Source organism: Macadamia integrifolia, unplaced genomic scaffold (assembly GCF_013358625.1).
Source record: "Macadamia integrifolia cultivar HAES 741 unplaced genomic scaffold, SCU_Mint_v3 scaffold870, whole genome shotgun sequence".
Lineage (NCBI taxonomy): Eukaryota > Viridiplantae > Streptophyta > Magnoliopsida > Proteales > Proteaceae > Macadamia > Macadamia integrifolia.
Window position 1 is genome coordinate 32,430 of NW_024870565.1, and position 144,179 is coordinate 176,608.

Here is a 144,179-nt window from a genome sequence, read left to right on the forward strand (position 1 = left end):
GCTCGCCTGTCGAACTAGGAACACTGCCTAGACCGGTAGGCCAAGACCGAAAGGCAAGGCACCCACCAGTCCTTGCTCACCTATCAGACCAACAACCCTGCTTGGACCAGCAGGCACTGGATTGGTGGGTCTCGTCCACATCCAGGCACCCACCACTCGCGACCAAGGTTTTGCTGCTCTCTCCCATTCTTCATCCCATCTTAGGGAAACCATCAAGGGTCGATTTGACCATATTTTTCATAAATATAAGGCTCCAAATCACGATTCCAAACTAGATCTAAGGTTGATCCAAGGTCTTAAATGTGGGTCTTACCTCTTTGCTCAAGAACACCTCAAACCCTTCTCTTTAGCTCAAGGGATCAATGAAAGATTCACAAATCTTGCAAGTCTTCCTCTAAATCCTTCATAAACAATATATAGAACCTTTATTAAACCTTAGATTCACATTCTCAAGAGATCACAGCAAGATCCAAAGGATTTCTACCCAAATCAAAGGGTTTTACTTTGGGTTTTATAAAGGCTTAAGGAAGTATGGACTTTACTCACCTCAAATCATAGATCTCGAGATGAGGATTGCAAATTCGATGTCGGATTCAAGAGATCTGACCCTACTAATGCACAACGATCATCTCCTTCCCCATTTTCTTCTTCCTTCCTCTCTCCTCTTTCTTCTTTTTCTTTCTCTTCTTTATTTTTCTCAACTACCATGTAAAACAATAAATGAGGTGAAATTATAGTGGGGTAAAAATATCTAGTGACCAGATTGGTAGGTCACATTGGTGGGTCGACCCACTTATGACCACCCACCAGTCTGCCAAGACTTAGCCTAAACATTGGGATTTTTTATGGGGGCTCAGCCCCAACACGTGTTTTGCTCCTTGTAGACTATTTATATGCATACTCAACATAAAATATGACTACGTACCTTTATTATGCGTACATGACCTCGTGATATGTGTAAGTGCATGGCTTCGGTACGCGGACTACATTAGGCACTGACTCCAGGTCATTTGGCTAATCTGAGTTCAGAGTCACTATTGCCATCATGTTCTATAAGGTACTTGCCCTGACTCACTCGGGTTCAGGTCATGCAAGACCAAATCGAACCAACCAAAAAATTAGATCGAGTTTAGAAAGGAGGGTATCACAGTCACATTCTAGGATCGGAAGGCTCCTAATCACGACTAGAATTTTCATTGTTAGGTGATCGATGTGCAAGTTTCGGGACCAAGGATACAATCTAATGCGTCGTAGTAGCATAAACCCGACTTAGTTGTATGTTAGGTGATTTAAAATAAAATGAATTGCATCATTTGAAACTATGCGTCTATGTTTGCATTCATTTGCCTCATGAACTATGTGTATATGCTTACATGAACCCCACTCCTCATTGAGCTAGTTGGAACTCACCCCACTTATATGTTGCTTTTTAGATGCTGATGCAGGTGTTGTAGTCCCATTGGACAGTGACGCGTCTTCCTCCATGCCTGAGTATAGAGCTAGTGACTGGCGGACAACAGAGGTTGAGGAGCACGACCTTGACTATGCCTGTGACACATGTGCATATACGGCATCGTGAGTCAAGTGGTCGTCTACTATTATTTTTGTATCGTACTATTAAGTAGTATTCTTTTGGAGTTATTATATGTACGTCATGAACAGATGTGAACGGAATAACTCTTGTTATGTAATACACCAACATTAAATGTTATCCTCACTTAATTTATGATTCCACTATATTATACTCTGATTTTGTTGCAATTGATTATTTTATTCGGTGTTATGTCATTATGATGGTTAAGGTATTGCTTTCAGAGACCCTAGTAGAGGCGTAAGATGGGTAAGCGACTTACTCACACTGCTGGTAACCTAGTATTGGGAGCGGGGTGTGACAGTTTGGTATTAGAGCGAGATGCTCTGCCATAACTCTACAATCTACCTGAACCTTCAAATTTTGGGGATTAGGATGAAAATAAAAATCTCAAGACGATCAATCATAATAGTGCACAAAGTAGGAGACAAGCATAAGTGTAAAAGCCGTTTCATTGGCAAAGAACTTGAAATACATAAGTTTTTACATGATTTTCCAAATAAAAATACTGATAGTAGGAGATCCTAAACTAAACTCGTAATAAGCTCATAAATGATATAAAGTAAAGACAGGAAATAGAAGTGTATAAAATAAACCTAGAACATCATAACTAGAAAGTAAATCCTGCTATGTAGGAAAGCAAGAGAACGGGAAATCCCAAGGCTAATGGGGTACTCTAAGGCCACTAATCCTCACAAGATGTTGGAGGTTGGTCTTATGCTCTTGGTTGTGCAATGGGAACCCTGAAGAGAGAGCTAGTCCTTCAGCTGTTGCTCCACAACTGTAACCCGACCGTCGAAAAGGCAGTAGCTTCGGTCCACATTCTCAAGGCAGTTGTCCATTATCCTAAGAATGTTGCTCGTAGCATCCAAACGCTCCATCACATCATTTAGTCCATAACCCTGTGGTCCCCTAAAGGAAGAGGCCACAGAAGTCCCCATTGTTCTTAGAGGTGGTGGTGGAAAGACCCTAGGAGCAAGAGGAATGACATCATCCTGACCTCTAGGTCCACCCCTATGTTATCTTCCATATCCATGGGTTGCTGGTTGTCTGCCTCCTCTTCCTCCTCGGTCACCCCATCAAGGTCTATGGTCATCTTTTTGAGGAACTCCTGATTGAAGTCAATCACATCAACCCCTAAAACCTCCTCCTCCACAAAATTTACCCCAAAGTGATCAAACACCATAGTCAGCGGCTTGCCATAACAAAGTTTTCCAGCCCTACGATCCTTGACCTTCACCACCATGTTGCACACAATAATATAGGGAAGGTTGAGTTGAGCTCCCATGTAAGCACAATAAGTAACATACGCTTGCAGTATGGAGACCTTGTCATAGTGACCCCCAATAGGTAGGATGTTTAGCTAAATAATCTTGTAGATGACCTTGGGAGTAGCACGGTAGTTGGTGGAGTGGTGCCATCCGAATGCCCATTTAGTCAACATCCTGTCCATCTTATCTTGGACATCAACGTTCTGGAAGTCATAGGAAGGAGTCCTGGGACGGCAATAGGCTAGTTCCCCAGCATTGGACACCCTCAGTATTTCAGCCAACTCTGCCATGTTGAAGGAGATGGCAACCCCCTTCACACTCGAGGTGATGCATATGTTCTCGATACCACAGTTCTCACACCTGAGGTTGCCGTAGAAGTACCTCATGAGCAGGGGATGGTAAAGCCTATCCAACTTCAAGATGTGATACCATCCTATTTCGTCAAACCTTTGATGGATACAGAACCGACTAAAGTGCCTCACACTAATGTTCTTGTCTGGGTCAACATTCTTATCCTCGAAAGCATCCCAATGAGCTTGTTTGGCCATTGATCAGAACATTAGTGGTCATACATCTCCTCCGACGGGAAAGTGCATGGTTGATTCACAACGGTATAGCGGGTGGAAGCTCGGTGTCTGGACATTGTTGCAAAAGAGCAATTACCTAGGGTTTTGAGTATCAAAACCTAGGTTAGAGAATGAAAATCCAACAAAAAAAATAGAATTTCTAAGCTAGAATCCAAGAAAAACTCACCATGGTCGCATGCGTGATGAAGACCAAAATCAAAAACACGTGAAAATGATAGCTAACGGCTGGGCCAACTTCCCTTGGTTGTCTCCTCTCTTGCTTTATAGAAAAGAATAGGGTTTTGTGAGTCAAGAATGAGCCATGGGCTCTATTTATCGTGCTCTAGGAGTCACCGGAAACACTGGTAGGATCCGGTGGGAATTTTTACAGAGATTAGCCTCTGTTTGGGTCACCAGAAACAACAGACCTGTTTTAGGTGGACATTCTAGTGAGAGTTGATTTTTTTTTGTGCATGTGCTCTTATGTCATGTTCTTATGTGGGCGCCCTATGCATGTTCAATGGTATGACATCCTTATTTCATATATGTGTTGGCTAATGGGATTCAATCAAAGGTTTATGGCTTCTCTGTTCTTCAAACCAATTTATTGGAGAAATATTCTGATCAATCTCCTTCAACGACAATGAAGATATCCTAAGGATCGAGATTACCTATCAGTGATAGCTCCTATGACATCGACGGTCACTTGAGATTTAGGGCTTCTCTGTTCCGTAAGTTTCTAAAGTGGGAATCTCTCCTTATATCTGTGATTATCCAAGATTAAAATAAAAGAGAAGCAATGTGTTGGGGCTAGTCTCTCACATTCTCTCTCTATATACAAGAAAAAATGAAATATTGTGTTTGAAAACATGTTTGGCTAACACATATTTGTAGTTGCATGTATTAACTACACCATGTATCATGCTCACAGTGAAATCATCTGAAGAGGGTACTCCTTGTCATGCCAACATCATCGAGGAGGTCCATGCACGACATACTAAGTACTCTAAGATCAAATGATAGCCACTTCTTGTACAAGAGTATCTGAAGTACAATCATACGACGAGGATATCCATTACTGTGCCAGCATCCTCGGGGAGGTCCGCACATGTTATGGCATTCTGAGATTGATCAGTCATTGTTTTTCGCACTACACTTATGCACACACTCACTGCATGGGCCCATCCACCCCCATGGCTAGTTGCCTAACCTCTTGTGTAGTCACGAGTAATGGGAAGCGAGACCACACCCCTTGATATTGTATCTTCCGGTATATCAAAAGGATCACGTACCTTGAGTATATCAATCTTGTCAAGGGTAGCTGGTTCTGACCTATTGCATCCACTGCATCTCCTTATCATGTAGAAAATAGATGGAGAACTAGGAATGCCACAACCTAACTTGTAGAATTTTTTATGGTCTAAATTGGAATTCAATTCTAATATATTTTTATCATCGGGAAACGCTCTCCTAAGTGGGGTTCGATCAGAGATTCCTTTCACTTTCTTTCGAAACTAAAAGTGCAGTCTCTACAGTATTGGTCCATATAACTCTGGGGTGATTCCCACTAAGTTGTGAAAAACACCGGATCACCAATAAGACATGTCACAGGTCTGAAAGGAGAGATCAACAAGTGGGATAAGTATAAGGAGAGTGGTACCCAATGATATGAAATATTTTATAAGAGCATTCTTGTTTAAACCACACTGTTTGTCTCTGGCACCATGATATGAATTTAACCAAGAGGTTTGAATTTTGGTTAAATTCTTATCATCGCACGAACTAGCCTTGCGTGAACCATTTGTTTGTATATAAGCCTGTTGTCATAATAAAAAAAAGGAGGGGTATCCTAAAATAAATCATTGTGGGTTAGGCACGATTCCACGTCCAAAATATTTTCGCCATTTGTGTGGACTCACTAGGGTAACCGATTGACATGCCTTAGTCCAGTGTCATCCCCGTTGTCTATCAAAAATTATCTCTCTTGGGACACTTAAGGTTCGGTTAGAATGAAACCAATTCTGAGGGACCCAGCTTGCAGTGATACACCTGAGGCAACATGGGTTCACTAGATGGAAGCGATGCAAGCTGAAGTGGCCAAACTTAAGCACAATTTGGCACAAATAATAGATTTGATCAAGAACCAACCAAGGACTGACCTTGTTCATACCATAAGTGAACACGTGATTCGAAATCAGCCACAGACAGATTCTGTTGCCATTATGGGTAAGGATGCGAATTTGAAACTGAAATCATTTACCGAAATCAAACTAAACCGTTTACATCAAAACCGTGGAACCATTTATTAAATGGTTTGGTTTTGGTTTTAAAATTGAAATCGTGATTTATTTTGGTTTTGAAGTTTAAACCGTTAGTAAACCATTTAAATAAACCATTAAACCGATTAACAAATACGTAGTAAGTTCAAGTCATTCAATGTTAAGTTTACATACATGTCAATAAAAAAATTAAGTTTACATGAAACAACTATCAAGGAAAGCATATAATAGTAGACAATTCAATTCAATTCAATTCAATGTCACAACTTACATCCATTTTGCTAAAAACTTTAAAGGTAAAGAAGTTGTTTGGATAAAAAATTAGAAAACATAATAAAATCTTTTAAGAGCGTTTAAACTAAAACCGTTTATAAATGGTTTCGATTTTAATATATGAAACTGCTTATTAAATGATTAGATTTTGGTTTACCTAAAACAATCTTGCACCGAACCGTCTACATCAGAGCCGAACTTATTAACACCCTTAGCTATGGGTGAACAAGAATGGACTAGGCTAGCAACCCCTCGAGGGGCATCTACTATGCTAAGAGCTCCCCTTAGGTTTGTGATAGGCGAAGAAGAGGAGGAATTTGTTGCTCATGCACAAGTATAACCCCAAAAAATAGAAAGGGAGAAAAAAATGAGAGTATCTAGAAAAATTGGAGAATACAATCCGAAATGGTAAAGGTCAAGAAGGGCAGGCCATGGACTCAACAACAAGGATTCTCGAAAAATTTAAATGGAAAACGAATAGGTTTGATGGGTCAGGAGAACTTAAGGCCCACTTGAAGGTTATTATGAATATTAATTGTGAAGTCATGGAACCTCACCAATGAACAGATGGGACAAGCTTTCATGCTAACTTTGTCCAAACCAACATTGAGATGGTTAACACAATTGGAACCCCTATAAACTCAAAATTGGGCAGTAGTTGTGAGGGCTTTCACTAAGCAATACTCCTATAATATAGAAGTTGATGTGAAGTGATGGAGTTAGAAACTTTACTAAGTTCTTAATGAGGTTTCGAGATAAGGTGGCAAAGATGGTAGATTGTCCGACTGAGGCATAATAGGTGGAGATGTTGATTAAAAATCTCTACAAACCATATTATGATGTTCTCTATTATCAACACTTGCAACCATTTGACGCTCTGATAGCCATGGGCAACCGCGTCAAAAATAAACTACTAAGAGATATGCATTAGTAAGGGGCCCTTATGATCAGGGAAGAATACAAGGCTTAGTCGAGGAAAAGGTTTGGAAATGAATGCAATGAATGAAGTCTAGCAATCAGTGGCACATGCAATGGCATCCCGGTCTCAACCATTTGTGATACAGCTAGATCCTCTTACCCAAAGAGCTCCTCTCTTGAAAAGGAAATTCACGAATTTAGGCATGCCATTGGTAAATATGTATGAAAAGTTGAAAAATGAAGGCCTCCTAGGAACCATCCCCCCCCCCCCCCGAGCCATCAACAATCCTCCACCCACTTGTTAAAGGGAATAGGAGTTTTGCTCTTATCATAATTAGAAGAGGCGCTCAACAAAGTAATGCATCAACTTGCAACATGCCATTTAAGACCTGATGGATAATGGAGCCATTAAAGTTAAGATCAAGCAGCAAACTAATGTCACTACTAACCCTCTTCATGATCATAAAATGGTTAATCATGCTAATTAATGACTCTTGGGATTTTGACCCTCAGTACTTCGATCCAACTAGTCTCATCAAGTACACATGAAAATTTCATGATGTAGGATAGAGGAATGGGGAGAAAAAGTATTGCTTCTGTGCAAATTCCATCTTCCCCTATAAATACTAAAACATATTACTTTCCTCCTTCAAAGGGCCTACAAGGTAGAATGTAACTCTAGGCAGAGGGCAATGTATAGGTATTACACCGATACTCACTTCACACACAGTATGACATATGATCATGGGGGACGCTACACTAGTCACGTTTACTCTTTGGAAGAAAAAATGACAAAAGCAAACCCAACCCAACCCAACTCATTCTGCCTAGGGCTAGGAAAGGTCATATTGACCTCAAAACTTACAAGAATATAATGGAAAAAAGGATACACATAGTAGACGATGAATCCAAGGGGCCTTTCAAGATGAAGGTGGGATACGAAGGGATATTAGGGTTAATTGTGATGGGACATTCAACCACTTACCTTGTCACACCCCCTCCCGTTAGGATACCAGCGGTGTGAATAAGATGCTTACTTGTCTTATATTTCTACCAGAATCTCTAATAGCAGTAGTATCTTAACCGTCACAATCACACATTATTGAACCATCTAAAATCATAGCAATAGAATCATAGTACAAATATAGTGGAACCACGTAAATCAATTTAGGGGGACAACTAAGGTTACTTATATTACATAAAGAGATTTATTCACTTCCACATTTACCAAAACTTATCTATAAAATACCCACAAAATATACCAACCAAAAATATAGAATCAACGAAGACGACAGTCCCATTCTCAGCTTAAAGTGTGGCGTGCGCATAGGCATCACAAGCACAATTGGGATTGTGCTTCTCGAGCTTTGGTGTTCACCAATCACCACCATACTCAGCCATAGAGGAAGAAGTGTCACTGCCCAATGGCACAACGGTACCTGCATCATCATCTAAAAAGCAACATATATGTGGTATGAGCTTCAATTAGCTCTGTGAGGGATGGGGTTCATGCAAGCATATACACATAGTCCATGATGTGAGAATGATGCAATTATTTTATTTTAATCACTTAACATCCAACTAAGTCGGGTTCATGCACACCTTTGTTTGCTTCTCTATCCAACTCAACTGACCAACTACCTTCGTCTTTTGGTTATGCTTCTATATAGAAGATCTTTTGCTCTGTCTACTTCTATTATTTGTCACTCTTTTTCAATCTTTGCCTCTGTCTAGCCAAAACAACTCTAGACCTCTCTGCTGCCTTCTCCACTGATGGTCTTCCATTTCTGACCCTTACTTGCATAACTGTAGAATTGACATATCCCTTTGCTTTCCACATTCTGTGTTCACTGCTACCTTGCCCTTCTACTTGGTCTGTTTAATTGATGCATTCTTCTGTATATCCTTCATTTTTCACACACTACACAAAGCCATATGAGACTGGTCACTAGACTGTGACTAATGCTTCTTGGATTACCTCTCCTTGACTTGCCTTCTAGAAACTCTTCTTGACTTTTTGGTTCTAGAGATCTAATAGTTTCTCTCCTCTTGTGCTAGATGAGAGGAGAGTATTGTCTTGTAATGCTTAGCCCAATGTCCAAATTGATGACATCTAAGACACTCCACTAGCTACTTGCTTAGTGGTGCTGCTCTGGATGTACACTCAACTCTCCTATGCCTATATCTACTACACATGAGACAATACCCATGAAAGTGTGATTGTATCACTGGGGATTGCCTATGCAAGCTCAGTGGAACGTTATGCCTTTGTTGAGAAATTATCTAGTAAGGCCTTTGATGACTAAACCTGCTGAAATTGCCTTGCTCAACTTGTCTCTACTGATAATCTTTGCTAAAACTGCCATAACGACCAACTCTACCACTATACACTCTATCTCTGTTCCCTGTATGCTGGCCTCTACCTATGCTCTCTTATATCTTGTGGACTGCCTCCACACTGTGTTTGATGTGTATGAGATCTCATCTCATTACTGTGCCTTTGCTCTCTCTTCCTTTTTCTTCTTTGCACTATGTTCTGTGTCTTCACCTATGCTCTGCTTGTGCTCTATCTGTGTGGTTTGATATTAGTTGTCTCTGTAGCTCTCCTAGATGTCTCACCCTACTTTGTAATAGAACCAGAGCTGGTAATAGGTGATTCTGACAACTCACAATCTGAGTTGGATGTCTGTTAGTCTCAACAACTATAGGTGGGGTGACTAATTTGTTCCTCTTTATTACTGTTAACTAAATCTGAAAGGTGGTGATCTTTGCCTCCTGCCTATTGCACATCTGACACTGCCTACTAAGCTGAGTCTCAGACTTTGATAGCTGCACCCTCAAAATTGTGACAACCCCTTCAATGTTGTTGCATCTCTCATCTCTCCTAATGATCTAAGCCTCCAACCCATCAATAATAAATCTAGACTGTATTTCTCAAGTCCACTGTACTCTGCACTCTTGGAAAAGAACTCTCTCTCCAAGTCTTCTGCAACTTTGTTGGCTTCACTAAGATCTCTTGAGGTCACGGCATATCTCTCCCTCTCTAATCTCAACTCATTAAGAAATGCTTCTATTTCACCTTTCCAATCAATCACTGCTTCCATATCCACATCATCAGTATCATCATTAGTACTTACACTCTCAGAATCACTGGTGGAATACTGATCCGATGGCTTGCTATAAGCGTCTGATGTAAGAACAATATTTGTTGACTACTTATCCCTGATAGCTCACTCATCTCCTATAGAGACTTTGTAGTCTGTCCCAAATTGACTTAGCTGATGTGCAAGCACTAGCTTTAATACTCAAACTCTCTGTCAGCCCTTCCAGAATAGTCTTTCTTGCTTTTGAGTCAAACTCGGAGTCCTTCTTAGAATTTCTTTTTTCTTTGGTCATAATCATCCATATGTTATATCCTAGGGTACCAAGATAGGACTTCATCATCTTTCTCCAGAACATAAAGTTCGATCCATCAAACATAGGTGTTGTAGAAGAAGATTTATCACATGTTTCCATCTTTAAGCAACCAGATCACTCTTTAGCTATTATCTTGTCTCAAAAGCCCTTGCTCTGATACCAATTGTTGGGTCCCAACTGACATTGAGAGGGGGTGAATCAGTGTGTCAATTTCTTTTTTCCTTTTTTCAATTGTATCCCCTAACGATGCAATCAGTATTGACACTTCAACAGATGCACACACAATTTACCATTGTTGCTCAGAGTTGTTGAGTATACTACTAGCAAATCTCAATACTGCTGTATAAACTGTATTGCTGCCCAGAGCTATCTCACTGAACCCACACGATAATCACTATCTCATACATACACAATCGTATTCACATCCACACTACACCACCAAGTAGCCGGTTCTGCTAGATGTACACACCCATCTTGTAGACATGCACTCAAATCATAATACGATAAGAGCATACACAATCACAACACAAGATATACGTGCTTTGACTAGTTACCTATATGCACCGAGAAATGCCCATTATTGGGCTCAGTATTTACTCAATACTAATTATGACTGCACACACAACCAAAGAAGATATTCACAGTTTTCACCCTTGACTTAACAAAGGCTAGGTGTTCACTCCAGTTTTTTCAAAATAATCTGAGAAGCCACACCCATGACAAATATGTTTAGGCAGTGCTAACTACCAATGAACACATAGTCCCTGTGTTCAATGCCCACTGAACACCAACTACAAAAGCAATGTTAGGCTTATATCAATGCCCTACAAGGAAATGCCACATTGCATGAGTCTATGACATCATATATAATCTAGCTAAGCATACAATGGAATGTAGTAAATCAAATGCATAGGTTAATGAGTGATAAATAGCGTACAACCCTGCAATGTCTCTGAACACTGGTTTCTGGTGATGGAACCGGGAACTTAGGTTATCCACTGGAATCTTCAACCTCCCCCAAGTCGATGAAAAATTGAAATCTTCAAGTGTAATGTGGAACACAAATCTGTTTGTGTTTGAAACACTCTAGCAGTAAGTGTGTGATACAAACACTCTCTCTCTTCCTTTTTAGGAGCTTCAATGGCTCAACAATGGTAGTCATAGGCACACATTCCTTCTCTCCCTATTTCTCCTTCTTTTTCTTCACTGTAAATGCAATTTTAATGAAGAATAATGCTCTTAATAAAATTCACAAATCTCCATTAATGGAGCTTGAGAAAACCTCTCTTGAAGGACCTTCAACACACACACAAAGTGGGGAAAAGTTCTTTCTCTATTCCCTCCTTCTTCTCTTCTCTTCCCTTCCCTTTTCTTTTCCTTTCTCTTGGCAACCACTAATGGAGTTTGCTGCCTTGGCTTCCAGTAGCTTCCTAAGCCTCAAATGGAGGCCATGAACTTAAGTGCAAGAGGATGAAAGTCTTTCCTTCAAATCTAAGCTTTCCACTAGCTTCAACCCATTTTTTGGCCACCTTTGTAACACCTCTGCCTTCTTTCTTCCCTTTGTGTGTAGAGCTCGGAATGGTGAAGAATCTCCAACTTAAATCACCTAAACTGGAGTTGGGATGAGCGAGATATAGGCTTTTGAAGTTAGAGCAACCAAATGAGTCCATTTGGAATCTTCTTACGGGTGGCATGGCATATGCTGGTGGCATAGGTAAGTCAACTCAATCTTGACTACTGATTTTATTCAAATTTAATATGGGTCATTGAATATTATTAATGGACTTTAAATAAGGACCATAAGATTAGTATAAGATGATGCAAGCATGACTTCATGTCTATCCCTCGCTGACGTATGTTGAACTCATGGCCTAACGCATCAACTGTTGTCGCAAGCTCATGGGCTACATTAGCTGAAAAGGTGGAGGCTTGTCTACCACTCATAAAAAGGTAAATGAATCTGGACCCTTAGATCGGTTCTTGTAAATCAGATCTAATAAGATCATGCCGATTGGAATCTTTGTACGATGATTGATGCACGCGCCCCATGCAATCAAACCCACTTCCATATTCCACATTCATGCCCCTTCTTCCTTAATATTAGCACAAAAGCCCTTGCCTTTTTCAAATTAAATTCTAAAAGCACCTCCACTCACCGAGTGCAAATTGGCATTTTTCAGTTTGGAAATTCGGACCAACTTCATAGAATTACACATAACTTTTTCATTTGATTTTCGATTGAGATGAAATAAAATGTGTTCGAATCATGACTCAATGCTCTACAACTTTTCAGAAGATCCGATTGTCAGAAAAAGCCATACAAAAATACCATAATTCTCTTGAACCTTTCAGATGTCGTAACTTCCTCATACGGAATCGAAACGCGACGAAACTAAGTGCATTGGACAAATTAGATTTTTCTCGTATTTTTACATAGAGAAATTTCTTCCAAAAAATTTATCTTCAATGCTGAACCTGCCCCCGACTGTCACATAAGCCAGTTTTTCACTGCGGATGCCGTAACTTCTTCATATGGTATCGAAACTAGACGAAATCAGATGCATTGAAAATAATAAATTACACTATAACTTTTTCTTGAAAAACCCATCTTTCAAAAAAATCATTTTCGTTGCCAAAAATACCCCCAAGCGTAAATAAGCTAAATTTTCCAACTTTGACCCAAAATCCCACATCACCTATAATGGATGAATTAATCCACTTCATGCACACACCATGTAGCACTGTTATCTCATCAAAGAGACTAAAAGCTGCCACATCACCACTTTTGGCTATGACACCCAAATTGGCCGCGTCATCATTGCACGTGGCCAAGGTTGCCAACAAAGACAACTAGAAAACAACATAAATGACATATTGACGATGGAGGATGCCATTGCCCGTTTGGTATTTTGGATAGATGGTAGGTCAATTGCAGCCTATGAAGTATTTAAGGATGTGTTATTGTTCAACATGATATATATATATATATATGGCAAAATAGTCAAGGTACGTGCAAAAAAATAGGAATGTGGAACGTTCGGAACCCAGTGAATGTTCACGTAAGTGATATGATTGACACGTGTTAAATATGTTAATTCTACTAACAAAGTTGTAACAATTTATAACTTTGTTTAATATTATTAATATTTAAATAAATAAATAATAAAAATTCCAATATAAACGGACTCCTTTGATTCTGCTTAGAAATCTCGATCCTATTTTTCTCTCCTTGCTTCTTCTTCAACGTTGTTCCTTCTTTTTTCTTCCTTTTTTAGTCTAGTTGAAGTTTTGTTTACCAATCTCACTGAAGATTTGCGTCCATGGTAAATTCGTATAAGTTAATAATATCTACATAAGAAGTAATAATAAAATCCTAGATATTCAAGAGCTTTGTTTACTTTATAAATTCAAATTTGTCCTCAACTATACATGCAAGCTTTACTATCCAAATTCTTTCTCTGGTGATTAATATGTAAACATGGTATTTGGATATGTGTGGCCAAGTCTCTCATATGCTCAGTGCCTGAAAATAGTTATGTTGATTTTTTTCTTACCTCATCCTATTTTGCGAGCAGAGAGAGAGAGAGAGAGAGAGACGATGATGATGGTGGTGGTGGTTGTAGAAAGAAGGAACGGCATTGAAGAAGAAGCAAGGAGAGAGAGAGAGAGAATTGAGATTTCCCAACGGAATCGAAGGAGGCGAAATAACCGTTTACAACTCTGTTAGCAGAGAATGTTCGCTTATATTGGATTTTTACTATTTATTTATTATAAAAAATGATATTAGACAAGTGAAGTAACCGTTTACAACTCTGTTAGCAGAGAATGTTCGCTTATATTGGATTTTTACTATTTATTTATTTATTTTTATAAAAAATGATATTAGACAAGTGAAGTAACCGTTTACAACTCTGTTAGCAGAGAATGTCCATCATCTCTCCACACTAAAAACTAGGAATAAGTTACAATATAAAAAACTAATAGATGGTTTAGATTAATCTAATATTAAATGGATGGTTTGTAGAAACGCAACCCTAAAACGATGCAGAAGATAATGGAAAAACAAAAAGAACAATGCACACAGATTTTACGAGGTTCGACAAGGTTGCCTACGTCCTTGGTGAGATGAGATCCTGCTTCACTATCAATGGAGAATAGGGTTACAACGCTCATCCTCACACCTCTCAGTATTGCTTGCATTACAGAGAACGAAACCCTAGTTACAAATATATAGCAAAAAAAAAATCTTAATCCGAAAAATACACAATTGCCCTCAAATAAAAAATTCGAGCAGGAGGCTGTGCCCCCTACACCCCTTGCAACCCCCACGGCCCGCTAACCGGCTAGCGGGACCGCCATCCTGCCTGTCTAGGTGCTGCATCAGTACTCCTTAGATTAAACTGCGATGGAATACAAGACATCGTACACCAACACGGTTAATATTAAAAGAAAGTGAAAATATGATTGCAATACGTACGTCCTGCAACCACTCGCCCTATATATATTTATATATATATATATATATATAGAGAGAGAGAGAGAGAGAGAGAGAGAAAGAGAGAGAGAGAGCTGAAACCTTTGTTTGGCTATTTCTTACATGGTTGAAGGCCCTTAGTGGTATAGCTCATTGTTGATCCTCATTGATCAATGCGAGAGAGAGAGAGAGAGAGAGAGATTTCTCGATGTAACCATGCTTAGACCATAATATTGGTTGTGGACTAATAGCAGACGAGAGAGCTGAAACCTTTGTTTGGCTATTTCTTCCATGTTTGAAGGCCCTTAGTGGTATAGCTCATTGTTGATCCTCATTGATCAATGCGCCGTAATAGTAAAGGCAATCAAGCAAGTGTTGCCACAAATAAAGTAGATTTGTTTGTGGCACATTTCTCTCCATATCTTGTAGCACCATAGCCCCACCTTTAATGTCCATCCTCAATTTAAAGTAGAATTTAGGAGGTTCTTGTACAAGAGTAGGATAGAGACTGAGTTGGAGATGGGCAAATACGTTGGAGAAGTATCACTTGCACAACCACGAACGACTAAAAACAATGTACAACTTCATATGCATTGGGAGGAAGTATAGGCAACATTTTTTGCAGGAATGTCATCAACACAACGCAGAAGGACATAGACTACTACTTTTGTGGTTATTTGAAACAACCGACATTCATGAATGCATTTGTAAAGAATTATGATAGGGCTGTAGTGGGACGTAGGGAGAGGGTGGCAAGCAAGGAATTCAAATTTTCATATAAAACACTAACTTTGAAATTTATAAGTACTATTGAGCAGCATGTATCTGTAGGTGTGAGATAGAATATTCTTTTGCACACCTCTGTCCTACCGCTCATTTTCCCCTCTTCGTGAAGGTTTCATATGATTGCATGAATTGTTGGGGTTGAAAGGGATAAATATTTTCAATTTTAAAGGAGTCGCCACTTAAATAAGGGTCTAGGACTATTTTTGTCTTTTCTTCTAGAGAGTAGAAGGTAAAATTTTGACTCAACAATAGATAAGGGAAGGTTTGCCCAATATCTAGGTAGGTTCGAAGTTACAAGATGGGAAGTCATTAGACACCCAATGTTACTCCACGATATGTCAGTTGTTTCTACCTTGGACTAATCTATACTGCTTGAAATATAAAGTTTACGGACTAGCGGATGTATATGAAAGCTATCAATCTAACATGATTAAATTGTAAAGGGGGAAACATGATGAATGCTTACATAAGGGAATATAATATATTAATATATTTCGGATCAAACTACGACATACAATTTCCTAGTTACCTCCATACCCTCACTAGGTATCTGATCCACTTGAGATATTTGGACATACCGGGGGAGATGGGGAACCATGGTAGGCTATATAAATGCATTTATTTTGAAAATCTCTTTTTAAAAATATTTTGGCAGCGCAACAACAATGCTTGATGGTATTTTTTGAAAATATTAACATAACATCGTAAAAGCAAATTCTTCTAAGAAATTTAATAAAGAGGTAGAATCAAGGTTTTGTGAGAGGAAGTCATGCTTACGAGTTGTTGTCCGTAGATATAAGTCAACAGTTAGCATATATCACTCTTCTAATTACCGTAATTTTTTTTGACACTCCAAAAGGCTTTTTTTCTACTAGACCCAAAAGGCTATTTGCTAGTAGGGTAAAAAAAAAAAAAAAAAGTTTGACTACAGTGGAGTTGGTTTGAGAAAAAATAAACTTTTGTGTTGCTAAAAAAATGAAAGCATTATATTAAGGAAGATAAAGATATAAACGAGGAAAAGACACACCCCAACCATTCAAAGACACCTAAGAAAGAATAGGAGGGCGTGGTGGTGGTTATCGCACATTACAAACCCAAAAAATACCACATGCTTGACAAGAAACATGTTCTACACTATTGTAAACTTCGTATATATGAAAAAGAATACCAAAAGATTATTGGATAAGCTTCAAAATTTTACAAGAGATATGTGTAGATCCAGACAGTTGGAGAAGATGGCCCAACTTGAGGAGTAAGGTTGCAGGTGGATAAGATTAAAGCAACATATGAGGAAGATCTCTTCCTCCATGGAAATGACGGTGGAAGAATCTGAACTTGATCACGAGCTGCAACATAACCACAAGCACGAGTAGAAGGAGCAGTATGACCAGAAGTGGAAGCATTATGGGAAACAAGTTTGTGCGCCAAGTTAGGCTCACCATGCTTCATTGGGGTATGGTGACCGATGAACCCAATATAGTCGACCGACAAACCCAGTACAATCACTCAACAAACACTAAATTTTGGAGGGGTATAGCAGCTAGCAATATAGTTGACCATTCTACAAAATAGTCAATTATTCTTTTTTTTGGCTAAGAATTAGCAAGTGTATATATTAAAGAAATAAAGACAGTACACCCTCAATGAATGAGAACGAAAACCAATGAGTCACCTCTTCACCTTCAGTATGGCCATCAACAAAGAAGCAACCCAATCAAACTTAAAGAAAAAAAAAAAAAATCTATATCTAAGTCGCAATTGGAAGTCCCAGCTGATCTCTTGAAGAACAAATACGGGCACTCTATCCTAACTTGAAGATATTCTTGTTGTTGCCACATGCTTCGCCAACTTATCTGCGACCACATTGTAAGGGTAGGGGCCTTTTATTTTGGCCCTCTTTGCCATCCACGGGCCCTACACCACTGCATCCCTACTCATATATGTGTGGAGGTCTATTTCACAAAGTCTTTCTTCCCTTGGGGTTTTCTACAAGACATATTTAGTATTGATAAATATTGAAATTGAGAAACATAATATTTGGAGCCGCCACCTAGGGTTAGGGCCTAGGACCCGATGGGTGAGCCCGGTCCATAAGGAAATGACTTAAAAATTGATCTAGTCCAAAGATAAGGATAAGTGTCAAGTTGGGAAGGTGTTAGGCACCCATCCATCCAGTTAAATCAGCTTCCTATAAGATGCTTAAGAATGAACATTCTCCCCTGCTAATCCTATACCGCATGCATCGCCAAGTTATTGTTACCCTGCTATTTATACCACCACATATGAATTAGAATTCTACACTCGCATACTGAGTCGAGAGATTATGCTTGTGTTCGACACTTGTTTCAGGCTAAGAGGGGAGGGCCCCTTTTGTTGCAAACACGACCTTCAATGATGCTCCCTCAGCTCATGCGGAGATGGATTTAACCTTCAGCTTTTCCTTCTTTGGAGAACTTGGCATTCTTATGACTTTTCATAGCAACAAGAAATCTTTGGGGTTTTGGAAGAATCTAAGGGTCTCCAGGACTTTCCTACAACCCAAGGAAGCTTCTCAAGGCTTGTCAATGACTACAAATATTTTTTTTCTGGGAATTTTGGCAGAGTTTTGACACGTAAATCGAGATGATGGAATCTTAGGGAATTCTGTAGGAACAAGAATTTAGGAAGAAAATTTGGGGTCCCTAAGGCCTATTAAGGGTCTTGGGAATTTTTTGGATTTTTTATATTTTTATATTTTCAGGGTTTCAACATGCAAATCGAGATGATGAGATTGTCGGGTATTTCGGCTTTAGGGTGTTTTGATAGAACAAGGAGGCAAGAAGGAGATTCTCAAGAGTTGGGACATCTTCTTAGCACTTGGACACACCTAGAAGGGGGTTGGTGAGGGTAGGTCTTGGGAAGTGGATTTGGACCCCTCTATTCATAGGGATTGGAGTAAAAAATGTGAAATATGATGGGAAAGGTATCTTTTTTGGTGGGCTCATCACCATGAAATTTGCTCATTTAACGGGCCTAAATCAAAAGAAGGGGAAAATGTCACTTTAATTTCTCCGGCCTGCCAAATCAGAACTTATAATCAATTTGTCAATATATAACTTGCTAACATTTGGCACCACAAGATCGGGCATGATTTGGCTGTATTAGGGTTTCAGACCGGATTGTGGGTTTTGGGTCATGTTAGGTTTCAAGTTGGATTGGGATTTCAAACTAGATTGGGTTTAAGTTCTAGGCCATTTCTGAAATTTCGAGTCCTCTTCTGAAAGATAGCATAGATTTTGTCCACATCCTGTAAATCATCATTGTGGGGGAATTGGTGATAAAATTGGATGTCTACAAAATGCCCCTCTTTGGCCAAGGCTTGTGCCATAGTTGTAAGGCGAAGTTCTTTATCTTGCTTAAGGATGATAGAGGTGCAATGTGAGAAAATGGGTGACAAAAACAAGAGATGTAAATTTGGAAAATCGATTGGTAAATGAAAAGACCCTACGGAACGGGTTCACATCTCGGGTCTTAGGCCCTAATCCTAGGTGGCGACTCCAAATTTTTGATTCCCCATCCCCAAATTGACCATTAGATTACTATTGAGAAAGACCACCCAACATAGAGGGAATGAGTTGTTCGCGAAATAGGCTTCCATGTATTATCCCAAGCGGTGATACGGTGGTGCAGGGCCTGCGGATATGCATGCGCTACCCCTTACAGTGGTGACTCAACTGGGGACTTTGTCAAACTTTCAATCATATATACTACCATTAAATGCCTTCATTGAGCTAGTTAAAGCTCACACCACGTGCGTGTTGCTTTTTAGATAATGATGCATGTATTGCCGTGCCCATGAGTAGTGACATCTCTTTCATGGCAGATTATGGTTGGGACTAGTGGACACTAGAGCCCGAGGAGCATGACTCAAATTGTGCATGCGATACCTATGCCTATACTGTACTATGAGTCGAGGGTAATGCTGCCCATTATCATTTGGTGCCGTATTTTTTTATGTTATAATTTTGGATATTATATGTATATCCTGAAAATTTGTGAAGGATAAAACACAATTGATGTAACATATATTGAACATTTAGCTTTCTCCTCAATGATTTGAAGTTGACTTTGTGTATATAAACTCTGATTCTGCTATATTGATTTAATTGGTTCAATTGTGTTACGGATTGTGACAGTTAAGATACTTCTATCAGAGATCCTGGTAGAGATATAAAAGGGTAAACGCCTTAGTCCCACTGCATATATCCTAGAGGGAGTAGGGTGCGACAAACTTACTTCAACTTATTCCACAACAACCTCAATCTGGTGCATGGCCATGGCATACTTTCCAACCCTTCTGGAACATCTACTGGAATTCCAGGTCTTTTTTGCTTCTCTACCAATGTACCACTGATCACCCTGTAATGCAGTTTTTTTTTTAGACATAGCTACTAGTGTATATGTATTTACTAGGCAAGGAAATCATCAATCCCAAAATGCATTGAACCTTATTTCCAACTAATGAATTTTCCTTTATGTCATATATATATATATATATATATATATTTTTTTTTTAGTACTCTATTGATTATCTTTATTCTGACGAGTTGTACCAAACTCAACCCTATTTTGAAACAGATTCTGTTGGGAGAGCCGCCTACTATCTATAAACATGTTGCCCAGAAGATTTTAGGCTTTAGCATCTCAACTAAAGCTTGGCCATGCAAATCCTGGAACCCAGTTAGCGGACCCTTTTGACTGTACAGAGTAGTTGAAAACATTTTGACTCTTGCACAATTTCACCTTGAGAGCAGCTGGCCATTAGAAAATAAAATGCACTTAATATTAAATCCAGATTAATGGAACTGGGTCTCATTCTTATATCATTCTGAATTAGGATAATTCATATGATAAAAATGTAAGAGATACTATTAAATCAAGTGACTATTTGGAGGCAACTAAGATCAAAGATTAATGGAACTGGGTCTCATTCTTATATCATTCTGAATTAGGATAATTCATCAATGATAAAAATGTAAGAGATACTATTAAATCAAGTGACTATTTGGAGGCAACTAAGATCAAAGGTTGTAACTGTAACTGTGATTAGAAAAGACAATTAACAAATCTGTACCACATGAATACCATATGCTTCTGAGAATAAAATCCATAAAAATTAAAATTTTCCTCTATACTTACAGCTTAAAATAATCCTGTATAACAGAAGAAAGAAAACACCAATTATTGAGGAAATAACTTGATACATGAACCTACTTTGGTAGAGCCTTGTTTGGCGAGACAAAATCCAAACATGACAGACACCTCACTAATGACGTTTCATTTCTCGGAAAATATTTGCAACCTTCGGTGACAATCTTGGAAGGAATTTGAATAACTGTACCAATCGTGCCAGGAGAAGGAGATGATCAGTGCAGTGAAAAAGAGTTGCAATAAGGAAAAGTACACAAGTATAAATAGAAACAACAATGTCTATCAAGTATTTAAAAAATTAACTTTTTTGTTAAAATCTGAGAGAGTATCGCAAGATAGATGTCCCCTTGCTACTGCTGTATAATAACAAACATTTAAGTTCTTACCCCCCCCCAGGTCCCAGTGTTGAGAATTTCTATGCATTAAGTGGTTATATTTTTTTAATGCAGTTTCAATGCAACGTTAGGACCTGTTTTGATAGTACTTGGTTATGGGCTTTTGTTTAAAGTGTTTTTTTATTTGTAATTGGCTCAATTATAAGGCCCAAACTTTATGCCCACAAAGGGGTATATAAGATTAGTAGTTAAGTGCTTGAGTCAGAATAGAATACTTAATAGCTAGAGAGTTCTGTTTTGAGTTTCCCTCCTAAGCAGATTGATTTCATCTCTTTTCCTTCCCCTTCTGTCAATCTGATTCCTCAACAACATAGTTGCTTCCTTTACATTTGAACATTGGGCGTGTTTCATTTGAGGTCCATAATCTGGATTTTTCAGTTTGCATCAATTTTTGTATGGATGGACCATGCATGGCTCTCCAACATTTCTCTGGTCATCCCAATGGAAGCAGAAAGCCTAGAAAAAGCATATGAGAAGTGCACACTTGGGTCTGTTAGGTGGGAGTTATTAAATTAATGGTCATTGCCGCATATGCAAACCAATACTATGCACAGGTAAGGACATGATAGACATACACTGTTCTAGTGGTTTCAGTAGCTAATTAATTGCCTTGGCTTATAAATGTCATTATTTTGTTTTACTTTATTTAATTTCCGAATTTATTCAGATTATTATTCAATGGATGCCAGTTTTTGGAAAGAAAAAATTATAGATCCAACATTTGTGTTCATATATTTAGACATTAAAACTTGTCCATTTCTGCATAATCTTTTGCGTCTTTGCCTCTTGCTTCACAGTTGTACAATATTTAAGTAATGATGATGCCCGTATGATTTAGTTCTTCACATACGATAGCTTAATTAAGTACGTAACTGTCAACATTTCTAACAATGTTCAAGGATAGAACATACCCAAAGCTTCACACATGCGTCAATAATAACTGGAACAAGGCATATGAAAAGAGTCATCACAGATGGGTCAACTTCAAGCCCATAGTGCTCAAGAATAACTTCTAACAGTGTCTGCCAACCAGATTCAGAATGATACCTGCATGTTTGCATTTTCTAACTGTTACTGTTTTCAGGGCAAACACAAAATTAAATGGGGAAAGAAGGTTAAAAAAAATTGAAGGAATAAAATGCATGTGAGACATCTGCCACTAGATCACTATGAAAGGGGCACTCCAGACCACACTACCTGATAGCCAGTCAGCTGCATGAAATGTGGAACCTTCCCACTAGGGATGGCAACATGTCAGGTTTAAAATTCTTTTTTGATCAACCAAACCAGACTCTACTGATCCTAACCCCAACCCACACTGCACCGAGTGTTTGAAGGACGATCAGAAAAGTGGCTGGGTAAATGGTCTGACATTCAGACCATTAACAAAAAAAATTCCTAAAGGTCCATATGCTCGAGATAATATTCAAGGTTGGACACTCAGGTTGGGTGAATAGATCATTTTGACTGCCACCAGATGGTTTAAATGATCTGACAAATCTGCTTTTCACATTTTTCCTACACTAATCCATTAATCGGGCAGAGAAGGCAGTGTAAGACATAAGTTTAGGGTACATATTAGTTTGAAAGAGATTTGTTTTGTGTCTATTAAGTCAAGTCAATGAGAGAGACTGATCAACAGTCCTTTCTTTGCCAAGAGTTTTTGAACTGTCGAGCTCTGCACAGAGGGCTGGTATCCCAGATCTATCTGGTTGATTAACATTCAGATCTATTATTACACCCGTGCCCAAATCTAACTGACCTTTCCATGGAAACAGATGATGCACCGAATGACTTCTGGATCGAGCAGTTTACTGTCTGGAAGGGAAGAATGATCCTTCTTGTCATTGCAGTCAGTGCCAGTCAAATTAGAAAGGATTTAGATCTTCAAGAGAGCTCGGGTATGTATCCTAACCTTAAGGATTCCACCAATTTTAAATATGATAGGCAAGCCTATTCAATGGTCACTGACCCCTCACAAAAGTCCCAAGACCTGTGGAACCAATACTGGGAAGGATCCCAGTCAAATGGGCACATTTGGAGCAACCGGCTGGTCATCCCATCCACCGGTTGGCACCCTCCAGAGACCCTGTATCTGCTCCAAATGGATTAACTGTCTGTGGGGCCCAGGGCTACATACCTGCATGCTCCGAAACACCTCTACTGCATGTTCCATGATGGATTAATGAACATGGACCCCATCGAGGTGAGCCCACACTGCCCAACCACTGGATTAACCTAGTTATAGGGAAAACATATTAATTAGCCAAACAGGTGTTCGTTGTTAGGTGTGCCTATTTAATGCCAACTCCCCCTCATTTACTCATTTCACAATGAAAGAAGGAGGGAGAGGAAGAAGAAGAAGAGGAAGGAGAAGGAGAGAAGAGGAGGAGGAAGTGAAGAGGAAGGAAAATTCTTGGGGAGTTCCTACACAACCTTCACCCACACTCACAAAGGTAGGTGGTTCTCTCGCTCTCTACTCCATTTTCCCTCTTTCTATTTTCATTTTTTGCAACCTATGCTAGGTTTAGGGTTCCCCTTCCACATTGCTCATACCTTTGAGCACGTAGATGACAGATCCTGTTGGGAATATGCCCACACTTCTATGTGTTTTTTGGTAATAACAAACAAACAAGTAGCTTTAACTATGATTGTTAAGTGTTGCCTAGCTACGCATATTTTGGATACTCCAAGTCAAAGACTCAAAGACCAAGACATGGAGACACAATCAAGAAGCATAGAAGATGGAATGCTAAGAGTGGAGCGTCAAGTGATGATGAAGATTCCAAATATCAAGTTAAGATGAAGATCTCTAGGATAGCTTAGATTCCTCGTATTGTAACTTGTACTTTCTTTATATACATATATGCACACACACACCATGAATTGCATATCATCATTCTAGAATGACCTTAGGACATCACCTTGACAAAACATGGAAGTCCTTAGGTGGTGTAGAACATATTAGGAAATATATGTTCTTGTGATATTCTGTGAAAATCACAATTGACCTGACTAAAAGGTATTTTGGGAATTCCAAATGTCGGTATCAGGAGATGGATCCTTCATGAAAGTTGTACGGAATCGAGTCACGATTCGAACACAACTGGTATTAGGTCAATCCGAGGTTGGACCAAAAAGTTATGGTCGGTACACTGACCACTGGTCAGTATGACAGCATTCTGTCAAACAGAGTCCGTCATGTTGGCGGTCGACCGGCTGGAAGCCCCAGTTGACCGGCACTGTCCGAGAACATAGCCGGTCGACCGGTGCCTGCCTGGAACACCTCCAATGGCTCTATTTGTACTCCAATTGCTCTTTTCGGTTGACTGGCTACCGATGGCAATCGACTGGTGGACCTCTTATTCCACTATCTTACTTTTCTGTTTTACATTAATTCCTAGACTGTACTTAGGATTGTGTAAGGATCCTCTTATCCTTAAAAGAGTGTAAGGTGCCTCTTTACCTGAAAAGGAGATTGTAAAGGTGTCTCTCTACCTGTAAAGGGGATTTGTATGGATACTCTTATCCATTTTCTTCCCTACCTACTGTACTGAATGGGAGAACTACTGGAATATCTTACAAGAGGACTCTTGTAGGGAGTGGACTACACTTAGGTTGAGTCGAACCACTATAATTCTTGGTGTTGTGTGATTATGAGTACTTTATTTCCTTCCACAATTTTTATTTACAATCACACTTGGGATAATAATTTAAAAAAAAATGGAATTTCTACTAGTATAACCTATTCACCCCCCTTAGATTATTTCAATTGGTATCAGAGCGGGAGCTCAAAGTTTTAGGACTATCTTTGTCTTAAAAGTGAGTTAAAAGATCATGGCCACATCCCAAGGACCACCAGAGGATATGAATTCCTCGAAACCCCCTTACTTTAATGGAGAAAATTTCTCCTTCTGAAAATGTAGGTCTAAAAATTTTGTTTGTGGACATAACATTCTTGTGTGGAGAGCCATAGAGAATGGACCCTATGTTATCACAAAAGAAATTGAAGGAAAGAAAGTACCAAAGGACAAGATGGAGTGGACTGCCGATGATATAACTTTCATCCAGTACAATTTCAGAGCCATCACCTTCCTCCAATGTGCATTGAACGAGAGAATTCAACCGAGTCATAGCATTTGACACAGCCAAGGAAATTTGGGACATGCTTCTTGTAACTCACGAAGATACAGACGAGGTAAAGGAGAGAAAGGTAAGACCAACTAGTCTCAGACTACGAATCTTTTACAATAAATGATAATGAATCTATTACTGAAATGTTCACTCGCTTCACTGGTATTGTTAATAGTCTTAAAAGTTTAGGAAAGACCTATACTAAGCTGAAAAGGTTAGAAAGATTTTGAGAGCCTTACCAACTACTTGGAGACCTAAGAAGACAACCATTGAAGAAGTGAAGGATCTAACGAAGATATCACTTGACTACCTTTTGGGATCCCTATAAACTCATGAAGTGGAGTTAAAAGTTGATAAACTAACTCCTGAAAGCAATAGAAGAACTATAACATTAAAATCTTCTCAAATCATTGAGGAAGTAAGCGATGATGACGATGATGAGGACTTTGATATAGAGAAGGAAATCTCCCTCATCATGAGAAAGTTTAATAAATTTCTCAAGAAGGGAAACACCATACAAGAATAAGTCTCATGGTGACATGTCCTACAAAGAAAAAGGTAAGTCTAAATTCAAAACTAAGGAAACTTCTTCTAAAGATGTTGTGTGCTTTGAGTGTAGAAAACTTGGTCACTTTAGAACTGAATGCCCACACAAACCAAAAAATAAGCTTATGAAGCCACATGGGATTCAAGTGATGAAGAAGAACAGAGAGACCCCGAAGAAGAAGTCACCAACCTAGCCTTGATGGCCCTTAGAGATGAAGAATAAGAGGTAAGTCAGCAAACTCAAATTGATTCTCTTATAAATGACTCGAACGAAGAACTTCAAGAAGCCTTTGAGGCCTTATATGAAGAGAATCTAAAACTAGAATCAGATAAAAATAAATTGGAAAAGGAAGTTGACATTCTTAACAAAAGAGTGGATGCTCTAACCTCCAAGGTGAGTAAACTTGAGGAAGAAAACTCTAAGTTAAACACCACCCTTTGCACCTTTACAAAAGGGTAAAGAAACCTTGACAACCTTCTTGGAAACCAAAGAAAAGGTCCTAATGAAAAGGACTGGGTTATGATGGACAAAACCCATCTAAAAGAAAGAAAAGCAAAAGGAGAATCCAAGAAGGGGTGACCAAGGGAACCAACCTTCCACCTCTTATGTCAAGTGTGGTTTTTGTAAGAAAACAGGGCATTCCATAAAACAATGTAATGCCAAGAAAAAAAAGACCACAAACTCTCAAAATGAGAGACAAAGAACCAAAGTCAACCATGCTTACTATTACACATCTCAAAGAAGGCAACACAGGCCTCAAGAGGACTCTAGACCTATGCCTAGATATAGAAGACCCCAACCTTAAAGGGGATATTCTATTGTAAGGAACCAAAGGCAATCCCAAGCCTATAGAACCTACCCCCAAGAATCCTATAGACCTCATGGGAAATACCAATCCCAAAGGTCCTATAGATCTCAAAGTTCTTATACACCTCAAAGAGCATATGGATCATATGAATCTCAAAGGACTCAAAGGAACCCAAGGACATCTCAAAGACAAAATCAGAGACCTAAAGGTTACAAAACCACTTGGGTCCCAATAGTGACATTTGACACTAATGATGACGGACCCATGAAATTATCAGGACCAATGTACAACTAAACTTCTGTTGTAGGTATACTTGAAAAACAAGATAAAACCTAAATGGATAATAGATAGTGGATGCTCCAAGCCCATGACATCCAGAAAGAACTTGTTCTCAAGCTTACGGGACTACGACGGAGGATGGGTCTCATTTGGAGATGACAACAGAGGAAAGATTGCTGGAATTGAGAAGATAAAGTTAGGAGGTATTTCTATTTCCAATGTGTATTATGTCAAAAATCTGAACTATAACCTGCTTAGTGTTAGTAAATTGTGTTGAATAGGTTATAAACTAGATTTTGATGTTTCTCATTGTTATATCAAAGATGCAAATAATGATCTTATTTTAAAAGGATCTAGGAAGAATAATATTTATGTTTGCATGCTTGAGGAGACAAGTCCCTTGAATGCGTGTCAGGTTTCTAACCATAGTGGATCCTCATTATGGCATAGAAGGCTTGGACATGCAAATGTCAAGTTAATCCAAACCATTGCATCCAAGGATTTTGTTAGGAACCTTCCTAAGATCAAATATAATAAAATAATTTTTGTGATGCTTGTCAAAAAGGCAAACAAAACAAGGTTTCCCACAGGTCGAATAACATTGTTTCTTCATCAAGGCCTTAGGAACTCCTTCGTTTGGATTTGTTTGGCCCTATTAATGTTTCTAGTTTGAATGGTAAAACTTATACTTTTGTGATTGTAGATGACTATTCTAGATATACATGGACTGTTTTTCTTAAAAATAAAAATGACGCCTTTGATGAGTTTGTAACTTTGTGCAAAAGATTACAAAATCAAAAGGGCTTTACAATAACCTCTATTAGGAGTGACCATGAGGAGAATTTGACAATATAAATCAGTTTGATTTATATTGCCACAAGCATGGCATCGACCATAACTTCTCCACTCCTAGAACACCTCAATCTAATGGGGTTATTGAAAGGAAAAACAGGTCACTACAAGAAACGGCTAGGACAATGCTCAATGAGTACTCCTTGTCTAAGTATTTTTGAGTTGAAGCTATAAATACAGCATGCTATGTGTTAAATAGAATTATTTTAAGACCTATTCTTTCCAAAAATCCCTATGAGCTATATTTTGGTAAACTACCTAAGGTAGATTACTTTAGGGTGTTTGGTTGTAAGTGTTTCATCCTAAACACAAAAAACTACCTTGGAAAGTTTGATGCAAAATCTGATAAAAGAATATTCTTAGGATATTCTCTCAACAGTAGAGCATATAAGGCCTTTAATAAAAGGTCATTAATGGTTGAAGAATCCATGAATGTTAGATTGATGAATCATTGCCTAATGACTTAAATAAATCTCTTATTGATGACGATGATGCTATTCTTGATGAGATAAAGAACAAAGTGAATGATATTTCTCTTGAAGAACTTAAGGAAAAAGAAAAAGAAAAGGCTGTTGAAAAAGTAAAAACCATACCTAAAGATATCATTCTCCATAGGAATCATCCCCTAGAAAATATAATAGGGGATCTGGATGAAGGAATCCAAACTAGATCTAAATCTCGTGAGATATGCAAACATACTGAATTTATCTCAAAGATTGAACCTAAGAACATAAAAGAAGCCTTGAAAGACAGTGACTGGATTGTTGTAATGTAAGAAGAGCTTCACCAGTTTGAAAGAAGCATGGCTTGGGAATTTGTCCCAAAACCTGACCACCACACGTTTACAGGTGCCAAGTGGGTTTTTCGAAACAAACTGGATGAAGATGGGAATATTGTAAGTAACAAGGCCCGACTAGTTGCCAAAGGGTATAATCAACAAGAAGGAATAGACTATGATGAGACTTATGCCCTATAGCAAGACTAGAATCCATAAGAATGCTACTTGCTTTTACATGCCATAAGAATTTTAAACTATATCAAATGGATGTAAAATGTGCCTTCTTGAATGGTTACATTCAAGAAGAGGTGTATGTAGCTCAACCCCCTGGTTTTGAAAACCTAAAGTTTCCAAACCATGTCTTTAGACTTGAGAAAGCCCTCTATGGACTCGAACAAGCTCCTAGAGCTTGGTATGAGAGATTGAGTGCTTTCTTGATAGAAAGTGACTTCTCAAGGGGGAGGATTGATACTACCCTATTTGTGAAGAACAAGAAAGAAGATATACTCATTGTTCAGATTTATGTAGATGATATCTTTGGCTCAACCAATGAGACTATGTGTACTGATTTCAGTAAAAAAAATGAGCAATGAATTTGAAATGAGTATGATGGGAGAATTAAATTTCTTCCTCGGACTTCAAATAAAACAAACTAAAAATGGGATTTTTATCAACCAAAGTAAGTACACCAAGGAGCTTCTAAAGAAATTTGACAATAACAGTAAAAAATCTTCGATGAGTTCATTCTTGAAGCTCACCAAGGATGAAGGTGGTATTTCTGAGGACGTTACTAGATATAGAGGTATGATTGGGAGCCTTTTATATCTAACGGCAAGTAGACCGGACATCATGTACAGCGTATATGCATGTGCTCGATTTCAAGCCGATCCAAAGAAATCACATCTCACTGCTGTTTTGAAATATTTGAAAAGCACGTGTGATGTAGGATTATGGTATCCTAAAAACCAACCTTTTGACATAGTCAATTTCTCAGATGCTGACTTTACGGGCTACCATATTGATAGAAGATGTACCAACGGTACCTGTCATTTTCTTGGCTCTTGCCTAGTTTCTTAGTTTAGCAAAAAGCAAAACTCCGTTGCTTTATCCACCACCGAAGCCGAATATGTCACGGCTGGAAGGTGTTGTGCACAAATCCTTTGGATGAATCAAACACTTCAAGACCTTGGAGTGAAGTTTGAATCATGTCCAATTATGTGCAATAACACTAGCACCATTAACTTGAGTAAAAATCCTATCTTACACTCAAGGGCAAAGCACATAGACATTCGACATCACTTTCTGCGAGATACCATTCAGAATGGAGATGTCTCCCTTGAGTACATCGAAACCGAGAAATAACTTGCAGACATCTTCACTAAACCTCTAGGTGAAGAAAGGTTTAGTTCCTTAAGGAGCTTGGAATTTGCAACCCATTTGGGTGAAGAGGAAGTCCCTTCTCATTCATGTTCAAACCCCTAGAGAAACTGGACCAAAAACCCCCTTCAAAAACTGGGTTTTCTGGGCATTTTCTGGCATTTTCTGCAGAGGTCGGTTGACTGCCCCTAACCATCCGGTTGACCGCTCCTCATAGAACAGATTACCGGTCGACCGCTTACTAGAGCCGGTCGACTGCCATTAGCTGAATGGTTGGCCGGTTGACCGCCCCCATCTGGCTGTCGACTGCCGCCGCCCCAAAAAAAACGTTTTTGGCTCTTTAAAAACTTAATTTTTGGGTTTTTTTCTCCATTTTAAGAAACCCAAAACTCTTAAACCCCATTTCGACCCTTCCTCTCCCAAAACCCTAGCCAAAACTCATCTAAAAACCTAGATCTGCAAATCTCTCACTTTCTTCTCCAAAAATCTTTATTTTTCTTCACTTTCCCTTCACATTCTCACTATGGCCTCTCAACGTCCCCCCAATGTAAGGAAAGCTCCGGCCAACAAAGGCAAAAGGAAGACTACAAGCTCTTCCAAGGCTGATTTGTGGCTCTCTTCCTCGGCTACTCGTGAGTGTTGGGATCTATATATACCTCACCAAGTTGAGCAAGGTAGAACCATCAATACAGAATCTCTTACTAGGTATGCAATCAAAGACCATTTTGATGCTTTGGGTTGGGGGAATATCCTCAAGTTTGAAACCAAATGCTACCCTAACCTAGTTAAGATGTTCTATTGTAACCTCACTATGTCTGGTGAAGAGCAATCTCTCTATCTTCACTCCTATGTGAAAGGAGTCTATGTAGAGTTAGACATTCAGACCTTAGGAGACATCCTGGACATCTCTGTGGAAGGAACCCTGAAATTCTACCATCCCAAGACATATATTGAACAATTCATGGATATTGACACTGTGTATTGAAGCATCATGAAGGACTATGCAAATACACACAAGATTAAGGCAAATGAACTTACTGACCTAGGGAGAATTGTGAACCTTATCATCTCTTACAACATCCTGCCCAAAGGAGGTCACAGGGATGAGATTTCCCTCATCCATGCTTACCTTATCTACTGTGTCTGTGAATCAATGAGTGTCAACCTTCCTTACATCATCTTGATGAATAGGGTTGCCTGTGGGGATAAGCTGCAAAAGGGCAATCTCCCCTATGGAAGGCTGCTTTGTCGACCATTAAAAGAGTTTGATGTGGACTTCTCCGATGAAGTGTTTGAACCCATTCCTCAAGAGATAGATCTCATAACTATCCGAAAGATGAGTCTCATCCCAAAGAAAGGAATGGCTTCAAGTGGCACAGCTGCTAGACCACGTCAGCCAGAAGGACAGGGGAGTGGAGCCTCGACTGCCTTCTTCCCGACTGTCGTTGATCTTGAGAAGCTTGGCAACAAAATCTTTGCTCAGTTGGAGAAGATGGAGAAAAAGCAGGACGCCATCCTAAAGCTCCTCAAAGAAGAAGATGAAGATGAAGATAAAGCTGAAGATGAGAATGAAGAAGAATAGGATGAACACTACTCTTTTATAAGCTTTGTTTTATGATCGTTATGTTTAAAACTATGTTTTATTTTTCTATGTTGAGCTGGAACTCTTTTTACCTTTTTTGTGTGGAATCCTATGTGCTGAGCTTACCTTTTTTCTATTAATGCTTATTTTAATACTTAGATGTGTGTTGTGTTTATATACATGCCTCTTGAATGCTGAATATCTTATTTTTAATCCTATCACATATTCAGGGGGAGCATGTTATTTTCTTGAATGCTGCACATGTCTCTATGTTTTATATACATGTTCACATTTTTGCTGTTGCCAAAAGGGGGAGAAAGTATTGCTTATGTGGAAGTCTTGCCTTTGAAATGATATGTGATTGCTTGCATTTAAATTTTAAATATTTTACTGTCATTTCTTTTGTTTGTTTGTCATCACCAAAAAGGGGGAGATTGTTGGGAATATGACCACACTCCTATATGTGTTTTGGTAATAACAAACAAACAAGTAGCTTTAACTATGATTGTTAAGTGTTGCCTAGTTACGCATATTTTGGATACTCCAAGTCAAAGACTCAAAGACCAAGACATAAAGATACAATCAAGAAGCATAGAAGATGGAATGCTAAGAGTGGAGAGTCAAGTGATGATGAAGATTACAAGCATCAAGTTAAGATGAAGATCTCTAGGATAGCTTAGATTCCTCAAATTGTAACTTTCTTTATATACATATATGCACACACACCATGCATTGCATATCATCATTCTAGAATGACCTTAGTGGTGTAGAACCTATTAGGAAATATATGTTCTTGTGATATTCTGTGAAAATCACAATTGACCTGACTAAAGGGTATTTTGGAAATTCCAAATGTCGGTAACAGGAGATGGATCCTTCACGAAAGTTGTAGGGAATCGAGTCACGATTCCAACACAACTGGTATCAGGTCAATCCAAGTTGGACAAAAAAGTTATGGTCGGCACACTGACAACTGGTCAGTATGACAGCATTCTGTCAAAACAGAGTGTCATGTTGGCGGTTGACCGGCTGGAAGCCCCGATAGACCGGCACTGTCCGAGTCCATAGCCGGTCAACTGACTGGAAGTCTCGGTCGACCTGTGCCTGCCTGGGACACCTCCAAAGGCTCTATTTGTACTCCAACGGCTCTTTCCGACAGACCGGCTACCGATGGCGGTCGACCAAGAATATGACCGTTGAGCCTGATTTGTTGCCTAAAATGATCACTTAAGCTCACCTATAAATGCCTATGATGCTCTTAATTAAAGATTAACAATTCCTAAATTTAAGAGCACATCCTAAAGAGCTTTAAGAGTCAAAAGCATTCTACTTTACTTGAGTGACTTGGTCTTCACCATATCAAAAAGAGAAAAGCTCAAGTTTCCATCAAGGGTCTTCCATATTCTCACTGTGCAAGTCAAAGACTTAGAGAAGACTTATAAGGTGCATTCATTCATTATTATCACATTCATCATTTGCATCACACCAGAGGTAACCCTCTTTATTCCACTATCTTATTTTTCCTGTTTACATCAATTCCTAGACTATACTTAAGATTGTGTAAGGATCCTCTTATCCTTAAAATAGTGTAAGGTGCCTCTCTACTTGAAAATGGGATTTTAAAGGTGTTTCTCTACCTGTAAAGGGGATTTGTATGGATACTCTTATCCATAAAAGACTGTAAAGGTTTTTCTTCCCTACCTACTGTACTGAAAGGGAGAACTAGTGTAATACCTTACAAGAGGACTCTTGTTAGGAGTGGACTAGACTCAGGTTGAGTCGAACCACTATAATTCTTGGTGTTGTGTGATTATGAGTATTTTATTTCATTCCGCAATTTTATTTATAATCACACTTAGGACAATAATTTTTAAAAGAATTGGATTTCCACTAGTATAACCTGTTCACCCCCTATAGGTTATTTCAGATCCATGGATGCATGCACTAATCTAAGCCTACCAAGCATGTAATCCATGGACCCAAGCTCACATATTGGGGAAAATCACCCATTTGAGCCAAGGGATGGGTGATGGTTAGATCTTTCACTTTAATACCTAGATACGTGGGACCCTAAGAGGTTAAAATGACCCCCATAACTTGAATTTGAGATCTGGGCAAAAAGCCCTAATTTCTGGGTCAAACAACGTATTAATCCGGCTGATCAAGACCATCCGCCGGTTGCATCAGCTGGTGGGATTTTCTTATAGAAAAAGGACCTTTTGATCCATCCGTCAGTTACATCAAACGCATAGTCTTATGCGGTCTAGAGATGGTAAGGTAGTGCTCCGCCTTATGTGAAGTGGAGCCTTATGGATTTTTTTTTTCTTTAAACACATTTTAAAATTACTTGATGAAGATTCCAAATATAGATTTTTTATAGGTAGGTGTATGGTTTTGTTAACACTTGAGATTTATGGTATTAGCTTTACTCCACCAAAAATAACCAAAATAAACAAAACAAAAACACGATTCACAAATAGGGTTTGGATTTTGTCAAGGGTTTTAAGAAAGGGCTTTGAGAAGGAATCAGGAACAAGGAAGAACCACTAATCCAGGCGACCATTTTGCTCCGACAGAAGTGAGCTTCATTCTTCTTTGACAGGAGTAGAAATATAGTGGATGACCTTAGGGCTTAGGCACTCATTTTGGCATCATAGAAGTAAGTATAATAAATACTTGTATTTTTTATGTCTTCTTTTCTTTATATTTATAATTTTGTTTCATAATTATGTATTTATATTATATATTAATATGTTTATTCACTTTATTGATTTGTTTTCTTGATAAATATCTTACATTGGTATGAATATGAACCTTTAATATTTATTTAACATATGAGTAATAGAATTCAACTAGGATTTGAACCAAATAGATTGGTTTTATAAAAAAATTACACAGGAACGCTTTAGTCGATAAGGCGACGCTTTATGCCCGCCTTATCGCTAAGGCACTCCGAAAGACCCTTAAACGCCTCCATCGCCTTACCTCCTTAAAAACTATGATCAAACGGTACAAGTGCACTCTCCGGTCCCATCAGCCGGTTACAGTATTGAAGCCTTATCCTAAGGCTGATTTGGGGCTTTGATAGGGGGCCCACTAGTATTTTTAGGAACATAAAAAAAATGACTCTTATGCATATAATGGTTAAATTAAAATCCACCCACTCGGTGAGGACACGTGGTTAACGGAATTGGTTGATTCACATATTCGATACGAATAGGCAAGTGGGTGTTGTTTAATTTATGGAGTTTTTATGATTTTAATTTTATTTATGCATGATCATATTGTGATGAATTGTTGATATTGAATTTGTGACTGTGGAAGAGAAAAGTAGAGGTTGTGGTGGCGCTGTTGAGGTTGTGATTGTTGTGGTTGTTCTGTTGAGGTTGATGAGGTTGTGGATGGTGACGGACACAGTGTGGCCGAGGTTCGTTCTGGTACCGTGTGGTTGTGTGCTTATTTTTGGCTTATGCAAGTGTACATACATGTAGAATGCATTTGGTTAGGATCACAAGCCTGGTGCGACAACCCCTTACCAGTAGGGGAAAGGTATTGGATAATCCCATTTGTGGTAGGTCCGAGGTTCGTTCCGGAATAACACATCCACTGTTGGAGGAGATTGTGTGTTGGAGGTAGACAATGCCTAGCGTGGCCGAGGTTCATTCCGGTGCCGGGGTAGCTACTTGGGGACCGAGGTTCTTTCTGAGACTGGCAGGCTTCTGACTTGCAAGTAGCTTGTATCATTGGGGGACCAAGGATACCACCTAATTTCGTAGCACTAGTACCCATTATTAGACTGAGTATGATTGATTAGTTGTGTGATGAAAATGGATACATGCTACATCATTTATGATTGAGCGTTTCATTGCATCATTTTGAATGTGTATGCTTGATGCTCCCACCCCTCAGTGGGCTTAGTGAAACTCATCCCATGTTTGTGCTCCATTTTTAGATGGTGGCACAGGTGTCCAAGCATCAGAGATTGGTGAAGCACAAGCTAGTGTGGTCGAGGAGCCATGGACTCAGGAGTACGTGGAGCATGAGCCCAACTGCATTTGTGAGGGTTGTGCTTATGGAGCACTGTAAGATGATTGATATCATTTTCCATTCTTTTTTATTCTTTTTGTGTAATTATGAGTTTATATTTTGAATACTGTATTTATGGGGTGGTGACCTTTGAACAATGATTGTAAATACTTATGATAACAGTTAGAGGTTCATCAGCTTGTAAGTATAGTATGATCTTATACATTGCAATGGTTTTGTTAGTCATCTTATTATATTGTGCTGTAAAAGTACTGCATCGAAATCCTAGAGGATTAGCTGGCCACCTAAGGGTGACCAGGTCAAACAGCCTATGCCTTAGTGAAGGTGGGGTGGGACATCTATCTAGTCTTGAATTGAACTATAATATAAGGTTTATCTCTATTGTTTTTTGGTTGTCCTCGTTGGCAACCTCAGCCACCTGGCAGTGTTGACGTGACCAGTTTCAGTGACGTGGTCAGAAGTGGTGATGTGGCATCGTTCGGTCTCTCCAATGAGATAACAGAGTTACATGGTGTGTCTGGAGTGGATTGATTCCTCCATGATAGGTGGTGTAGGATTCCTTATCAACGCTGACAAATTTGGCTTATTTATGCTCGAGGGCATTTTTGATAGTGAAAATAATTTTTCTAGAAGATGGTTTCTTTATGAAAAAGTTAAGAGCATAATTTATCCATTCCAACACATCTGTTTCGTCTCATTTCTATTCCGTATGAGGAAGTTGTGACATCTGAAAGGTTCAGGGGCATTATGGTCTTTTTGCATGGCTGAATTTGATGAATCGGTTTTCTGAAAAGTTGTAGAGCGTCAAGTCGTGGTCACAATGCTTTTTGTTTCGTCTTGATCGAAAATTGTATGGATTTACACGCATTTTCGTGAAATAGGTCTAAAGATCCAAATCCGATAAAGGGCGATTGCTCTCGGTGATGCGAAGGTTTTTGTTAGAATTTGAAGTTTAAATTGGAGGGCTTTTGTGCAATTTCAAAGTGGGCTGCTGGGTTTTTAGCATTAAAATATGGAAGAGAAGGGCTCTGTGCAATAAGGATAAGGTAACGGACTCTGATTGGACGGCGAGGATTGTCACGTCGTAAGGTGTCAATCGTGTGGCTGGCGCACGTCCATCTCATCTGAGTCGAAGATTCCAATCGGCGAGTTATGGGTGGATCTTTCTGAGGAGAAACCAATCTAATGGTTTAGGATGATTTCAGCTTTTTAAAATAAAGTAGATCCAACGGCTGTTATTATTCAGCCATAATTAAAGCAGCCGACAAGCCACCGCAAAATCCGTTAACGCGCGCAATCCGTGATCGACAACACGACCAACACTAACGGCTTGCGTCAGCGTGTGTCAGCATGAGTAAAAGCTGATCCCGATCCTATGGCTGTGATTCAACATCCGTTAGTTTAATCCTATCACCTAGATTAAAAGTGCCATAGTGTTCTGATCCAATGATTCAGATTGAACTGCCTTTTCCATGCCCCAGCGTATGCCATGCCATCCGTACAAGATTCCAAATGGTGCTTTTTGGTTGCTCCAACTTCAAGAGGTCATAACTTGCAACCATAGGGCCAAAATGGTCCATTCAAGTTGCAAAATTGTCACAAATTTCGCCCATTGGAAGCCAAAAAAAAAAAAAAAAAAAAAAAAAAAAGAGTTTTGAAGAGGAAAGCTACGGATTTTGAGAGAGAACCTCCCCCCTCCATTGTTGGCCAAGTTTTGAGCCTAAATGCTATGTGAATATTGTCTTTACTCCATTGAAGGCTGGTTTGTGAGATAGTTGAGCTCCATTAATGGTGTAGTGATTCCACATCAAGAGAAGTAAGAAAAGAAGAGAGGAGAGCAAGTGAGGGTTGTTGCTTGATGCTTTAAAGAGCAAGAAGACAAGGGAAGAGAAGGTGTGAGCACTGAATTTGTCAATGAACACTTGAAGAACCAAGTTCACCTTGAGAGGTCAATATTGGAGATTCCAGTGGTCAGTGGAGGTTTCCAGACATCTGGTTGTGAGATTCCCCAACTCTAAACCTAGATTTACATTACATGTATTGTCTGTAGTAATGAATGCATGCTAGTTGTAGTTGTGGATGTACACATGCTAGGCAGCACTTGATTGTAGGGCACTAATTATAAGCCCCAAATTGTCTGTATTTTGTACTAGGTGCTTAGTGGGTGCTAAGCACTGAGAGTGTGTGCTCCCTTGCAGTGGGTGCTGCAAATTGTATCGGCATTGCGTGTGCCATCTCAGCTGCGGGTTAAGAAAACCGGGTGTGGATGCTCCCAACTATAGGTTCAATCAAAAGTAGTGTATTGAGTAAGTAGTCTTTACAAACACTACTTCGGCGACATAGACATATAGCTAAACCTCGTAAAATTCTTGTGTTGTGGGTTTGTCCATTATTTGCATTGTATGTCATTGAAGTGTGTGGAATGTGGAATGAGTGTGACCACTTAGAAGTTCCTACGAGAGGTTGAGTGTGCATATGACTTTGTGCGAATAGGGACAGGTACTACAGGGTTGCCAAGTCAGTATTCGAGTAGAATTAACAGATCGGAATTTGACTCACTGATTCACCCTCTCTGTGACTACCAGGTTACAACAATCTCTTCAATCCTTTGTTCCTATTCTTCTTCTTACTCTTCTACTTCTCCATGATTTCTTCTTTCTCTACACCCATCTCTAAATCTGATTATATTTTTGCTGAAACTAAATTTCTCCTTTTAAATATGGTTATCAGAGATCTGCTATGTAATTAACTAATTATTGAACTGTTTCTTCAATTCCCATCATCTGATTTTGATTCTGTTGAGATTCTATAGTTTTTTATCTAAGCTTGAGATATATATCATCTGTGTTGCGGTTCGTTTACGTCCATCTTCCTCAGCCTAAGACCTAAATGAAGAGAGACAAGAATCTACATAAGAGAGGACCAGGGTTGTGCTTCGGGTGGGGGGGGGACTCTCCGATGCCTAAGTCAATGTGTAGCAATAGATGTGAGTTCTAGGACCAAGAGAAAGAAGGCGTGTTAGAATTCTGTAATACCTTGGATCCATTTCCCTATTTATATTGATAGAGGGAGGTGTTAGTATGCATTCCATGCTTCAAGCGTTTCTTCTTTAGTACTAGGATTCTATTCTAAGTTTATTTACTAGCTAAGGTAGATTACAATATTAATTAGTTTCCTTTTTACTTGTAATAAGTTTTAGTTATAAATAAGAAAGGTAAGGGAGGCTGCTGGTCACAATTCTGTGAACCAGCAGTCTCGGGTCTCTCCTCTTCTTCTTTCTTTTCTCTTGGGATTGCTGGGTGTTTGTTTTGCATATTGTTACATGGTATCTCCTTTCTTTAGATCATGGTCTTACATATCATCACAAGTAACTGCTTCAGAACAGGGTCCAGAAAGGGATTTCCAGCCTTTATCTCTATTGAACAACACACCAGAGGTAACAGTTGCTCCTTCCAAACTAGCAACAACTGCTTATGTGGAGATGTCAGAACATGGAACGGTTGGCAGTAATTATCTCTGTTCTGGTTCTCCATCGAAGAGTGGATCTCCTCTCTGGTTGCAGCAACCTGTGCTGCCTAAGTACTTCTTGTTGCCCTGGTTCATGATGATATAAGAATAAACAGGGCTCTTCTACCTTACTATGCTGCTGATTATACTGCTTCTCTGATCTAGAAGGATAAAACCTAATTTTTCATGGCTGCTGCCCTATTTCTGGGCCTATTTACTACAAGTATTGAAGCTGCTTCTATTTGCTACTCTACCTACTGATGCTGCTAGCCTTTGGAAGGATGTTTCTACTCTCCCTAAGGAAGACTTGACCTCAATATCAGCCCCTTCTATTGGCTTGATCAGGTGCTGTTCAGTCTTCTCCTTGAATCTGCGGCTGCTCTTTTTTTTTTTTTTTTTTTTTTTTTTTTTTTTTTTTTTCTGCTGTAAAGTTTCAGCCATAACTTCCTGTCCAGTTCTCTATTTAAGCTCAGGTTTTGGGGTTTCATTCTCCACCTCAGGTGCCTCCTTCAACCCTACTTTAAGTCTATTCTGGAATTTTTTTTAAAAACCTCAAATTCCCCTAGTTTTTTGCTGCCGCAAGTCCCCTGTTTTGCTGTTTTGTTTCCCATGCTGCCAGCCATTGTGCCTGCTGTAGCTAAGTGTCTATTGCCCTATTTGAGTGTCCTATTTATTGCTATCTCAAACTCACTTCTTTGGTTGAGTTTCTACTGCACTTGGTGCACCAATGGCTGAACCAAAAGGCCCCCATGACCCTGTTCAAATCCAGGTAACTACCATCAAGCTCTCTGGGTTTCTACTCTTCTGTGGGCCCAGGCTGTTCAAGTCTACATTCATGCTAAGGGAAAATTTCAATACATTACTAACAGCCCTCCCAGAGTTGATCCTAAAGATTCTACTACTAAAACTGCTTATGATGATTGGATGCGTGAGAACTTTGTTGTTAAAATATGGATGTGGAACAATGTTGAGCCTTCTATTGCTTCCAATATCATGTTTCACTCTTTCCAAGGAGGTTTGGGAGGATTTACAGGAGAGTTTCTCACAGGAGAAAAAGATTTCTCGTACTTATGACTTGTAGATGTTCAACTTCAAGCAGGGTGACAAAACTCTTAATGAATATTTTAGTGAGTATAAAGGCATTCTTGAAGAACTCCCGATACATCAGCCTCTTACCACTAATCTGGATCAATTAAAGCAACAATGTGTTGAGTTCCATGTCGCAAAATTCTTGGCTGGACTTCATCCTAACTATAAGTCTGTTAAAGGTCAACTTCTTACTAGCAAGAAGGTGCCTGCTCTCAATGAGGTCTTCTCCCATCTTCATTGCTTGGTAACTCCATCTAAGGTTGACTCGTCTACCAAAAAGAACTCCTGCCTTTGTTGCTGCCGTAGTTTTAGAAAAGGCCGTGGTCGAGGTTCTTATAGCCATGGTACAGGATAGCAAGTTGACAAGTCCTCTCGTCAGTTCAGCTATTGCGGTAAGCCAAATCATATTGTGGAAACATGTTGACAAAACATGGTTGGTTGGAGTGGGCTAATGAGTTAGCCAATACTGTCACTACTTATTCTGAGTGTGGTACTTCTAGAGACACCACACTTACATTTGCACCAGGCGCTCTTCCACTGGTACTGTGTCTCGTGATGATTTTAATCAACTACTCAAGCGTCTCTAACAGATTGAGTTTGCATCAGCCACCACCTCCACTACTACTTTAGCTCACACAGGTAACTCTGCCCTTCTTACCTCTATCTCCACACCTTGGATTATTAATTCCGGTGCTTCCTGGCGTATGACGGGTATGTCCAACTTGTTTTCCTCCATTTCTAAAGTTTCTAATTCTTCTCTTGTTGTTCTTGCTGATGGTTCCTCTACTTAAGTGACAGGTTATCGTGTGGTCTCTCCTACCTCATCTATGAATCTATCCCCTGTTCTCTATGTTCCTAAGTTGCCATTAAGTCTTCTATCTGTTAGTCAACTTACCAAGTCTCAATTGTTTTCTGATGTTTTTCCCTTCATAGTGTTATTCAGGACCTTCAGACCAGGAGAACGATTGGTGGAGGGCTTGAGTGGGATGGTTTGTATTATTTGGATGGCACTAATACGACTATTGCTGTTGCTACAACTACTAGTGGTTCTCCTCTTCATTGGCACTTCCATCTTGGGCATCCCTCCCTGTCTATGCTTCAGTTGATGGTCCCCAGTTGTCGCTCCCTTTCTTGTATTGAATGTGAGACTTGCGAACTTGGGAAGCATCATCGCTCCACGTTTCCTACTTGTAGCATGACTCATAGTTTGTCTTTAGTGTCATTAGTTCATTCAAATATTTAGGGACCCGGTCGGGCTAGTAATAGATTAGGTTTTTCTTACTTTGTTAGTTTAGTTGATGACCTCTCGCTTGACTTGGGTCTACTTGTTAAAAGATCGGCCACGATTTCTCTCTGTGTTCAAACACTTTTATCATGAAATAAAAACTCAATTTGATGCTTTAATTAAAAAATTTCGGTCTGACAGCGTACTTCAATATACTCAACGAGAAATATCTGAGTTTTGTTTATCTAATGGCAGGATCCATCAAACCAGTTGCTCCTATACTCAACAAAATAAGGTTGCAGAGCGGAAAAATTGACATAGGGAGTTGACCAGTCCATTATGATTCACATGCATGCTCCTAAGCATTTTTGGTATGATGCAGTTCTTACTGCCTGTTACCATATTAATCGTATGCCCTCATCTGTCTTGGATAATCATACCCCATGTTTTGCTTTATATTTCCATGCATCTTTATTTAGTCTTCCTCCTCGCATTTTGGTTGTGTATGTTTTGTTCATATTTTACAACCCCAAGTTGATAAATTATCTCCTCGGGAAGCTGAATGTTTATTTTTTAGTTATTCTCGAACTTAAAAAGGGTATAAGTGTTTTGATCCTATTTCTCATCGACAATTTGTCAGTGGTGATGTTACTTTCTTTGAAAGTACTCCTTATTATTGTCCTTCTATTCCATCATTATTTTGCCTGTAGCTCCTCCTAATGGACCACTTATTCCGGTTCTTGTATCTCTTGCCAATGAGCCTACTCTTCCCCTACAAATGTATTAGTGGCTTTGGAAGACTGTGCCGCCATCCTCTATTACCAATCCTCCCTGGGACTGTAGGTCTTTTTAACCAACCCATTGCCCTTCGAAAGGTATGGATTCTTGTACTAAAAAACCATTGGCGGCTTACCTATTGAAAGTTATGAGCCTATTTCTCATCTTCCATCTCCTTTTCGCAATCTTGCTTTTTCTTTGTCTACTAACTCAATTCCTATATCCCATTATGAGGCCTTGTCTCAAACTGGGTGGAAAGTAGCTATGGATATAGAAAAGGATGCACTGTTATCTCGTCAGACATAGACTCTTGTGGATTTACCTCCTGGTAAGGATCTTGTGCGGTGTTTATGGGTGTACACTATTATATATAATCTTGATAGTTCTGTTGAGCATCTTAAAGCGGAGATTGGTAGCCAAAGGATATACTTAGACCTATGGTGTGAACTATTTTGAAACATTCTCTCTGGTGGCACGGTTGAACTCTGTTCGGGTTCTTATATCTCTTGTTGTCAATCTCGATTGGCCTCTATCAAATGAATATCAAAAAATGCTTTTTCAATATGGCAATCTTCAAGAAAAAGTTTATATAGAGCAACCTCCAGGATATGTCACTCAAGGGGAGTATTCTTGTAGAGTATGCAAACTTCATATGGGTTGAAGCAATCACCACGGGTGTGGTTTGACATATTTAGTTTTACTGTTCTTTGTTGTGGGTTCTCATAATGCTACTCTGATCACTCGATGTTTGTTCGGCACCAAAAGTCCAAGATTGTTTTCTTGTTGTTTACGTGGATGATATCATTATATCCGGCAACGATGATGCAGGTATAACTAAAGTTAAATCTTATCTTCATCACCATTTCCTGATGAAGGACTTGGGATCCCTCTGGTATTTTCTTGGGATTGAAGTTCTTCGGAGTAAGAAAGGGATTAGCTTGTCCCAAAGGAATTATATTCTTGATCTTCTATCTGATACGAGGTTGTTGGCCTCCAAGTCGGTTGATACTCCTATGGACCCTCATCAAAAGTTTGGGGCTACTGATGGTGAAGACTTTGAAGAAAAACACCGGTATAGAAGATTAGTGGGAAAACTTATTTACCTCATTGTCACTAGATCGGACATATCATTTGCTGCTGGAGTGGTTAGTCAATACATGCAATCTCCCAAGAAGATACATTGGGAGGTAGTCTATCGTATCTTGAAGTTTTTGAAAGGAGCTCCAGGGAAAGGGCTCGTCTATCGTCCCCATTAGAGTGTTGATTTTATTGACTTCTCTGATGCTGATTGGGCTAGTGCTAATGGTGACAGGAGATCAACCACCTGTTATTGCACATTTGTGGTGGTAATCTTGTTACTTGGTGAAGTAAAAAACAACATATGGTTGCGAGGAAGCTGAGTATTGAGCCATGGCTTATACTGTACCTAAGTTGATGTGGTTAAAATTATTACATTAATGAGTTAGGTTTTCCAGTCACTTAACCTATGAAGATGTTCTGTGATAATCAGGCGCCTATCCATATTGCAAGTAATCCTGTGTTTCACGAGCACACTAAGCACATTAAAGTGGATTGTCATTTGTGCGTAATGCTGTCACGAAGAAGTTAATCGTCACTCCGTTTGTTGGTTCCTTTGACCAACTCGGGTGATATGCATGGTTTAAGATCTCGGTGAGATCTCGCCGCTAATATCTCTCTTTTTCGAAAAGTTGAGACGAGATGTATGACGAGTTATAATTGTACAAAAACTCGACGAGATCTCAAGATCTCGCCAAAACTCACCAATTCTCTCTTATATCTCACCTCTCTACTTTTTTGAAGAAAAAACACTAAGGAGCAAGGAGTTTGGTGTTTTTGCTTGAGGATCTCCATTCCTACACTCATTGAAGCTTAAAGAGTAGAAAATATTACCTCCTCATCCACATTTGAAGTTACTTTAATTTTCAATGTATGTGAATGTGACTCATCAGTCATCAATGTTAATTGTTAAATAATTAAGTAATTATCTATGATGTCTTTTAAATTCTTATGATTATGTTGTATCATGTGTTGATTGTGGAATGAGCATACTGGCCTAGGGTTCGAAGAGTCGGAGACTACTTACATAGGGTATAAAGTCAAAAGTACCATTTTAGTTTTGATTTTTAAAAACTGATGTTTCTATTGTGTTTAGAAGGCCTAAAATAGGGTAAATACCAAGTTTCAAGGGCTACAAAGACCATATGGCCACCGAGACCAACCACCAATTCGACAGGGAAAAAAAGACATGATTTTGGCAAGATCTCTCTTTTTTGGATCAGCAAGATGGGGGGCGAGAGAGAAATCTTAAACCTTGGTGATATGTTAACCAAGCCCTTGTTTGAACCTGCCTTCAGAAAATGATTTTACAAGCTGAGCATGGGTGATCTGTATGCTCCAACTTGAGGGGGAGTGTTAAAGGTCACATGGACCTTTTATACCGTGGAGTACAAAGGGACGAAAGGGTACATGTGTGAGTCGATGGATGCCTTGGCTCTCACTCTAAGTTTATTTCCTAGTTTATTTGTTTCCTATTAGTACTAGGATTCTATTCTAAGTTTATTTCCTAGTTAAGGTAGATTACAATATTACTTAGTCTCCTTTTTACTTGTAATACATTTTCGTTATAAATAAGAAAGGTAAGGGAGACTGCTGGTCATGATTCTGTGAACCAGCAGTCTCGGTTCTCTCCTCTCCTTCTCTTCTTCTTCCTTTTCTCTTGGGATTGCTGGGTATTTGCTTTGCATATTGTTACAATAGACATACCCGTTAGTTAGAGATGATATGATAAAATAAATTGAAGTTTTATCAATAGTTTTTGAGCTATTGAACTCCGCACATGGGACTGGTAAACCAAATCTGTCCAGTTGCTTCTGTTCTCTTCTTCTTCTAGTTCAGAATTATACAGCAAATCAGGTGCTATCTCTTCAATCTTTTCTTTATGTTTCTTCTTCTAACTCTTTCTCTCTTTACACCGATCTCTAAATCTTATTATATCTTTTGTGAAACTAAATTTCTCCTTTCAAATCTAGTTATTCTCTCTATAATGTAATTATATATTATGCTGAGATTATTTAGTTCTTGAACTTAGCTCGAGATATAATCAGACTGGATATCATTTATTTGATCATAACTGATTTCATTGTTCTAGGGTCCATTGATAGGTCTGGTTAAGCCTTACACTCCACCAGAATTTCCACCAGATCTGATTGTTTGATCTTGAGTGAGACAGTAAATTTCCGCTATTATTGGTCTAAGCTGTTCTTATACTAGTCCTATCAACTTCTATATTCATCCTTATCATAGTTCTTGCTTCCAGATTCTTTCTAGAACCTTAGACTGCATTAGGGTTGGGATAGGGGGAGGCAATAAGAATCTCAGTAGGAAAAGTAAGAGAATAGAATAAAATAAATGGGGTATAGATCATGGTTCATTGTCATCTGAACCTGATGCAAAACCACCAAAGCCACATGAAATGAAAACAACTGCCGAACATTAGATTTAGTTCACCAATACACATGATTATAGGATGGTGTTGACATCATTTTCTATTTTTCATGCATATTCGCATTTTTAACTGTAAGAACATTCTTGTTAGCACTTTTGCATAAAAGAACAGAAAATTACCCCAGGAAAATGTCTGTAATAAGAATGATAAGAAATGCCTTCCCAGTATCTGAAGTATTATTTAATATCTTATATCCTGTAAATTTCAACAAAGCTACCTGCAGAAGTTGGGATACAATATGGAAAATGAATAAGAAAGGCATGGATCATGACCAGGTAATGCAGCTCAAGCACATCAAACAAAACAAAATCTCAAGCAATAAATAGGCACATTATAAGTATATGAGTAAGAACCCATAAAAGAAGTTTTTTTTGGTAAGTTTATGGGTTAGGTCCATGGACGGCTCACCCACCATAAAATATATGGATAGGCACTTAGTTTTGCCACATGGTAGGTTGGATGGAACTGAAACTTTATAGACAGGTAGACCTGAAGGTCCGCTGCTCACATGTCAGGTTTCAGCACAAATGCAGTTGACGAAGGCTATGTTTGTTTTGCAATAGATCATTTTAAGGGTTAAATGAAAAATAATACAAAATTGTATAAAGATTTGGAAAGGGGAAAGTTTTTTTTAACTAAAATGCAATACAAGAAGTTGGAAAACAACATCCATCGCAAAATTCAGGATGTTAATTCCCAAAAAAGTGATGGCATCTTGGTCATCGGTAATTATTGGCATGAAGGACTGCACACCCATCATATGCCTGGATTATTTCCCTCCTTCAATCATAAGATGCTATCAGTATTCTTGGCATGAAGGGCTGCACATCCATCATATGGCTGGATTATTTCCCTCCCTCAATCATCTTCAAATATGCTTCTTGGCCATATCCAACCAAAAAATGTCATGAAAGAAAAATATGAAGTAAAATTATGAGTACAAACAATTTTCCAGGAAAATATTTTATATTGAAACAAATGTAGCCCAAGCGGAAAACTAAACGATTGAAAAATCCAAGACTACCCAAAAGGTGCATAATATATCAATGCTTGGACTACAAACAGGTCCATGTCATCACATGGAAGGCATATGACCGAATTAGAGTCTAAATTTTGACACACTGCCAATCCAGACCTTTTCCTAGATATTAAATTGTCGGAATTGCCACATTACTCTTCCACAAAGCAGTATTAGGTGAGGTGTGTCGTCCATATATTCCTAGGTGGGTAAGTCACCCATGCAAACTTTTACCTAAGTCTATGCATTAATATAAAGTACACTTCGAATTGTTGATTCATCGCCACAGATGGCTTAGAACCAATAGTTCATTATCTAATGGATCTTTCCATTCTAATACTCCATCGAGAATTATCATATTATCAAATCTGTTCCTATCTACGAATGCTATTGGATCAAATGACAAAGACATTGTTGAGAAAGAGATGGCTTTTCCCGGATGAAATGAAACATTTGATTCATTTAACAGGAGAAAGATTTCCCATTCCTTAGCCGGAAAGATATGTGGCCATGAAAGAGGGATTAAGTGGAACAGAATTTATGGGGTGATAGAGTCATAGAAACACTGTTTCTCCATATTTTGGACCTTAGTCCATGGAACAATATGCTACTGCTGAAACATGAAGAATTGAATCTTAGATCAAACACCTATGTATGGATGTATGAACTGCCATAAACAAGAATTCTTGAACGGCGAACACAGAGCCTATTACTCACTACATCCAAAAATTTCCATTAATGAAACATGTAAATCCATTGGAAAAATCAAAAATACGCATGTCGATGGAAATGGTTTTGCTATCGTTCCAATAACGAATCATTGGTTTACTGAATAACTAAATAAAATTAGATAAACCTTTCTCTTCATCTCAGGTCGATGGATCTTCTCAATTGGAAGATCTCCTATATGGAGAATACACATTCCAGTTGACCGAGCCTAATTCTAATTGTTTTCTTCTGAAGCAAAGATATCCACGGGGGCCGGTTCATCCTATTCAGATATTCACAACCAAGAGGTACTGGATTCTCTTTCGGATAGGCCCTGAAAGGAGAAGGAAGGCTGGAATGCCAACAGACGTCGCTTATCGAGGGAATTGTTTCTAAGCCGACAAAGGCACTGTTTTGCCTACCGACACGGCTCACTAATCGGTTACCTTCTGTTACCCTTCAATCGGCGGGCCTTGGCTTAGTTTTAGAGGTTAGTTACACATCTATCTCACTTGTAACTACCTGACATCCATAATAGAGTCCGACCACAACGACCGAATTGATTATCTTCATGCATAAAGATAATAGATTACCTAGTAGAAAAGATTTCATAATCATCACAAGCCTCCCCTTTTTCTTTTCTATTGCAATTTCTCGATTATTATATGATGATTTATTAACTTTCCATATATATACCCTTTTGGTCTTATGGTGATTCAAGAGAAGTACCCATGTAGGCACTTCTCTTCTCTCCTTAGGATTGGAGGGCTAGTTTATTCACCCATCCCTCCGTATCCTGGCGAGAACGGATACGGTTCACGTTAGGCAACACGTGATCAGACGCTCTCACGGATGTCTCAGACCTCTGGGCGGCTCATTACTGGGTGATATAACACTGTTGGCGCCCATAAGATGCGGATTTGACGCTAATTCGGGCCTATTGTACCCCCACCCGCCTCAGTTTCTCGGCATGTGCCTGAAATTCAGGCTAACAAATCCCGATATATCGGCCTGAGAATTTCAGGGACAGAACTTGCTTAGGCAGTTCGCCAACCACACTCGAGCCCCTCAAACTCAAACATCTCATTGGTTGGACACTTACAAGTCTAGGTTACTACATTCGCAGTTCATGCCTCCCTCGCGAGTCCGGTCGCTCGGTCGGATCTTCAGGGCAATCAAAATTTTCCTCTCCTTTCCCTAAAATCTTCAAATGACTAAGGACTGAGGCTTTGCAAGTCGTTTCGAGCGGACGAATAATGCCGGTTTGCACTCAGGAATACCAAATAGGCCCGTTGGTTCCCTTGGGAAAAAGGGGCTCCGTATGCAATCGGGATCGAATAATTGCAGGTTTGCGCTCCGGATGAAAGCGTTGCTAGGGGCTTGGAGCGGCAAAGAAAGTTCTGCCAACTCACGGAATGATTCTTTCCCTCCTTCCCTAGGGTTGAAAGCTTACGGATACTATGGGATACGGTTGCCCGTAAGAGAGTAATGCCTCTCAATCGAATAGGCCGTACCAAGTTGCCGTGTATGGCGCGAACGATAAATAAAGGAGCTGAACTACCTAGACTCTGTGATCACTGGAAACGGGCGAGTCCTCCCCGTCACCCATTGGTAAGGTAGGCCGCTTTCCAATGTCTTGTCAAAATAAGAACCTTCGTCACCTCACTAGAAAGTCCGAGTACTAGTGCTAAAACGTACCACGCCTGACGCTAAAATATTATGTTGGGTCCAACCCACTTCTCAAACCAATCCAGATCTTCGTTTGCATAAGCCGTATTCTTTGGATCTAACGGGTAGCGGACCCGCTGTCTCCAAAGAACACCTGGGGAAAACAAAAAGATACAACAAAGCAAAGTTAATACAGACAAAACCATTATTTTGGAGTCAATCTATTAGGAATAGGGTTACATAGTTATGGTTCATTCACATTAACATCTAATTGAAGAAGGCTTAGAAGAGAAGACTGGAAAGCCGGAGTCAGCCAACCGTGGTGAAAAGGCGGCAAGCACAGATGATAGGGACATCACTAAAGAGCTTAACTGACGAGCTTTTTTTGTGATTTGCGCTTCTGCTCACTGGCTAGATCGGACTGTCTGTACCTTTGCAAAATAAGACCAATATAAGTAGAGGCAGTAGCATAGTATTGTCCGATTCGTGAGGATAGGGAAAAGTCTTTTTACACCCAAAATGAGTATTAGTAATAAGGGGTCGCTGTATGCTTCTTACATTTCCATCAATCGGAATATTACAGCGATTTCCATCTTTGGACCGTTGGAGATGGGGTCACTTCACTGGTTTGTAAAAGTATTTTTGTTGTTTCACTAATTACTACTATCCTAAACACATCATGGTATGGGGTTATTTGAACTAGAAGATCAAACCAGATTTTAGAACAAGACTTGATAAGTAATGGTCATCTGATTAGATTCTCATTGTGCGGGAAGCTCACTCGTTCCTCTGTTCTATGTCGGAGCCATTCTTGGGCTGCTCATCCTACCTGATCGCTTCGGCTTACCGGGATCCTTGGCTTTTTGGCTTCCTTGCCTGCTTTCTCCTAGCCCTCCCTACCGTCGCTCTCTGTTATCGATCTTTGCAAGAGGCTTCCCTATCTACAAAAGGGGCCACATGATCAACTGGTATAATGAATGGCACATGAAAAGATATAAAGAATTTGAGCATTAGCGGATCCTGGCCTGGATTTGCCCAATCTGGATGCATCCATTTTTTATTAATCCAAAAGTTGAGAAAGCATTTAAATTTAGTTTTTTAATATACGTCAAAGGGAATAATATCTATCTGGTAGATAGATGTGTTTAGTCTGAACTCTGAAGCACATTAATCTACTATATTTTTATTAATTTTTATTTTTAATACTATAATCTAATTTGATGAATATTAAAATACTTAAAAAATATATTTATAGAAATTATTTTATTAGAGTACGCAAAACAAAAACTAATTGGGGGAATGCACATCCGTCAATAAGATATTATGAATCCCACCTCAAAATGGATATAGATTTCTAGTGTGAAACCTAGGCATGGTTCCTAAAAGAGAACAATTCAAACTCAAATGAGTAAACAAGAACCCAAATCCAAATGACCAGCCCTACTTCCTTATAGAAAGTTACTGATTTCTTTGAACAATTTAAAGATAATCTCAACAATAAACTCAACTAGGCCTTCTCGCAACCAAATGAATCAGCTGCATACATTCTTTTTTCCATTCAAATCTATTTGAAGTCATATTTAGCTAAAACCATACATATCTTTTTCTCACCACTTTTCCTATGGTTAGATTTCGTTTATTTCTTGTGTTTTTTTAAACGAAATAGCCTACAAAATAAGAAAAAGACAATGTTTCGGCCGAAATTTTGGTATTTCCCCGAAATTTTGTGACAAGTCAGACCATCTCACCAAAAAGATACAAATTGTGCTTTATAAGAGGACATGCCTCGTGAGATGGGGTCAAAATTTCGACCCCCATCTTGCCTATCTCAGCTGGTTTGTCCTCTTCGCACCTATAGAACACAAAATCAGTGGGAGACTTAGTTATTTAGCCACATCATCAACTCAACTTGCTGAAGATCACTCCAAGGGCTCCCATTATTGAAGATCCACACACTTCCAATGTTTTAAAGGTAAACCACTTTCCACAAAACTATTTTTTTGCAAAAACTAATATAAATACATGTTTGTTAGGGATAGATTTTTTATAAATCATTTTATTTTTCTAGTTAGAAAAATACATTTTCCATTAAAAAAAAATTGAGAAAAGTATGGTGAATATAGCTTTGATGGAACTCTATTATAAAAAAAGGTCATACCTAGTGCACAAGGTTCTCTCTACAGTGAGGTCTAGGAGGGGCATCGTGTAGGTAGCCTTACCCCCTGCTTCGTGTAGGAGAGGTTATTTCCAAGTTTTGAACCATTGGCCGATCTACGGCTCCATTGTGTCGCAATTTTTTCCATCTGGTAAATAATTGTTTTAATTAAAAAAAATATATATATATATATATATATATGATAAGTAATTTAATAATTCAAAAAAAAAATAAAAGGAAAAATATGAAAGTAATTTTATTAACTTGTTTTACTAGAATACTATGTCTTGTATTAGTAAAATAGTGTCTATAATAGGCGATATTTCATAACATATACAGTCATGATACAGAATAGTTTGACGGTTGCTGCCAAACAAGGGTGCAATTCTAAAACACCACTATGTATCATTCTTTTTTGCAAATTCAAGTTCTTAATATGTTTTTTTTTTTGGATAAATAAATAATTCATTACCAATAGGAGAAGAATATATAGGGGGAGAAGCCTAAGCCAACAGGGAAAGGCAAGCCCCAATGGGGAACAACAGAAAACAAAGAGCAAAAACACAAAAGCTCAAAAGAGAAAAGGGGTCTGGGGGGGAGAATCAAACATGATAGATGAGGTCCACCTGCATGTTCCAAGAGGAGATGATGTGGGACTTCTTTGGGGATATGGGGATAGGCCGGGAGAGGGGGCTAAGGAGGCTCTGGACTTTGGAAGTAACATCAATGTAGATAGCTTTCCAAATCTTGTCCGGAGACCTAGACTTGGGGGTCAATCTACGAATGTTACGCTCCATCCAAAGGTGATTGATGGTAGCACAAAATGCCAGCTTAACTATCATGTCACAAATGGAAGGGCCTGGGAAAGTCATATCAATCCAGATACATTATCTATCGAAGTTCGAAGGGGAGGATAGGTCTGGAATTTGGCCAGCATTTCGACATCACTAACTTCAAACCTTGGCAGAGAAGGGGCAGGAGAAGAAGAGATGGGGGATGTCTTCAACGCCCAAAAGGCAGAGGCAGCAAGCATGGTTGGCTGAGATACAATGACGAATAAGGAAGGATTGAGTGGGGAGACAGTTGGTAAGGCATCTCTAGAGGGTAAAGCTGTGATGGGGAATGTGACCCTTAAACCAGACTATCTTATGCCAAGGAACGACTAGGGAAGGGAGTTTAATGTGCGACCAAGCTGAGATGGAGGAGAAGATCCCATTGGAGGAGGGGAGCCAAATGCAGACATCAGCTTTACCTTTATGGCCGTGGGGGGAGGAGGGGGGCCACCAACTAGAGGGGTAAAGAATAGAGGAGACCATGGCAGTAGAAGAGAGACCGGAGGAGTAGATAACCCTAGGGGTAAGGAGGTGAGAAAGAATACCCAAAGGGTGCCAGGGGTCATTCCAAAGGGAGGTGGAGAGACCAGTTCCAATGGATGAATGGAGTGGGAGATGGCAGAGAGGGCAATAGATCTATGCTCAAGGATCTTCCTCCAGATCCATGAGGCATCCGAAATGGAAGGGGCCATCCAGATGGGGTTGTGCTTTAGAAGACTAGAGTAAATCTAGTCAACCCAGATGCTTTTGTGCTTGGATGCAATTTTCTATATGAGCTTAAGGACACCAACAGAATTAGCATCCTTAATTCTCCTAATCCCAAGGTCACCTTCAGATTTGGGACGGCAGACTTTTTCCAACCAAGAGGCCTGAGGAATTTGGAGGAGTCAGAGCCTTTTCAAAGGAAAGAGGAAAGGAGACCTTCAAATGATTTGATAATCGAGGCCAGAAGGATGAAGGTGCCAGACCAATAGAGATACAGAGATTGGAGGACCGATCTAATCAATATAAGGTGGCCGGCGAAAGAGAGGAGTTTTCCTTTCCAGAGCTGAAGCTTCCTTTTGAGATGATCAAGCAGGGGGTGCAATCGTAGGCAGAAAGCCTGGAAGAGATGAGGGGCAGCCCCAGGTATTTAACAGGAAGGGAACCAAGAGGGACACCAATAATGCCATTGATGGTTTCCTTTGTCTCCTGAGAGATACCAAAGAGGAAAATGTTAGACTTAAGAAGATTGATTTTGAGACCCGAGAGGCTTTCAAATGAATGAAGGGAGGACATAATGGTACTAACGGAGAGGAGATCAGCTTTGGAAAAGATCATGATGTCATCAGCAAAAGCTAAGTGGGAGAGGAGGAGATTTTTGCACTTGGGGATAGGGGAGATGAGATGAATATCCGTGGTAGATTGAATAGAGCGGGAGAGGATTTCGAGAGGAAGGGAGAAAAGAAGGGGGGAGAGGGGGCATTCCTGGTGAATGCCACGGCTTGAGGGGAAGTAGCTAGCCGAGCTGCCATTCACAAGGACGGAGAAGTAGGGAGAAGAAATGCAAGTGTGAATCTAATGAATAAAGGAGGGGGGAAGGCCATTTAAAGCAGCACATTCTCGATGAAATCCCAGCTTATTGTGTCAAAAGCTTTATGAATGTCGATCTTGAGGAAGGCAGCCGGGGAGTGATTCTTTCAATCAAACCCCCTAACAATCTCGTGACAGAGGATTATGTTGTCAACGATACTCCTGCCAGCTATGAAGGCGGATTGATTTGGGCTGACAAGAGAATCAATCGCCTTTTCGATCCTATTAACAAAGATCTTGGCAATGAATTTATAGAGGAGATTGCAGAGAGATGGGTCTGAAGTCATTCATGGAATCAGCTCCTTCCTTTTTAGGAATGATGCACATGAAGGTGTGGTTAATCCCCCCAATTTGATTAGGGTTGAGGAAGAAGCTACGCACTGTATGAATGAGATAATTCCGAATTAGATTCCAACTAGCCGAGAAGAATCCCATACTAAAGCCATCCGGACCTGGAGCTTTATTGGCCTTGTGAGAGAGGATTGCCGAAAGAATTTCATCATCGCAGGGAATGGATTGAAGGAAGGGAAGGTCACCTGGAACAAACTTGTTGATGAGATTGGGGGGGATGGGGGAGGAATGGGGGGGCTAAAGATCCTTTGGAAATGAGAGACAGCCTCAGTCTTGATAAGATCGGGGGAGAAGAGTTCAATCCCGGAGGAAGAAATGAGCTTAGGGATGGTATTGAAATTATTCCTAGCTCTGAGGGAGAGATGGAAGTAAGCCGAATTGGAGTCACCAAGGTTAAGCCATTTGATGCGAGCTTTCTGGCGGAGAAAGCTTTCCTCTTGCTCAAGGAGCAGGGAAAGGTCCAAGGCAGCTGCTTTTTCTTCCTCAGCCAGGAGAGGGTCGAGGATGTCAAGCTGAAGCCTGGATTGAATAGAGAGGAGCTTTTCTCGGCCAACAGCGACCTGAGTCGGGGATGTCAAGCTCAAGCCTGGATTAAATGGAGAGGAGATTTTCTCGGCCAACAACGACCTGAGTGGATATGTTCCCGAAGGTGGAGGAGTTCTAAAGCTTAAGGACAGCTTTCACATTTTTTAGCTTTCTTGAAAATGCAAGGAGGGGAGAAAGAGAGCGAGCAATGGGGATGTTCCAGGCATTGAGGACTAGGTTGTGTTAGTCATAATGGGAGGTCCACAAGTCGAAGAATTTAAAAGGTTTGGGCCCGAATGAGCGGAAAGGAAGAACATCAAGGGATATCGGACTATGATTAGAAATCCCAGGAAGATTGAAGCATGCATGGGAGGAGGGAAAGGTGTCTAACCAAGCTTCATTAGTGAGAACTCTTTCCAGCTTACAAGCAACCCGGTCAGGGGCAGCTCTCCTGTTATGCCAGGTAAATTTAGCACCCGACCATCTGAGGTCAGCGAGAAAGAGATCCTCAATACAGTTATTGAAGGAGTCAACTGCCTGGGAATCAATGTGGTTACCTCCATTTTTTTCATGCCCGAAGCGAATAACATTGAAGTCACCAACGACTCCCCACGGCCTAGAACCAAAGGAAGGGGAAAGGGAGAGAAGGTTGGCCCAAAGGGGGAGCCTCAGAGGGGTTCGGTTGTGGGCAAAGACAACAGAGAGAAAACAGATGAATGGACTGGAGTGGTGAGAGATCGAGAGGTGCATAACTTAAGCAGAGACAACATAGTTCTTAATATGTTTATTTACCTTAAAACGAGCTTCCAAGTTTAAGGTCATAATATGGTTGTTTGACCACCGAAACAACAATTCGAGACAATAAAAGAAAAAATGCATTAACTCGCCAATATCTCGGCAAGATTTCGGTGGTTTCGAAACGAGATTTCGAACCTTCTATCAGCCTACCCATTGTTCTTTTAATTGATTTGCACCATATCACTTCTTAACAGTGACATGGTGCATTCAATGGCCTTCACCATCTCAATGAACTTCTCAATTTGTCACCTATTTGAACCACTTCTATATCACCTCATGCCCTAATTTCTTATTTATCTTTCCTGGGTTTCACCACTCATCCGTCTCAACATCCTCAGACCTTTGATACACTAAGTTGTCATATCTTCCCAACTTAGTCTTTCTTTTTTGTATAGAATTCAAATAAAGTTCCTTGCAATCACAGGTTAGGCTGTGGGACCTCCTATGTTGGAGGATGTATGGATTGAGCATCATTTTACTTTCTGACCTGATCAAGAGTTTGGATATAAATGGTGGTTCCTCATCGATCAGCTACTAAAAACCCACTAACTTGTCAAATCTTCTCAATTTTTGGCATTCTCTATTGGACAGAATCCAAGGATTTTCCATGCAAAATCATGCCATGAACTTCAGCACCTCGTATGTGGAGGAATGTATGGATCATGCATCTTTTTCAGACAAACTCCAAGGATTTCCCATGCAAAATCATGCAGTGAACTTCAGCACCTTGTATGTGGAGGACTGTATGGATGATGCATCTTTTTCGCTTAAGACCTGATCAGAAGTTTGGATTTCAGTAACTATTCCCCGTAACATTTTGCACAGAAATAGGGTTTATTGTTTTGGGATATCGATCACATTTAGAGCTACGAAGACAGTTTACATTTTATATGACAGCACAAAAGCCTCAAAACTTCTGGCTTGCAGTAGTGATCAGTGAAGTGATGAATTAGTTTCATGGACCCTAAATAATACAAGTTGCATATATATATATATATGGAAGAAAGTTTTCTGTCCAGGAGCATAGCTCCCACACCTGTGCACCTGTGTCTTTCTCTCTCCTCTCCTCTCCCCTGTAAAATGACCTCCAGTCCCATAGATTGAACCGGAAGGAGGATGCTGATTGGTCCTTGTGCAGGTGCAGGAGCAGGAGCTACGCTCCTAGACAGAGAGCACCTTCCCTATATATAGGAAGAAAGAACGCTGCCCGATAGTGTGTACCTGCACCAAGACACAGCGGGTGCAAAAAGAATGCGCTTCCCCATGCTGAAGATACTCGTGTACGCCTTCCCATTGGCTGCAGGTGCTGATGTGTACGTGCACTATCAAGTAGCATTCTCTCACCTATATATATTAGTTGGAAAACCAGGTGTTGGCTCGAACGAGTCAACCGAGTCAAATAAAAATTGCAAAACCTGGTCAAGAGTCATGAAGACTCGGTTAATATAAAACACGTTCAGACACGGACCGAGTTTGGCTGAGTCACAAGAGACTCGGTGTTTTGACCCGAGTTACATGAAACTCACCGAGTCTGGTCATTTGTTTTAAATATCTAAGCCGCTCAACTCAGCCTTCATGCTTCACTTCTTCAGGCTGCAACTCGATTAATGGCGATGGCGAGATGGCTATGAACCAGCTGCACCACTGCAGTACAGGAAGGCAATGAAGGAAGACAAAAAATCCTTTCTAATATTAGCCTTTGGGGGGTTATTAAAAGGAACACAAAATCCTTTCTAATCTCTCAACCACCCTGATTGAATGATGTGTTCTGTTGTGTGTTTCAATTTTAGAGTCATTGGTTCTTTCCCTTGATAATATTAGCCTTTGGTGGTTATTAAAAGGAAAACAAAATCCTTAGAGGAGAGCAGGTGAGCGGTGACTTTTGGATGCTTGGAGCCTTGGACCTGATTCCTAACTAATGCCTTACAAAGGGGGGGGGGGGGGGGGAAGACAGCTTTTCACATAGTACAGCTGACGAGTAGACCTTGATAGTGCTTGGTTTCCTTTTTCATCCTTTTCCCCAATGTTTTTGCTCATAAATGTCCTTGCTAGCGATCCTTTTTTCTTCAATATTTACTTGTTATGACATTTTTTTACTGTTGTACACTTGTACCCAAGAATTTGTGGTTTTGCTTTATAGCTTTGGGTATTTAAAAAAGCGAAATATATGACTCGTCTGAGTCACCAGGTTTGAAAAAAGATGAGTCGGGTCGGAAGACCTGGTTTCCAACTATGATATTATATATATATGAATCTATTGAAAGAGGTTTGGAGCCCTTTCCTTTTGTCGGCCAAATCAAACTCCTATTCTTGGCTCGGGCAGTTGTTGCTAGCAAATACCACTCTTTTTGGCTTTGGACCTTCCAAATCATTCCCGTAGGAGATCCGGACCAATTTTTTTCTGATTCTTCGATAAATAGATCCATTCTTTTCATAAAAAATAGGAGGTAGAACCAATAAATCTACAGATGGCATATGGGTCCTCAAAAGTGAAACTTTTCTTATATATATATCCACCTGTTCATAATTTCATGAGCATCATCTCAATTAATGTTTTCCTTTTATAAAATAGAGTGTGGAACAAATTCTTCTCTATTGGTTTATTGATCAACAAATTCAGTGATCACTTTTTGGGTCAAAAGACAATGGTGAGGAATTGGTTTGAGGACTTAGAAGCTTATACCAATTATACACATAAATTATGGGGTAATGATAATCACAAGTTCATAGTGTGGAGTCCAAGGACACCAAATATTTTAGGTTAGGGCTCTCAATGAAAACCAGGATCATAGAGCAGAATTTTAACCAGAACTGGGAGATTTATTAGATAACTCAAAATGGAGCAATCTGATGGGGCTGTAGCCCAGGTTGAGTATCAGTATGGATGTGGGGATTCAATCCTCAAAATCTGATCTTAATCCTACGGTCAGATCTGAAAATACTGGACTGCCACAGAAATAGAAGATGTTCTGTTTTAGAAATAGAAACTGATAGACATCAGTAAATAATTCCAGAATTTAGAAGATCAGGCAATATGGTAACAATCAGAATTAGAAACGGAGATTAGCAACCTGCAAAAGAAAATTTAAGAAATTATAAATACTACTGAAAACAAGATGGAAACTCAGGAATTTAGAAGCTGCAATTTAATCATGTTTCAACTGCAGTAGTATGAGTTCTGCTCAACAGAACTTAAGACAGAATGTGCAGGCCTCACTAGAATCAGAGATTGAAGTCAATAAAAGATCTCAGAACCTATGAAGGAATCACAATCGAGAGAAAAATATGAAAGTAGGATTGAAATTAAGTCTGAAGAAGAGACATCAGTGAAGGATTACAAATTCAGCCTTATCCCAACTTAATGTGGATCCATAAAAACAATACAATATGAAAAAGTTCAAACAGAATCGGGGTAGGGAAGAAATAAGAGATGACAGATGAGACTGTAAGAGGAAAGAGGCACAGCCCAAAAAGTCAGGAGAAGCTCAGCTAATTGGGTCGGCTACATGGATCATTGCCCTCCAGTCGGCTCTATCCAAGGTCATAATTGGGACAAGACCAATACTATGTTAGGCGTCTTATTCTAATCAGATCTGTCCTCCAATCTCTCTACTTCTATTGGTCTGGGATCTTTGTCCTTTTGTCTTCTACTATCAAATCCATTGAAGGTCTCTTCTGGTCCTTCCTCTGGAAGGGTTCTGATTCCTCTAAGTTCCTTCATCCTCTAGATTGGGAAAAGGTTTGTCTGCCCAAGATTGAGGTCTTGGTATCAGAAGAATCAAAGAGGTCAACTGGCATCCTGAAGCTCATTTGGAAAATTGTCTCCAAGCAGCGTAGTATCTGGGTTGATTGGGTCCACTCCTCTCTACTTACAACTCCCTTTGGACTTCTCTCATCCCCTCCGATGCTTCTTGGATTTTGCGCAAAATTCTTAGCTCCAGACCTCTTGCCCTTAATGCCATTTCCTTCAGTATTGGTAATGGCCAGTCGACCTCCCTTTGGATGGACCCTTGGCACCCTTCTGGCATTCTCTCATCCCTTGTCACTCTTACGATCATCTATTCCTCTGGCCTTTCCAAATCTTCCCTTGTCTCCTCTATTCTCTCATCCCAGGGCTGGTCCCCCCTCTCTACCACCCTCTTGCGGACCTCTGGGCCTCTCTCCTATCCATTCCCCTTGGTCACCGTGGTAGGGAAGACAAATGCATCTGGCTCCCCTCTTTTAATGGGTTGTTCTCCTCTGTCTCTACTTGGTCATTTGTGAGATCCTCTGGCCCTATTGTTCCTTGGCGAAATCTCATCTGGTTCAAAAGTCATATTCCCCGCCACAGCTTTACCACCTGGAGATGTCTCCCCAATTGCCTCCCTACGCAATCCTTCCTCATCCACCCCCACATCCCTGTTAACCCCTCCTGCTACCTCTGCCCTCTCGGTTCAGAGGATATCTTCCACCTTTTCTTCACCTGCCCCCCACTCCTCCTTGGTTTGGAAAACTGTCCTCTCTCGGTGCTGGCCCTCCAATAGGTCAATTCTCCCTTTTGATAGGGAATGGATTTGGGTCAATATGACATTTGCGGGCTCCTCCATTTGTGATACCATTGGTAAACTAGCGTTCTCTGCAACCATTAACCACCTTTGGATGGAGCGTAACATATGTAGATGGTCATCCAACTCCCGCTCCCCGGACAGGATTTGGAAAGCCAACTTCTTTGATATTATCTAAAATCCAATCCCCTCACACCCTCCACTCCCTCCTGTCTCGAACTCTATCAGAAATAGGCACATCATTGCTTCCTAAAACCTTATGCTGGTCCCCTCTCCCCCACCACTTGAAGCCCTCTCCTCCCCCTGACCCCCTCCTCCCTTATCGTTACCCTAGCTACTGGCCCCTCTCTCCTTGGCTCCTTTGATGTAGTTGTTTATTTTGTTGCTTTTTGTTTTGCTCCCCTTGGGGTTGGCTTTTCCTTATTGGCTTAAACCTCCCCTCGCCCCCCTTTCCCTTGTATTTTCTTTTCTCTTTGGGTATAAATTTATTTATTTATCCAAAAAAAAAAAAACCAATATTATGCATATCATTCCTCACCACTTTGCCTACAGTCATTTTAAGCCCACCCCTAGCTATTTTAGCTCCTTCAATCTGAATCAAATCACTCTTCTTTTTTTTTTTTTCTTGAATAAGAATTCATTACCAAGAAGGGAGAAATAGGGGGGGTGGAAATATACAGCCCTTGAGGGCAAAGAAGAAAAGAAAAAAGGGGGGATGTTACAGCCCAGAGTGGGAAGGGGGGAGGGGAGAGACAATACAGAATGGGGAAGGCCCCAAGAGGTGACTCTATGAGAGTTTTTGGGGGACCAAGAAACAGGGGAGAGAGGCATGAGAGAAAATTTGGAGGTGACCTCAAAGTAGATGGCATTCCATATATTGTCAAAATATGTAGAGTTGGAAATCCATCTATGGAGGTTGCACTCCATCCAAATGTAGTTAATGGCAGCTCCAAAAGCGATTTTTCCAGCAGTGTCACAGATGATCTTACCAATGAAGGTCATGTCTATCCAAATCTATTCCCAAGAAAGGGGGAGCAGGGTTCTGCTGGAAGGCCAGAAGAGAGTGAGGACCTTCTTCCAGAATGAAGAGGAAAACGGGTATTCGAAGAAAAGGTGATTTGTATTTTCCAAGCCATTCCAGCAGAGGAAGCAACAGGAGGGCAGGAATGTGGCAGTGGATGAGGAAAGCTTAGGTTGGGAGACAGTTGCAGAGGACTCTCTAAACGGTGAAGCTGTGAGGAGGGATATGGAATTTGAACCAGATAATTTTGTAATAGGGGCAATGAGTTCTAGGGGAGCGGACAATTGCCAAGCAAAGGAGGAGGAGAAGGATCCGGAAGGGGAGGGGGTCCAGATCACAATGTCAACTGAAGGGGTGGGGGGGAGGGGGGCCAGAAGGGGAGGAGAGGGTTAAAGAGGTTGGCCTGCACAAAGAGTCCGCAGAAATGGAGGACACAGGAGAATCTTTGGGGATGCCAGACGAGTAGACCGCCCTCGGGCCAAGCAGGAGAAGGATAATACCCAAGGGGTGCCAGTTGTCAAGCCAAACGGAAGTGGAGAGACCATTACCAATAATGTAGCGGATGGACTAGATAGCAAGGGGTCTAGCCAGGAGGATTTTCCTCCATACCCAAGAGGCATCTTTATGGGGGGCACCGTCCACAGGGAGTCCTTACGGAGGAGGGAAGAGTAGACCCACGATACCCAGATACCTTTGCTCTTAGAGGAAATCTTCCAGATGAGTTTGAGGATACCCGCCGAGTTGACATCTTTGATCCTTCAGAGGCCAAGCCTCCCTTAGCTTTAGGGAGACAGAAGAAGGACGAACTGATGGGGTGGAGGATTTCGAAGATTCCTTGCCCTTCCCTAGGAAAGAGCAGAAGAGGGATTCAATCGCCTTAATGGTCGCTTTGGGGAGGGCGAAGACGTTAGACCAATAAACGTAGGAAGATTGGAAGACAAATCTGATGAGCTCCAATCGACCAACATAGAAGAGGAGCTTGCCTTACCAAAGTTGGAGCCTTTTTCGAATGTTGTCCAACATAGGGGTACAATGATGGGCAGTCATCCGTAAGGAGATGAGAGGAAGTCCCAAGTATTCCCAGGCAAGGTACCAAGGGAGAAAACAATGAGGTCAAGGAGGTGGCCCTTAGTGTCCTCAGGGACACCGAAGAGGAAGATGTTGGACTTGAGGAGGTTAATACGGAGGCCAGAGATAGCTTCAAAGAGGTGAAAGGAGGAAAGAGTGGTTTTCATAGATGGGTGTCGGGTTTGGAGAAGATCATAAGATCATTAGCAAAAGAGAGGTGGGTGAGATTGATGGCTTTGCATTTGGGGAGGGGGGAGATGAGCAGATCATCGGTATGAGATTGGATAGATCTGGAGAGGACCTCAAGAGGAAGGGAGAAGGGGAAAGGGATAGGGGCATCCTTGTCTGATACCCATAAAGGAGGAGAAGAAATCTGCAGGGGATCCATTCATAAGGACGGAGAAGAGATGCAGGCATAAATCCAGTCAACGAAGGGGAGGGGAAAGGACATGGAGAGGAGGACTTGGAAGATGAAATCCCACTGAATAGATACAAAGGCTTTGTGGATATCAATCTTGAGGAGAACAGCAGGGGGTAAGATTTTCTATCAAAACCACGAGCAATTTCATGACACAGAATGATGTTTCTGTGATACTCCTACCAGAGATGAAGGCAAATTGGTTGGGACTCACAAGGGAGTCAATAACCTTCTGAATATGGGAGCCGAGAATTTTGGCAATGAATATATAGAGAAGGTTGGATAGAGAGATTGGTGACATTGGTCTGAAGTCAGATAAGGAGGAGGTAGAGGGATGCATGGTCGATTCCCTGGATCTGAGATGGGTTGAGGAAGAAGCTTTTAACGACCGAAATGACATCATTCCCAATGATGTCCCAGCAGGAGGAGAAAAATCCCATACTAACATTCCTCTTCCTCATTTTTGTGGATGAGATAGAGGAATGTATGGTTGATTCCCTGGATCTGAGACGGGTTGAGGAAGAAGCTTTTAACGACCGAAATGAGATCATTCCCAATGATGTCCCAGCAGGAGGAGAAAAATCCCATACTAACACCATCCGGGCCTGCGGCTTTATTAGGCTTGTGGGCGTGGATGACAGCAAAGATTTCAGACCAAGGGGATGGCACTAAGCAGGGGAAGGAGGCTAGCCAGGACAAATTTGTTGAGGAGGAGGGGGGAAGGGGAAGGGACTGGGGATATGGGGAGGGGGAGGGGAAGGGGGAGAGGAGAGGGCAGAAGACCCTTGAGAAGAAGCACTTCAGCTTAATTCCGAGGATTGAGGAGGGGCATGAACCGAGGAGGCTCAGAACGTGCGGGGATGAATTAAGGAGTAGTTTTCTGGTTTAAAGGATGTGTGTAGTAAGCCGAAGTTGGAGGTCGCCAGAGTCAGCCCACTGATGCGGGACTTTGCTGACGGAAGCCCTCCTCCTGGGAAAGCAAAGCATAGAGCTCAGAAGAAAGAGATTTCTCTTTATGTCCAAGAATGGAATTATAAAGATCAAGCTGGAGGCGAGATTGGGCACAAGCAAGCTTATCTCTGTAGGAGGAGACACAGGAAGAGATGGTTCCAAAGGTGGAGAGGTTCTAATCTTTAAGGTCCAATTTCACATTATTCAGCTTATGAGTGAAGGCAATAAGGAGGGTGGAGGAGTTGACCAGCTTAAGCCAAGCAGAGTGAATAACCTGGAGGAAGCTAAAGTGAGAAACCCATACATTAACAAATTTGAAAGGCTTAGGGTCAAAGGAGATGTAAGGCTAAACAACTAGGGATATGGGGCTATGGTCTAAAATGGAAGGGGTGTCAAATGTGGCATGGGAGGAGGGAAAGCAGAAAAGCCAGGCATCATTGACAGTGACCCTATCTAGCTTACATACAATGCGGTCAAGGCCAGCCATTCTATTGTGCCAAGAGAACTTGAGGCAAGACCATTTGAGATCATCCATCCCTGTGTCCTTCAAGCAAGAATTGAAGGATTTGATCAAGGATTGGTCAATAGAGGCCCCTCCAATCTTTTCATGGCTGGAGCGAACAAAATTGAAGTCGCCGCCCAAACCCAAGGGGACGAACCAACCCCAGGGACGAGGGCATGAAGGTTATCCCAGAGGGAAGACCTAACAAAAGCACAGTTGAGGCCATAGATGACAAAGAAGGTGGAAGGACCATCAAAGCGATTGGAAATGGAGAGGTGAATGAGTTGAGAGGAGGAAAAGACAAGGGAGATACCAATTTGGTCGAATTCTATAGAATCCAGATGCGCCCGTTAGGGTAGGAGGAATAGTTAGACAAGAAGGACCACAAGGGGGCTATAGAGGAAGCTATGCAAGAGGCGTTAGCTTCAGAGACTTTGGTCTTAAGGAGGCAGAGGAGGATGGATCTAGAGTCCTTCAGGCAATCGGATTTCAGCGTGCATGGCCAACGAATTGAGCTAACACACATTCCAAATTGACTAGCAAGAAGAGTTGGAGAGGAAGCAGATTTGGAGAGCTTGGGGGCCAAGGACTCCTTGGAGCTCAAGGGGGAAGAGGCAGTCGTGGCAAGGCCAAATAAGAGGGGCAATATTGAGGGTGTGAACCAAAGTGGGGGACTCAACAGGGGCTTGAACGCAAAGGCCCATTATGGAGGGGGCAACATCAGACACAGGTTTGGTGGCATCAAAGGGGTAGAGGACATGTTCCATGAGGGCCAAGTGGGCAATGTCCTACAGGAACAAGGCAGGCGAATTGGAAAGGCCAGGGCGGGGATGGTCTGTAGTAGGGAAGAAGTGGTTGGGCTGAGTTGGAGACTGTGTGGCATGGCCCTGCCAAAAAGGACCCTCGGTAGGGGACGAGAGAAGGTGGGGCGCGACTGAAGACGACATGGCATGGCCCTGCCAGATAGGACCCAAGGCAGGGGGCGAGATGGCGAGGCGCAGTTCCTGCCAGGGAGGGATCCAAGGCATAAAAGGCTAGGAGGCTAGGCGCAATTAGAGTCAACATGGTAAGTGTTGGTGTATGATGTCTTGTATTCCGTCACAGTTTAATCCAGGGAGTACTGGTGCAGCACCTCGACAGGTAGAACGGCAGTCCGGATTAGGGTTTTCGCTATATATTTGTAGTGAGGGTTTCTTTCTCTGTAATGTAAGAAATACTGAGAGGTGTGAGGGATGACCACTGTAACCCTATTCTCTATTGATAGTGAAGCAGGATCTCATCTCACCGGGGACGTAGACAACCTTACCGAACCTCATAAATCTGTGTGTATTGTTTGTTCTGTTTTTCATTATCTTCTGCATCGTTTTAGGGTTACGTTTCTACAGTAAGGCCCTGCCAGAAAAAACTCTCGGCAGAGGAGGGGACACGGCAATCCAAAGCCGATGAATAAGCAGCAAAGCTGGAAAAGAGCAGGGGCAGGCAGAGAGGCCGAGAGGGAAAGCCTACAGGAAGAAGAGGGGGTGGTCATAAGGGGCACAAAGGGGGGAGGTGTCTTCGACTGAAGAGGGGGAGAAGGTTGAAGAGGAGCGGAAGGCAGAAGAGGAGGGCAAACCGGGAGCTGAAGGAGGGAGACGGGTGGAAGGGATGAGGAGACAGGTTGAGGTGGTCGGGTCACGATGGGAATGGTGGGTTGAAGAGGTGGACAAGGAAGGAGGCCCAGAAGAGGCAAATGTGTGGGCTTGAATAAGTTCCAGCTAGGCCTCAGAACAAGGGGAGGCAGGATTGTTGAGTGGGCTGGAGGAAATGGGTTAGGCCTAAGAGAGGAAGAGAAGTGAGGTAGAGGAAGCCAAAAGGGAGAAGGGCTACAGAGGGAGGAGTGGGGAGAATCCCATCAGAGTGAGCGAATAAAAGGGGAGGGGTGAAGAGGAGGAGAAAGGAGGCGAGTTCAAAGACGGAGTTAATGAGGAGAACTGATCGGCACAGAGGGCAGCGTACGAAACATCGGACAGAGGAGGGGGACAGGAAGGCGGAGCAGAGGTCAGAGGTGAGTTGCAGGGAGGGCGAATGATAGCAAGGCCAAGAGAAAGAGAGGGGAAAAGCTATAAGCGACAGGAGAGATGCTACGATGCAGAGTGACAAACGAGGGGGATCTAGGGAAAAAATATGAAAAGGCATTTGAGCCAGCAGGTATAGCAAACAGTCCAAGAGGGGTTCATAGTAGGAGCCGGCGAGTGAGGTAGCCTAAGTTTGGAGTGAGGGAGCCAAGAGGTGCTCCGGCCACAACGAGTGGTAAAGGCCTACAGAGCCCAAGAAGGAGAGACAAGTCGAGAGCTAGGGAGCTCTATACGATCATAAGCAGAGGGAGGCCCATGGCTGGAGCAATCTTTTGAATGACGCCCGAAAACCTTACAAGCCAAACAATGGGGGGGATCCAAACGTAGCACACTTCCTGGTTGAACGAGTGACCTTCATCCATAACAGTAACAGAGGAGGGAGAAGTAGCGTCGATGGACACCTCGATGCATATTCTAGCGAAGGATAGTCTGTTTATTTTTTGTTCTAAAGTCAAAATAGTGGGGTGCCGATCACCAATCCAAGAAGGGCTCAGGCACTTTTGCCCCCAAAAATGTGGAGAGAGTTAGGGAAGAAGATCCATAAGGGAATGGAGCTATAGTCTAATTTGTGTAGATGCATAAATTGATTCCATTGCCTTAGGAAGATTTTCTTCTTCCCAACCTGCCAGGGACCACCTTCAACAGCGAGCAGTATGCTTTGTTCATTAGAGAAGTTGAAGAGGAAAACGTTGTTGTTGAGAACATGAATGTCCAAGGAGCTAAGGCGCCATTGATTGCAGAGGCATCACTTGACAACGGGAAAGGAAGGTCGGCAGCCGATGAAGTGTCCTACTAAACAGAACCTCCATTTGGAAATTTCGGAATCGAGGTTACCCGCTAGGTAAACACCAATTTTTTTGTCACCGGGAAGGGAGGGGGAATATTGTGAAGGGATAAGCGGTCGAAGGTTTTGAGGATGGAGGAATATATCTTAGATAGGGAAGGTGGGTGAGGAGGGCGACTAAGGAGGAGAGTGGGGGAGAGATGCAGTTCAAAGGGGGATGAAGAGTCATCAGAGACCATAGTTGTCACGGCGCCAAGGAGAACCAAGGTGTTGGAGGGTTGTCTAAGCATTTAGGTGAGAAGGCGCCCGCCTTAAGGCAAACAAGGTGACTAAGTGTTATTTTTTATTTTCTCTATTTTCTAACGTTATTTAGTAAGCTACATATACCTTATATCATAAAAAAATCAACATCAAGCCACATCAAGTCATTAAAAATCAGCATTTAGCTACATCAAATCATAAAAAATCAATATTAAGTCACATTAAGTCATAAAAAATCAACATTTAGAGAAATGCTCTTGTTCTATAATAATTTCGACTGGTTAAATGATTTTATTTTTACATGAAACTTTTTTTTTTAGGTATAACATAAAACCATCCTTCCAACAAGTCTAAGTTTACTTAAATATGAGTTGTAACAATAAAGTTATGCTCCGGTCAAACTTATTTTAAAGTGCGCGAATGTTATTAAAATCGCCTCAATGAAAATAATTTTGTGGATATCAAAACAAAAGATTATTTACCGGACTTTTGATTTTTAGCAATGTTTTAACATAATAGGATTTATAAAATTTTCAAAATTGAGAAAAACCCCAGCATTTAAAAGTTGAAAATCGCCCCTATAACCAAAATCCAGTTTTTCTTCGACTGAGGGTTGACTTTTATCCTTTTGGAATTTGATTTTTAAACTATTTGTATTGGATTCAAATATAGGGTATTTTCTTATTCATTAATAACTGCCAAAACACAAGGTGACATGCAATGCAATAAGACGAACGTCGCCTAGGCCCCAGGCAAATCGCCTCGACGCCAGCAACGCCTTGACAACTATGTCGAAGACCCTAGGGGGGAGGTTGGAGGAGAGGAGAACAAAGAAGTGAGAGGGGTGGTAGAGGCCATGGCCTCCTTAGAGGGAGGAGGGGTTCAGGCCATCAGAGGGGATGGAGAGCTCACGCATCGTCATCACCAAATCACTCCTCCTTACTAGGGCATCTTGAGGCCTCCTTTGAACATGGCCATTCCACCTCAAACGACTTTCATGGAGCTTTTCGTTGATCGGGGCAACTCCTAAATCAGTAAATAGACTTTAATAAACAAATCGAAGAATGATTGTTGATCTTACCTGTTTAGAGTTCAGGAAACAAATCTTAATAACTGAAGTAGAAGGATATATTAAGAATCTCACCTAACTGTGGAGAAGGAATCCCACCAACTCCAGCCTTAGCATCCCACAATGGCTTCCTTACTGCATACCACAGTGGAGCAGTTTTTAATTCCACAAAACCATGCTACGTTGTTCACAGAACTCACGAGTTCAAGGTTAAATTATTTCTCAAATCAATGAAAGTGGGTATGATCACCTACTCTTTATTGATAACTTCATGGAAACACGCAAAAAACGAAACCACTATGTATGGTAGGAAGAATCCCTCACAACTTAAATTTCTCTTCAAATAGAAGTTATTTTAGAACACTACAAAATAAAATCTATTTTAGAACATTACAAAATAGAACTAACTACTAATCCCGTATAGGACCTAATTTCATAATATTTGGGGTCATACGATTGGGCCATTACAAGAGTAAACCCAAAAATATAAAGCCCATGGCCCATATAACCCATTGGGCACTCAAACTAAGCCTATTCATTCTTGGTCCAGTTTGATGGCCTGGTTTGCTGCTACTTTTCTTGTTCTTTTGATCTACATCAGTTCATTGTGCAAATCCTTATGAGCAATACTACACAAAGCTGCTAGTGCACATTATTAAAGAATAAGAAAATTGAACACCTTATAAGAACAGGGAAAAGAAAAGTAGCAAAAAATGGAAATATCAAGTTATCAACTCACTTTGCTCTGATTGAAGTATAAAAGAATGAATAATGATATCCCAAATACCATATCCGACCATATATTGGCAAATGTTCTCCTATTCTCTAACCTCCATTCATCTCTCAGCTCTAACCTGGTAGAGAAACCCATTGGAACAAGACAATATTAGAACAAATCTAGTATTTTTAAGCCATTTTTAGTAAATTCATACACTATTTGTCTTATAAGGAAAGCTTCAAGGACAATGATAAATGGCACAATTTAATGTCTTACAAGGATAATTTATGCACAGCTAGGGCTATTAATGAGATGAACAAAGCCTGAGCTGAAAAGGCCGAGCCAGGGTGGGCTGTCAGCGTAAACAGACCAATTCATTCACCATGATCAGACATGGATATGCTGGAAGATTACTCCTTGAATGCAATAAGAAGGGCCAAGAAGTGGAGGACTCTCTCAGGAGGTTAGACCATATGTTAATCATATTAGATAGCTTAGTACAGGCTTGGCAATTAGTGTTTGTTATGTTAACAGGGAGAAACATATTAGGGATTTTCCAACTTCAGTGTAGGTTAAAACTCTTTTTCGATTTTATTCCAGTACCAAGCAATTGCACTTATCTTAAAAACAATATCCAAGGTTGGAGAAGAAGGAAAATAGCAAAGTAATTAACCACCCAAATGGAAAAGCTAAATCTAAATCAAATCATCTCATCTTACGCTTTATGTCGTAACTCCAACCAAACCTCCTCATCAGAAAGAGGAGGAGATTTACCAATCTCTACTTCAAATCGGAATCTTGCTCTCTCATCTTTTAACGCCTTAACCATCTCGAGTTTTTGGGGCGTTCTAACATCAAGCAATTGAGCTGCAAGAGGTACTGTCTTCACATACCTGTTCATAGCATAGATGTGACACTTAGAAGGTGGTGGTACTTCTACAAATTGGTCTTCTGTCATTTAAAAGAGATTGGCATTCTGTTATCTATCCAAAAAAAGAGGAGAGAGAGATCTGCATTCTATTCAATTTCTAGAATTGGCATTCCCAAAATTTTAAAATATCAAGAATCTGAACTGCAAGCTTTACAGACTTTGGATACCTTTTCATAGCATAAGATGTGATGACATACAAAATCATTTTTTTATGCCTTCAATAAATAGAACTAACTATTATCATGGCGACAAGAAAGCTATGTTTCTACATATAAATACAAAATTAGAATGTTTAACGTACAAATTATCTCCTGGGACTAGGAAGCTGTGTTCGTACCATAGTTGTCAAGGCGTCACCTAGGCATCCAAGTGCTTTAGTTGCATAGGCGGAGGCCTCTTGGTCACCTTGTTGGTTTCCACCAATGCCTTGAGTTTCCTAGACGCGTGGCAACTATGGTTTGTACACATTATTTTTTTTACTTCCAATTAGTGCATGATGCCATTAGCAGCTGGCTGAGAACTCTACATTCGATTGTCTAGTATTCGTACATTTATGCTTCTCTTATGTTCCATGCGTTTACTCTTCACTTACGTTCCATACATTTTAGAACTTAAAAACAGAATAGCTCTCGATTAGAAAGCATTCCAAACTATGGACTCATGTTTGATATATATAACTATTGGTTCTAACCTCTTATATTGCATGATCATTGTCTCATTGGTCCTTCTGGGAGAATAAATAAATTAAAATCCTTTTGTTCTTGTATCAAAATAGCAGAATTGATCAGAACAAATACAATCTTAAACTTTAAAGTTTTTGGAAATTCTTCCTATTCAAGCAAAACACAGGGAAAATAAATGGTTTAGAATATTTGGAATCAGCCTCTTCTGCGAAGCAGGGGGTAAGGCTGCGTACAACTTGCTCCTCCCAGACCTCGCAGTAGTGGGAGCCTCGTGCACTTGGTTGCTCTTATATAATGTTTGGAATCAAGCATTCCAAGCAAAGACAACACAAGTTTGATAACTAGCACTGGAATCTTCAAGAATGATTACAACATTCAAATGTCTGAATTTTGTATCAGAAAAAGGTCTCTGACGATAATACAACATTACAACACTGACAATATTAAAAAAAAAAAAAAAAAGAAATATTGAGATCATGTCAGAAAGCGTATTTCTTATATTGAATGAACTTGAGAAAAAAAGCAGCAAGTTGAAAGATTACCTATCTAAAAATGGCATTAGAATGTAGTCATGAACCACAAAATCCAAGGTACATGGTATAATCACCAAGACTGCCAAGAATTTGGCCTGGAATGAAAGCATAGAATAAGGCATAGCAAATCTGGTCCAAAATTTCAACATGAACAAGTGAAACTGAGATGCTGATTTTAATTACACCACATAAATCTGAAAAGGCTGGTTTCAACTACGTCACATAAAATAGATTACTACTTTACTTTGCAGCACATCTGAAAGGATTCAAAATAATGATCAAGTAGAAATTTCATATGGAACTTTTTTATTTTTTTTGGGGGGGTGGGGTTTGGCGGCGCTAAGATATGAAATGTTAACTGCCTTTTTTTGTATAATTTGAATAGACATGTAAAGTGGAAAACCATATAATGCATAACAAACAAATTATGCAGTGAAGCTAAAGACTTTAGCCCAATATCCTAAACAGAAATTAAAAAAGCAGCAATCAAAGGTACAGCAGATAGTCTAGACTGGAATGCTTTTGCGAAAATAAAAGATAACCTTGAAACCAACCTAGTTACGGATGATATACATCTTAAGAACAGACATGCAACCTTTCTTTCTTACATCTCAACACAGGCAGAGAAAAAAATCATTTTAACTTCCAGATATTCAACTGTGGTTTTTTCTTTCTCCCTTCCCCCAACCCAACCCCCTCCCCCCCTTTGTGCAATACTTACGAGCAAAGAACCCCCAAAACAATAATATTGCAGAACCCAAATACCTAGAGAAGAGGTGATTCATGATTGAGAAACCTCCATTAAAATATACGCCTCTTTTTCCTTTTTGTGGTGACTTCTCATCCTCTCTCTTGTTTCTCTTTCTTGTAATCAGTTTTTTCCTCCTCACCTCAAAATGATAAGAACCTTGATACTGATCAGGAAAAGAAATATATATATTCATATGTATCATGACATTTTCTTAGTCCATGAAGTTGCAACACCAATAAAAAAGCAAAGTGTCACTGCTCTCTACAGTATACAATATTTAGTAAGCAAGCCCCTCTTTTTTCCTTTTTTCTTGAAGCAATGGCACTGCATATTTATTAATAGAAAGCATGGGGAGGAAGAAGGAAAGAAGCCCAAGGGTAATTTCATTATATTCAAAGGGAGCTACCACATGGCATATTTATCCATTTGTATCTCCCATCCAGAAAGAAAGCATTAGGCGATCTCAACCACAGCTAAGTTTTAAAGAGAGTTTGGTTCAATGAAAAAAAATTACAAGCATGAACGGAAATTGTATAGAATTGAAAAGGAAGGATTTTGTTCTTGCAGAATGGGTTGAATTGAGGACTATAGCTGACGCAGAAAATCCAACAAAGGGCAACGGTTTTGCAAATGTCTCAACTTTGGGCTAGGAAATAGCATCAGTCAGTTAAGAGAGAATAAGTTTCTATTGCAGATATTCTCTAGGCCATGATGAAAAGTCACGGTTAGGCTTAGCCATGGGTTTTGGGGTTTTAAAGAAATGAAAGGCCGTGGGCTTAAGAGTTTAGAGTGGGAAAAGAAAAAGGATGGAGAAAACTATTTGGGTCATTGCATCAATCCCTAACAATTCCAAAAGCAGTGAATCTGGCAGAATAATTAAGAAAATAAGAAGGCAGAACCTAGGCAATCATGTATCTCACATTTAAGTTGATAGTTTCATCTCAAACAGTTGCTGTAGTTCTTTAAAGCTAAGGAGAGAAAAAGAACAAATGCATCAAAATATAGTTAGGAAACTTGGACAAGATATCCAGCAGAAATACAAAATAACCTCACTGAAGAAATTTATCTAAATTTCTGTCTGGCCTCACCAACCCAGCACCTTTTTTCCCTTGGATACTTGGTGGATCCTTTTTTTTTTTTTTTGGGTACCTAGGGTGTCCGGATCTTTGACCCGACTAGTCCCTGGGGTCACTGTGATACCGCTTCCACAGGACCGGGTCAGTCTGAGATGTAAACTCTCTTGCAGTGGCCCCAAGAAGTCAGGTGCAGTGGCAAAGGTTTCATCACGAGACCTTGTTTCCTGAGGCGGAGTACCATGTCCCCACCAAGCCAACTCCTAAGACCTTTTGAAGCCAAAAGCTGCCGGAAATTGTCCCCATCATTATCGCTCAAAGATCACAATTACTCTACGATGGATGAAGCTGTTTTCTTGGGGTTCATGAAGGAAGCTAGGTCCATGCCCTCGATATAGACCTTGCATAATATTTCGCAATGAAAAATACGCTGAAGGAGCAATTTTCTTGATGTTCCCCAGTACTCCTAGAACGTAACAGGGCAGACACATCCTTTGAAACTAAAATTACAATGTGAGGAGAAGAAGAAGATTGGATTGGGACATCAGTGACTACACATTGAGCGGTGGCATAGGTGTCACAGCATCTAGGCCACCCAAAGCATTGGAGGGGGCCTGGACGCAAGGTGATACCAACAAGGTGACCAAGGCACCTAGGCAACGCCTTGAGAACTATGAGCGGTGGGTTCTCAATTACTCTTTCAATTTGTTAGACGAGGGAATGAAGGATAACACCGAGATTAAAAATATAAAAAAACATGAAGGGGAGGAAAGGAATTCCAAATTAAGTTGTCTCATGAGGATAGTGGTCCTCCATCGTAAGATTCAAAGCTTGTTACTCAATTTGGCAGCAATGTGTAAGTTGCTCCATTTACTTAGGGTGGCCTTCAAGTGGCTTTTATATTGTGCCCTTGTTTGAACAAGAATTTTGCCACAAACAAAGTCTGTGAAAACTCCTACTGTTTACTACCGTGCGTGCTTCTGAGATCTTCTTGGGGCCGATGGTGGACAGGTCCTGTGAATTTTTTCTCAAACATTATTTGGCAGTCTTCTGTGGGTCAATGGCCAAGATATTTTATACAGCTTGTGTAACTTTTACTAGATTACAACCCTGAAAGGGGATACAATCTCTAAAAGGGTAACAAAAGGCCAAATGGGCTAAAAGACGAGAGCTAAGAAGCCCATTCAACTTAAAGGACTGCATCCAAGGCCCAAAGGGCTTCAAGACTCACAAGTTCGATACATCACAAAAGCTCACATGGGCTGAAAACAAAGCAAGGAAGCCCACCAAGGGCAACCAAGTCAAATCCAGTTAGGTTTTATGGAAACCCTAGAAAAGTTCTCTTCTCTTCATCTATCCAGCCGCCAAGGGAGCATCACCGGCCAGAGGGATGCCACTTTGGAGGGTGCTGGCCTTGCGGAGGGCCATGGCCAAGCTTGCAGCTGGCCAAGCGGCGGTGACAGCCACGACTGTGCGCGGGCCTTGCAAAGGGCAATGGCAAAGCGGCTGTCTCTATCGGCCGAGCATAGCTGGCAGCCAAACGGCTGCTTGCCATGCAACTGGCAGCAAAATGGCAGAAGCCAAGAGAACCAGGCAGATCGGGTGGCTGGCCAAGCAAGGCTGGCGGAGAATGGCTGCAAACCATGCGTGCTGGCAAGAAACGAAGCGGTGGCAGAACAAAACGGCCACTGGCACGAGAGCAGGCAAATGGGATCGGAGGTGAAGAGGTAGCTGGCCGAGCAGGAATCCAAACGAGAATAAGATCCAGTAGGGATGGTGACCTGCAAGGCTGGTAGCCAAGAGGAAGCAGCTGGTCGAGCAAGAATCCAAACAAGCATAAGATCCAACAAGGAAGGTGACCTACAGGGCAGGTGGCCAAGATTCGACTCCAACCGATATGAAGCTCCAGCAGTGGATGAAGGAACAGAGAAAGGAAGGAGAGGAGGAAGAAGGGAGGGGGCGAGAAAGAGGATGAGAGAAAGAGAAGGGAGGAAGGGGGGGAGCAGCCTGGTCATGCTGCTCCAAGGCGGCGGCTGAAAGAGAGTTTTCTTTGGTTAGGGTTTGCGAGAGGGAAAGGGGCTCTCGCCCTGACCAAAAAACAGACTAACAACCTTGACCAGGAGATTCATGCCTTGCGTCATCAGATAATGCAAGGGTGGGGGCTTATGAGGACATGACATAATATTCACCACTACTGGGGTGTTACTTGTTTGTTAAACTGCATATTATCACTGTCTTCATGTTTACATCAATCACAATATACCATGTCTCTGAGCCTCTGTTCTTTAAGGGATTTTGTGTCCTTGGGGAACATGGCCATGCCATGAGGAAATCCAATGTCCAGTGTAGAGAGACCCCATGAACTGCTCAGATTCGCATAACTATCAGTTATGTGCAAGACCATTGCCTTCATCAACAGGAAAGGCTTGTCCTTTCCCTGACATTGTATACATTCAACAAAATAATGCAAGATAGTTTGATTGTTTGCAACTTTGCATATATTGTGAGACAAACAATCCCCATTAAAGATGCGAACGATAAAACAAAGACAAGCATCTGACCCATAGTTGCACGCATTAAATGCATCACGTAAGGTGGCCGCATCATGAGATAAGGCACTATAAGGTGACGCCTTAGTCGCCTTATACACAAAGCGGGCACCTTATGAACATTTTAGGATTTAATACTTTTTTAAAATTACTTTAGGTAGATTCCAAATATTGATTTTTGATTGGTACGTGTATGGCCTTGTTAGCACTTTAGATGCATGGGATCAGTTTCTAACAACTAAAGTAACTCCACCAAAAAAACCAAAACACGATTCTCACAAAGGGTTTGGATTTTGAGAAGGAAGAACCAGGCGACCAATGGATCTTGCGCCGACTTCTTCTTTCTTCTCCGGAAGCTGTGAGGTTACTCTGGCAAACACTCGTACCCCCTCTACAAGTACATTTTTGGTTTTTAGTTTTTTTTTTTTTCTCATCTTATTTCTTGTTCATGCAGCTACGGTGAGTTTTTTTTTTCTTCTTCTATCCTTCACTTCTTCATACGGTACCCTTTTTTTTTTTTAAATACTGTTCTTCACTCTTCTCTTCTTCACCCTACGATGAGCGGATGAGCTCTATACCCTTTTTTTTTGTTCCTTCTTTCTTCTTCATTCTTCTTTTGTTCTTCATACAAAGTACCTGATTTTTTTTTTCCTCTGTTCTTCACTCTGTTGAAGACTACAGTGAGCTCTGTACCTATCTCCCTTTTTTTCCCTTCTTCTTTCTTCTCCCTTCTTTCTCTTTCTTATTATGTTCTTCATTCTTCTTCTGTTTCTACATACGATACCTTTTTTTTTTTTCTTTTTTCTTCTTCATTTTCTTTTGTTATTCCTGTGGTTCTGTTTTTAATTAATTAATTCAATATTTCAATATGCTTATAGCCTTATATGCAGCTATATATTAGTTTATTACTGCCTAGGTTATTGTATTAGATTGCCATTAATTGATGATTGATGAAGATGAACTTAGTTTATTCACATTATTGATTTGTTTTCTTGATGAATATCTTGCATTGGTATGAAGTATGAACCTTTAATATTTATTTAGCATATGAGTAATAGGATTCAACTAGGATTTGAATCAAATAGAATGGTTTTATAAAAAAATTACATAGGAACGCTTTAGTCAATAAGGCGACGCTTTATGCCCGCCTTATCGCTAAGGCGCTCTGAAAGACCCTCAAACGCCTCCGTCTCCTTACCGCCTTAATAACTATGATCTAACCAGACTATGTACCTTTTTTTTTGTTTTTGGGTGAATAAATAATACAATAACAAGAAGAAGATACATACAACCCCTAAAGAAGGGGGAAGAGATAGAGGGAAATCAAAAACGGAATCTATCCTCCGAGAGAGGGAGGGTTCCGGATAACAGAACTAGGGAGCTCCCAAGAAGCTATAATGTGACAATTTCTTAGGGTAAGGCTACAAGAAGAAAACACATTTACAATCTTAGCTTTGACATCAAAGGAGATGGAGGCCCAAATCTTTCCCAAAAGCTAAGAGTTGGAGGTCCATTTCTCTACGACCAGATTTGATTTATGGTAGAGGAAAAAGCGAGCTTGCTTACTATATCGCATATGGGCTTCCCCTGAAAAGTCATATCCATTCAGATCCACTCCCTCTCAAATGGGAGAATGACTCTGTTAGAAGACCAACATTTGGCCAGGACACCTTTCCAGATAGAGGAAGAAATGAGGCAAACAAAAAAGAGTTGACCAATATCCTCAGGCTCGGCTCCACATAGATAACATTGAGGAGGGGTTGGAATTCTTCTCTAGATGAGAAAAGCCTACGTGGAAGGCATTTGGTGAACATTCGCCAGGCTGTGAAGCTTTATTGGGGGATATGGTGCTTGAACCAGATGAGCTTGTGCCAAGGTGAAGGAGAGCCATGAATCCTGACGAAGTCCCAAGCCACCTAGCACTGAAGAGACCTGAGGGGGAAGGGGACCAGTAGATAGTATCATGCCTGAGATGACGAACTCCAGAGATGACCGGCAAAGAATTTTAGATATCTGAGATCTGATCCGAGGAGTGGGGGTCAGGGGAGACTAAGAGCCCGAAGATAAGATATACACAACTAGGGATGCCTTGGTAATCTAGAGCCATCTGGCTCTGGCACTTAGGATAAGGGAAAGAACTCCCCTAGGATGCCAGGGATCAAGCCAGGGATAGGTAGAGGACCCATCAACAATCTGAGTGGAAATAGCTTCAGTTATAGCTAGTTTAATAGCAATGATCTTACGCCATACCCAGGAGGCATCAACAAAGGGACGCAGAGTCCAAAAAGAGTCCGACTAGAGAATGGTTGAATAAGCCCAATCAACCCATATTCTTTTCTGCTTTGAGGCCAACTTCCAAATCAGCTTGATCAAACTAGCCATGTTGAGATCCATGATGCGTTTGAAGCCCAAACCCCCTTCAGTGTTCAGGGTGAAAACAGTTGCCCAACAAAGAGGCCAAAGGAATCTAGTGCAATCCCTGCCTTTCCAAAGGAACGAAGAAAAAATGTGCTCAAGCTTGGAGATGGTGGATGTTTGAGATTTTAAAATGTAACCGCAAGCATACAGATCAGTGTAGCTACAGGTCGAACACAGGGAGAGCAGCCACTTTATTTTTTTGCTTCTTTTGATAATGCGAAAGTGAACTGATTAATGATTGTGATCTAATTCTAATTACCATCCTAAACATATGTATCTAAAATAACATCCTAACCATTCGTCATCTAAGAATTTAAACACGCAAGCCACGCAATTAAAATTAAATAAATAAATAGCTGAAAATAAACACACCTCGCAATTAAAAATCAATGAAGGAAAAAAATGTTGAAATAAAAATAAAGTAAAAGAAAGGGGATAAAGCTAAAGAGAGACTCACAAGTAGGTTTCTCTACTTAGCCCGAAGGATGCATCATAATATGAGCTTCCCTACTTGACCAGAGAGTCACTCTTACAAGGGTTACTCTACTTGGCTTTAGGGAAAGTGAGGCAATTAAAATAAAAACAATAAATTGATGGTTCTATGACTAGGAGGGGCAAAGCCAACACATACACTAGCCATAAACCTTGGGGGAAAGGGAAAGGAATAATATAACAACTGAAATTAAAATTCTAAATTAAGAAATAAAGGGTAGTTAGAAGAGAGAATGAGAGGGGGGAGAGAAGACTACTGAAGGAGCCTACTTACTTGAATCAATGCTAGAACTTGAAAACTTGAGTGATTTGAGATACTACCAGTACTAAAAACCAGATCTGGAATAAACCAAATCTAAAATTTCTAGTACTAGAGAAAACAAATCTTGAAAAAAAAAAACTGAACTTGAAAAAAAAAATGCTCCACGACTCATGATCTTGTCACATAGATCTAAGCCTAGAACTATAACTTTAAAAATTACAACTCAATTACATAAATCATAAACATAAAAGGCTGAATAAGAATAAAAGAGTGATTGCATTAATTGACATAAAAAGCTATTACAAAAGTGATTAAAGCAAAAATAAAGAAGAACTAAAACTAAAGAGAGTGAGAGAGGAAGAGAGAGAAGAGAACTAAGCATAAACTAGAAAATAAACTAAGGGGAATAATAAAAAATATGAGGGGGGAGGAAGGGGCTTTTATAGGGTTTTGGTCTTGCCTCCTTCCTTCTACAAGTCTTCTTTAAGAAAAGAAAGAAAATTAAATTAAATTAAATCTTGGTAAAAATCCTCATTCTCTGAGATATTGTGTGAGGAAAGAGAGAATCTGTTTCCAAAATTAACAAATTCTATTCCTTCCTTGCAATATTAACCAATATCTTGCAATCTTGATTAAATCAGAAAGGAATCTCTAAATAGCATCTTCAAGATCTTGTGAGGTGGCAAGGAGAGAGAATAATCTTCAGGATTTTGTAGGAGAGGATGTGGTACCAATGAGTGGGTCCCACCTTTGGACAAGTTAGTTCAAGCTTGGACCGGTTCTTGATTCACTTTAAGCACTTTCTCTTGTAGACTTGGAAACTAAAAAAAAACAAGAAAAATAAAAGTAGTACTATCCAAAGTGGGGCAAAATGTACATTTATATCCCTAAGATTTCACATATTATTGTGCTCATTAGTGGACTTAGGCAAACCAAAATTGCCAGACCAATAAATATAGGAGGCTTGAAGGAATGATCTAATAAGCTCCAATCGGCCTACAAAGGAGAGGAGCTTGCCTTTCCAAAGTTGGAGACGCTTTCTAATGAGGTCAAGTATGGGCGTGTAATGATGTGCAGAGAGCCTTGCAGGGATGAGAGGAAACCCAAGGTACTTAAACGAGAACTGACCAAAGGCAAATCTAGTCTTCTCAAGTAGGAGGCCTTGATATCCTCAAAGACACCAGCTAGGTAGAGAAGAGATTTGGCAGGGCTGATGTGGAGACCCGACATAGTGGCAAAATGGTTCAAGCATTGCATAATGGTATTAAGGGATGAATCGGTTGCTTTGGTAAAGATCATCATATCATCCACAAAAGAAGGATGAGTAACCTTAAGAGCCTTGCACTTTGGGATGGGAGACAGAAGCAACTTATTAGTGGCCAATTGCAGACTTCTAAAGAGAACTTCCATTGCCAGGAAAAATAAATAAGGAGAAAGAGGGCATCCCTGACGAAATCCCACAAAGAAGGAGAACTATCCAGCTAGGCTTTTGTTAACCAAAACTGAGAAGCGAGGAGAAACAATACACTGGTGGATCCAATTAGCAAAAATTGGCGGGAATCCCATCTTGATGAGAACTGAAAATATAAAATCCCATCTCAAAAAATCATTAGCCTTGTAGATGTCAATCTTCCTGAGGGCTGCTGAGGAATGGGATTTTCTGTCAAAGCCTATGACAATATCATAGCAGAGGAGGATGTTGTATGCAATACTTCTGCCAGGAATGAAAGCCGACTGGTTGATACTAATAAGGGGATCAATCACAAGTTTGATTCTACTGGCAAGAACCTTAGCAATGAACTTATACAGTAGATTGCAAAGAGAGATTGGCTCAAAGTCATTCATTGAATTTGCTCCTTCTTTCTTAAGGATGAGGCAGAGGAATGTGTGGCTGATACCTTTGATCTTGCTAGGATTAAAAAAGAAACTCTTGATTGCATTAATCAAATCCTCTTTGATGATATCCCAAAAAGAGGAGAAACAACCCATACTGAAGCCATCATGACCAGGAGCTTTGCTTGCTTTGTGAGATAAAATAATAGCCTCAATTTCCTTAGCAGAGGAAATAGCCATAAGCAAGCTTGTCATATTATCAGGAATGAATTTGCTATTGATAAATGATGACTGGTGATTTTTTCTTCTGAACAGGTCAGACTGTAATACTTTTTTTTTTTTTTTTTGGATGAATAAATAATTCATTACCAAGAGAGAAAAGGAATTTACAAGGGAAAAGAGGGGGGAGGGAAAGGCCGCAGCCAACAAAAACAGGCTTAGGCCAACAGAAGCAAAACTAAAGCAAACTAACTAAAACAAAACAAAAGCGAAATCTCCAATAAAGCTAGCAAACCAGGGGGGGGAGAACCAAAACCCAAAATCCAGAATGCCATCAAGATGGTTGGATAAAATCAACCTGAAGGCTCCAAGATGCAATGATGTGGGTATTTCTATAGGTGCTATGAACAAGGCGGGACTAGAGGGAGGAGGCTTTGGACATGACATCAAAGTAGATAGCTTTCCAAATCTTATCCGGGGAATGAGATTTGAAAGTCCATCTACGCATGTTACGCTCCATCTAGAGCTGGTTGATGGTAGCACAAAAAGCAGTGTCACAGATGGAGGGGCCAGAAAATGTCATGTCAATCCAATTCCATTCTATATCAAAAGGGGGGATAGATCTTCTGGTCCGCCAGCATCTGGAAAGGACAATTTTCCAAATGAGAGAAGAGAAAGGGCAAGCAAAGAAGAGGTGAGGGATGTCCCCCGAGCCATGGGGGTAGAGGGAGTAAGCAGGGTTGAGAGGGATGTGACGGTGAATAAAAAAAGATTTCGTGGGCAAGCAATTGGATAGAAATTGCCATAGAGTGAAGCTGTGGCAGGGAATATGACCTTTAAACCAAACAACCTTAAGCCACGGAACAACTTAGGAAGGGGGGCGAATAAAGACCAAAGCAGAAGAGAAGGAGCCATTCGAGGAGGGGAGCCAAATGCATTTATCCTTGCGACCTCTATGGCCAGGGGGAAGAGGGGGAAGGGAGGACCCAAGATCAAGGAGGGGGGAGAGAGGAGGGAGGGGACCAGCCAATGGGAGAGAGAATAGAGGAGAGAGGCATTAGCTGGGATGCCAAAAGATAAATGACTCTAGGAGAAATGAGAAGAGAGGATGCTAGAAGGGTGCCATGGATCATTCCAAAGGGAGACTGGCCATTACCAATGATGGAGGAGATGGCAGGGAAGGCAATAGGCCTGAGGGCGAGGATCTTGTGCCAGATCTAGGAGGCATCAGGGATGGAAGGGGCAGTCCAGATGGAATTCAACTTGAGCAAACCCGAATAGATCCAATCAACCCAAATACTTTTATGTTTGAATGCAATCTTCCATATGAGCTTGAGAATACCAATGGAATTGTTGTCCTTGATTCTTCCGACCCCGAGACCACCTTCAGCTTTAGGGAGGTAAACCTTTGCCCAACTTAGGGGTCGAAGGAATCTAGGGGTCCCTTCCATCATGGACTGAAGAACCGACCTGATCAAGGTAAGGTGACCCACAAAAGATAGGAGTTTGCCTTTCCACAACTAAAGCCTCTTCCTAAGGTTGTCTAACATGATGGCACAATGATGGGAGGAAAGCCTTGAGGAGATGAGAAGGAGATCTAGATACTTCACAGGCAAAGATCCAAGAGGGATACCAGCGAGCTCAGAGAGGGATTCACGAATTTTAAGGGAAACTCCAGAAATTAAGATATTGGACTTGAGGAGATTAATGCTGAGCCCCAAGAAAGCTTCAAAGGAATGGAGGGTGGACATAATTGTGGAAATAGAAACAGAATCATCCTTGGAGAAGATCATAATATCATCCGCAAAAGCCAAATGGGAAAGGAGAAGGGATTTGCATTTTAGGATGGAAGAGATAAAGTGAAGATCAGTGACAGATTGAATAGAGCGGGAAAGGACTTCCAACTAGAGACTATAATACTTTAATCAATTACAGTGTGACATTCTTTCATTTCTTCCGCATAGGCTGATGTAACACTATTAGAATATAGGATAAGTATGCCGTAGGGGCATAATGGGGCCCCCTCCACTAACCCTATTTAGAGTGGGCGGTTGGACAAGGGAGGCTATATTTGTAATTGGGTTATGACTTGTACTCCTGGTTGTGTTACGACTCTTGGTTGGGTTAAGACTTATACTCCTAGTTAGGTTAGGACTTGTACTCCTGTTATGACTCTACTCTGCTTATTATAAATAAAGGGCTAGGGTGATCAATTAGATCACTTATGCATTCACCCCAATTTTGCTCTCAACACGATATCAACCACTTTTCTTCTCTCCTTCCAAAATCGTACGCCCTCTCTCTCTCTCTCATCTTCCATCTTTTGCACAAGCTTCCATCTTCTCCCACTTTGCCTTTCGAACTACCTATAGGACAACACTAATGAGGTTATTCATATGAAATCACCTCAATATTTTAAACAAAAAAAAAAAAAAAAACTTTGAAAAATTAGGGTTCTTACCTATATGCAATTTTTTATTATTCTTCTCCCTTGGATTTGGTCCTTCCTACTTTTAAGAACAAATTTCCACCCATTAAAGATCAAGTACAGAAACCTAGAAAGGACCCATCATCACCTAAAAGATCAACCTGCAAGACTGAAGCCCCCCTTCATTTGTGATTTCAAGAAACCAGGGTTTTTCTCTCTCCAAAACCCCATCTCCATCAATTTTAGGGTTCTACACATCAGAATCGACTGATATTTGAAGTATATCTTACTCACCACTAAAGAGTAGTTCGACCAGCCCTATGGCCCAGTTTGCCAAGGCTGTGTATATGATCCTCTTCCTTGAAGATTTTTAGGGTTTTCTCATAAACCCCTAATTGAACCATCTCTCCAGTTCTTCATCAGAATCAGATATAACTTGGAGGACTTCTTCAGCACCCTTATTGGGTAGTTCGATCCAAGTATTTGCCATTTCTTTTAGCCGGTTTTGAAGATCTGGTATCTCTCCCATATTTTTGTTGACTTTTCCCTATTTTCATCATGTCTAGAGTAACTATTATATCTACTGCAATCTCAGATTCTGATGGGCAAGGTCATAATGAATATATTCCTTTTGGTGCTTGCTTTGTGAAATTCAATGGAACAATTATCTAATCTAGTCCAGATCCACTTATCTTACGATTGCTAGCAGAACTCTCACTAGACATATAGCAAGCAAATCAAAGAAACCCTCTAAGGAGAGTACTCCTTAGAACAAATGAATCACCAATGACACTCTGGTAATAGATTTTCTGATCAAATTTATACATTAATCTATCTTTAGAGGATTCTTATTATTAGAAACTGCTTCTCATATATGGTCTGCTGCCAAAGAAACCTATGGACAAATAGGGAATGATGCTCAGGTGTTTGATCTTCGCAAGAAAGTGCATACTACTACTCAACAAGACCTCCTTGTGTCCCAGTATTATGCTGAACTTCGAACTCTGTGATATGAGCTTGATCACTTTGCAGATTGTCATCCTTTCAATTCTAAAGATATTATTTCCTATGCAAAACATGTGGACAAAATTAGGGTGTATGATTTTTTGGCTGGTTTGAATGTTAAGTATGATCAGATTCGTGTCCAGGTACTTAGCAGATCTTCGTTCCCTACTCTGGAACAGTCCTTTGCCCTGGTTCATACGGAGGAGTGTCGTCCAAACTCTATGCTTCACACTCCCTTTATTGAGAAATCATCCCTACAGATTGGTTCTACTACTTCTGAGGGAGCTATTGTCCGTACCAATAACACTACCAAGGAGGTGATGAAATGTGAGCACTGCAACAAACCAACAACAACAACAACATAACCTTATCCCAACTAAATGGGTTCGGCTACATAGATCCGATATGAAAAAAAGGGAAATCAAGAAACAAAAAAAATGCATCATAGGGAAAAAGCAAAAATAAGTGAAAAGGGACTAAGAGAAGCAAATAAGGCAAAAATCAAAGATGCATCATAGGGACCACCCTTACATAGGGTCTGCTACCCGGATCCTTGTCCTACACAAAACGCTATCCATGGTCATACTAGGATCGAGCCCCACCATATGCATGTCTCTTCTCACCACTTCATCAATAGTATTTTTAGGTCTACCCCTAAGACCCTGCTCACTCTTCCTTACTGGGGCATCTATAGGTCTCCGTTGCACATGGCCATACCACCTCAACCGGTTTTCACGGAGCTTATCCTGGATTGGTGCAACCCCCAACTCATTTCTTATACAATCATTCCTTACTCTATCTCTCCTTGTCTTACCGCACATTCTTCTTAGCATTCTCATCTCAGCTACACTCATTTAGTCAAATCACTCTTCTTAACTACCCAACACTCCGCTCTATATGTCATAGCTGGTCGTACCACTGTCCTGTAGAATTTTCCTTTAAGTTTAGTAGGCATTCTTTTGTCACATAGTAGTCCTGACGCGCCTCTCCATTTCATCCATCCCACTTTAATTTTGTGAGCAACATCATCCTCAATATCCCCCTTTTTGTTAAAAATGGACCCCAGGCATTTAAAACAGTCACTCTGGGGTAACTCATGTTCCCCAAGTTTCACCACTCCTTCCCCTCCTCTAGTCTGACTGAAGGGGCACATCATATACTCTGTCTTCGTTCTTCTTATCATAAAACCTCTTGATTCCAAGTTTGATCTCCAAAGCTCCAATTTAGTATTAATCCCTTCCATTGTTTCATCTATCAGCACTATATCATCTACAGATAGCTTACACCAAGGAACCGGGTTTTTTATGTGTTTGGTTAGACTATCTATTATGAGTGCAAACAAATAAGGACTTAGAGCCGATCCTTGGTGTAGCCCAATAGTAATTGGGAATTCGTTACTTTTACCTTCTATTGTCTTGACACTCATCACCACTCCCTCATACATGTCATTGATTATATCTACATAGTTATCCACACCCTTCTTTTCTCTAAGACATTCCAAATGAGCTCCCTTGGTACTCTGCCATAGGCTTTCTCTAAGTCAATGAAGACCATGTGTAGGTCCTTTTTGTGGGCTCTAAAAACTTCCATAAGCCGCCTTAGCAAGTAAATAGCCTCTATCGTGGATCTCCCTGACATAAAACCAAATTGGATCTCCGTTATTTTAGTTACCTTCCATAGGCGTGCTTCAATAACCTTTTCCCAAAGTTTCACAGTATGACCCATAAGTATTATACCTATATAGTTATTGCAGTTCTGAATATCCCCTTTGTTCTTAAAAATTGTAACTACATTGCTTCTCCCCCACTCATCTGGCATAGTCTTAGTGCTCAAAATCTTGTTAAAAAGTTTGGCTAGCCAAGACACCCCACGCCCTCCAAGGATCTTCCACACTTCAATTGGAATCTCATCTAGTCCCGGTGTTCTACCTACTTTCATCTTTCGTAGGGCCTCTATAACCTCAATTTCTCCAACGTGCCATAAATGTTCCTGGGATGAGTTTGAATGATATCTAATCTCTTCCACTTCTAAGTCTCTCCTATCAGTCGTTGTATCTCCATTTAGTAGATTGCAAAAATAATCACTCCATCTCTTCATAATGTCCTCATTTCATATTAGGACTCTTCCATCCTCACTCTTAATGCATCTGACATGGTCCAAATCTCTGGTCATCCTTTCTCTTATTTTAGCTATTTTATCTCTTTTCCCCTTCCCTTGTATTAAGATTTTCATACAATTCATCATATTTCTTTACCCTTGCTTTCCCCACAATCTGTCTAGCCTCATTTCTTGTTGCGTGATAACGTGCCCTATCTTCTGCCTCATTAGTCCTTTGCCATGACTTAAAACATTCTTTCTTAGTCTTAATGGAGGCCTGGACCTCGTTATCCCACCACCAGGTCTCTCTAGCAGTTCGACCCCCACCCTTTGATACCCCTAGAACTTCTTTGGCCATCTTCTTAATACAAGTCGTCATATCTGTCCATATCTCATTAGTATTCCCTTTCCAGTCCCATTTGCCTTATTCTAGCACTTTATTAGAAAAAGATTTTATGGCAGCTCCTTGTAGCCGCCCCCACTTTATCTTTGGGCAGAAATGTTTGGCTTTTTTACGTTGCTTCATATTGAGATACAAGTCCAGGACAAGCAGTCGATGTTGAGACATGAAACTCTCTCCCGGTATAACCTTACAATCTTTACACAACCATCTATTGGATCTTCTAGTGAAAAAGAAGTCAATTTGGCTTGCATACTGCCCACCTTTGTAAGTAACTAGATGTTCTTCTCTCTTCTTAAAGAAAGTGTTTGCAATACAACAGTCATATGCTAGTGCAAAGTCCAACACTGAGATCCCCTCTGCATTCCTTTCCCCGAATCCGTATCCTCCATGGACCTCTTCATAGCCTATAGGATCTTTGCCCACGTGCCCGTTTAAATCCCCACCTATAATAATTTCTTCTCCATAGCCAACACAATGCATCACGTCATCCATATGCTACCAGAATTGTACTTTTAACACTTTCATCAAGTCCTGCTTGGGGCACATATGTGCTTGCAATGTTGATAATCTCATCGTCTAGCACCAGCTTAATGAAAAGAATCCCCCCCCCCCAAATCTCTTTACTTCCACAACGTCATTTTTCAAGTCTTTGTCTACTACTATGCCCACTCCACCTCTCCCACTTTCGCTTCCCAAGTACCACAGCTTGAAGTCTTCCAACCCCTTAGCTTTACTGCCCTTCCATCTTGTCTCTTGAACACATGCAACATTAATCCTTCTTCGCCGCATAACTTCTATCAACTCCATACTTTTACCCGTCTAGGATCCAATGTTCTATGATGCAAATCTAATTCTACTCTTACAAACAGGATTAGTACCATAAGACATGTTATAACAGATATAAAGACAATAAAAGAACTATAATTCAAAGCTAGAAGGATCCATGCAAAAGGGATTGGCTGAGTATAAGTAGATATGGTGTCGGCTGCCTACCTGACGCACCTATAGTATAGATATATATGTATAAATAACCGAAAAAAGAATCCGAAAACAAGTACAAAAACAGAAATTTTTTTTCAAAGTAACAACAACTAAATAGGTGCACCAGATATGATGAGAGATGGCAATGCTACTTCAATAGAGAATAAATAATGAGCCCAAAGTCAAGTGAGATAAGGGTTTTTTTTTTTACAGCAGAGCAAGTTCAGCTTACCAAAAAAGTTCAGACTTTCCAAATGATGAACACAATGTAAAGTGACAAGTGCCTTTGATTTTTTTTTTTTTTTTTTTTTTTTTTTCTTTGCTGTGTAATATAAGTTTTTCAATATATGAAATGCAGAAGAAAGAAATAGAAGTAACTAAACCCCTATTATGGCATTAACAGAGACAATGTGAGAGATTCCCTTACAGTCCGGCTTAGTGCCAAGTATGTAATGAAGGGGATAGCAGCTCCCAGGGTGAAGATACAGCTCATTCCAAGTATTTAATGAAGGGGATTATAGGTGAAGAGTTGGCAGGTAGATAGTAGTTATCGGAGCAGGGGTATTAATAATGTACAATGAAAATGCAGGTTTCAGAAGAAAAAATGAAAATTAACAGTAACAATTTGGGAACCAAAGTCCAAACTCAGGCCATAAAGGAAAGGGGGTAGATCTAGGTGGGGACCAGGTAGTGACTAATTTAGTCGATTAGTGGGTGAGTAGACTCTCCACTCAGGTAGGGTATGATTTGAATAAATAATAGGAACAGATTTAGGTTTAGTTGTTAATTGTTTAATAGTTATGATAAATTTTGTAACTTAAATCTGTTAGTGGCGGAGTTGTGGAGAGAGTAGATAGTGGATAGAAGGGGAGCTTGAATCGGAAAGCGTGAGTGGTGTGGGTAGGCAGCCGCAAGCTTCGGTGGAGGAAGGGGGTTTCAAGGTAGGGGGTTTCGAGGAAGGGAAATAGAGAAGAGTGTAGGTCCACTTACTTGGAACGAGATTAAATCATCTTTCACCGTCGCTGTTGCTGCCGCTGCCTATGCCTGAGATGATGGTGGGTAGCACTAGGTCACAAAGGGAGTCGTTCGTCATAGCGCTAGGTCACAAAGATAGTTAGTCTTGGCTTTTCATGGAAACCAGCTGATTTTGAAGCTAAAAGTGCTCTGGTAAATCCAAGAAACTGGTACTAGTCTATCCCAGGAAGAACTCCAAGTTTTCAACATATGCTCCAAGCTTCCAATTCATCAACACGTGCCATTCTCCAACTCCTTCAGGTTCCAACTTTGCTCATTCTAGTATCTTGTTTGGTGGTACTTTGCATCGGTAGCCTCCATTCCTTGGATCATTGGCACCAGTGCCACAGATCATGTGAGTTGTTCTTCCAACCATTTCCACCAGTGTTCACCCACCTCATGATGTAGATTCATGACCAAAATAGGTTTGTTTTATCAAAAATAAGCCTAGGGTAGGGCACGGTTTAAGGTATCCGTATGTATCGTACCGTATCGATCGATACATATCTGCACCGACCCTTACCGATACGATACATGAAAATTTTGAAATCCTTTGTACCGATACATACCGATACACCGCCGATACACACCGACACGATACGTACCTGATACGGCCAAATTGACTGCCCAGTAGGGTAAGGACACGGGTCGCGCACCTAGACACGTGTCACCCACCTGATAGAGGCTGCAAGGACTCTACCACGTTAACCGCGTGAAGAGAATATCCCCACGAAGGGGATAGGACGTATCCGAGTAGAACTCTAAAAGGAAAGGAGGTGGACCCGAGGAGGACTCCTCCAAGGAAAAGGGAAACCCTAAACCCTAAAAGCTATATAAGAGGGCCCGCGAAGAAGGAAGAAGGTAAGCATCAATACCCACACCATTACTCCTATAACAAAAACTGTGTGCCCGATCCCTAACTTGAGCGTCGGAGGACTAACCCCGGACAAAGCTCCAGGCATCTGCCGTCTGTGCTTGTGCAGGATCAGCTCATACGGATTTTCGGCAGCAACAGATTGGCGCCGTCTGTGGGAACGACAGTAATGGTGGGGAGAACCTACAACCGTAAGAAGACGAGAGCAACATCGAACATGAACATGGGGGAAGAGGAACCTTCAGGACGGCTCCCTCCCTCAACGAAAATTGGATAAGAAAGCGGCAACGATGATCGGGAAGGTTCCGTGAGGTACCAGCGTTCGGTCGGATATTTGGTGCGCGGAGATAGTAATCCTCCGCCCCTCTCCTGGAGCGCAGGAATATGTGACAAGGGAGCAGTTTGAAGTCCTCCAGGACAAATATGACCGAATGGCCAAGGCAATGAAGGAGGTCTCCAAAGTTGTCTCCCAGAAGACCGGCTGAGCACCGCGAGGCCACCATATCCAGCCCGAGAGAGCTCGAGACGAAGACTAGAGCAGTACAAGATCAATAAGGTCCGTCATAATTTTCGAAACCGAGCAATGAGGGAAAGTCCCGCACCCAGGGGGAAGACGCGGCGCACCGCTGGAGACCGACATGAGGAACCACGCCAAGGAGACGAACAGAGGCACGAGGACTCGGGGTTAAAGCAGATGATCCTGGACCTGAAAGATGAGATCAAGAAGGTGGCAGAAAATCAGACGGGGGCTCGCGAGCCAGACCTCACTAATGACACGGCCCTAGGTAATGAGGTCATGAGGGACCCGCTCCCGATCGGCTTTCACCTGCCTAAGTATGACACTTACGACGGGTCTGGGGACCCCGTCGATCATCTGGAAGGCTTCAAGGTCGCCATACAGTTCCATCGAGTTTCGAAAAACATTATGTCACGCCCTGCCATTGACGTTCAGAGGAGCGGCAAAGCTATGGTACAACCGTCTGCCGACGAAGTCGATCCACAGCTTCAGCGATCTAAGTTACTTCTTCGTGAAGGGATTCTCCAGTAGCCAACCCCTTCAGAAGACTACGTTGAACTTGACCAACGTCAAGCAACATGAAGGAGAATCACTGCGGAACTACATGAAGCGCTTCTAACAAGAGAAGATCACGATCAGAGGTCTAAACCCGAAAGAAGAGTTCACAGCCCTGCTGGGAGGCGTCAAGGATAAAGAGCTGAAAAGGTCTTTGGCAAAGCATACACCTAGGAACCTGGCTGAGCTGATAGCTCGATGCGATAAGTACATCCAGTCGGAAGAAACCCTTCAAGCCGATGAAGAAGCCGAAAGGAAGACTGGAAGAAAAAGGGTCTCAAGGGGCGACGACAAACCCTCCGAAAAAGGCAAAAGACGGAAGTCTGAGCGCGGTCGGGCACCCAGTCCACCAAGGAAGTTTTCTAGAAATATGCACCCCTGAACCGGAGACGAACGGATGTATTGATGCAGATAAAGGACTCCCCGGATGCTAGAGCCATGAAGTGGCCAAGGAAGATGAGACGGCACCCCGAGAGACGCAATATGGACAAATATTGCCACTTCCACAGAGACTACGGCCACGACACCGAAGATTGTTGGCACCTCAAGGGGGAGATAGAAGGAATGATCCGAAGAGGATATCTACGCCGATTCGTGGACCGCAAAAAGGAGGATGCCCAAGACGGTAATGACCGTAGGGATAACCGTCGGAGAGATGGCAGAGGCCGCTATGAAAGAAGGGGGCCTGCCCGCAGAGGCAATCAGGATTGGTGAAGGGACCAGACACCCGAGGAAGCTGACCATCGCCTCCGAGATGAGAATAAAAGCCCAACTAGAGTTATAGCGACCATTTGTGGAGGCCTAGCCGCTGGAGAAAGTTCGGTCTCAGCCAGGAAAGCAAAAGCCTATGCAAGAAGCGTGCATGTGGCTGAATGGTCGAACAAGAAGGCAAGGACGGGGACGGTTATTTCCTTCTCAGACGACGATCTGGAAGGGGTGCACACCCCGCACAACGATGCCCTAGTAGTCACCATGACCATAGCGGATTGCAGAGTGAAGAGGATCTTAGTGGATAACGGCAATTCAGCTGAGATCCTGTTCCTGGAAGCTTTCCGGAAGATGGGCCTGGACGAAGGAAAGTTGAAGAAAGTCGAACACCCGTTGCAGGGATTCTCCGGCATCCCAGTAAAAGTGGAAGGATCGATTGAGTTGCCAGTAAGAGCCGGCAGCGGAGATCGCCAAGTAACAGTCATGATCAACTTCCTAGTAATAGGCATTACCTCGGCATACAACGCCATACTAGGGAGGGTTGGTTTGAACTTACTAAAGGCCGTCGTCTCCACCCCCATCTCAAGATGAAATTCCCAACCAAGAACGGGGTCGGGGAAAGTCGAGGCGATCAAGAGGCATCCCGGAGGTGCTATGCCACTACCTTGTGGGGAAGAGAAAAGGCGGGCGAGGCGCTCCCAATAGAAGATCTGCGCGATGACGCTAGTCATCAATGGGGGGAGCTGGCTGAGGATCTGGTACAAGTCGAGGCCGAAGAGGGGGATAGCACTCGGCAATTCCAGATCAGGGCTACAATGCCAAGGCAACAGCGAGAAAAACTCGTCTCATTCCTCCGAAACAACTCTGACGTCTTCACCTGGTCGGCTTCAGACATGCCTGGAATAGATCGAGAGGTAATAAAACATCATCTGAATGTTAACCCAACGAAGAAGCCGGTGCAATAGAAGAAGATGACTTTCACCCCCGAAAGGCAGCAGAAAATAGACGAAGAAGTAGCGAAGATGCTGAAGGCCCAGTTCATCCGCGAGATCCAATACCCGGAGTGGATATCCAACGTGGTGATGGTTCCGAAGGCAAATGGAAAGTGGAGGATCTGCATCAACTTCACCGACCTGAACAAGGCCTGCCCGAAGGACGCATACCCCCTGCTGAAGATAGACCTCCTCATTGATGCCACGGCATGATACGAGGCGCTGAGCTTCATGGATGCATACTCGGGGTACAATCAGATCAAGATGTCAAAGGCTAATGTCCCGAAAACATCCTTCGTGACCGAGGGAGGACTGTACTGCTATGAAGTCATGCCCTTCGGGCTAAAAAACGCAGGGGCCACCTATCAAAGGTTGGTGAATAAAATCTTCAAGGGGATGATCGAAAAAACCATGGAAGTGTACGTGGACAATATGCTCGTAAAAAGCCTGAAGGCGGAACGACACATTCAAGGCTTAGAAGAGGCATTCCAGGTGCTGAGGCGGTACGACATGAAGCTGAACCCGGCAAAGTGTGCATTCTGAGTACCTCAGGAAAGTTCCTCGGCTTCATTGTCTCAGAGAGGGCAATTGAAGCCAACCCGGTGAAAATACAAGCCATTCGGGATATGAGGTCACCCCAGAATGTGAAGCAAGTCTAGGAGCTAACAGGTCAGGTCGCCGCCCTAAGGGGATTCATGTCTCGGTCGGCTGACAGGTGCCTCCCCTTCTTCAAAGCACTGAAGGGGACCAAAAAGTTCGAATGGACGGAGGAGTGCGAAAAGTCCTTTGAACAACTGAAGGAGTACCTGGCCGCACCCCCACTGCTGACGACGCCAAACACCGGGGATACCTTGTAGTTGTACCTTGTTGTATCAGCAATGGCGGTAAGCACAGTGCTGACGAAGGAAGAAGGCAACAACGGCCAATATACTACGTCAGCCGAACCCTGCTAGATACCGAAACAAGATACAGAAAAACGGAGAAAGTGGCCTATGCCCTGGTAACAGTGGCAAGAAAGCTGAGGCCCTATTTTCAATCATATACGGTATGCGTCCTCACAGACCAGCCCCTGAAGAAGATACTGCAGCGACCGGATATGTTCCGGTCACCTGGTATACTGGGCCATAGAGTTGGGAGAATTCGACATCCAGTACAAACCGAGAACCACAATTAAAGCACAAGCCCTTGCAGACTTCATCGCCGAGACGACGCTCCCTGATGATCCCTAGGAGTTTGCCGAGGATCGAGGAGAAAAGGCTTGGACAGTGTACATGGATGGTGCTTCCAACAGCGCAAGAAGCGGCACAGGAATCATATTGGTCAACCCCGAGGGTTTCAAGATAGAATACGCCTAACGATTCGACTTCGATGCCTCCAACAATGAAGCAGAATACAAAGCGGTAATAGCCGGAATTAATCTGGCTCGAGCTTTGATGGTACAGGAGCTGGTGGTGCATAGTGACTCACAGCTCGTGGTACGACAGGTGAATGGAGACTATGAAGCCAAGGAACAAAGGATGGCTGGGTACTTGAAGACAGTGCGAGAAAGAATAACAGCCTTCAAGGATTTTGAGATAAGGCAAGTGCCACGGGAAGAGAATGCTAGTGCTGACGCACTATCGCAATTGGCCACCTCCGACTTCACTAACCTCGGACGATCGGTGTATTTCGAAGTGCTACCACAGCCAAGTACCGAAAGACCCCGAGAGGTATTACCTGTAGGCGAACACGGCCATAGCTGGATGGATGCCATAACCGAATACCTCAAGGAAGGGAAGCTCCCAGAGAATAGGGCCGAGGCAAGGAAAGTACGAATGAGGTCAGCACGCTTCCTTCTAAAGGACTAGACACTGTACAAAATAGGGTTCACTGTGCCGTACCTCAAGTGTCTAGACCCCGCCGATAGCGAGTACGCACTCCGAGAAGTGCCTGAAGGGATATGCGGCCAACACCTGGGAGCCCGGGCCTTGGCACATAAAGTGCTAAGGCAGGGTCTGTACTGACCGACAATGAGGAAGGACGCGGAATCATTAGTCAAGAAGTGCGTCAAGTGCCAAATGTTCGCCCCTGTTCCCAGGCTACACTCTACCGAGCTCTCATCTCTATCGAGCCCAATACCATTCGCCATGTGGGGAATCGACATCCTGGGCCCATTCCCCCTGGCCACGAGACAAAGGAAATTTGTCGTCGTGGCTGTAGACTACTTCACGAAATGGGCAGAAGCACTGGCGACGATAACAGAAAAGAACGTAAGGGACTTCCTCCAGAGGGCGGTAGTCTATCGATTTGGAATCCCTCGGGTTGTGGTAACGGACAATGGAACTCAATTCGCCAACCCAACCTTCGGCTTGTTCTGTGATGCCCTCGGCATTGACCATAGGAAAACATCTGTCGGTTATCCACCGACCAACGGGCTGACAGAGGTAACCAACCGTACACTGCTTCAAGGAATAAAGAAGAGACTGGATGACGCCAAAGGACTATGGGCAGACAAGTTGCACCACATCCTCTGGGCCTACCGCACAATTGAGAGATCGGCCACTGGAGAAACACCCTTCATTTTAACTTATGGCACTGAAGCTGTACTTCCAGTGGAGATAGGGGCCGTAACCCATCAGATTTAGTACTACAATGAAGAGGAAAACGATGGAGGGCTCCGAGCGAATTTAGACCTCTTGGCCGAAGTCAAGGACACCTCGCAAGAAAGGATGGCCGCTTACCAACAGAGGTTTACGAGGCACTACAACACCAAAGTTCAAAAGAACGAGTTCAAAATGGGTGACCTCGTCCTCTGAAGGGCTAAAGTATCAGACCCAAGACATCAAGGGAAGCTAGCACCAAATTGGGAAGGTCCCTACAGAGTCTCAAGGGTAATACGACCAAGGTCCTATCACCTGAAGACTACGGGGGGTGAAAGGGTACCCCAATCTTGGAACTCTAAGAACTTAAGAAAATTTTATCAGTAGTAAAGTAGCAAGCACACTTGTTTTTGTAATATTTTTACAATTTTTGCTCCTATGCACTTTTAAGTTGTAATTCCTCATCCTAAACTCCAGAGGATCTTATTCATGAAAAATACGAAAGCTGGTTTACGGAAATTGAGAGGAATTCTCCTGTCTGGTGACCTTAACACTGCCGAACGGATACAGCCGAAGGTCCTCACCACTATGGAGAGCTCAGGCAAAGGATGAGCCGAGCTGACTAAAGGTCCCTACCTCGGTTGGGGGCTCAGGCAAAGGTCGAGCCGAGCTGACCGAAGGTCCTCACCTCGGTCGGGGGCTCAGGCAAAGGCCGGGCCGAGCCTAGCTGACCGAAGGTCCTCACCTCGGTGGAGAGCTCAGGCAAAGGCCGAGCGGAGCTGACCGAAGGTCCTCACCTCGGTGGAGAGCTCAGGCAAAGGCCGAGCCGAACTGACCGAAGGTCCCTACCTCGGTCGGGGGCTCAGGCAACGCCGATCCAAACTTACCGAAGGTCCACCTCAGTTAGGGGCTCAGGCCAAGGCCGAGCCGATCTGACCGAAGGTCTACACCTCGGTCGAGGGCTCGGGCCCAGGCCGACGGGACCTGACCGAAGGTCCTCAATTTGGTAAGGAGTGACGACGGTCGAAGGATCTGCCCTCGGCTGGATCTTCGAATCAATACCAGAGTTTAAAAGACCCTTCGGCCGGAGCTGAGGGGGAACATAACACTTGGTGAAAACCACACTTGTTCAAGATCCCTTAAAAGTCCACAGCCCTCGGAGTCGGGAAACCTCTCGGATAAGCCGAGGGAGCGGGACCGAGCCGTGCTAAAGTAGACGTGCAGATCCTTAGGCTGCCAACAATGGGTTTCGGCCCTCTTGCACCTACCTACGGGCTAAAGATCACCTTACCCGAAAGAACACGAAAAAGTGAAAGTCGAAGCATACGAAGGGAAATACATTCATTAAAAAAAGACCCGAAGGCCGAGAGTACATAAAAAGACCCAAAGGCCGAGATTACATAAAAAAGACCCGAAGGCTGAGAGTACATGAAAAGACCCGAAGGCTCATATCAAAAACAAAGCTCAAAGGCTGAGCCAAGACCCAGGGTGGCTTCAAAGGGCTTCCATCGGATTCACGGCCTCATCCTCGACATGGTGGGTCTCCCGATCGGAGCCATCGTGACTGGGAGTCGGAGGGACCTCGCGTTGTGGCTGAACCTCACCTTCCTCACTGCAGCCTCCACCGTCGGCATCGGCAACCTTGGTGGCTGATGGGGCCGCCTCAATACACTCCTCTTCGAAGATGAGCCCGCTGTCCTCGAAAGAGACCCCTAGGTAACGCTCAAGGACCCAGTCTCGGACCTCGGTAGCGCCCATTGTGAACCCAGGGGCGATGGCACGTTTAATCTCTTCTCGAAAGTCCTCGGAGGATCTATACTTCTCGGCCCCTCGGGCCTCAGCCTCCTGAACCCTTGCCTTCATATGCGACTTCAGCTCCGCAAGCTTCCGATCGCATTCCTGGCACGTGAGGAGGTCCGTTTCCAGGTGCTCCACCTTCTCGAGGAGGACCGAACGCTCATTCTCCGGGACTAACTTCTCTCGTTCGGCGATCTCGAGATCTCGGCCCATAGCTTCAGCCCGAACCGCCAGCTGACCCATTTGGTTTTGAGCCTACATGAGACACCGATGGTCAGAATGTTGTGATGATAAATAAACAAAGGTTAGAGGACCGAAGCTTACCCCAGCCATGTAGATGCAGGAGTTGGTTATCATAGCCGCCATCCCTTGTCGTTGAGCTTCGGCGGCATCTCGGGGAAGACTACCCTTCATTACCAGCTCACGAGCAACATGCCCGACTGCCAACGTGTCTTCCTTGACCGACCACTGAGGGACAAATCCAACTTCGGCCCTCATGTTCCCCACCATTGGGCTTCTGAAGTCCACGACGGGGGAGTCTCGGGCAGGCATGTCATGGCCCGGAGCAGCGAGGGCCTGGACTGCCTCGGTGCTTAGTCCCTCGCCCCTAGATCTTTTCTTCGGAGTCTCGGAGGAGGGCCCCTTCTTCTCTTTTCTCTTCGGCCTCTATTACTACTGGGCATCCCGCTCCCTGGCCTCCCTTATTTGGGCTTGCCTCGCCACTGTGGCAGCCCTAGCCTTGGCCCTGGAGATTTGCACTGCATGAAGAAACGAAGGGAGTCAGTACGAAACACCGATTGCCCGAGGGAAATAAACTTGGGCTGGCCTAACTCACCCGGGCTAAGCCCGAATCTGAACAGTATGGCATCGAACTTAAGGCAGTCGGCCTCGACTGGAGGGCAGGTTTCTTGCTGCCTCGCCATCGCCAACGACTCCGCGTCTGCCCCAAAAAGGGCAGGGGCGGAGTTCACCTCCCTCAAGTCAGGGATATCCTAGACAGTGCTGAAGGGCACCCCCTCGGACGACCTCACGAAGAACTTCTCCTTCCACCCGTGGATCGACGTTGGGTAACCACTCAGCAGCCGAAGGTCCTTTCGGGGGCAAAAGTAGTACCAGCCCGAAAGCCCCTTACAGGCCTGAAGGAAGAAGCAGTTGATGAAGAGAGGAAGGGAGAGAGGCCTTTGGTGCCTTGAGAAAAGGACGACGAAGCTGAGCACCTGCCGCCATCCGTTCGGCGTCAGTTGGGTCGGACAAATCCCGTACTGCCGAAACACTCGGGCGAAGAAGGGATGGAGGGCAAGCCGAAGGCCGGCCTTAAACACCTCCTTGTACAAGCACAGCTCTTCGGAGTTCTGATAGCTGGCTTGGTCAGACGGTCTGGGCAGCCGGAGCTCGAAAGCGTCCGAGATACCGAAGAAGGCCCTCAACTCCTCCAATTCCGCCTCATCTATAGTGGATACGATGTGGAGAGCCTCCACCTCTAAGGGTTCCTGGGTCTGGGCTCGGGAATCGAGCATCCTCTCCCTAAATCCTGCACTATTTGAGCCACCCTGGACCCAGACGGCGAGGCCGCAGACGATGAGTCATGGGCAGAGGGCAAATCAGTGGAGTCCGAGGACATCCCTTGGACCTCCCCTGGACTCCGACGCCTACGGTTAGACTTTGTCCTTTAGGAGGACGACGGACTGTAGCCCGACGAACAAGACATGGAACATACTTTCGGAGTATTGCTAAACTAAAGGAAAGCCGAGACCGAGAGTAAGCTCTCCGAAGGAATCACAGAGACCGAAGGAAGGCTCTCCGAGGGAAAAAGAAAAGTGCCCCACAAATGGACCCCCACACTATATAGATGGAAGAAAAATGGTACGACTACCCGAGCATTAATGGCGCCGCCACGTCACCAAGTACCAACCCTCGAGGTTTACGCCCGAACGAACCAGACCGAAGGTCCTTACCTCGGTTGGGAGTTCAGGCCAAGGCCGAACCGAACTGACCGAACTAACCGAAGGTCCTTACCTCGGTTGGGAGTTCAGGAAAAAGCCGAATGGACCTGACCGAAGGTCCTCACCTCGGTTAGGAGTTCAGGCCAAGGCCGAACGAACCTGGCCGAAGGCCCACACCTTGGTTGGGGGCTCGGGCCAAGGCCGAACGGACCTGACCGAAGGTCCTTACCTCGGTTGGGAGTTCGAGCCAAGGCCGAACCGAACTGATCGAAGGTCCTTACCTCAGTTGGGAGTTTAGGCAAAAGCTGAACGGACCTGACCGAAGGTCCTCACCTTGGTTGGGAGTTCAGGCCAAGGCCGAACGGACCTGGCCGAAGGCCCACACCTCGGTCGGGGGCTCAGGTTAAGGCCGAACGGACCTGACCGAAGGTCCTTACCTCGGTTGGGAGTTCAGGCAAAGGCCGAACCGAACTGACCGAAGGTCCTTACCTCTATTGGGAGTTCAGGCAAAAGCCAAACGGACCTGACCGAAGGTCCTTACCTCGGTTGGGAGTTCAGGCAAAAGCCGAACGGACCCAACCGAAGGTCCTCACCTTGGTTGGGAGTTCAGGCAAAGGCCGAACGGACCTGACCGAAGGTCCTTACCTCGGTCGGGCGTTCAGGCAAAAGCCGAACGGACCTGACCGAAGGTCCTTATCTCCATTGGGAGTTCAGGCCAAGGCAGAACGAACCTGACCGAAGGTCCTTACCTCGGTCGGGGGCTGGGGCAAGGCCGAGCCGAACTAACCAAAGGTCCACACCTCGGTTGGGAGTTCGGCCAAGGCCGAACGGACCTAACCGAAGGTCCTCACCTCAGTCGGGGGCTCGGACAAGCCTGAGCCGAACTGACCGAAGGTCCACACCTCGGTTGGGGGCTCAGGCCAAGGCCGAGCAGACCTGACCGAAGGTCCTCACCTCGGTTGGGAGTTCAGGCAAAAGCCGAACGGACCTGACTAAAGGTCCTCACCTTGGGCGGGGGCTCGGATAAGCCCGAACCGAACTGACCGAAGGTCCTTACCTCGTTTGGGGGCTCGGGCAGGGCCGAGCCGAACTGACAGAAGGTCTTCACGTCGGCTAACCAAAGGTCTCGGTCGCAAGTAGAACTAAAGCCGAAGCCGAAGAAATAAGGCCGAAGAGACGTAAAAAAAATAAAAAATAAAAAGAAGAAAAGGAGAAAGAAAAGAGAAAAGATGACAAAATTTGATTACTCCCACAAGAAGGGTCTCTTGGTTGGAGTAAGGGGGCTCCTGATACGGCCAAATTGACTGCCCAGTAGGGTAAGGACACGCGTCGCGCACCTGGACACGTGTCACCCACCTGATAGAGGCTGCAAGGACTCTACCATACTAACCGCGTGAAGAGAATATCCCCACGAAGGGGATAGGACGTATCCGAGTAGAACTCTAAAAGGAAAGGAGGTGGACCTGAGGAGGACTCCTCCAAGGAAAAGGGAAACCCTAAACCCTAAAAGCTATATAAGAGGGCCCGCGAAGAAGGAAGAAGGTAAGCATCAATACCCACACTATTACTCTTGTAACAAAAACTGTGCAGCCGATCCCTAACTTGAGCGTCGGAGGACTAACCCCGGACAAAGCTCCGGGCCTCTGCCGTCTGTGCTTGTGCAGGATCAGCTCATACGGATTTTCGGCAGCAACAGTACCGATACTCTATGGAAACTAAAAATCAAGGTGAAATATACGTTTCGATATGTATCGGTACGTATCGATATGTATCAATATGTATTGGATACGGTATGATACGGTGAGCTACAATCATATAATGGCCAAAGTTGCTGTCAGCCATTTTTCTCTCTAACTAAAGTGGAAATCAAGGTTGGGAAGAAGGATTTTACATTTATAGACAACTACAAATCTTGGATTCTTAGTGCAATACTCTCAATTTAGTGTTTATGCATATACATGTTATCTATAGCTTTTTTTTAACTATTTTTTTATGAAAAAGTGTATAATAAAGTGTTTCCTATCCATTTATGTGCATATCTTTAGCGTATCTTACCGTATCTCCGATACGATACGATATGTATCTTAATTTTGGCCAACCGATACGGTGATCGATACCAATACTTTAATCCTTGGGTTTCATACATGTAAGACCTTTGACCCCAAATGTTTTTAAGTGTTATAGGCCACTTTAATAGGCCTAAACTAATGGCTCTAAGGTTGAATACGGGATCAACTAATTTGTTTCTTTTTCATTAGTTTCCTTTTTAGTTGGGTTCAATTTATGTTATATTTGTTTTCTTAGGAGTCAAATTATTAGTTAAGTGAAGTCATTAGTTGTTAGTTTCTTTTTTCAGCTAGTTTCTAATTTCAGTTAGTTCCTGTTAAAATATGTACCACGATAAGAGGAGTGTCCCTATCGTGGATGAATTTTACCCTCCTGCTTTAGTTTATTTCTTTCCCTAGTTAGGATAGATCTCTACTTACTAATTAGGATAGACTTCCTATTTTATCTTGCTTGTGGCACAAGGACTTAGTTTCCTAGTTTGACTGTACTTATTTTGGAGTTAATAAATATTGATGGTAAGGGGGACTGGGAAATACACTCCTCTTGCAGTCTCTCTTCTTTTGTTCTCTCTCAATCTCTTTCTCTCTTCTCTTACTCTCTCAAGATACTGGTTATAGATCTTGGTTTCGAAACATGTATCAAAGCCCATTTTTGAGTAGTGTTGCTGAAAAAAAAAAAAACTCTGTTATCGTTTATACTACTGCTGGTCGATTGATCTTTTTAATTGGAAACTGATTGTTTCCTCCTGCTGCTGCTGCTGCTGCTGCTGCTATAATCGGTTTCCAAGGTTATCGACTCCTATTGCTACCCTGCTGATTAAGTTTTTTATCAATCGAAGAAGAAGCTGGGGTTTGCATTGTGACTGTCATAGGAAGAAGAATAGGGTTCGCTGATTGCACTTTGGATCTGGTATGTTGGTGAATTGTTTCCTATCCATCCCCATTCCAGCCGTACTATGGCTGCTCCCAAATCAGGTTTGAATCATGCTGCTCTACCATCATCGTCTATTCAACACAAGGAAGAAGAAGAGTGAATCGTGGCCGAAGGTCTCTGTTTCCTTCCCCTTTCTCCTAGTTCTCCTTTCAGCATTGTTGCTGAAAACCTGTTTTTTTCTGGCTTGGATGATTGTTGCCGTTACACCTTCGGATATAATTTCAGATAATGCATTCTGTGTTTCCCGATTGCAAGAACTAGGGTTGCCTGGGTTTATCACAGTCGATGGTTGACGCTGTTCCATCTTCTTGCGCTGCTGAATCGATTTCCTAGTTGCTATTGAGTTGCTACATTGCTACTCAAATTCCGCCAGAATTTTCTTGGTTTTGAAGAATCACTGCCGCCTTGGTTATGTCTTGAGGTTGAAGTCTAAATCGTGGTCCTTGTTTCAAAGCCTTATTTCTGGTTTTCCATATTTGCCCCTCCCATTACCACTAAGTGCCTCTTGTCCTTATTTGTTTCCTCTTCCAAGTTTAACCCTCGTTAATTAATACCAATTCCCTTGTTGTCCCATTGGCTCTTTAACTACCAAATTGACCCCTTGAAAATTCTGGTTATTTACCAGAATGCCATTACTCCATTAATTGGCTATTATATGCTTGAATGGGCCCATAATTATGGTTAGTGATGGGTTTTAAACCCTTGATTGCGTGGATTAATTGTAGATTTGCCATTTTTAAGCACATAGCACCCAATTTAGGGTCTTGGACCCCTGGATCGCCTCAATTTGGAATTTATAGCTTTTAGGAAAATTGGTACTTGCATGCGTAGCAATTGGAGTCCTCTATTCAGATTTGCTATAGTCAGGGGGAGATTGGAAATTCTTTTCTTGTGTTGCTCTTGATTATGGGATTTTATACTGCTCATCCTTTGAGATGCTAATTATTGGACATTGTATGTCCACGTGTAATGCTACACGTGAGGGGGAGATTAGAGTTATTATCTACTCAATTGCAGTTCTTATATTATCTGCTTTATTCTGGTACTAGTTATCTCGGCACCCAATGCTGCTACTTGCTTACCTCGGCACCTGATGTCGATATATGCTTACCCCCGCAACCTGTTGTTGCGACTTGCTACTTACTACCTGCATTCCTTGGGAAGCGCCTTTGATGCTACTGACTTTATAATGTGAATGATTGGAGTTCGCTTTGTGCTCTCTAGCGTCTACCACTACTACTCAAGACCGGTGTTATGTTTAATTTTCTATTCTTGTTGGTCAAAGCTGGAAGTTTTCTTTTGATATATGTATACTCCAGCTTGAGAGGGAGTGTTAAAATATGTACCACGATATAAGGAGTGTCCCTATCGTGGATGAGTTTTACTTTCCTGCTTTAGTTTATTTCTTTCCCTAATTAGAATAGATCTCTACTTACTAATTAGGATAGACTTCCTATTTTATCTTGCTTGTGGCACAAGGACTTAGTTTCCTAGTTTGATTGCACTTCTTTTGGAGTTAATAAATATTGATGGTAGAGGGGGACTGAGATAACGCTCGGCTGCTCCCCTCTTGCAGTCTCTCTTCTCTTTTTCTCTCTCAATCTCTTTCTCTCTTCTCTTACTCTCTCAAGTTATTGGTTACAGATCTTGGGTTTATAACAGTTCCTAATTTCAGTTTTTAGTAAGTATTATATCAGGAGACTAAATTAAGGTTTCCTTTTAAGGAACCTTCTATTTTGTAATTCCCTCCCCCATCAACATTATAAATAAAGAAGAGGAGGCTCCTAAAGCTGAAAGGATTTTGATAAGCAAATTAATGGTTGTTGCTATTGTTTTCTCCATGAAGAGTTGTCTTGTGTTTGATCAAGGCTGATGGAATTGGCGTTTGATCTAATTGACTCTCTGCAGTGTGAAGCCCGAGAGGTCCTCTTCTTCAAGCCCCCTCGAGTATTCTACTGCTGATTATTGAACCAGGTATTCACAAACCCAGCTCCGCCCAGAAATCTTGAAACCTTCTATTTTGGTTGCTGGTTACCTGAAGCAGTTTCAGCCAATTCTATTGGCTGAAACTTGGATCGAGCCACCCTCCCATCTGGACAATCAATCAACCAAAAGATCTGGTCATTCTGACCAGTCATTAGAGAGATATTTAAAATCTTCTTTTCTTGTCTTTAGTGACTGTGCTGTCCAGAACTGAGATCGATAGATCTGTTTCAATTCCTATTATTCTCTTGGACTTTGGTTCATTGTATTAAGTTGATTTGGAGCTATTTGAAGTCTTGTAAGCCCCTGTTATCAGCACTACTGATCTGATCAGAGAAACCCTAGTATTGGGATCGATAGCTTTAAATGTTCCAGATCTGATTTCTCTTTTAGCTGATCTATTTGTGCTATTGTCCTACTTCGATTGTGGTTGTTCTTTGAGAGTATCATGCAGCATTAGGATTAAGTTGGCCTTGTTATCTTAGTTCTACATTACCTCAGGCAGAGAAAAAGTGAGGGTTGCAAATGGCACCCTATCTTCTGTCCTTGGAAAGGGTTCTATTCAGTGTTCTAACTATTTCACTTTAAATTCAGTTTTACATATCCCTAATTTTACTACTAATCTGCTATCCATTGGTAGCCTTACTAGGGATTTGAATTGTCCAGTAACCTTTTTTCCTTTCCACTGCATTTTCCAGTATCTGGTAATATGGAAGATGATTGGATGTGGTAAGGTGCAAGGTGATCTCTATTTGCAGATGACGGTTGTCTTCCTACAATTGCAGTCTCTACTATTCCTCATCAACAACACTCTGATCTGCAACAGTGGCATTGTCGGTTCCTCCTCTTGGAGCATTATCTCTTTTATTTCCACAGTTAGCTAAACACTATAGTAAGGATGAATTTATTTGTGAAGCCTGTATTCTGGTAAAGCAAACTCGTTCTAGTTATTTTTCCTTAAACAAAATAAGTTCTGAACTTTTCCATTTGGTTCACTTTGATGTGTAGGGTCCATCTCGTCAGACATCTATCTCTGGTAAACGTTAGTTTGTATCCTTCATTGATTGTCACTCTCGCACAACATGAATATATATGATGCAGCATAAAAGTGAGGTGTTCAATTGCTTTCAATGCTTCCACCAGATGATTTAGACTCAGTTCAATACTACTCTGAAAATTCTTCGTAGTGATAATGGTACTGAATATATTGGAGGGTTAGTTTCAAAGGTACCTTGTTGAACATGGAGTCCTTCATCAAACTAGCTACGTCGACACTCCCACTCAGAATGGGTTTCCAAACGCAAGAACAGACACTTACTGGATGTTTCCCGCGCAATAATGTTTGCAAGACAGGTTCCATCTCAGTATGGGAGTGATGCTATTCTGACTGCTGCCTACTTGATCAACCACATGCCTACTAGGGTTCTTGATTCCCATACTCTTGTTATCATTCTTCATGGGGATAACTCCTTTCTAATTCCTCATAAGACTTTTGGGTGTTCTTGCTATGCTAGGGATCACCACTAACCAGGAAAATTAGAACCTCGCAACATTAAGTGCATCTTTCTAGGTTATTCACCTACTTAGAAAGGATATAAGTGCCACCATCCTCCTACTCATGGTTTAAAGTATCTCCGATACCGATACGATACCCTCCGATACGTATCTTAAATTTAGCCGACCGATACAACACACACCGATACGATACATGAAATTTTTAAAATCCTTTCGTATCGGTATATATCCTACGATACATACCGATATGCATCAATACACCACCGATACATATCGATACGATACGATATGCACCGATACGGCTCTATAAAAAATATAAAATTGAGGTGAAATGTACGTTTTGGTATGTATCGGTATGTATCGATCGGTACATATCGGTGAGTATCGGTATGTACCAATACAATGCGCTACGGTCATATAATGGCCAAGATGGGTAATTTTTCAGAAAAACACGATTTTTTGAGGGGTTTTTGTTCCAAAGTGGAAATCAAGGTTGGGAACAAAAATTTTACATTTATGGGACAACTACAAACCTTGAATTCTTAATGTGATACCCTCAATTTAGTGTTTATGCATAATACATGTTATCAATAGCTTTTTTTAACAAATTCTTTATGCAAAAGTGTTTAAAAATGTTTCTTATCCATTTATGTGTGTATCTTTAGCATATCTTTGCGTATCTCTTATACGATACGATACCCTCCGATACGTATCTTAATTTTGACCGACCGATACTGATACTTTAATCCTTGACTCCTACTAGGCATACCATAGTTACCATGGATGTTGTGTTCCACACATCCGTTGGCTATTATTCCTCGCCATCTCTTTAAGGGGAGTCCAGTAATGACAGTAAAGAGATGACTCTGAATTTGCATGCTCCACCTCTAGTGTATCTACCATCTCCGACAGAGAGTAAGGGGACAGAGACTACTGATGAAACCACTATTTCCGCTCAGGGGGAGATTGAGACCACTATTCCTGCCTAGGAGTTGACTCCCGTGCAGCTTACTATTGGGAATTTCAGAGACAGATTGATAATTCAACTCTTCAAGTCTATAGTAAGGATCACACCAGAAATAAGCAACTTGAGACCACTACCACCACTACAGCCCTTTACACATCCCCTCGTCAGCCCTCGATACAGAGCCGACTGAGTCTATTGCGACAACTATAATTTCTCTTCTAACCAACCTATTGCTCTTAGAAAAGGCATTAGGACCTGCACTCAACACCCTATATCCCATTTTGTTTCATATGATTCACTTTCTCCCTCTTATCGTGCTTCTGTGTCTTCTCTTCTGTTCGTGTTCCCCAAAATTGGTAGGAAGATCTTGTAGATGGAAAATGGAAGGCCACAATTGTGGAAGAAATGGATGCCCTAAAGAAGAATGTTACATGGGAACTAGTGACTCCTCCTCGGAAGAAAGATCAGTCAGTTATAAGTGGGTGTTGTGGTAAAGCAGAAGATTGATGGCTCTGTAGATAAGTACAAGGCGAGACTTGTAGCTAAAGGATTCACTCAGACTTATGGCATTGACTACTAGGAGACTTCTGCACCAGTTGCCAAATTGACCTCTGTGCGAATATTGCTCTCATGTGCTGTGAACCTAGAATGGGATCTCCAACAAATTGATGTCAAAAATGCTCTCCTCCATGGAGGCTTGAAAGGAAGTATATATGGATACTCCACCAGGTTTCTCCAGTAAGGGAACTCAAGGCAAGGTCTATAAGTTGAAGTATGCTCTCTATGGTTTAAAGCAGTCACCAAGAGCGTGGTTTGGGAGATTTCGCAAGGTGATGACATCTGTGGGGTATAAGCAAAGGAATGTTGACCACACATTGTTCATAAAGAGGTCTGGTGATAAAATTACTATTCTCATCATCTATGTAGATGACATTGTGGTGGCATGGAATGACAGTGCTAAGATTGGTCGCCTCAAGGACTTTTTTGGTCGAGAGTTTGAAAAAAAAGGATTTTGGGAAGCTAATGTACTTTCTTGGGATTGAAGTTGCTCAATATTCTAAAGGCATCTTTCTATCCTAGAGGAAGTACATACTTGATCTATTGTTAAAGACTGGTTTATTGAGTTGTCGTCCTGATACACCTATGGAAGCTAATACACGACTCAACCAAAAGGAGGGTGAATCTGTTGACATAGGGTGTCACCAACGGTTGGTAGGCAAACTGATCTATCTCTCTCATACTCGGCCTGATATTGTTGTGGTCGTCAGTTTATGGATGATCCCTATTCCCCCCATATGGAAGCAGTCTTGTGTATCTTGAGGTACTTGAAATCTGCTCCAGTAAAAGGGATTCTTTTATCTCTTCATAATCATCTCAAAGTTAAAGACTATACAGATGCTGATTAGGCTGGATCTCTCGACAGAAAGTCCATTTCAGGTCATTGTACCTTTGTCAGTGGGAATCTTGTCGCATGGCGTATCAAAAAGCAAAATGTGGTAGCTCGTTCTGGTTCTGAAGCAAAATTTCGTGTTATGGCACAAGGGATTTGTGAGTTGTGGTTACACACACTCTTCGATGATATTGATGTGCCTGTTCATTTTCCCATGATACTCTACTGTGATAACAAGGTTGCTATCAGTATTGCCCATAATCCAATACAACATGGCCGTACCAAACATGTGAAAATTAACAGACACTTCATCAAAGAGAAGTTGGATGCTGGCTTGATTTGTGTACCCTTTGTGAAGTCTAAAGATCAGTAGCCAATGTATTCACAAAGGGTTTTAGCTGGGAAGATGTTTTATTCTTATTTAGTCAAGTTGGGCATGTGTGATATCTATACGCCAACTTGAGAAGGAGTGTTAGAATATAGGTTAAGTGTGTCACATGGGCACAATAGGGATTCCCCCCTCCACCGACCCTATTTATAGTGGGGCGGCCAGATAGGGAATGGTATATTTGTAATTGGGTTATGACATGTATTCCTAGTTGGGTTAGGACTTATTCCTGTGATGACTCTACTTTGCTTGAACATTCTTTCTGGAAAAGTAAAAACATGTTCTAAGAGTTACACAACATAATTGCATTACTAAAAATGTCCTACCAAACTATGAATCCTTTTTCTCATCAGATATCAAAGAAAAGCTGGCAGTGGTACACATCTAACATATTCATCACTTAACTATATTTACACAAATGCGAACATAATGCAACCCAAATTCTGAGATTCAATTGTATAAAAAGAAAAGACAAAAAATGCTGGTTATCATAGTCCATAGATGTCAATCAGGCCTACATATACTTACCGAGTTTGTTGAGGCATACCGAAATACACGGTCTTCATAAAGCAAATCATCCTCCTTACCAAGGACCAAATCCGTCACAGATTCAACAAAACTCTTCTCAGGCATCATATTATTTGGATGAGATTGTTCATCTGTTCTTGATTCCTCAATTCCATCACCCCAATCTTGACTCCATGAAGAATTGTTGACTTCATGTGTCCCACCAACAAGCCAATCTTCCCACTCTCGACTCTCTGCATTTGTCATTTCTTCCTGTGCCTCCCTCAGCTCTGTAATTGCCTCAGCTCTCCTCTTCCATGCTTCAAACTTGTCTCCCTCTGAAATTTCCTCCTGGCTTGCGTCATCAGGATCCTCAAGCATATCATCCTCCTTTAACCCAAGCCAATTTCCATCTTCATCGAAAAAGAACTTCTGCCACCAAGTTCGCTTCCTTGAATGCCCATTTTTTGCATTTGGAATAAGCCCGCAAAGCCGCCTCCTTCCACAAGTCAATGAAACCAAAGAAGTCGATGTGTGGTGAGAAGGAAGAGGCTTTTGAAATGCACCACGATTAAAAAGGATAAAGCTCTCACATAGGACCATGGAAGTGCTCATTAAGAACATGAATAGGAATCCACATTTTCAGCTCTGCAAAACGGTAAAGCCCTTAAGTTTATGCATTCTAACTTTCACATGTACCCCAAAATTAAGCATGGAAGGGCTTGCTACTAACAGAATTGAACTAAAACCAGCATTATTCAATCTCACCAGACTCTTTTTTAACAATTATTGCAGAAAAAAATCCATGAATTCCTCGTACAACCCACGAAATGCAAGCATGAAGCGGCACAAACCGCCAAGGAAGCAAACAGAACATCAAAAGTATTTGAATTCCGAAAATATCAAAGCCCTTGATGAATTTGGTGGGAATTCAAGCATGTCTACTACGAACCAAGACGTATATAGCTTTAGAAATTCTTTCATAATTCGTTGAAACAAAGAAAAAAGAAAGCACTTTCCCTTACCCGACCCACTGCCCTTCTAAAGGCTTCAACAGTCAGCTACGCCAACTGTGGAGTGTGAAGACGGAGCAGAAGCGCGAGGGGATAACAGTTTCTTTTCAAGCAATTAGATAAACCAGTTTTCCGCTGTCCGTAAAACACGAAACCACCCTTATCGGTTGCGGAGATTTTTTTTCTTTTTTTTTTTTTTTTTTTTTTTTTTTTTTTAATAAATTGCCCAAAAATCATTTTAACACACCTTACTGTCTTTGTTTCTTTAGCTCTCTCCAGTATTATTGGCGTTTCTTTTAGGATAAAGTTTTCCTCCAGTGGGGACCAGGTCCTAACGCAAGGACAATAGTTAGTGTCCTTGTACGCTGTTTAATGGACGCATGTAAGGAGAATAACCGAAACTACCTCTTCCTCTTTTTCAATCCCTCTCACCCTTTTCATCCCACTTCCTTCTCCCTCTTCTCTTTTCAATGTTTGATTATTACATATTTTTTAAGGGAGAGGGATAGGTATGCCACCGATATCAAGTATAGATAGCACCAATAAGATCACATGATGGAGTATCATTCAGGAAGGATATGAGAGTCATGTTAAAAAAAGGGAAGAGAGAGATAAACACAATGGGTGCTAGCATACTTGATATTGGCGGCATACCCACCATTTTCCCATTTTTTAATTATTGTAACTTTTTTATTTAGGAAAATTATCTTGTACCACCCATGTTTTCAAACCTTATATGAGATACCACCCTAAAGTGTCAAAAATATCAATCGTACCCCTAAAGTCTAACACCGTTAGTTTAGAAATGGAAATTACTCTTTTGACTCTAAAACCAAATATGAATAAAAAAAACATTTTTCATCATTTTCACCTCTTATACTCTGTTTGAACCCTAGAATTAGAATGTCAACAGCCATTCGGCCTGGAAACGTTTTCATTCAACAATCCGGCCACATCATCCTCACCGACTTTGATCTCTACCGAACACTCAAACCCAAATCGGCCGCACTTGTCGGCTATTCTCCAGATCCTGCATTACAAGGTATAGAAGCGGGCCAATGGTAGAGGGTAAAGGGAAGCACCAAAGGAACTTGACATAGATTTTCAACGTTGTGTCGAAGGTAAGCAGGAAGGATTTGCTGACAGACGTGTTACAACCATAAAAATCATAAGTGAGAATTGTTTTTTACTTCAGAATTCAAATCATGGTAAGGCATTCCCAATGAGAGTTAGAACTGGAAAAGCTGCAAAGTGCCTCACTCACATGAGATTACAATTAACAGTTTTGTACTCTCACCAGCTAAAAATGCGTTTTGGATTCCCCTTATGATTTAATCCGTGAGAGAATTTTATGATCTTCAAATTGGTTCATAAGCAAATTTGTGATTTTCCAACTAGAAAGCCCCATCCAGAACTCTCCAACCCAACAGCTCACAAACACAAAATCATGATGAGATTAAACATTAATAAAGAGAGAATCAAAATCTAATAGTTCTGAAAATGCTACCTGGTTGTGGGTTCTAGTTCTTCACTCCTTAAACCCTCATCGAAGTTCCGAGCATAACTATTGACATCGTAATTAAACGTTAATAGCTTGGGACCGCACTGTAGACACCCAATTTTGTCATCTTACTCCAGCTATGATGAAATTTGGATCTTGGACGTGACTTCCGATTTCCAATCAATAGAGATGATGATGGAAACATTCCCCTAACCAAAACCCTGGAAACCCCCGCGGGAGAGAAGAGGGTCCAATTTTAACTTTCTATATATGAATGAATCTGGTCAAGATGACCATATAGATGGATAGTGCTCGAAAATATGGTTCCGATGATATATGGCATGTCAAAATCGGATCGACGGATCTCTCGTGATCATCCTCAAAAAATTACACTTTCCACCATGTATGCCGCGCACGCGGACAGTCCCATTGGAAACCTGAAAAAATCCCCTACCTACCCCAAATACCCTAAATTCATCCCCTACCTACCTAAATAACCCGGAAACACTCCCCTTCCTAAAACCCTGGAAACCCTCGCGAGGGAGAGAAGAGGGTCTAATTTTGACTTTTTATATATGAAGGAATCTAGTCAAGATGACTACATAGATGGATAGAACTCAAAATAGGATTCCAACGATATATGGCACGTCAAAATCGAATCGTCGGATCTCCCACAATCTTCCGTGGAAAATCACAATTTTAGCGTGTATGTCGTGCACGCCAGCCCAGCCAAGCCTGCCTCGCATGCCCGCACGCCCGCACGCCCCCATAGGCATAGGCCTGCACCCCCTGCGGGCATGGACCCATGCCCCCTCTAGCCATAGCCCACTACTGCCCATGCATGATGCCAATGTGTGCTGCCCCAACTGCCCATGTGTGCTGCCCCTGCCGCCCATGTGTGCTGCCACTGCTACCCATGCATGCTGCCCATGTGTGTTGCCCCTGCCACCCATGCCACTGCCCCACGTGCCATGCGCCACACACCCATGACATTGCCCGCACACTTTGTACACATTGCCTTCCTGCCTATACTGACCATGCCCTGTGCACTTTGGCCTAGTCTCTCGTGCCGCCATCAATGGCCAGGATTGATATTCCCCTGACTTGGTGGGTGAAGAAATTCCCTCTTCACCCACTTAAGACCAAAAAAACCCCTTTTTTACTAAGGATTATCTCTCCTAAAAAGCCCCTTTTTTACCCATTGTATAAAAGCCTTCTTCAACCATTTTGGTCCGAGAACCCCTTTTTACCCATTGTATAAAGGCCCTCTTTACCCACTTTAGTTAAAAAACCCTCTTTCGTCCATTGGATAAAGATGGTCCCTCTTTCCCATTGGTCGGAAAAACCTATAAATACCCCCTCCTTTGGATTTTACACACCAAACAACCCCACCTCACTCCATAGTAGTAAAGCTCTGCCCTCTCTCCTCCCCTCCCCCTCTTGAGTTTCTTCGGGTCTTCGGAGTGATATTCGTCAAGATCCAAAATCTTATTCGGATCTTCAAAGTATTTTTCAAGACTTTGAAGATCTTCAATCCAAGTTCTTAGTCCAACCCAATTTTTGCCAAAAGTAGTGTGTTTTTCAACCCTCTCCTTTGAGTGTTCGTAAGTTTTACCAGAAATAAAAATCCCTCCCCTTGAGGTTCTTTGGGTCTACGAAGAGATTTTTGTCAAGATCCGGAACTCTATTCAGATCTTCAAAGTGTTCTTCGGGGCTTTGGGGATCTTCAATCCATTTTTAGGACAATCCGTTTCTTTCCAAAAATAGCAATTCCTAGCTGAAGCCCTATCCAAGTGCCCCTGGAATCTTTCTAGAAATAGCCATTCCTAGCGGAAGCTCTACCGAAGTGCCACCTCAACCTAGCCCTCTTCTAGCCTATCCCTAGCCGAAGCTCTGTTGGAGTGCCACCTCAGCCTAGCCCTCCCCTAGCCTATCCCTAGCGAAAGCTCTGCCGAAGTGCCACCTTAGCCTAAACCCTCTCTAGCCTATCCCCAGTGGAAGCTCTACTGAAGTGTCACCTCATCCTAAGCCTAAAATAGCCTTCCCTAGCTGAAGCTTTGTCAGAATCCAAAATCAGAAATAACCTTCCCTAGCTGAAGCTCTGTTCAAATCCCAATCTGAAAGCAACCATTTCTGATCGAAACCCTATCCGAATATCATCACAATTAGCATCTCTCAAGAAAGGAAGTTGGAGGTCAAAACCATTTTCCCCTAAGCCAGGAGAACAAGAAAGGCAGTCCGAGCCGGTACTAATAAGGGGCCTGCCCCTCTTGACTGAAATAGGGATCAAATTCAGGTATAATCTCTCTCCTCATTTAAGCATAATGTAGATATCTAATAGACCTTGTTTAAATGTACATAGTATTTTAAATTTAGTCAATGTATATATGTGTGATAACTTAGCCATGCATGTGGAATAGTAATAACTGTGGAAAATGTTCGTTATTAAGCATTTAGTAGGAATACAGCTTGAACCGGGCAGATTGGGTGCCTAACACCTTCCCATCTCTGTAACCTAACACTTACCCTAAATCTCTGGACCAGACCAATTATCGGGCCCTTTTCTCAGGAATTGGGCCCACCCCCTGGTCCTAGGCCCATAATCCTAGGTGGTGAATTCAAACACTTTTTTATGATCTTGATCCCCTTATTGGACCATCATCAAACCCCCATCTAGAATGACGAACTTTACACTCTTGCGAAATAGGTCTCCATGTATCTCCGAGCAATGATACGGCGGTGTGGGGCCCACAAGCAAAGCACACTCGACACACCCCTCCCTCACTAAAAAAGAGAGAGAAAGGAGAGAGGACGGAATCGACGCATGAGTCCATCTCCGACCGCTACCCTCACAGTGGTGACTCCACTAGGGATAAATGTCAAGCTTTCAATACTAGATGCTATCTTTAAATACAAGAACATTTTCCACCACATTTGTTTGAAAACGTGTTTGGCTAACCCCATGTTTGTAATTGTATTCACTAACCACATCATGCATCGTGCTCAAAGTGAAATCATTCGGCGAGGGACTCCCTATCATGCCCACACCCTTAGGGAGGTCAGCACATGTCATGGAGAGTACTCTGAGAGCAAATGATACCCGCTTCCTGCACAAGAATAGAGGGTATCATCAAACGGCGAGGATATTGTATTTGTGCCAGCACCCTCGGGGAGGTTTGCGCACTTTATAACATTTTGAGATCGAATGCCTCATCAAATGGCAAGGATATTCGTAATTGTGCCAGCACCGTCGGGGAGGTCCGTACTTTATGGCTGAGATCAAATTATGGTTACCCTATATTACACTTTTGCACACAATCACTCACGGTTCCACCATTCTGTGGCCAATTGCTTAACCTCATGTGTAAGCCCGAGTAATGGGCAAGGAAGTCACCCCTTTTGATCTCATACTTATGGCTATATCAAAAGGATCATGTACTTTGCGTATATAGATCCTGTCAAGGAAGCCTTGTTGGTCCTATTGCATCCACCGTTTGCTCGTATCATGTAGAAAATAGATGAAAAAGCTAGGAGTCCCACAAGCCAACTATAGAACTTGTTTGTGGTCTTGAAAAGGAATGTTCCTATATTATATTCCCGTCGTAAAGAATTGCTTTCCTAAATGGGTTTCGAATAAAAGGTGTCCCTCCTCCTTAAGGAAAAAGTCCAGATACGTGACTCAGGGGCAATCTCGTCAGAGTCACATCACGTTTCGAGAAGTCCCGAGAAAATCAGGAGGAAGGACACCTAGTGGGAAAAAGAGTAAGGAAAGCATGACTTTATTGCATGGAATATCTTATGGGAATATTCTTGACAAGCCATTTGCATGAATCTTCCGCTTATGATACCGAGTGGACTAGGGGCATCAAACCCCATCCACCCCCTATCATTAATCAAACTAACTTTGGATGGATCATTGGTTTTTAATCTAGTGAATGTGTGAACAAGGGGTTGGGAATTCAAGAATCATAAAAAAAGTCACTTTTGGTTCAGGCACAATTCCACACCCAAGTATTCTTCGCGGTCCATTTGGACACGTCAGGGTAATCAGTTGACTCGTCTCAGTCTAGTGTCACCCCCGTCGTCTTTCCAAGATATTCTACCGCTAAGTGATTACATCCCAGTTCACATGGATCCACCCAACATAGAAACACTGGAACAAGCGTGGGTCCACCCAGTAGAGACATTGCAAGTTGAAGTAGATGAAGTCAAGAATGGATTAGCTCAAGTGTTGCACTTGTTATGGAGCCTACCTAGGACCGATCTTGGGGCTGACACAACTCCTCCTCCAGTAGAGCCAGAACCAAATAGGCCTACAGATCATCAAGGGACTTCCTCCAGGGATCCCCCTCTGGCTGTAATTAATGATGAAGAGGAATTTGTGCCACATGTTCAAAAGGGACCTCCAGAAAGAGGGAAAGGAAATGAGAGAAAAATTGGAGAAGCTTGAGGATATGATCCGAGCAGGGAAAATTTAGGAGTCAAATAGTTGAAGTAGATGAAGTCAAGAATGGATTAGCTCAAGTGTTGCACTTGTTATGGAGCCTACCTAGGACCGATCTTGGGGCTGACACAACTCCTCCTCCAGTAGAGCCAGAACCAAATAGGCCTACAGATCATCAAGGGACTTCCTCCAGGGATCCCCCTCTGGCTGTAATTAATGATGAAGAGGAATTTGTGACACATGTTCAAAAGGGACCTCCAAAGATAGAGAGGGAAAGGAAAATGAGAGAAAAATTGGAGAAGCTTGAGGATATGATCCGAGCAGGGAAAATTTAGGAGAGTCAAATAATAGATTTTGATGAGATGAGTTTCTTTTCCGGGGCAAGAATCCCTGAAAAATTCAAGTGTCAAATTGACAGATTTGAGTCAAGGGATCCTAAGGCTTGTTTGGATGTCTTCCTCAGTATCATGAAGATATGGTAAATTGCTGACAATCAGATGAGGCAGGTATTCATGTCAACATTATCAGAATAGGAACTAAGGTGGCTCATGCAGTTGGAATCCACACGGACACAGAATTGGGCGGCAGCAGTGAAAGTCTTCACTAAATAGTATGCCTATAACACTAAAGTAGATAAGGAACGTTTAGAGCTTGAAACCTTGAGACAACAACCTAGGAAAGGGTTTACCACTTTCTTAACAAGGTTCAGGAACAAGGCCTCCAAGATGGCAGATTGACCTTTTGAAGCAGAGCAAGTAGAAATGTTGATTGAGAACCTGTCAAAGCCTTATTATGATGTTCTCTACTATCAACATCTACAGACTTTTGATGCCCTAATAGCCACCAGGACACGTGTTGAGAACAAGATCCTAAGGGATGCACAATATCAAGACATGGGGAAGAATGCCAAGGGCTGGCTAGGAAAGAATCCTGAAACCAATGTGATAGGTGCAATCCAACAGTCAATATCATCTGCGACCACTTCACCTTCACAGCCATTTGTGATACGATCAAATGCGCCTTCCCAGAAAGTTCCTCACCTAAGAAGACAATTCACAGAATTGGGAATGCCTTTGGCCACAATATATGAAAAGTTGAAGAAATAAGGTCTTTTGGGAACTACGGCTCCAAGGGTGATCAATAATCCTCCCCCAGCTTGGTATAAGGATTGTGAGTATTGTGCTTACCATGCCCAGAAGGGGTATACTATTGAAAGATGCATAACTTTACAACATGCAGTTCAAGATTTGATAGATAATGGGACCATTGAAGTCGAGGCCAAACAGTCTCCCAATGTCATTACCAACCCACTCCCTGATTATGCAACAGTCAATGTATTGGAAGGAGAATCAACGAAAAGTGACCCCACTCAACTAATCAAGCCACGGGCTCGAAGATATCACTTGATAAAAACCCCAGGGAAAGAAGAGCCATCAGGAGAAGAGTCAGAAGATGAGGATCAGATGCTTGCCTTCCCTCCTTCATCACCGACCCCAGAAGAGGAATCCACCATCTCATACCATCCACCTTTGCCATAGTCTTCCCTCTCACCATACCATCAGAGAGTAGGAACCTCTTTATCATCCTATCATCCACTATCTTCATCAGAGTACCCTATCTCCTACATCACATCGCCTTCATATCACCCCACCTCATATCCTTCATCACCCTTATATCATTCCCATTCCCATTCCCAGGGGTCGATAGACAATCCATCAAATCCAAAAGAAGGATGGACTGACAGGTACAGTTGGAAGGATATACTTACGTTACCAGAATCTCTAGAAATAACTCCATCAGCAGAGTCAGTAAATGTTCTGAGAAAAAGTCAGGAGAATGACCTTACGACTTTGATTCAGTCAAACACACCTCAAGAGGAGGTTCCAACGGAAAGAGAACATGATAGTTGCATCACTGGAATAGTGGATGTAGTACTAATTAAAGATGGGTTCTCCGTTAACAACCCCATATCAACGATCTGATCAAAGGAGGCCCCAAGCCACCAAGTACTCCTGAAGAGAGAATGGAAAAATGAGATAAGACTCATCTGGAGTTTGCAATTTCTCATCGATTTGAAGAACCACATCTATTCTTTTTTACAAAAACCAAGATCTCAGGAGCTACATGAGCTCAAGCCCAGGCCTTTCAAAGGAAGGAGCATATATGCAAAGCAAAGAAGAGCACAAAGAATGATGATCTGCATGCATGGTGCCCGAATCAATTGCAATGGAAAGACTCGTAATGGTGGTCAGAGATGTGACCAAGGCACCAGGATGGCCTCAATCAGTAGGCTTGAAAAGTTGGACTTTATAGAAAGAAGATTAAGCAGCCTTCACCAATCCTCATCCCTCAAAAAGTTTAGCTCCTGAGAGAACGAGGTTGATCAGCTGGTATTTGCAAAGAAGTAGGCACCTATCCAGAAGAAACATTGCACCATTGAAGAAATAGCAGCAACTTTCTCAGAAGGACAAGAAGGCCCTTTACCACATCTACTCATCTATCGAGCCAACGAACCACTCCTGAATTAGACTAGCATTGGAGAAGACTTCAAGTTTACTCATGCTACTGAGTCAACCAACCTGCATATCATTGATAAAAGCATCAAGTCGTGTCAAGTCCTTTATTAAGTCAGTCGTCAAGTCAATAGTTGAGCCTGTTATTGAGTCTGTTGTTATGATTTCGTGTCGGCCTCCCCTCTCGAGGTGAGTCCAGAGTCTGTGTATGTTGAGCCTGTTAATCCTTCTTTTATGAGTGAAATTTCTGATTCTGAGTATGACTTGCCTCCTTTTCTGATGATGATCAATAAATATTAAGAATCAATAAAACAATGCAAACCAAAGAAAGCCCAACCCATCCGTGGGGATACTCAGGGTTATTAATCTAGGAACCGACCAATGCCTTCGAGAGGAAAAAATTGGCACTACTCTCAATGACGAAGAAGTAAAATAGATGATTAGTCTTCTGAAGGAATCCATCGAGGTCTTTGCTTGGTCTTATATGGATATGCCTGGTATCGACCCCAACATCGTGCAGCATCGATTGCCGACCTACCCTAGGGAAAAACTGGTAAAGTAGAAGCTCTGAAGAATGCGACCAAAATGGAGTGAGAAGATCAGAGAAGAAGTTATGAAGCAGTGGAATGCAGGGTTTCTACAAGTGGTGAAGTACCCCCAATGGTTCATTGTACCCAAGGATTAAAGTATCGTATCGGTCGCCGTATCGGTCGAAGAAAGATGGCAAGGTACGAATGTGCATGGACTTTCGAGATCTTAACAAAGTGAGCCCTAAGGATGACTTCCCATTACCTCACATTGATGTATTGGTGGATAATATGGTGGGGCATGCTTTGTTATCATTTATGGATGGATTCTTAGGATACAACCAAATAAGCATGCACCCAAAAGATCGTAAGAAGACAGCCTTCACCACTCCGTGGGGAACCTATTGTTACATGGTGATGCCTTTTGGACTGAAGAACGTTGAGGCAACTTATCAGAGAGCAGCTATGGCATATTGTATGACATGATAAACAAAGATGTGGAAGTCTATGTGGAAGACATGATAGTAAAGTCAAAAGATCGACAGGGGCATATTCCCACGCTAAGGCGTTTCTTTGAAAGAATCAAGAAGTATCAACTAAAGTTGAACCCTCAAAAGCGTGTTTTTGGAGCAACAATAGGAAAGATGTAAGGATTCTTGGTGAGTGAGAGAGGAATTGAAGTCGACCCTATCAAGATCAAAGCAATTCAAGAAATTCCCACACCTTGGACTGAGAAGCAAATACGGGGATTTTTGGGTCACATCTAGTATATTAGTAGATTCATAACTCAGTTGACTACAATTTGTGAACCAATTTTCAAGTTGTTGAAGAAGGATCAGCCCACGAAATGGGATGACTAATGCCAAAAAGCTTTTGATAAGATCAAGGGATACCTTATGAATCCACTAGTATTGACACTGCCAATGGAAGGAGAACCACTTCTCTTGTACTTATTCGTAGGAGAATATTCTATGGGCTCTTTACTAACATAGAAGGAGACGAAAGAAGGGGCAGAGCATGCCATATATTAGCTCAGCAAGAAGTTCCTAGAATATAAGACATAGTACACATCTTTGGAAAGAACCTGTGCTGCATTGATTTGGGCAACAAAAAGGTTGCGACACTACATGGTTTCCTATCTGGTGCACTTGATCTCAAGGATGGATCCCATTAAATACCTCTTTTAGAAATCAGCCTTGACAGGAAGGATGGCTCGTGGTTGCTTTTACTATTAGAATTTGACATCACTTATGTTACTCAGAAATCTATCAAGGGGCAGGCCATAGCCGATCATTTGGCTACCCACCCCACAGAAGATGGAAGATCCTTGTATAATGCCTTTCCTGATGAAGGAATCACAATGATAGATGAAGAAGACACAGTTAATGAATGGCAGTTATTCTTTGATGGAGCAGCCAATCAGAAGGGATGTGGTGTGGAAATTTGCTTGTCACTCCTCACGGTCTTTATTTGCCTTCATTATTTTTTTTCGATTTCCCCTATACCAACAACATTGCTGAATATGAAGCTTGTGCTTTGAGACTAGAAACGACCCTGACCATTGGGGTTAAGAGGATCAAGGTGTATAGAGATTCATCCATTATCATTTGTCAGACATAAGGAAAACGAAAAACCAGAGATGACCACATAAAGAACATTTGGAAGAAGCTAATTGAACACTTTGAAAAGATCTCGTTCGAATACTTCCAGAGAGATAACAATAGGTTTGCTAATGCCCTTGCAACTTTGGCTTCCATGGTAGAATGCAACCCTATGGCTAGAATCCAACCATTCTTGGTAGAACAAAGAAGCAAGCCTATTTATCAGAATTCGATGAATTCTCTCACTATAGATGGTCGGTCTTGGTTCGCTCACATAATGGATTTCATCAGGGAAAGAAAGTACCCGATTGAAGCAACTGACAGAGAAAAGAAGTTTCTGAGAAGATATGCCACCATTTTATTCTTTAAGAGGATCTATTATACAAGAGATTCTATGACGGAATACAGCTATTTTGTGTGGATGAAGAACGAGCTACAACCATCATGGGAAAAATTCATCAAGGTCTTTGTGGACCCCACATAAATGCCAAGATGTTATCTAAGAAGATCCTCAAGCTAGGATATTACTAGAACACAATGGAAGCAGATTGCGTGGACTTTGTCAAGAATGCCATAAGTGTCAGATATTTGCTAACATCATACATATCCCGCCAACAGAGCTATATTCACTCAATTCACCTGTGGACTCCACATAAATGCCAAGATGTTATCTAAGAAGATCCTCAAGCTGGGATATTACTAGAACACAATGGTCACAAGTTCATTTTAATAGCCATTGATTATTTCACCAAGTGGGTAGAAGCTCAGTCCTATGTGGTCCTCACGTCTGCTATGGTAGCCAAATTCATCTAAGAAAATATCATCTCCCAACATAGAGTACCTCAAGAATTGATATCAGATCAGGGATCCAATTTCTGGGGCAAGACCGATAAAATCTACATAAAGTTCGGTATCAAAAGGCATCGCGCTACCACTTACAGGCCATAGACCAATGGGGTAGTAGAAGCAGCCAACAAGAATATCAAAGTCATCTTGTAGAAAATGACAGAAACATACAAGGATTGGGCTGATAAGTTACCCCTTGCCTTATGGGCATACCGGACTTCTGTACAATCCTTGATAGGGGCAACCCCTTTCTCTTTGGTATATGGGGTTGAGGCAGTTCTACCCGTGGAAATCCTGGAACCATCCCTAAGGGTGTTCCTTGATAGTTAGCTACCTGAAGGAGAGTGGGTGAAGGCCAGACATGACGAGCTTAATTTTCTCGATGAAAGGCGCATGAAAGCCATAGATAACCTGAAGAAATATCAATTGAGAATGGCCAGGGCCTTTAACAAGAATGTGAAGCCCTGCCACATAAAGGTGGGTGAACTTGTTCTTCGAGAACAAAGAGCTTCGATTCATGACTTGAGAGGAAAATTCAGGCTGAACTGGAGCGGCCCATTCACCATCAAAGAAATTCTACTAGGCAAAGCTGTGAAACTCATAAACCACAACGACGAAGAAATACCCTGACTGGTCAACATAGATCAACTCAAGAAATATTATTCTGAAAGGGTAAAAAGGCCCGAACTACATCAGACTTGATTCCTCTCAAGGGATATGTAGGCAACTTGACATGTGCAAGTGCGGTCTCAACTATCTCAAGGCAATAAATTGTTTCCCAAATTAATAATCAAGGTATCTTAAAAAATCATCATAGTTTGTGTCCCCTAAGAATCGCCATTTGGCATGCAAAGCTATTAGGTATCTATCATTTACCTATGGACCTTCAAATTCTTATCCAGGATTCCATCTCCCCAAAAGTCGCCCCCCAACACTAGTTTATCAAGGCCAGTTCATTCCCCATCCTTGATCAAGTAAAAAAAAAAAAAAAAGAACTTGATGCAACAATGGTAAAGGTTTGGTTGTGTCAGTAGTTAATGAGTAATGCTTTGATAAATCACCACATCTTCATTTTACTCGTGATAACTGTAGGATAAGTCATGAGCTCCTTAGATGAGACATTGAGGAAATGGACCTTGGACATATGTATAACGGCACTAAGACTGCTAGAATCCATGAATATGTCAGTGCTTAGTCAAATTGGGTGCATAGAGCTACCTCACAATCTGCTCCGATAGATCCCTCAGCATTTGCTCATCTATATGTATTTTGGCTCCTTAGATGAGACATTGAGATCTGTCCAATTCTCGAGGAATTCCGAGTTTACATGCTATCTCCACCTAAGTGCAAGTTGATTCAACCATCTTTGAAGAAAGCTCATTCAAAAGAGATTCAAGACTTGTTCGGATGGGAAAAAGAGGAAATGAAGCAGTTCGTCAGATATGGAAAGATTGACATTCTTAAGGTGGCTAGGATCTTCATTCAATACCTACCACTAGGAGGAATCCATCGGCAAAGGTCATAAGATGCTTATCTACTATGCATGATAGCTCGCTATATTCTCTGAACTCCAGGACGTGGTGCACCAACTATCTTGATAGAAGTGATAAAGCAATTGAAGAAAGGAAGAGATATCATTCCCACAGTCCTTGCAGAAACATTCAAAGGGCTTGATGACATGAACCATAGCCATAGATTCAGACTTGATCATTATCGTGGAAGTCCCGCCATTTTCCAACTATGGCTACTTGATAAGCTGAAGCTGAACAGGCCATCAAATGGAAGTCAACTTGGGGCTCTTGGTTACAAAGGAAGGAGAGAAGCCCCATAATTCAAACTCACTGATGATTGGAAAGGCCATCAAATGGAAGTCAACTTGGGGCTCTTGGTTACAAAGGAAGGAGAAAGCCCCATAATTCAAACTCACTGATGATTGGAAAGAGTACCTACAAGAAAGAATTACAAAAGACATTGCGTATAAATGTCCAAGAAAGCCACAAGAAGATTTTCTGATGAAGACCTTAGGCTATAACTATGTCAGATTGATGGGATTGACTCACATATCCTTTTATTTGCCTATATACATCAGTTGACAATATGGGCTCGGGGTAATGGACCCAGAGGAGTTAGTGAACTTCCACCCACCCCAAGAGTTGTCTCCCCACTTTGTTGCTTACCTATCTTGCTTATGGTAGGAAAGTTGTTTCCCTTCCATGTAATTCACTTGGTAATAGAATGAGGTGATGTTTGGATTTTAGCGTCATTTTGGTTATTCTAATGAAGGCTTGAATTGTGGAATTAATCGTGCCTTAAAATTCAAACTCCTGAACTCAAAACAAAAGAAAAAAGAAGGGTAAGGTTTTATTTCAAAATAAAGAGCCAAGTCTGGCCATATATATATATATATAAATATAAATGAACATGGGGAGGGAAAAAAGAAAAAGAAAAAAGTAACATTTGTGTTTTGCAGGAACAACAGGAACAGATCTCTAGGGATCACCATCTTCATCTGTGCCATATTCAAACCCACTTAAGGAAGTCATCAAGTTATTAGACGTAACAGTATCGTGTGTTGACCGTAAACTCGCCAGCCGCGCTGTTAGGTCCTCAATTTGGGTGGCCTGGTCAGCATTTTGTTCCCTTAGAGAAGCAACCTACCCATCATGGGAGGCACAAAAGATGGTCAAAGCAAGGAGTAATAATAAAATAAAAAAAAAACTGTGAAAATCCCCACCCTCAAACAGAAATAAAAAAAAAAGCAAATTAAAATTCAAAAAATCAAAATAGATGTTTTTTTTTAATAAAAATAAAAACCCAAAATCAAAAATAAAAAAAAAACAAAATAAATAAAAATCAAATTCCAAAAAAAAAAACCCCAAATAAGTCAGAAGTCAAGAATCAAATTCAAAAAATCCATAAAAAAAAAAAAAAAAAAAAAAAAAAAAGAATCAAAGAATCAAAGATAAAAAAAATAAAATCAAGTCAAGAATCAAAGATCAAAATTCTTACCAAAAAATACAAAACCCAAATCAAATTTCATGTGGTAGGTAAAATTTACATCACATTCATGTGAAAGGTGAAAATCAAATTCAAATGGAAAGTAAAATTCATGTGAAAAGAAAAATTCAAATCAAATCCAAATCAAGAGCAAATCAAGATTCCAATTCAATAGTCCAAATTCAAGATTCTATTTCAAAAGTCAAAATTCAAGATTTCAATTCAGAAGTCCAAAAGATTAAAAATCCAAAGAAGAATCGAAGTATTAAAGGTAAAAAACCGAGAACCAATTATTAATGTCTTTTACAGGGTTGAAAGAGCAGCGAATTTCTTTCCTATAATTGACAGTACCAGATAGCCTAGACTAGTTCGAAAGAACCCGCCTGGAAGATCGAATTCCCTGACCTAGCACATGTGAAGCCCACCTAAGGAAAATCCAAGAATCCAATGTTTTTACTTGTTGCAAGATTGGAAGAGCATGGAATTTCTCTCTTGTAACCTTCGGTCCCAGATAATCTAGATTGGTTCAAAAGACCCAGCCTGGAGACCAAATTCCCTAAACTGACACATGTGAAGCCCAGCAAAGGAAAATCCAAAAATCAAGTACTAACATCTTTTGCAGGATTGGAAGAGCAGCAAATTTCTTTCCTACAAAATCGACGGCTTAGGTAAGTCCTAAACTTCAAAGTAGTTAAGAGATATTACCTGTTGCATTTTCAACTCCGTCATTAATGAGCAAGATGATGATAGTACATACTCCGGGTGGTAAAATGTGGTCGTTCTTTTCTTTACCCTTCGGCCATTGGCACAGGCCTCGGCCAAAGAGGGGCATTTTGTAGACACACAATTTTTTCACCCTCCTCCGGCTATGATGAAATGTTGATCTTGGATGCAACTTCCAACTTCCAATCAATAGAGATGATGATGGAAATATTCTCCTACCCAAAACCCTGGAAACCCTACTCGAGAAAGAAGAGGGTCCAATTTTGACTTTCTATATAAGAAGGAATCTGGTCAAGATGATCTTATAGATGGATAGTGCTTGAAAATATGGTTCCGATGATATATGGCATGTCAAAATTAGACTAATGGATCTCCCGCGATCATCCCTGAAAAATTACACTTTCTCGCACGTATGCCACGCATGCGGACAGTCCCGCTGGAAACCTGGAAAAACCCCTTACCTACCTCAAACACCCTAAAATTCATCCCCTACCTACCCAAATAACCTGAAAACACTCCCCTACCTAAAACCCTAGAAACCCTCATGTGGAAGAGAAGAGGGTCCAATTTTAACTTTTTATATACAAAGGAATCTAGTCAAGATGACAGCATAGATGGATAGTACTCGAAAATACAATTTTGACGATATATGCCACATCAAAATCGGACCGTCGGATCTCCCATAATCTTCCCTAGAAAATCACAGTTTTCGTGCGCATGTCACGCACACTAGCCTAGCCAAGCCTGCCTCATAGGCCTGCCAACCTCCGCAGGCACAGGCCTGCACCCTTGCCGACACAGGCCCACCCCCCTGTGGGCACAGGCCCATGCCCCCGTGAGAACAGGCCTGTGCCTCCTTTGGCCATAGCCCACTACTGCCCATGTATGATGCCCATGTGTGCTACCCCAGCCACCCATGTGTACTGCCACTACTGCCCATTCATGCTGCCCATGTGTGCTGCCCCTGCTACCCATGCTTGTTGTCCATGTGTGATGCCCCTGCCATCCATGTGTGCTGCCCCTGCCGCCCATGTGCGCTGCCACTACTACCCATGCATGCTACCCCTGCCACCCATGCCACTGCCCCACGTGCCATGCACCGCAAACTCATGACATTGCCCGCATACCTTGTACACATAGCCTGCCTGCCTATACTGATCATGTCCCATGCACTTCGGCCCAGTCTCGCGCACTGCCGTCAATGGCTGGGATTGATATTCTCTTGACCCGATGGGTAAAGAAATTCCCGCTTCACCCACTTAAGACAAAAAAAACCCCTTTTTTACTAAGGATTCTCTCTCCCAAAAAACCCCTTTTTTACCCACTGTATAAAAGCCCTCTTCAGCCATTTTGGTCCGAGAACCCCTTTTTGCCCATTTTATAAAGGCCCTCTATACCAGCTTTGGTTAAAAAACCCTCTTTTGTCCGTTGGATAAAGATGTTCCCTCTTTCCCATTAGCCGGAAAAACCTATAAATTCCCCCTCCTTTGGATTTTACATGCCAAACAACCCCACCTCACTCCATACTAGTGAAGCACTGCCCCTCTCTCCTCCCCTCCCCCTCTTGAGTTTCTTTGGGTCTTCGGAGCGATCTTCGTCAAGATCCGAAATCTTGTTCGGATCTTGAAAGTGTTCTTCTGGACTTTGAAGATCTTCAATCCAAGTTCTTAGTCCAACCCAGTTTTTGCCAATAGTAGTGTGTTCTTTAACCCCTCTTTTGTGTGTTCTTGAGTTTTACCAAATATAGAAATCCCTCCCCCTTGAGGTTCTTCGGGTCTACGAAGAGATCTTTTTCAAGATCCGAAACTTTGTTCAGATCTTCAAAGTGTTCTTCGGGGCTTTGGGGTTCTTTAATCCATTTTTAGGTCAATTTTTTTCTTTCCAAAACTAGCAGTTCCTAGCAGAAGCCTTGTCCGAGTGCCCCTAGAATATTTCTAGAAATAGCCATTCCTAGTGGAAGCTCTGCCGAAGTGCCACCTCAGCCTAACCCTCTCCTAGCATATCCCCAGTGGAAGCTCTACCAGAGTGCCACCTCAGCCTAGGCCTCCCCTAGCCTATCCCTAGCGGAAGCTCAGCCAGCGTGCCACCTCAGCCTAAGCCCTCCCTAGCCTATCCCTAGCAGAAGCTCTGTCGGAGTGCAACCTCATCCTATGGCTAGAAATAACCTTTCCTAGCCGAAGCTCCTTCCGAATCCAAATCCGAAAATAGCCTTCCCTAGCCAAAGCTCTGTCCGAATCCCAATCCGAAAGTAATCATTCCTAGTCAGAACCTTGTCTGAATATCATCCCAATTAGCATCTCTCAAGAAAGGAAGTTGGAGGTCAATACCATCTTCCCCTGAGCCAGGAGAACACAAAAGACAGTCTGAGCCGGTACTAATCAAGGGCCCACCCCTCTTGATCCAAAACCGGGGTCAAATTCAGGTATAATCTCTCTCCTCATTTAAGCATAATGTAGATATCTAATAGACCTTGTTTTAATGTACATAGTAGTTTAAATTCAGTCAATGTATATATGTGTGATAACTTAGCCATGCATATGGAATAGTAATAATTGTGGAAAATGTTCGTTCTTAAGCATCTAGTAGGAAGACCGGTTGAACCGCGTAGATTGGGTGCCTAACACCTTCCCAACTTTATAACTTTACATTTGCCCTAAATCTCTAGACCATACCAATTATTGGGCCCTTTTCTCTGGAATTGGGCCACCCCCGGGTCCTAGGCCCATAATCCTAGGGGGTGACTCCAAACCCTTTTGTATGATCCTGATCCCCGTATTGGATCATCATCAAACCCCCATTTAGAATGACAAACTTTACACTCTTGTGAAATAGTTCTCCACGTATATTCAAGTGGTGATACGACAGTGCAGCATCACAAGCAAAGCACACTTGACATGCCCCTCCCTCACTAAAAAAGAGAGAGAGGAGAGAGGACGGAATCGACGCATGAGTTTATCTCTAGCCACTACCCTCACACGTACCGGTCATTCCATTTTCTAGCCAACCTCCTAATAAGGATTTGCCACTTGTTAGGTTCTTCTGATGGACTCTGCTACAGCCGTTGTATTCTAGTAGAGGAATGCAAGAATACTTTTTGTGAATCGGGAGACACAATGAGCACATCACGAAGCCGGAGGTGTGCATTAAACACCGTCAGCGGTTCATATTGCTCTCCATTCAGGCTACTTTCAAATGGGTTTCTGAAGGTTTAATTTCTCTGAAGAGAACATATAGGTTAAGTGAGAAGAGGACAACGAAGGTTGGGAGACATTTGCCTAGAAAAGGAGGACGGAGGTTGGGACAGGCATTAGGGAGTACTATCAGAATCTTAAGGCTTCGCTGTCAGTTCCTCCATCTCCATCGCTGGATTCGGAATGCCGAGACCAGGTAGAATTGTTGTTGACGAAGTTTTGACCCATACTTACATACCAGTGTAAAATGACAAGTTTACCCTTCAAGTGAAGGGTAAAATTGTCATTTAAAAAATACCAACAGTTTAATGCTTGTGAACTAGTAGAATGGATTTAAGAGTCATTATTTTTTCAAAATATAGTATACATCGAGTACATAAAGGGTAAACTTGTCATTTAAAAAATACCAACAATGACACATCATCACTTAACACTTGTGAACTAGCGGAATGGATTTAAGAGTCATTATTTTTTCAAAACAGGATATACACCGAGTATTTTTGACACTTTAGGGTGATATTTGATATAAGGTTTGAAAACAAGGGTGGTACAAGATAATTTTCCTTTTATTTAATCCCATTGCATTCCAACCCATCTTGTTGCAATTGGTATCCGATTTTTCTTACCTCGTACAAATAAAAAAAAAAAAAACCTACAACAATCAGGCTTGAAAGTGGGTATTCTTTCTTTAGGCCTTGATTGCTTTAAGGAATTAACTACAACAATTAATTCTAAAAAGAATTGACTGGAAAAACAATTGGGAATGATCTATGGAATTTATTCCAATAAAAATGAAAAACAAGTGGAAGTTTTACTTCTATACTTAAAAAAACTAAAAGAAAAAAGGTTGACTATCCTACTTGGGAACATGTAAAAAAGATAAGGTACAATACTTCGCATTGTGTGTGGTTTTGTGTGTGTGTGTTGATGATGTGCTTCTAATTGTCGATACCACTTTTATACTCCCAAGATAGTTGTTACCAGTTATCAACATTGCCCTTGATCCACCTATCCTTTGAATGTTGGGCAGTTACAAGCCTCCTTTCGTTCCTTAGTTACAACTGCCCCCACTATCTCTCGTTGCGCAATTGCTTATCTCCATGGACCACGTGTCTACTTTTTCGAAGTCTTTCTCTTATGTGTCCATTGGTTAATCACCTTCTTGACTGATGTCTTCTAATCATCCTTGCTAGTGAGTTAGCTTCTCTTCTTCTCTGCTTCTCTATCTATTCTTGGCCAACTGTTGCTGCCAAGAATTTGTGGAAGGTTGAACGTCGGTCCTACAAGAGCACAGAAGGCAGAGGCTCAGAGGTGCCTCCGGGATTAGTCCTCCGACGCCCAAGTTAGAGACTCATACAATAGTGTTCTAGAGAGTAATAGTGAGTGGGCCAACTTACATCTAGCAACTACTTTGGTTCTCTGTTATAGGATTGGGACCTGTAGTGTCCTACTAGGAAATGTCCTTTTGCTTCTGACAAGTTTGGGGCAGTTTTGGCGGATCCCATCTTGCATGTCTCCTATCTCTTTATGGGGAATATTCCCATCCCTTAAGGATCATCTTGCCTTCAGGCGGGTAGAGTCCTATTACGACTCTATCATTGAAGGCGTACTCAAGTTTTCTTGTTATCTTGGTATCTGAAGTCCTAGCTTCCTATAGTGCTCCAAGTTTCTCCCGTAGCTGATGCCATGTGTTAACATCTTGTTAGGTAGTTAGTTTGTGCGTATCAAAAGCCCCCTTACTTTCCTTGAGAAATCCTTTCAGGGGAAGTAATAATGTTTCAAAAGTTGGCTCAGGACTTCTCCTCTGGTCCCTTCCCCCCTTTTTTTTTGGCCCTACTCGTTCGGCTTTGGCCTGGAGCCTTCGGCTCTTCAGAGGATGGATCCCTCAGTTAGGTCTACTTGGTTTTGGCTAGAGCCCCAATCCGAAGGAGGACCCTTCGGCCCAGGGTGCAGCCAAGGTTGGACCCTTTGGTCCAGGGTGCTTGGCCTGAGCCCCTAGCCAAGGGAGGACCCTTTGGTCTAGGATCTTCAGCCTTGGCCTGAGACCCAATCCGAAGGTGGATGACGGAAGTTTCTTTCGTAGTTGATCATATCTCATTCGTGTGGATTGTTCATGGGAACCTCAGGAATCCCCCTTTTAGTGATGTGGCATGATCATAAATGTCAAAGAGGAGTCAGACCATCGCTCCTTCATTTATAAAGAGTCTTTTTTCGTCATTTTTGGCACTTCTTTCCATCCTGGCTGTGTAGACACTACCTTCGGTCTCCCCCCTTTCTATCGTCCTTCGATTCTTTTCACAGTGACATTTGAGCTTCAGAAGTAAGTGTTTAGCGGGTCTGATGTTAGGTTCCTTCAATTGTGGTTCTTTGTCCTCTGAAAGGATAGTGTCAAACCCCAAGGGTCGAATTCTCGAGGCTATACAAGGGATGTCCTCGGACTCAACCCCTAGCTCTCCCTCCTCCTGAGATTCGTCTTCCCCTGCTACCCCTCATGGTTCCGAGGGTGACTCACATAACGAGGATTTTAGGGAGGATATTTTTGAGTCACGAGCCCAAAATGACAATGCCATGGATGTAGAGACAAAGGAAATTGTATCCACTATGACTGAGTCTGAGCTAGAGAACCTGAGGGTTGGACATGGTGTCCCAAACACCTTCATCCTTTGGCTTGCTGCTCCTACCAATAGGGCTAGCTATAGGAACCCCAAGGAGTTGTGCCTCTATAGAGAGACTTTCAAGGTCGGGCTTCGGCTTGCCCTTCACTCATTCTTCACCCCCGTGTTTTGGCACTATGGGACCTCCCCTACCCAGCTCACACCGAATGGGTATCGACAGATCATGAGCTTCGTTGCATTTTTCTCTGCATCAAAGGCCTCTCTCCCTGCCTCTGTTTGCTAATTGCTTCCTTCTTCATATGGGTAAGGGGGATTCAGGTTGGTACTACTTCAGCCCTTGAAAGGAGGTTTGGTTGTTGAATGGCTACCCTACGTTGATCCATGATTGGAAGTTTAAATATTTCTTCATGAGGTCATTGGAGGGTTTACCCTTCAGCACTGTTTGGGACCTTCCAGACTTGAAGACAGTGAACTCCACGCCATCCCTCTTTGAGACAGACACGGAGTCAGTGAAGATGGCCAAGCATAAGTTGCAATATCCCCTGGTAGAGTCTGATAGTCTTAAGTCAGATGTGGTCTTATTCAAGTTCGGGCTTAGTCCGAGTGAGTCCTAGGGACGCCCGAGCTTATTCTTGAGTTGGTCCTTCAGCTTTTATACTGATCATCTACTTCTATTAAGTGCAACTTACTAGGGCAGAGATTAAGGCTACCGTTGCCAAGAGGCAGGCCAAGGCTCAGGAGGATTAACTCTAGAGGTAGAAGGAGAAGAAGTGAGAGAAGAAGAAGGCTTCGACCTCCGAACCTTTCGCTGAGAAGAGGAAGAAGAAATCCAAGGTGGGTGATCCTACCTTGGATGCCATTCAAGCTCTCGCTGCTCCCACCCGTGGCATGCCAACCTCCTCTGAGGTCCCAATAGAAGCCCGCTTCCACAGCCCTAGTGTGGCTTAAGGCCAAACCAAGGTCGGCTTCATTCTACGGTGGTCTATAAAGGAGGATGACTTCTATGCTGTCGGTCGAGTGGCATGTAAGCTAATGCAGAAGGGCCAAATTCCAAGGGACGTGGCCGACGTTCAGGACCAGGGGACTTTGGCTATGGTCACTAGCATGTGCATCTTCATGGCAAGGGTAACTCTCACTCGTCTTTCATTTACTTTGGGTCTCTCTTCTTTTTCCCTTCGAAAAAACTAAAGTGTGGGTATGTTTCATAGGCCAACAATCATGTTTCCCAGCTTACAATCCATGTCAAGGCTCTGGCCAGAGACATCAATAAGTTCGAGCACGAACGATCCTCTCTCGACAACGAATGCACGCTTCTGATGGAGAAGGTCAAGCATCTGGAGACTAAGCTTGACTAGACTCAGCAGGTGTACGAGCTCAAGCTTTTGAAGCTGAAGGCACAGGTGTCCGACCAACTTCAGGAGGTTGAGAGGAAGGCCATCGAGAAGTACAAGGGCTCGGATGTGTTTAGGAAGGAGGTGGCCACCGAAGCTACCTTGGGGTATGTCATCGAGGGCCACCGAGTTTCAAGATTGGATCCTCGAGCACCATCTCCTTCGGGGGAAGTGGTATCGTCTTCGAGGAGGACCTAGAGGGTGATTCGGATCCTGCTACGACCGAGGTGGCTGAGGATGAGGAAGAAAGTGATAAGGATAGGGTTGAATAGACTCGTGAGATCCTTCCTACTCCTAACCACAATGGCTCCGATCACAATGGCCCGCACGTTTTGATGACGAGGCGACCTTGCCAACCGACTAACAATGAAATTCTTCTTTTTGTGTTTATGTAATGGCCCTCGTTGGGTCCCTCTTGTTGTCTATGGCCCTTCGGCCTTTTTGCTGTACTTGCCCCTTCGAGCCCTCCTTTTAATGAAATAAATACTTTATTTTGAAAGTGTTATGCATTCTCTCATATATATATATTTTTTATAAGTGTTCATCGAATTCCATATCTGAAACCAAAGGTAGATGAGACTAAGGTAGACCTTTTTGGCTTCTTCAATCCATTGAGGGATTTTTTCTGGTTGGGGCCAACTATTCATGATGAACCCCTCTATTGGTTGGGCTCAGCCTTTCCCTGAGCTCCCAACCGAGGGATGATCCTTCTGCCAGGTTTGCTCAACCTTGGCCTAAGCTTCCATTCGAGGGGTGATCCTTTAGTCAGGTCCGCTCAGCCTTGGCTTGAGCTCCCAACCAAGAGAGGGTCCTTCGATCAGGTCTACTCAGCCTTGACTTGAGCTTCCAAGGGAGGGTCCTTCGAAGGTCTGCTTGGCCCTGTCTTGAGTTCCCAACCGAGGGAAGACCCTTCGGTCATGGCATTTTAAGCTTGGGTTTCTGTGGATGAATTATTTGGACTAGAGCCCCAGGGTCTTTGTTTAGGGCTTTGTCCTTTGAGTGCCATACTATTGTGAAAGATGAATTTTCCGAAAGTCAGCTTTTAATAAGATCTTTGAAATGCTCGAGAAAAAGGATTACAAGATTAAGAGTCAAAAGTCCTATTCTGGAAAGAAAGTGATGAATATGAAAAATACTGAAACTAAAAAATTATCTGGAAACTGTTAAAGTAGGTCTAGCTTTTGCTACTGATAGAATTTCCTCAGATTTTTTGAGTTCTATGACCGGTGCACCCTATCTCCCCCTAGTCTCTAGGAGATAAGAGTCGGGTCGTATTACTTTGGAGACTCGATAGGGTCCTTCCCATTTGGGTGCCAACTTTTTTTGGTGTCGTGGGTCTGATACTTCTACTTTTTGTAAGACGAGGACCCCAACCTTGAACTCGTTTCTTTGGACCTTGGAGTTGTAGTGCCTAGCTATCTTCTGCTGGTAAGCTATGATTCTTTCTTGTGAGTCTTCCCTTGCTTAGTACAATAGGACCAATTTTGCTTGAAGGCCTTTATTGTTTGTGCTTTTGTCATAATGTTGGGCTCTTTGGGTTATGACTCCAATCACAACTGGGAGTATAACTTGAGTGCCGTAAGTTAAAGTGAAGGGTGTCTCTCCTGTGGCTGACCTTTCTATCATCTGGTATGCTCCGAGGATACTATGGAGCTTGTCTGCCCATAGCCCTTTGGCATCATCTAGCCTTTTCTTTATTCCTTGTAGCAGTGTATAATTTGTTACCTCTGTTAGTCCATTGCTGGGGGGTTTTCGACGGATGTCTTTCTGTGCTCAATATTCAGTGATTCGTAGAATGCTCCAAAACTGTGGTTTACGAATTGAGTCCCATTGTCGATTACTATGACCCTGGGTATCCCAAACCGGTAGACCACTGGTCTTTAGAAGAAGTCTTGGACATTCTTCTCTGCTATTGTGGCTAGTGCTTCGACCTCTGCCCATTTTGTGAAGTAGTTGACTGTCACCACTGCAAACTTCCTTTGTCATGTTGCCAAGGAAAATGGTCCCAAGATGTCCATTCCCCACATGGCGAAGGGTATTGGGCTGGATAGAGGTGACAGCTCCATGGTAGGTTATCGAGGAATCAGTTGATCATCTGGTATTCTAAGCACTTCCTAACGAATCCTTCAACGTCTTTCCTCATCGTCGACCAAAAGAGGCCTTGTCGTAACACCTTATGGGCCAAGGCACTATCGCCTAAGTGTTGGCCACATATTCCTTCATGTACCTCCCTAAATGCATATTCGGCATCGGTAGGGTCTAGGCATTTGTGGTAGGGCATCATAAACCCTATCTTGTATAATGTCTCGCTGTTTAACAAAAAGTGTGCCAACCTGACCCGTATTTTTCTGGCCTCATTTCTATCGTTTGGGAGTATTCCTTATTTTAAATACTTCACTCTAGGGTCCATCTAGCAGGGGTTGCTTTCTTCTATGGGTAGCATCTCTTGGCAGTTTTTGGTTCTCAGTCGAGATAGTACCTCAAAGTATACCGATAGCTATGGTTCTGTTAAGTCCGAAGTTGCCAATTGAGACAGTGCATCTGTGCTGGCATTCTCTGCACGTGGTACCTGTTTCACCTCGAACTTTTCAAAGGTTGTCACCTTTTCTTGCACCTTCTTTAAGTATTCTGCCATCCTGTGCTCTTTTGCTTCATAGTCGCCATTGACTTATTGTACTATAAGCTATGAGTCACTGTGTATTACCAGCCTTTGCACCATCATTGTTCGCGCCAGCTTTATTTCGGCTATTAGAGCCTTGTATTCTGCCTTGTTGTTGGAAGCATTGAGTCTAACCTTAAGGCATACTCAATTTTGAATCTTTCGGGACTAATAGTATGATTTTGACTTCGCTCCCTATCTTATCAGAGGCACCATCTATGTATAGTGTCCAATCCATATTGTCCCTGACTTCAGTCGGCTCCTATTCTCCTTCCGGGAATGTTGTTTCGGCTATGAAATCAGCTAGGGCCTAAGATTTTTTATCGCAGTCCTTGGTTTATACTGAATGTTGAACTCCCCTAATTCTATGGCCCAATTGACCAGTCGACTAGACACATCCGGCCTCTGTAGTATCTTCTTCAGGGGCTGGTCTGTGAGCATATAGATTGTGTGCTATTGGAAGTAGGGTCTCAGCTTCCTTGCGGCTATCACAAGTGCATATGCCACTTTCTCCATCTTTCTATATCTTTTTTCCACATCTAGCAAGGTTCAGCTGACATATATATTGGCCGTTGTTGCTTTTCCTCTTCTTTTATCAGTACTGTGCTTACTGCCATGGCTGCTACGACTAGATATAGTTACAAGATATCCCCAGTGTTTGGTTTTGTTAGTAGCGGGGGTGTAGCCAAGTATTCCTTCAACTATTCGAAAGACTTTTCACATTCTTCTATCCATTAGAATTTCTTGGAGCCCTTCAGGGCCCTGAAGAAGGGAGGCATTTGTTGGCCGATCGAGACATAAAGCTTCCTAAGCTAGCAACTCTTCCTGTCAGCTGCTACAGTTCCTTCACATTCCGTGGGGATTTCATCTCTTAGATGGCCTATATCTTCATTAGATTGGCTTCAATTCCTCTTTCAGACACTATGAAGCCAGGAACTTTTCCAATGTGACACCAAAGGTGCATTTTATAGGGTTCTGCTTCATGTCGTATTCCCTCAATACTTGGAATGCCTGGTCTAAGTCCCAGATATGATGTTCTGCTTTCAAGCTTTTCACCAACATATCATCTACATACACCTCAATGGTTTTGTCGATCATCTCCTTGAAGATCTTATTCACCAGCCTTTGATAGGTGGCCCCTGCGTTCTTTAGCCCGAAGGGCATCACCTCATAGTAGTACAAACCACTCTCAGTTACAAAGAAGGTCTTCAGGACATGGCTTCGCACATTTTGATCTGATTATATCCCGAATAGGCATCCATGAAACTTAATGTCTCATGTCCCGAAGTAGCATCGATTAGTAGGTCTATCTTTGGAAGAGGGTAGCTATCCTTCAGGCAAGCTTTGTTCAGATCTGTAAAGTCTATACATATCCTCCATTTTCCATTCGCCTTGGGACCATCACCTCATTGGAGATCCATTAAGGATACCGGATATCCCAGATAAATTTGGCCTTCAACAGCTTTTCCACATCTTTATCTATCTTATGTTGCCTTTCGAGGGTGAAGGCCCTCTTCTTCTGCTGTACCGATTTCTTTGTTGGATCAACACTTAGGCACCGTTTGACAATGTTTCTACCGTTTTTGTGTCCAGAAACAACATAATTTTTTTTCATGTTTTCAGGAATAGAAACGATTTTTGGGTGTTTGATAAACATGTTTCTTGGATCGATTTGTGCACACATTGTTGTTTGATTACATGCTCCTCACTTTTAAGCTTAAAAAGTTTCATTACTTTTGAGCTTGCAAAGAGTCACACTTCTCACTTTTGGGCTTTTTTATCGGGTACAAATCCATAATTTGTTGCCTTCACTTGTTTCTAGAAACGATAAAATAAGTTATACTTGTTTCGTCACAGCTGTTTCTTGTAACATAAATTTTCATGAATTCCTATTTATGTTTCTAAAAAGGGGTGGAACGAAACAAGATTATCAAACACTTTTTACCCCATTTCTCCATTTCTAAGAACAGGAAAACGCAGAAACGCATTTTTAGGAAAGTTGTCAAACGGTGCCTTAGTTGATGCTCTATGACCTCTTGGGCTATCCCTAGCATATCCGAGGTTGACCAGGCGAAGACGTTTGAATTGTTTCAGAGGAATGAAATGACCTTGTCCCGCTGCTCCTTCTGCATTGACGCCCCAACTTGGATTTGATGGGTGGTGTCTCTTACTTCGATATCGACCTGAATAAGGTTCTCAGCTAGTTCTCCTCTTTGTCGGTTGGAGTCATCGCGCAGGTCTTCTATCGGCAGCACTTCGCCAGCTTTCTCTTTTCTCCATAGTGTCGTAGCATAACACTTTCTGGATGTTTCCTGGTGCCTTAGCATTTTCCGGTTCCATTTTTTGTTGGGAACTTCATTTTCAGGTGGTGTGTGGAGACGATGGCTTTTAGTTGATTTAGGCCAACCCTCCCAAGTATGGCATTAAAGGCAGAGGTAACATCAACCACCAAAAATTTTATCATTACTGTAACTTGGCGGTCTCCTATCCAAGCTCTTACTGGTAGCTCGATCGACCCTTCGAATTTTACTAAAGCCCCTTGAGAACCCTTGTAGAGGGTGTTCAACTTTCTTTAGCTTTTCTTTGCCCAAGCCCATCTACTGATTAGCTTCAAGAATAGGATATCAGCTGAACTACCATTATCAACTAGGATCCTTTTTACCCTGCAATCGGCTATTGTCATGGTTTTCACCAGAGCGTCATTATGAGGTGTTTGCACTCCTTTTAGGCTGTCGTCTAAATAGAAGATTACTATTCCTGCCTTTGCCTTCTTATTTGACCACTCGGTCATATGTACACTTCTAGCATAGGCCTTGGCCTTCCTGGTCGAGAGGGAACTTTCTCCTATGGCTAGTCCTCCGCTAATAGTAGCTATGATCCTGGTTGGGCTATTATGGTCGTCTTGGGGGCAAGGGTTGGTCCTCATAAGTGTTCGATCTCTTCACCACTCTTGATTGTCTCTATGGCTTGGTTCCCTTTTTTCACGACGACTCCTTCTCCCTTCTTGGTGACCGTCCCTCTGATCATTGCCATCTTGGGCATCTTCTTTCTCTCGGTCCATGAAATGACCTAGTTATCCCCTTCAGATTGGACTTTCTATCTCTCCCATAAAGTGCTAACAATCTTCAGTATCGTGGCCATGATCCTTGTGGAAATGGTAGTACTTGTCCATGTTACGCCTCTCGGGGTGACACCCCATCTTCTCGTCCATTTCAATACTTTGGAATCTGAGGAGTCCTTTATCTGCATTAGTACATTTTTCTCCTTCGGTTGAGAGGTGCATACCTTTTGAACCTTTTCGGGGGACTAGGTGCACGCTCACGTTCTGACCATCACCTTTTTTCCTCTGGAGCCTTATTTTCTTTTTTTGAGGCTCGTTTTCTTCTAGTCTTTCCCTCAATTTCCTCATCGGCCTCTAGTGTTTCTTCCATATGGATATACCTTTCGCACTTGGCTTTCATCTTGGCCATATTTCTTCGTGTATGCTTCGCCAGGGATCTTTAGAGTTCTTTATCTTTGACTCCTACCAAGAGGGTGGTGAACTCTTCTTTTGCATCCAAGCCTCTGATCTCGAGTTTTTCTTTGTGGAAGTGCTTCATCTAGTCCCGTAGGGTTTCCCCCGGATGTTGCTTGACATTCAACAAATTGTACATCGTCTTCTAGAGAGGTTGACTACTAGAGAAACCCTTTACAAAGATGTGGCTCAATTCACTGAAGCTATGAATCGACTTCGGCAGTAGCCAATTATACCATAGTCTTACGGCTGCTGTGAAGGTCAAGGGTAGGGCGCGACACATAATGTTTTTCTGAAACCCGAAGAAAGTCCATTGCAACCTTGAAGCCTTCCAAGTGATTGACAGGGTCTCTCGTTCCATCATAAGTGTCAGACTTCGGCAAGCAAAACCTGACAAGAAGTGGCTCCCTCATGACTTTATCATCTAAAGCCATTTCATTAGTGAGATCCGGCTCACATTTTCCTGCTTGGTTGTCTGCCACTTTTCGGATCTCATCCTTTAAGTTGAGGACCATTTGCTTCAACCCTTGGTCCTCATTTCTCCGGTGTAGCCCTTCTTGTCTCAACACTGTAGCACGTCGCACTCCCTCTTTGGGTGCGAGCTTCTCCTTTGCTGCTTGGCTCTGAGGGTTTCTCCTAGATCTTACCGATCCTAAGCTGCTTTGGTCTCCATCTCGGGCCTATTCTGGCTAGATGCTAAGATTCCTCGCTGTTCTATTACTTATCTGAGTTATGACCGTGGAAACTTCTCGTATCGTGTCGGGCAATCGATCATATTTCTCTTGGAGCGCATCAAATTAAGCTCTGGTTACATACTCTTGCCCTTCAGCCGGAGCAAGTGAGGGGTTAACGTCCCTACGTCTCCAGTGGAGTGCTGATTGTTTGGGGGACCATTCTGGTCATCATCATTCTATCCCTCTTCTCTTCTGGCGACTAGGGATATCCGAGGTGCCGAGGGCTCTCCAACATTCATATTTCGTGCTTGTGTTGTCTTTGCTGTCTTCGTTGTTTTTCGATGATAGGTTCTTTTCACCATTACCCTATCGTCCCCATGGACGGTGCCAATCTGTTGCTGCCGAGAATTTGTGGAAGGCTGAACGTCAGTCCTGCAAGTGCACAAAAGGCAGACGCCCGGAGGTGGCTCCAGGATTAGTCCTTTAACGCCCAAGTTAGAGACTTGTGCAACAGTGTTCTAGAGAGTAATGGTGAGTGGGTCAACTTACCTCTGGGAACTACCTTGGTTCTCTCTTATAGGATCGAGGTCCTATAGTGTCCTACTAGGAAACGTCCTTCTACTTCTGATAAGCTTGGGGCGATTTTGGTGGATCCCATCTTGCACATCACCTCTCTCTATGGGGAATATTCCCATCCCTTAGGGATCATCTCGCCTTCAGGCGAGTAGAGTCCTATTACAACTCTATCACTGAAGGCAGACTCAAGTTTTCTCGTTTTCTTAGTATCCGAAGTCCTAGCTTCCTATAGTGCTCCAAGTTTCTCTCGTAGCTGGATGCCACATGTCAACATCTTGTTGGGTAGTTAGTTTGTGCGTATCACCAACTATCTCTCGTCCTATTGACCGACTTCATACTTCCCATCGGTTAATATAAATGACTAGATTTAGGGTGCAAACAATGCCCTCACAATCCTTCGGATGCTGTTATCGCCATGGTTTAAAGTATCTCTGATACCGATACGATACCCTCTGATACGTATCTTAAATTTTGCCGATCAATACGATACACACTAATACGATACATGAAATTTTTAAAATCCTTTCGTATCGATATATATCCTACGATACATACTGATATGCATCAATATACCACTAATAGACATCAATACGATATGATATGCACCGATATGACTCTATGGAAAATATAAAATCAAGGTGAAATGTACGTTTTGGTATATATTGATACGTATCGGTATGTATCGATCGGTACGTATCGGTGAGTATCGGTACATATCAATATATATCGGTATGTACCGATACAATGCGCTACGGTCATATAATGGCCAAGATGGATAATTTTTCAGAAAAAACATAATTTTTTGAGGGGTTTTTGTTCCAAAGCTGCTGTCAATCATATTTCTCTCTAACTAAAGTAGAAATCAATGTTGGGAACAAGGATTTTATGTTTATGGGACAAACTACATACCTTGAATTTTTAGTGCGATACCCTCAATTTAGTGTTTATGTATAATACATGTTATCAATAGTTTTTTTTAACAAATTCTTTACGCAAAAGTGTTTAAAAAAATGTTTCCTATCCATTTATGTGTGTATCTTTAGTGTATCTTAGTGTATCTCTGATACAATACAATACCCTCCGATATGTATCTTAATTTTGACCGATTAATATGGTGATCGATACCAATACTTTAATCCTTAGTTATCACCGGTCAACATGTAATCCGATAAGGATTGTGAAACATAATCGTTATCCCTTTTTTTTTTTTTTTTTTTGGCGAGTCCCACAAATATTTGGAATTTTAAAAATTTTTAACCCAAGTACACGTCCCATCATGTCATGCTGCTTACGTCAATTGTTCTCTTTACCAGAAATATAATCGTAATTACCATTTTTTTAAAAGGCAGGTTTACCTCTTTCCCAAGTTATTATACTTCGTAACTCATCTTTGTCCTCCAGTTGAGCTCTTCTCCTCTCTGTTCATTTGCTTTTCATCCTTTCCCAAACTTGCAACCAGGGTTCTTCCTTGTCTATCAAAGCAAGATCAAAAGCTTCTTGAAGACATTCGAAAGAAACAAGATTCTATGGAGTCAGCTTCCATTTACGCAAAGGTACTGATTCCTTCCTCTTCTCGTTTTGTTGTAGGCCCTACTCTCACATCTCCATCGTTTTCAATTCTAAATTTTCCAATGCATAAAAACGAAAAACTTTTATTTCGTCGTGCGGTGTCCTGCCTCTTGTAAAGGCAACCATAAGCATTTCCTCGGAACTGGCCTACTAAGATCCCTGATGTGGATCGAATGGGTAGATAGAATAGTCCAAGATAAATGTTCTAACTGGGAAACCCTCAGGATTTCCCATGCCATCACTTTCTTAGAGCTCCTTATTCCTATTGACAAGCCCCTCCTCCAAGCTGCTCTCTCTTTTTGGTCTCATTCAACGAATTTTTCATTTTTCTTACGGTATGATGAGCCCAACTTGCTTGGGCTAAACCCTTAGGTGAAGAGTTCAATGGGGCATTTCCTTGGATCATTTGAACATTATAACCTAAACTTCACCAAGAAATCTAGTTATTCCTTGTACTTGCGTGAGTTTCAACAAATCTAAGGTCCTATTTCTAAGAAAGAATATGTAGCTTTTCCTTCTCTTATGGACTTGTATGTGGTCTAAAGCCTTCAATCTTTCTTCATCTAAACTTTCTAATTCGACCAACATGGCTTTATCATACTCTTGAGTCGTCAATATCTATTGAAGTGATGCTCGCAAGGACTTCACAATTTTTTCCATAGGTAGAACTGCATCGTGTCCATATGTCAAGGCAAAAGGAGTAGTCCTGGCGCCTGTCCTTTTTATGTTTGGTGCGCCCATAATAATTCAGAGAGAAATTCTTCCCAAGCGACCGGTTTATCTTCTATCACCTTAGATATTGAGTACTTTATTGCTTGCTTTGGCATGGCCATTTCTTTGTGCATAATATGGCGTGAAGGATGTGATGGTTATACCATAATATTTAGCGAACTAAGAAACTAAGTCCCATGTGAACACGCTCCTTTTGTCACAAGTAATAGTCTCACGGAGGCCGAACCTATGAAAAATTCCTTATTTTAAGAAATTAATAAACATTAGTATGACTTACAGATTTTAAGGGCATAGCCTCTACACATTCGATAAAGCAGTCGGTGGCCACAATAATGAAACAATGTCCCTTGGAAGAAGGAGGGCTGATCTTTCCAATCAAATCTATAGCCCAACCACGGAAAGGCCATGGTTTCATGACCAGATAAGGTTAGTAGCTGGTACCCACTGGATTGGTCCATGCCTTTGACATGCTTGACACCCCTTTTCATATCTTATGCAATCCTCGATTACAGTGGGAAAATAATACCCATGTCTTCTCACCAACTATCTCATTTTTTGTCCAGCCTGATGTGAACCACAAATCCCCTCATGCACTTCGGCCATTACCAATAAGGATTCATTTAGACCGACACATTTTCAAAAGTTAACCATCCATCCCCTGTTTATGTAGCTCAGTCCCAACTAGAACGTAATCCAGAGCCCGATTTCTAGTTCTACGATCAAACTTCACATTCGGTCTCTGCAAAATTGGATAATTGGATTTCTCCAATCAGGTTGAACTTCATCTAATCGATTGACTTCTACTGGCTTGAATTCTAACATTGATGAATACATCCACTTTTGTTTTCTTACAATCTTTTCCAACTATCCTTCAGGTATTTTTATCCCTGAAGTTGTCTGCGTGAGACTGTTAGCAGCCTGATTTTCCGTGCGAGATATGTGTTTTACTGACACATCACTAAATAGGTCTATCTGCCTTCTCTAGCAAAATAACTGATCAAGGTTTCTCTCACACCTGTATTCTTCGGCCAATTGTCTAATCACAAAGGGCCAGTTTGATAACGTTTCATGAAACGCACTTCTGTGTCCAAAAATGGAAGAAACATAACAAAAAGCGTTTGATAAAACTGTTTCGTTTCACTTATTTTTAGAAATAGAAATTGAAATTTCTGCCTATTTATGGTTCAAGAAACGACCCAGGAGAAACTTGTTTTGCTGTTTCTAGAAATGACTCGTGGCCATTTTTTCACCGGTTACTATCGACTTCTAGAAACATGACTTATCAAACACCTTCAATTCAATTTCTGTTTCAAGAAACGGAAATTTATGTTTCTACCGTTTCTTGAAATAGAAATGGCAGAAACGTTACCAAACAGATCCTAATTGTCAATCTCTAATGACTTCAGCTGATGTAACACCCATTTCTACAAGGACTTCTAAACCGAGGATCAGTGCTTTGTATTCGACTTGATTATTTGAACAAGGGAAGCCAAACTGGAAGGTCATTTGTGTTTCGATTCCATCTGGGGATATTATTCCCGCTCCAGCCATTTTTCAGTCTTTGAACCATAAAAAAATAAACAGCAAGGTCAAAGACAGACAAAACTAGTTGTTCCATCATAATGTCGGTCAATTGCCAATAGAGGATGATCAGCCAAGAACTCGGCTAAAGCTTGACCCTTCACTGCCTTCTAAAGTACGTACTACAATGAAAACTCAGTCAATGCTAATGCCCACTTTCCAATCCTGCCTCACAAAATTGATTTTGTTAACATATACTTAATCAGATTACAGTGGACCAATAATACCCTTGTCTTCTCACTAACCATTTCATTTTTGGTCCAGCTTGATGTCGACCACAAATCCCGTCACGCACTTCGGCCATGACCAACAAGGATTCATTTAGATCAAGACACACTTTAGAAGTAAACCATCCTTCCCCCATTTGTGTAGCTCGTCTCCTACTAGAACGTAATTCAGAGCCCGATATATGGTTTTACGATTAGTCTTGGCCTCTGCAAAAATTGGATAATTTGAGTTCTCCAATCAGATTGAACTTCATCTAATTGAATGACTTCTACTGGCTTGAATTCCAACATTGATGAATACATCCGCTTCTGGATTCTTACAGTCTTTTCCAACTGTCCTTTAGGTATTTTTTTTCCCTGAAGCTGCCTGCGCGAGACTGTTAATAGCCTGATTCTCAACGCTAGGTACATGTTTTACTGACACATCACTAAATTGGTCTATCTGCCTTCTTGCTCTAGAACAATAACCGATCAGGGTTTAACTCTCACACATGTATTTCTTGACCAATTTTTGTGAATCTCCAATGACTTCTACTAATGTAACGCCCATTTCTAAAAGGTCTTCTAAACCGAGGATCAGAGCTCGATTATTGGAATAAGAGAATCATAACTAGAAGATTATGATAATTCCCGCTTTAGCCATTTGTTTAGTCCTTCAACCATACAAAAAAAACAAAACACCAAGGACAAAGAGCAAAAAAACTGGTTGTACCATCATCATGCCGGTCAATGGTCAATGGCCAATGGAGGATGATCGGCTAAGAATTCGGCCAGAGCTTGACCCTTCACTGCCTTCTGAGGTATGCACTGCAATGAAAACTTGGTCAATGCTAATGCCTACTTTCCAATCCTACCTCGTAAATTTGGTTTTGTTAACATATTCATAATCTTATCGGTTTAACATAAGACATCAACTGTTGTTAGAATCATATAATGTCTCAATTTTGTACAGGCAAAGGACTAGTATAGACATAATTTTTTCTATTGGAGAGTACTTTCTTTCCACTTCAATCATTGTCCGACTAAGATAATCTATGTCTTTTTCAATGCCATACTCATTATTCTATGCCAATAAGCTTCCTATGGACTCATCAGCTGTAGCCATGCATAATTTTAAGGAACTCTTTTCCTC

At 41.8% G+C, this 144,179-nt stretch overlaps 1 protein-coding gene across 2 annotated transcripts; it reads right to left on the bottom strand.

Moving 5' to 3' along the window:
- Window positions 1–20,630: 20,630 nt before the first annotated feature.
- Window positions 20,631–109,351, bottom strand: LOC122070277 (chloroplast envelope membrane protein). 2 transcript variants are annotated; one of them, XM_042634402.1, is made up of 8 exons: window positions 109,179–109,348; window positions 108,175–108,801; window positions 70,923–71,008; window positions 69,486–69,659; window positions 68,788–68,902; window positions 45,808–45,905; window positions 22,072–22,207; window positions 20,631–20,949 (listed from the first exon to the last, which is right to left on the bottom strand). In XM_042634402.1, the coding sequence occupies exons 2-8, from the start codon at window positions 108,775–108,777 to the stop codon at window positions 20,881–20,883; spliced, it is 1,281 nt and encodes a 426-aa protein (XP_042490336.1). In that variant the 5' UTR covers window positions 108,778–108,801; window positions 109,179–109,348; the 3' UTR covers window positions 20,631–20,880. The 2 variants fall into 2 exon arrangements, with proteins under 2 accessions (XP_042490336.1, XP_042490337.1); XM_042634403.1 differs by lacking the exon at window positions 69,486–69,659 and having other exon boundaries at window positions 109,179–109,351.
- Between the last annotated feature and the right edge of the window lie 34,828 nt (window positions 109,352–144,179).

Excerpts from the sequence above, each read along its gene's own strand:
- LOC122070277 (XM_042634402.1), bottom strand. The coding sequence starts at position 108,777 with ATGTTCTTAATGAGCACTTCCATGGTCCTATGTGAGAGCTTTATCCTT. Across the intron at positions 71,009-108,174 it reads GGTATGCCTCAACAAACTCG|GCCAAATTCTTGGCAGTCTT; the intron begins GTAAGTATATGT and ends CTTTCATTCCAG. Across the intron at positions 22,208-45,807 it reads ATTACAGACATTTTCCTGGG|GTATCATTCTGAATCTGGTT; the intron begins GTAATTTTCTGT and ends GCAAACATGCAG.